The sequence below is a fragment of the Caretta caretta genome, chromosome 3, assembly GCF_965140235.1.
Source record: "Caretta caretta isolate rCarCar2 chromosome 3, rCarCar1.hap1, whole genome shotgun sequence".
NCBI classification, from domain to species: Eukaryota; Metazoa; Chordata; order Testudines; family Cheloniidae; genus Caretta; species Caretta caretta.
In genome coordinates, this window is record NC_134208.1 from 35,026,010 (window position 1) to 35,170,188 (window position 144,179).

The 144,179-nt window shown below is 42.9% G+C and overlaps 1 long non-coding RNA gene across 2 annotated transcripts; it reads right to left on the reverse strand.

Moving 5' to 3' along the window:
* Window positions 1-14,097: 14,097 nt before the first annotated feature.
* LOC142071507 (uncharacterized) lies at window positions 14,098-75,737 on the reverse strand. Of its 2 annotated transcripts, XR_012667566.1 has the most exons (4): window positions 75,497-75,737; window positions 54,822-54,888; window positions 20,879-21,067; window positions 14,098-14,714 (listed from the first exon to the last, which is right to left on the reverse strand). It is a non-coding gene; the product is annotated as an uncharacterized LOC142071507 (long non-coding RNA). The 2 variants fall into 2 exon arrangements; XR_012667565.1 differs by lacking the exons at window positions 14,098-14,714; window positions 20,879-21,067 and adding an exon at window positions 51,605-54,373.
* Window positions 75,738-144,179: the final 68,442 nt, after the last annotated feature.

Here is a 144,179-nt window from a genome sequence, read left to right on the forward strand (position 1 = left end):
ACACTCACCAGTTGTTTTCCCCCCACCTCCTCTGCATTTTGTTTTTGCTGCTGGAAGGATGTGGGTGATGATTGATAGAGCATGTCCAATTGGCTCTGTTTGTCCATGCTGGCCTGCTTTGTGCACACTGAGGTCAGTGGTGTATTTGTAGGTAACCGTCCAAGGAAAACACCTCACAGCAGGCAAAAATGCTAACTAAGCAAAACAAACTCAGGAATGTGATCATCTGCTTAGCAACGTTTTCAGCAGACTTTTCCATCACAGTAAAGTTGCAGTCTGGCTATAGAAATTTAGAAGTGAACTCATAAGTACAGCTATACTGGGTCAGACCAAAGGTCCATCTAGCCCAGGATCCTGTCTTCTGACAGTGGCCAATGCCAGGTGCCCCAGAGGGAATACACAGAACAGGCAATCACCAAGTGATCCATCCACTGTCGCCCTTTCCTAGCTTCTGGCAAACAGAGGCTAGGGACACCATCCCTGCCCATCCTGGCTAATAGCCATTGATGGACCTATCCTCCATGAATATATCTACTTCTTTTTTGAACTCTGGTATAGTCTTGGTGAAGGCCAAGACTATACAGATGGGTGGCAGGGGGGACGCGGGCCCACCCACTCCACTGTGTCCTAGCCCAGGGCCCTACCAGCAGCAGAGGACCCCCTGCTATGTCAGTGGGGCTCCTGGCCACAACACACTGACATTGGCTCTGCAAGTTTTGCAGCCTGACTAGGGTCGGCTGCCCCTGGGCTATTTCCTACCTCCCCCTCTATAAGTACCTGGGTCTGGCTGGCATCCTCCAAGGGGTCACACACCATGGGCTCCTCGGGGTAACTGGCAATTGGTTGGCTTGGTGGCTCCTCGGGGTAACTGGCGAACGGCAAGCTTGGCAGTGTCTCTGGGCTCGAGCTAGCATCAGACATTGGCTGGTCTGGCCAGTCCTCAGGTCGGCTGCCGATCACCGTGGTCTCCCGGCTGGGAGCTCCACCACATGAGTCTGGCCTCTCCGGTAGCTGTGTTTCAACTGAGCTCTGGGGGTCTGGCTTATATACTTCCGGTCCTGCGCCTTGACCTCTGAGGGGCAGGTGCAGGGTTTGCTAGTTCCGCCCACTTTGGCCTCCAGAGAGGCTTATCCCTCTCCGGGGTGGCGGGGAACCAGACCGCCTCGCTACAGTGACCCTTAATTCTTGGGTTAGAGTAAATAACACTTCCTTATTTACTTTTTCCACTCCAGTCATGATTTTACAGACCTCTATCATATCCTCCCTTAGTCATTTCTTTTGCAAGCAGAAAAGTCCCATTCTTATTAATTTCTCCTCATGTGGTATCCATTCCATACCCCGAAGTACTCAAATACCTGAGACAGCTTCAACTATGTTGTAGAGTTAGTTTCTTTGAGCATGTTGGGTTGGAGAGACAGGGGGAGGAGGAGTTTTATCTTAAAAATGTCAGGAATCGGATGTAAGTAAATATTACAATCCAAAAAAAACAAATTTTGTACCATAAAAATTCTATTTTTACAGTTTAAAAGGCTACATTTTTGTACCTAAGCTGAAAGCAAAATTCCCCCCTCTGATCTGTTCAGTGGACCATATTGCATTTTTCATGCTTGATTCTCAGAGAATCTGACATTAATGGGAATGCTGCCTGGCCTGTGGTCCAAATTCAATAGCAATCTGTATTGTGGATTGGAGAGGTGAATTTTGCCCCAAATATCCTAAAATTCTAACGGTGGCCTAGACTGTCCCTTGGTCTTGAATAGGTGCATAGGGAGGCAGGTATGCAAATCCCTTCTGCTTTTATCCTCTGTGAGAGCAAAGGACCCTTGTGCCTGAGGGTGCACAGGGAATTGCTTCTCCTGGGATTCCTGGGTCACTAATCTTCAAAGGTGACAGTGGGAAGGAAGAAAGGCCATGGTCACTTCTCCCTTTTGCACCAGTTGATAGAATTGGCTGGGCACACAGAGCCAGATTAATCTTTTGTGGTTCCTGAGGCCCTGCCTGTCGCTTGCATGGGGAGGAGGGAGCAGAGAAGAGTGAGCAGCAGGCAGGGCCTTGGTGGCAGGGAAGAAAGAGGCTGAAAAGGGGCATGGCCACAGTCCAGGTGCCAGGGCCTCTTCTGAGTATAGGCCTGGTGCCACAGTGCCTTTTGTGCCATTGTAAACCTGGTACTGGCCACAAAGGTGCAGAAACTAGAGTGCTCGGAGTGCGGCTTGAAGTGGTTTACATCATATCCAGATTTCAGAGTAACAGCCGTGTTAGTCTGTATTCGCAAAAAGAAAAGGAGTACTTGTGGCACCTTAGAGACTAACCAATTTATTTGAGCATAAGCTTTCGTAAGCTACAGCTCACTTCATCAGATGCATACTGTGGAAAGTGTAGAAGATCTTTTTACACATGCAAAGCATGAAAAAATACATCCCCCCACCCCACTCTCCTGCTGGTAATAGCTTATCTAAAGTGATCACTCTCCTTACAATGTGTATGATAATCAAGGATGAAGTGAGCTGTAGCTCATGAAAGCTTATGCTCAAATAAATTGGTTAGTCTCTAAGGTGCCACAAGTACTCCTTTTCTTTTTGTGAATACTAACATGGCTGTTACTCTGAAACCTGTCATTGTAAGGAGAGTGATCACTTTAGATAAGCTATTACCAGCAGGAGAGTGGGGTAGGGGGAGGTATTTTTTCATGCTTTGTGTGTATAAAAAGAACTTCTACACTTTCCACAGTATGCATCCGATGAAGTGAGCTGTAGCTCATGAAAGCTTATGCTCAAATAAATTGATCATATCCAGAGTTTACAGTGTAGTTCAATGGCTCTCAGCACCCTCACTAAACAAACTGTTCCAGAACCACTGGCAGGCCATGTTGTTCTAATGAATTATTTCCTTGAACGGAAGATGAGGAGTAAGGGGGAAGCACATGGGAAGGTAATTACATGTAAAGATCTGATACACAAAGTTGCACTGTGGGCAGCCCCCCAAGTAGGTCCACTGTTGCAATGTGTACTGGAAGTGCCCAGAAAGTGACATGTAAAGTGCAGATAACATATTATGAGATGTATTTTTCCATGTATCTGATATCACAACATGCGTTGTATTCTCTGCAAGCTGCCTCTCCTTGCACTGTCCGCTTCCCTTTCCCCTGTCTGAGTGTAATGTCACACTGCCCCATCTGCAAAGGTCTTAGGGAGAGTTCAGCTATGGCCTCACAGCTTGCTGCCGTTGCAGCAGATCACACTCACATTTGCATTTGGTTCAGTTGTCTTGTATTTGGTTTGATTTCACATGGTGATTGGGAAATAGTGACACTGACCTACCTGCAAGAATTTTATGAGGAATACTTTTCTCTTATAGTCCATAAACATTCTAACAAGTAAAAGTCGATGGGCGAAGAACACTTTTTTCCCCTAAGAACACTTTGGATGTATAAAATTTTGTCCTAGTCATACAGCCCCTTTCATCCCATCCCCCACCTTTCCTGATCAGACATGCTTGTGAAATGTAGTGATCAAGAAAAAGCAGGTGTTGGTCCGGGGGGGAATCACCCTAGTTCTAAGGGAACTCTGCCATACTTACACAGACAACGCTGTGAACAATAGTTCAGGGCAGGAGACACCATGTATCCTCACCTCTCCAGTTCAGCTATCACAGTTATTGTCAGTTAATTGCTGAAGTTCTTACTCAAGAAAAACTCATCTGAACGCCGTGGCAAAACTGCTTCAGGCAGTGGGAGTCAGGCTCAGTGGGATTATGTGATGGGCTGGTACGAGGGCTGGTGCAAGGGAAGAAAGTAATCTTCCCCACTCTTGTGTGGTGTAGCTCCGGGCTGCCCCATATTCAGGCATGAGCACTACAGCACAATCTAACCCTTCTTACCAACTACAATATTCCAAGCTACCACAAACTGAGGGTTGCTTAACTCTTACGTTCATGAGCACTTACCAGATAAGTCCCACTGACCCCTAATGTCCAGCCCTGGCTGGGATGATTTAATTGGGGATGGGTCCTGCTTTTGAGCAGGGGGTTGGACTAGATGTCCTCCTGAGGTCCCTTCCAACCCTGATATTCTATGATTCTATGATCCCCAGATCAGAGGTAGTCTCCTACTCTTTTGCTACTGACTCTGAGGTGGCTGGCTAGCATTTGCCAATGAACACCTGGAGTTATAGAAAAGTTTGTCATCCAAGCAGGGTTTTTTTAACTACATTATTTTTGGTCCTAGAGCTGGAAGTGCTGTGGTGCTACAGTAGCCAGGTCTGCTGCCCCTAGATAAGAAAGAAGTGGATCAAATTTGCATTCTTACATGTGCAGATTAGATGTCCTAGGTGGGTTTTTCTGCTTGGCCTTGTTTTTTAAAGACTTTCCTGAAATACTTGGCAGGTGAATAAAAAGGATGTTTCCGACTGCAAATAAATAGCAGGAAACGTAACACAATGCAGTGATTTATTATTCAAGGATACACCGGGTTCTACCTTGTTTACAAAAATAGAGATAAAAGCATCTACATTCTAGTGAGTTTTCTCTGAAGATATGTTGCAGATGTCATTACTCTTCTACTTCAGTGGGTTTCTCTCTCTCCTCAGCTGTGTGAGGTGCAACCAGCCTAATTCCCTCCCTCCTTTCACATACACCCACGCGTGTGCTCATACCCACCCAGGCATGCACATGTGAGAACCTGCCTTTCATTATAATGGCAAGCACGATGGAGGCAAGAGTGTAAGAAAAGGAGAGAAGCTGAGATTTATGGTGTCAGACAGCCTGTGTGAATGAATGGGCACGCCTGAATGTAACCAGTCTCAAACAGAGTATCACTTTACTAGTGAAAAGAGCACTGTAGTTATACAAAGAATGTACATCTCCTTGCAATGTATTTTATTTTTGACTATCTTCTTATATTTACCTGTGGCATATTGCATAATTTACATTGGACATGAATATGTACATGCTGAAACATACATACCATAGCCTTAACAAAAATAAAACGTGTTAACCTATGGGTGCTTTATCTACATAATGGTTGTAGGATTGGATGCAGTCGCAGGGTGACTGGCCCCATGTATTTTTCCTGTACTTTTATCTCCATTCGCTCAGTCTGTATATACATCTATATAAGTGCTGGCATTGTAGGGTAATTACAGGCTTACACTAGGCTGCCACTAAAAAAGAGTGTGTACTGTTAACATGGGAAAACCAAATTAATATTCCCTTCTTCTTTGTCCTCTTCATCCTACTATAGCCACTGCTAACCTGAATCCTGATAGTCTCCTCTTTCTCCTTCTCCACCCTGTACGTAGATGGACATAGAATTCCATATTGTCATCCCATTGTCATCCAAGACCTGTCCTATACTAGCAAAGAAATGCCAGATTCTTTTTCAGATGTATAGCTGTAGGAGAAGGAAGTCTACACCACAGTGTTTTTGTTTGATGGAAGAATTAGAACAGAAGCTTGGATGGAAAATTATTCAAATGAAACAATTCAATAGTAAGTGATTTCACATGTGGGTGTTGGATGTGTATTTTATCATAAGAGGAGTCATTTGCATAGAAGGAAGTTTGGCTACTGCCTGTGTGTGCAAAAATAAGAAAATACCATGGTTATATGGAAGCCAGTACCTGAAGGGAAGAAATCCCCACTTGCTTATAGAAAACAAAGTGGCCTTTAAAATGTCAGCTTTCTATTAGTCATACGGAGACCTTTCCACTTAACCTAGTCATGTGTTAGCCAGGGAACTTAAGGTAAGTCATTGTATAACAAAATAAAGGCACCCATTCCCATAATCATTTTAGGCATCATATTTAACTAATTAAACATATTACCAGGAGTAAATCAATCCCTGCTGCAACTCCATTGTAGCCAACTTGCAATTCTGTTTATACTCAAGTCAAAGTTTAGAATATGGTCATTTTCCCACATGGCTTGATCATTCTGAACACACATCCCTAATTTGAAAAAATGAAAGTTTGGCATTTCTAACTTGATACTTCATTTTGTTTTAATTGTAACTACAAATTAAAAAGGGATATGCAGACTTCAGATCGGTCTTAGACTTCATTAATATGATGGAGATAATGAGCTCTGCCAGTTTAGCACTGGCTCTCTGTTTGGCGTTTTCTTGTGCTTTAACACTCGGTGATTTGCATCAAAATACTTCAGAAATTATCATTCTAATAGGACAACTGAAACCATGATCTTCCATGTAGCCAATCTGTGTCCTTAAAGATAGGATAGCTTGTTCTTTAGCTGACTTAATCACTCTTACAGGAATGCAAATCATGGAATTGTGCTCAGTTCTCACTACAAAAACGTAAACCCTAATCTGGTGAAGTGCTAAGCACATCTGGGGAGTTATTTATTTATGTAGGGCCTTTGTTAGGGACTCCCTCGCTGTATTTATCAGAGTACCTCACAAACACTGAATTAATCCTCCAACACTCCGCAAAGGCCGGGAAGTGGAATTTCTATCTTACAGGCGCGAACTGAGGCACAGAAACTTTGCTCAAGGTTACACAATGATTCTCTGGCAGGGCTGAAAACTGAACACCGCTCTCCTGAGTGTTCTCAAAGGATTAGGCACCTGATATACAAGCCTCTCAGTTATAAAGCTTAAACTCACTCTTAGAGAGGTCTCTGTTTAACACTGAGGTGTCTCAGGAATCAGAGCAGTTAATTATGTTGAGGACAGGAAACCAGTGTTACCTCTGCTGCTGTGATGGGGTGATAACTTCAGGGGCTTCAAGAATTGGGGGTGGGTGAGATGGAAAGTTGTAGCACTATCCCTGCTTCAGCCTCCTTCCTGCAGCTGTGTCTAGAGTGGGGGTAGGTGACAGGGACTATCCCGGAGGGCGGGGTGGGTTGGGGGTGTTTCATTGGTGGCCAGGAAGGGATCAGGACGCACCGTGCTCTGCACACAGCCCCTGGCTGCTGCTCCTTCCTGTCCAGACAGTGGGGGGATAGGGTTTGGCACTGACAAGGCAGTTTTAGGAGCTCTGGGCCAGCTGGCCTGCCTCGCAGTGGTCCCTGTAAGCCTGGGGGAGACACCCCTGCACTGGCTAGCAAGGCTGTGAAAAGTTGAGCCTGGGGGGGTGAGCGATAACTGCCCCTCCCCTGTCCCATAGCAAATGATGCCCCTGGTTGACTTTTGTGATTGATATGCAAAGCAGGGAACTACAACTCCTCCCATGAGTCCTCTCCCCATTGCACTTCTTTCCCCTGGCTGGGTAAGGGGAAGAACCAGGAATTGGCTGCACTCTCTCTGGTGCATGCGGTCGCCACATGGAAGCCAGGAGCAGCTGCATGGCAAGTAGGGAACTGGAGCAAAGTTGGCAGAAGGAACAGATGCAGAGCTCCATGTGGAACAGGCTGTGACAGCTGGACATTACAGCTGGGTGCAGGAATGTGTGGGACTTATACGGGAGCGGGAGCAGCAGCTGGGTGGAGAGCCAGTGCAGAGGGGCCCCAGTGAGAGACATTAACTGAGCCTGGTCTGACAACCTGCCAGCTCCTGTTTGCTTGAATAGACACTGGACTAAAGAGAGGCCACTAAGCCTGAAGAGCCGTGACTCTGAATTGAACTGCCCTGGGGGCCCAAACAAGAGCAGCTATTGCTCACTCTGAACTGACTGGAGTACTGTCATGGATGGTTATAAACTGTTCAGGAAGGACAGGCAGGGCAGAAAAGGTGGGGGAGTAGCACTGTATGTAAGGGAGCAGTATGACTGCTCAGAGCTCCGGTACGAAACTGCAGAAAAACCTGAGTGTCTCTGGATTAAGTTTAGAAGTGTGTGCAACAAGAGTGATGTAGTGGTGGGAGTCTGCTATAGACCACCGGACCAGGGGGATGAGGTGGATGAGGCTTTCTTCCGGCAACTCGCAGAAGCTACTAGATCGCACGCCCTGGTTCTGATGGGTGACTTTAATTTTCCTGATATCTGCTGGGAGAGCAATACAGCGGTGCACAGACAATCCAGGAAGTTTTTGGAAAATGTAGGGGACAATTTCCTGGTGCAAGTGCTACAGGAGCCAACTATGGGGGGGGAGGAGCTTTTCTTGACCTGCTGCTCACAAACCGGGAAGAATTAGAGTGGGAAGCAAAAGTGGATGGGAATCTGGGAGGCAGTGACCATGAGTTGGTTGAGTTCAGGATCCTGGCACAGGGAAGAAAGGTAAGCAGCAGGATATGGACCCTGGACTTCAGAAAAGCAGACTTCGACTCCCTCAGGGAACGGATGGGTAGGATCCCCTGGGGGACTAACATGAAGGGGAAAGGAGTCCAGGAGAGCTGGCTGTATTTCAAGGAATCCCTGTTGAGGTTACAGGGACAAACCATCCCGATGTGTTGAAAGAATAGTAAATATGGCAGGCGACAAGCTTGGCTTAACGGTGAAATCCTAGCGGATCTTAAACATAAAAAAGAAGCTTACAAGAAGTGGAAGGTTGGACATATGACCAGGGAAGAGTATAAAAATATTGCTCAGGCATGTAGGAATGAAATCAGGAGGGCCAAATCGCACCTGGAGCTGCAGCTAGCAAGAGATGTCAAGAGAAACAAGAAGGGTTTCTTCAGGTATGTTGGCAACAAGAAGAAAGCCAAGGAAAGTATGGGCCCCTTACTGAATGAGGGAGGCAACCTAGTGACAGAGGATGTGGAAAAAGCTAATGTACTCAATGCTTTTTTTGCCTCTGTCTTCACTAACAAGGTCAGCTCCCAGACTGCTGTGCTGGGCATCACAACATGGGGAGTAGATGGCCAGCCCTCTGTGGAGAAAGAGGTGGTTAGGGACTATTTAGAAAAACTGGACGTGCACAAGTCCATGGGGCCGGACGCGTTGCATCTGAGAGTGCTAAAGGAATTGGCGGCTGTGATTGCAGAGCCATTGGCCATTATCTTTGAAAACTCGTGGCGAACGGGGGAAGTCCCAGATGACTGGAAAAAGGCTAATGTAGTGCCCATCTTTAAAAAAGGAAAGAAGGAGGATCCTGGGAACTACAGGCCAGTCAGCCTCACCTCAGTCCCCGGAAAGAGCAGGTCCTCAAAGAATCAATCCTGAAGCACTTACATGAGAGGAAAGTGATCAGGAACAGTCAGCATGGATTCACCAAAGAAAGATCATGCCTGACTAATCTAATCGCCTTCTATGATGAGATTACTGGTTCTGTGGATGAAGGGAAAGCAGTGGATGTATTGTTTCTTGACTTTAGCAAAGCTTTTGACACGGTCTCCCATAGTATTCTTGTCAGCAAGTTAAAGAAGTATGGGCTGGATGAATGCACTATAAGGTGGGTAGAAAGTTGGCTAGGTTGTCGGGCTCAACGGGTAGTGATCAATGGCTCCATGTCTAGTTGGCAGTCGGTGTCAAGTGGAGTGCCCCAGGGGTCAGTCCTGGGGCCGGTTTTGTTCAATATCTTCATAAATGATCTGGAGGATGGTGTGGATTGCACTCTCAGCAAATTTGCAGATGATACTAAACTAGGAGGAGTGGTAGATACGCTGGAGGGCAGGGGGGCAGGGATAGGATACAGAGGGACCTAGACAAATTGGAAGATTGGGCCAAAAGAAATCTGATGAGGTTCAATAAGGATAAGTGCAGAGTCCTGCACTTAGGACGGAAGAACCCAATGCACAGCTACAGACTAGGGACCGAATGGCTAGGCAGCAGTTCTTCGGAAAAGGACCTAGGGGTGACAGTGGACGAGAAGCTGGATATGAGTCAGCAGTGTGCCCTTGTTGCCAAGAAGGCCAATGGCATTTTGGGATGTATAAGTAGGGGCATAGCGAGCAGATCGAGAGACATGATCGTCCCCCTCTATTCGACATTGGTGAGGCCTCATCTGGAGTACTGTGTCCAGTTTTGGGTCCCACACTACAAGAAGGATGTGGATAAATTGGAGAGAGTCCAGCGAAAGGCAACAAAAATGATTAGGGGACTGGAACACATGACTTATGAGGAGAGGCTGAGGGAACTGGGATGGTTAGTCTGCAGAAGAGAATAATGAGGGGGGATTTGATAGCTGCTTTCAACTACCTGAGAGGTGGTTCCAGAGAGGGTGGTTCTAAACTATTCTCAGTGGTAGAAGAGGACAGGACAAGGAGTAATGGTCTCAAGTTGCAGTGGGGGAGGTTTAGGTTCGATATTAGGAAAAACTTTTTCACTAGGAGGGTGGTGAAACACTGGAATGCGTTACCTAGGGAGGTGGTAGAATCTCCTTCCTTAGAAGTTTTTAAGGTCAGGCTTGACAAAGCCCTGGCTGGGATGATTTAATTGGGGATTGGTCCTGCTTTGAGCAGGGGGTTGGACTAGATGACCTCCTGAGGTCCCTTCCAACCCTGATATTCTATGATTCTATGAACGCTAACTGTGTAAGAACGAGTCTACACTACAAAATTAAGTCAACCTAAGTTATGTCCAAGTACCGCCATCGCAGTAATTAAATCACTTTTGCCTGTCCATACTAAGTTCCTTGTATCGGTGTACATCCTGCATTGATGCAGACTGCAGTGCACTGTGGGTAGCTATCCCACTATGCAGCTTGCCACCATGTAGCTCATGGTGTTTTGGGAATGGTTTGCAATGCCTCATGGGGACAAACAAGTTGTGCAAGTGTAACACTGACAGACCTCGGTCGTCGGCGGGTGGGATGGAACCAAAGACCTCTGGAGCTTAGTGCATGAGCCTCTACCACATGAGCTAAAAGCCAATTGGCTGTTAGCTAAGACTGTAGAGCAGACTCATTTTCTCTCTCTCTAAGTGGTCTCAGTGCCACTAGATGGGACAGAGCACCACACCCAGAATGTGTGTGGGTTACACAAGGGTGACTGGGACATTGTTTCAACATCCGATGACGCCGTTTTCTGCATCCCATAATTAGGGCCCTACAAAATTCACAGCCATGAAAAATGAGTTCTGGACCGTGAAATCTGGTCTCCTCTGTGAAATCTGGTCTTTTGTGTACTTTCACCCTATACTATACAGATTTCATGGGGAAACCAGTGTTTCTCAATTTTGCGGGTCCTGACCTAAAAGGGCATTACAGGGGGTTTGCAGTATTGCCACCCTTACTCCTGCTCTGCCTTCAGAGCTGGGTGGCCGGACAGTGGCAGCTGTTGGGTGGGCATCCAGCTCTGAAGGCAGCACCCGACCAGCAGCAGCAGAATAGGAATAAGGGTGGCAATACCATACTGTGCAACCCTTCTGCACTGCTTCCTTCAGAGTTGGGTCAGGACTCCTACACCTACAATACCATGAAATTTCAGATTTAAATATCTGAAATCATGACATTTACAATTTTTAAAATCCTACAATCATGAAATTGACCAAAATGGACCATGAATTTACTAAGGCCCTACCCATAATGATTCATGCCTCTTTTCAAAAGCCCCACAAACCTGCTTGTCCACCATCTTGGTGTGAAGCATGGATCCTGCAGAGTTTTGCACTATTGTGGTGAGCATTGTGAGCACAGTGCAACTGATCCTGCAATATTTGCAGAGCTAGCAGAGGAGCTGTGAGAAACATGGTGATTCCTTGGGTAACTTGCTGTGGGACATAGAAAGAAACAATTCAAGGTGGCTGTTTGGCACTCCTGGAGCAGCTGCAGACAGCGGGGTGCTGATTCTGTGTCTGAGACACAAGGACTGACTGGTGGGATCACATCGTTATGCAATTTTGGGATGACAAGCAGTGGCTTCAGAACTTTTGGATGTGCAAGGCCACATTCCTGGAAGTGTGTGCAGAGCTGGGGCGAGCTCTCTGGTGCAGTGACACCAAAATGAGACCTGCACTGATAGTGGAGAAGCGAGTGACGATCACTGGAAACTAGCAATGCCAGATGGCTACCGATCAGTCAGGAATCAATTTGAAATTGGGGAAATCCACTGTGCTGGTTGCTGTGGTGCAAGTGTGTAGGGCCACTAATTGCATCTTGCTATGAAGGCTCTGGGCAATGTGCAGGGGTCAGTAACCTTCAGCCCCTGGCCCATCAGGGTAATCTGCTGGCAGGACCTGAGACATTTTGTTTACATTGACTGTCCGCAGGCATGGCCCCCCACAGCTCCCAGAGGCTGTGGTTCACCATTCCTGGCCAACAGGAGCTGCTGGAAGTGGCGGGCCGCAGGCTGGCCGCCACTTCCCACAGCTCCCGTTGGCCAAGAACAGTGAACTGCAGTGTTACCAGCTTTGCCTGTTACTTTGGGGTACGCTAATTTATTAGGGTTACTCTTCTGGGTGGGGGGGCTCTGTAATTCTATCCATGTACTGCTTGTGTCACTTGAGTTCTCATACAGAGCTCTACTTCTCCCTACTGCAAGTTCCCTCCCAACAGAGCTAACTTGCAGGACCTACATTCCCCAGGGATGGGTTCTTCTAGCTCAAGAATTGAACAACACCACACACTAACAGAGCGCGTCTGAGAGGACTGGGTTAATCAGCACTCCCAAGCTGACCCCGTGATAGGCCCTTGGACTCAGCAGGCTGGGTTGAACAGCAGCTCCAAGCTGTCACCCTCATGCCATGGGCACCACACCAGAATAGAGTACACCTGAGCAGGCTGGGTCAAGCAGCACTTCCAAGCTGCCACCCTCATATGTCCCAGGTTCAGCACATCCCTATCCCCACTTTCACGTTACAATTGTTCTGGTAATAACCCACTTGAAGAGCAAACCCCACAGGATTTTTGGGTGCTGCAGGGACCTTTTAGCTTAGGTACAAGAGGAACTGCTGCACAATAAATAAGGAAACCAAAAAACACCCACGAGGGGGGGAGAGAGAGGATGGGGGGAGAGGGAGGGAGAGAGAGAACCAGCTTAATCATGAAAGTTATTTATTGCGAGGTAATAACCATAGGGAAGCCAAACAAAACAGTTACAATAAATTTAACTTAAATTTGATAAAAGTCGAGTTTAGAAAACTATAACTAATCACACAAGTCAGGCTCAGAAGGCTATACCTAGAGAGAGCTGGGTTCTCACCACTCCATGAAGCTTGAATTGATCGGGGATCCCAAGTGGTGGTGGTAGCTGAGGGTCCAGAGTGCTGGAGACAGGCAGAGCCCCCAGCACGATCAGTCAGGAGAAAATGAAGTCTCCCTTCATCTGCCTTTTCATAAGTCTTTCTTCTAATCGGTTTTGGTTCAAGCAGAGGCTGGGGTGGTGGGGGGGGGAGGTCTTTCATGAGTCAGACAGGCTGGGTATTGTGCCTTGGTTCCCCAAGAACACAGAGCCGCTAGATAACAGTGACCACTGGGAGCTGCGGGGGGCTGTACCCGTGGATAGTTAACCTAAACAAAATGTCTCATGGTCCACCAGCGGATTACCCTGATGGGCTGCGTGCCAAAGGTTGCCTACTCCTGACATAGTGGATGGTTTTGCAGCAATGGGATTCCCAAACTGCAGTAAGGGGATTGATGGCATGTGTATCCCTATTGTGACAATGTGGTCTTGTGCCGAAGAGTACATTAACAGAAAGGGCTACCTTTCTATGGTATTGTGAGCACTGGTGGATCACTGGGGATGTTTTACCAGCAGTGCAGATGGTCAAGGAAGGTGCATGACACAAGCATCTTCAAGAACACAGGCCTGTTCAGAAAGTTGAAAGCAAGGACTCTTTCCAGACCAGAGGATTCCCACTGCTGATGTTGAAATGCCAATAGTGATCCCTAGATAACCAGCCTACCCCTTAGTCCCATGGTTTATGAATCTTTAGAATGGCCACCTTGACATCAGCAAGGAACAGTTCAACTACAGACTCTGCAGATGCAGAATGACAGTTGAATATGGCTTTGGCCATTTGAAAGGCTACTGGAACTGTCTAATCATGAAATTAGACCCTCAGTGGGGGGAGGGGGGGACATCCCCACGGTTCTAGCTGTCTGCTGTGTGCTTCATAATATCTGTGAAGCAAAGGAAGGACGTTTTCTACCAGGGTGGAGGTGGAATAGTTGTCTGCTGATTTTGAGCAGCTAGATACCAGTGTACGCACCCTGGTATGGACCTTGTAATGAGTGTTGTGTAGTAATACACCATTGGAAATGCACCTGTTGCTATTATCTGTGAATGATGTGAGCTCCAGCCAGTGTATGTTGTGAATTAATAAAGTTGAATTAAGTTTCCACAAATAGACTTTTATTCCAAATGCATGCAAACTGACATTTATAAATGACTGAAACTTTATAAATACAGGGAAAAGAACCATTGAAAGGAAAGAACAGCTCCTTCCATTTCACAGACACCTACACTAACTTGTGAGAGACATGATTGGTGTATGTATGGTTGTGATTGCCTGTGCTCTCCTCTGGGGTGGAGTGGTAGGAGTAGTGCAGTGGCCACAGACATCACGAGGAGAGAATATGTGTGTGTGCGAGGGTTGGGGGTGGGGAGGTACCAGACTGCCAGGCTCTATGGGCTGCAGAGGGAGGCAAGCATGGGTCTGTTGAACCTGAAGGTCAAGAAGAGTCTCCAGCACGTCTGTTTCTTGCTTGGGAAGTGCTAGCATCTCCTGTGGCACGTGTCTTTCCTTTTCCTTTGCTTTTCTCCTCTCTATCCCTGTCCATGCTGTCTGTGAGGGTGATCCTCCAAGCCCTGCGCTTGGTATCTGAAGCACCGGAGGCTTGCAGGATCTCTTGGAACATGCCATCCCATGTCCTATTCCTTCTCCTCCCAATCTGGCTGAGCTGCTCCGCGGGTATGGATGAAGAGATCTTCCCAGCCACATTTCCATCTGCAAAAGAGACACTCAATTCACAGAGATACTGTTGTATGCACAAGATATATGGAAACTTGGTTTACTGAACTCACTCCTCTTGATCCACACAACTTACAAGCACTACATTCTCACTTCTCCTTGGGATTCAGAGAGCACAGCAGCAGTCCCAGTCATGGTGAGTGCCACCTGGAGGTGGGAAGGGCCAATTTGGGACAATAAGGGTAGGGTAGCTCATGGGCATGAATATAAACAGATAGGGCAATTGAATTGAATACTGGCACCATTTTCCACAGGCAGTAGTAATTTTAGTTCATATTTTACTCCTGAGAGTAACAGAGGCCTAAAGGGAACAGCTCCTGTATGCATCCTTCTAGAGAGCAGGTCTGTATGCTGCTAGCTTGTGCACTGCAATGGTGCCTGCTGAAGTAATTGCTGAGTGGCGTGGGAAAGTGTCCTACTGTTTCAGAAGAAATAAGGCTGCCTTCCACACAACCTTCTGCAGAGGACTGGAGACTACCTCAGGAAAGTTTCCTCAAGATCCATATAGAGGGCACATGGGACATCCCAGTGCACATAAACTGTTCTGCAGGGCTCCCTTTGCCTAACTACATGGGCATGAGAAGCAGATAATGACTCTACCTCCATTGGTTATTTCACTACCTCTTCTAGTATGATTAAAACACTGTAAATGAACAGATGTGTCCTTGTAATATCAAAGCAAACTGCATACTCACCAGAGACTCAATTGTGCTAGAGTGTAGGGACTTTCTCGACTCAGAAAACAGGTCTCCCTGTTTGTCCCCCATACTTCTCCTCTCTCATCCAACACCACCTCCCACTGTTCACTCTGTTGGCCTGTGACTCCAGCTCCCCTGAAGTATCCATGGGGCTCTTATGGGTGGTAGTGGTGTCCCTGCCAAGGATTACATCCAGCTCATTGTAAAAGCAGCATGTCTGTAGCTCCGCATCACAGCAACTGTTAGCTGCCCTTGCCTTCTGGTATGCCTGTCACGGCTCCTTGGCTTTCCTTCTTGTAGCTTTTCTTCCCCATGCTCCGAGCGATCTGCTCATAGGTATCAACGTTTCTATGGCTGGACTAGAGCTGTGTTTGCACAGCCTCTTCTCCCCTCAGACCCAGGAGATCCACCGCTCCAGGCAGGAGCGCATTTGCAGCATGGAGCTGCCATGGTCAGCTGAGCAGTTGCTAGGTGAACTCTCCACACCAAGTAAACAGGAAATGGAATTTCAAAAATTTGTGGGGCTTTAAAAGAGGAAGGATGTGTACCTGGCCATTGGGCAGTGGAGTTCAAAACTGTGACCAGAGCAATCACAGTGAGGCATTGTGGGGCAACTCCTGGAGGCCACTAAAGTAGATGTAAGTAAGTGTCTACACTGAAACTGTGTCAACCTAAGCACTACACACCTCAAAGAAGTGGAGTTATTAAGTCAGCACAGTGTGTGAGTTACATCGGCGGAAGCAACATTTTAGTATAGATGCTTATGGTGTTGGGTTGATGTAAGCTGCCTTGCGTCGACCTAACTCTGTAATGTAGACCAGGCCTAAGCCTCTGTATTTTGCAACCTTTCCTGCCAGCCCCAGTAAAATACCCTTTCCCTTAATCATGTGTATGAGCGGTTACTGGGACTAACTGGGGCTAGTGACTACAAGTCCAGCTGCTGAAGCACCTATAGTCCTTGCCTCAAGGTCATGGTACACCTGGCATGTTACTGCCATCCTAAGGGCCTGGGGTACAGAGTAGCCCCAATACGGGTTAGATCATGAGTTACTGAGCAAGGAACAAAAACAACAAGAAGTACTTGTGGCACCTTAGAGCCTAACAAATTTATTTGGGCATAAGCTTTCATGGGCTAAAACCACTTCATCAGATGAATGGAGTCCATGATGCATCCATGCATCTGATGAAGTGGGTTTTAGCTCATGAAAACTTATGCCCAAATAAATTTGTTAGGCTCTAAGGTGCGACAAGTACTCCTCGTTGTTTTTTCTGATATAGACTAACTCAGCTACCACTCTGAAACCGGAGCAAGGAACAGCGTGTTTGAGCTTCCTTTGGACCAGGTTGGGAGGCAGATTTAAGCCAAGTCACAATCTGGCCCTAAAGGAAACCATTTTTAGAAGATATTTGTGAAGCTTGACTCTGACTCTCCTCGGGAGCTATTGGGTTCTCAGCAATCGTGAAAATCTACCCCCCTCTATAACCACCCACACATGTAATTGTAATGTGCTGTCTATATCCATGAGTACCCAATTTACACACCTATATCTGTGGAAAAAAAATTTTTGTCCAGCACTTGTGATCTTATCATGTCTTGATATTTGGTGTGAGCTTTTATTAAAGCCCCAGTTCCAGGCATGTGATTATGTAGTAATCTCAACTTTCATATATTTTTTTTAACAAGTCTCTGCTTCTCATGGTTGCAGAGAAGATGGAAAAAGCCAACCCTAGAAGTTCTCAAAAAAAAAGATAGATACACACATGACTTTTGGGGGGCATGACTCTATCTATTTTTTTAAAATGTTTGGATTGGCAAAACTGATAACAAAACATACTAATATTTGCACGTTCAACTCTTACAATCTGATATTTTTATCATCTATGGTTTAATAGATCTGTAATCTTTGTGCGGTATCTGTGTGGATCTGATTTGCTTCCTTTGAAATTAATGGGAGTTTTGTCAGTCATTTCTGAAGGCAACAGAATTGAGCTAGAACCAGCTACTTATTCTGCTTTTAGTTACATCCACTCAACCTCACTGATTTGTACTGCTGTGCAAATTGTTACTGCAGCTTAGTGTCTATTCCATTGTAACTAAGGAATACATCCTTAATAGGTATATTTTTCTCCTGTTTGTTTCATATCTTTGTTTTGAGAGAAACAAAACGTGTTTTAAAAATCAAATTCTCATGGGATGGGAAAACTATTTCCCACCCAGCTCTACTGAGCAATAATAATTCATTTTTGTGAAGCTCTTTCACTAACTGGAAAACACCAGCGTTTCCTTCATGAACTCCGGATTTACCAAAAGCCTATTTAAAAAAGTCAGGCTATGTTTGAATGTTAGGACTGCAAATAGCTTCACAAATCATTCATGGGCCTGATTTTCAGAGGGGTTGAGTGCTTGCAAATCTCGTCAGCCATATTTGGAGTTGTGAGTGTTCGACACAACGTAAAATCAGGCCCTAAACTCATTTCTTCTACCCCTATAATTTAAAGGTTAAATTCGATTTTAAATATTACTTGAACATACTTTATCCCCACAGAGGAGAGACATCAACTGGGGGGAAGATAGAAAATGTGTCCTCATACACGATAGGAGGTGAGGAGTTAAAATACCATATGCCTCTGTAGTAGTCACTATGAACTGATGGAGAAGCAGTTTTTTTCCCTGGAATATTTGAAACTAAATTAAGAGAATTGAAAGGGACTAAAATAAAGGAACCCAAAGGTTTAGTTTCCCCTTGTCTGCTAAGCTATTGCCTTCATAAATCAAAACTAGCCCTCAGATGAATAGGCTGCACTTCTGTTGGTTGTTTGCAAAGCAGTTATGGGGCCATGGCAAACCAAACAACATGATCATTGTTTCAGCCAGACCCAGTGCCTTTAGGCTTATCCCCTGCTGCCTCTTGGAGCTCTCTGGTCAGAGAAGCAAAAGTGAGGGGAAATGTATAGTCTGACTGCTTTATTTTCCCTCACCCACTCATCCCTGAGTAACTCAATTGTGATGATTAGGGGTGCTACTTTGTTAGGGCAGTTTTTAGGAAAAGTCACACATGGCAGGTGGGATCTTGGTGCAAAAAGGGCAAATGTCATGGAAAAAGAGGGTTTTTAAAAAGTCAGAAACATTAGGCATTCTTTTGAGCTTAAAAGGACCCTCGGGGTTTTTTGTTTTGCATTTACATTTTTAGTGCAATGGGTCATAGCAACAGGAACTGTGACACCTTTATAGACTTGTTATAACATCAGCATGGTGCTTTAGATACTAAAATAAGAGCTGTTGTGGCCAGATTAGATAGTCATTGCACCCAAATTTTCCTCTTTGTAAACTCAAGCTGAGCACAACTTTTCTTTACTTTATTTACTTTGGTGCAAGGAAAAGGGGAAAATTCATGACTTTGCCATGAAGAATTAAAGCTCTTATTATGGCCCCAATCCTACACCCACCTGCTGGGATTATTGTGTTCTCTGGTAAAGGCCTGTAGGGCTCCACTGGAGCTCATGGTAGCAGACCTCATTGCATGATAGGAGAATATGAATCCACGGGCTTAAGAACATAACAGCAATACTGGGTCAGAACAAAGGTCCATCTAGCTCAGTATCCTGTCTTCCAACAGTGGCCAATTCCAGGTGTCCCAGAGGGAATGAACAGAACAGGTCATCATCAAGTGATCCATCCCCTGTCACCCATTCCCAGCTTCTGTCAAACAGAAGCTAGGAATTTCATCCCTGCCCATCCTGGCTAATAGCCATTGATGGACCTATCCTCCATGAATTTATCTAGTTCTTTTTTGAACCCTGTTATAGTCTTGGCCTTCACAACATCCTCTGGCAAAGAGTTCCACAGATTGACTGAGCACTGTGTGAAGAAATACTTCCTTTTGTTTGTTTTAAACCTGCTGCCTATTAATTTCATTTGGTGGCCCCTAGTTCTTATGTTATGGGAAGGAGTAAATAACACTTCCTGATTTACTTTCTCCACACCAGTTGTCATTTTATAGACCTCTACCATATCTCTTTTCCAAGCTGAAAAGTCCCAATCTTATTAATCTCTCCTCATATGGCAGCCGTTCCATCCCCCTAATAATTTCTGTTGCCCTTTTCTGAGCCTTTTACAATTCCAATATATCTTTATCTTCTCCTTTGTGTTGCCAGTATTATTGTTGAGCTCTTGCTGTGGATTTACTTTGAATCTAGTAAGATGCTCCCTGATGTTTGTTCAACAGTTTATCATCACAGCCACTGATTATCACACGAGTTCCAACATCTCAAACTGTAGATATTAAACAAATTAGAAAATTATTGGATCCATGGCTCTTCTTGCTCCCCCTCTACACTGGCATCCCTCACAAAAATGCAGCCTTAATTATAATCTCATTTGCCTTGGTTGCCTTCTCCTTGTTAGTGCAGTTCTCTTTTTGGAGGCACTATATCCAAAACAAGTAAACTGGTATCAAAACCAAAAATGGTTCTAACAATCCTTCAGGTTCAATTCAGGTTCCTTTCAGCCATTCAGTAAAACGGGTGTGGTGGAGTGTGATGCACTTTCCAGCAATGTGTGATATACTGGAGGAGGCAGTGGTATCAATTTTATTTAAAGTACAAATATAGAATAAAGTCCTAGGAGCAAATTCTGTTCATTTGCCCTGCTCTAAATACAGAGCTAATGCCATGGACTTCTACAGCATTTCTGTGGATTTTCAACTAGAGTAAGTGGTGACACATTTAGGCCTTTAATAATAGTATGTTTATACCTGTAAAGTGTTTATTCCATACCCTGTACCAGTACATTGGACTATATGTCTTCTGCTTACTAATGTACAGAACAGCATTTTCTCTCGTCAAATTCCATTACTTGAACAAAACTGAAACTCTAAAGATGTTCCCAGCCACTCACAAACACAATGAAGAGAGAACTCATTCTCTCTTTGCCTATTAAAGTCTGAGTCATGTGAAGTGTCATACTGTTGGGTTAGGTTTCATGTGAGATAATAAGGGTATGTCTACACTACGAAATTTGGTCAATTTTGTAGAAGTTGCTTTTTAGAAATCGATTTTATACAGTCAATTGCGTATGTCCCCACTAAGCGCATTAAGTCGGTGGAGTGTTTCCTCACTACCGTGGTTAGCATTGATTTACAGAGCGGTGCACTGTGGGTAGCTATCCCATTGGAATTCTGAGTTAAGCTCCCAGTGCCTGATGGGGCAGAAACATTGTCAGAGGTGGTTTAGGGTACATGTCATCACTCACCCCTCCCTGCATGAAAGCAACGGCAGACAACTGTTTCATGCCTTTTTTTCCTGGGTTACCTGTGCAGACGCCATGCCACAGCAAGCATGGAGCCCACTTGGAGATTCAGTCCTGCCTGGAATATCATGCGAGCGGGAGGCTTCTGCCTTAGGCTGCTTTCCCAGCCAGCAGCACCGCGTGGTCGCACTTACCCCTTGCTCCCATGGCTCATGAAGCCTGGACAGTCGTAAGGAGCAGTTCAGCAGTGCAGAATGGTCTTGCGTGGTAGAATGTGCCTTTGGATGATTAAAAGCTCGCTGGTGCTGTTTGCTGACTAGGTCAGACCTCAGCGCAACCAACATTCCCATTGTTATTGCTGCTTGCTGTGTGCTCCATAATATCTGTGAGAGTAAGGGGGAGACGTTTATGGTGGGGTGGAAGGTTGAGGGAAATCGCCTGGCTCAAAATTTTGAACAGCCAGACACCAGGGCTATTAGAAGAGCACAGCAATGTGTGCTGCACATCAGAGAGGCTTTGAAAACCAGTTTCATGACTGGCCAGGCTTCGGTGTGACAGTTGTGTATGTTTCTCCTTGATGCAAACCCACCCCCTTTGTTGATTTTAATTCTCTGTAAGCCAGCCACCCTCCCCTCTTCAAAATAAAGTAACCATTGTTTTGAAACCTTTCTTTCTTTCTTTCTAATTAATTAATTAATTAACTTTAAAAAATGAGATAATGGACAAGGTAGCCTGGGCGGGGTGGGGGAGGAGGGAAGGACAAACCACATTGCTTATTATAGCCACATTAAAAATCAAACTGCTTGAATGACAGCCTTCTATTGCTTGGGCCATCCTCTGGAGTGGAGTGGCTGGGTGCTTGGGAGCCTCCCCACCTGCGTTCTTGGGCATCTGGGTGAGGAGGCTATGGAACATGGCGGGAGGGGAGGCGGTTATACAGTGGATGCAGCGGGGGTCTGTGCTCTTGTTGGCTTTCCTGCAGCTCCAACAGGTGCTTCATCATGTCCGTTTGCTCCCCCATTAGCCTCAATATTGTGTCCTGCCTCCGCTCTCACTTAATTCTTTCCTGGCCTCTGCCACTGAATGCCTCCATGCATTAAGCTGTGCCCTATCAGTGTGGGAGGACTGCATGAGCTCAGAAAACATGTCATCGCTAGTGCGTTTTTTTTCGCCTTCTAATCTATGATAACCTCAGGGACAGAGATGATAGGGGAAGCGTAGAAACATACTACACTCTACAATTCTGGGGGGACTGCATGGTCACCTGTGCTGCTGAGTTCGCTATGCTGACCAAACAGGACATGAAATTCAAAAGTTCCCGGGGCTTTTCCTGTGTACCTGGCTAGTGCATCGGAGTTCAAAGTGCTGTCCAGAGTGGTCACAATGGAGCACTCTGAGATAGCTCCCAGAGGCAAATACCATCGATTTACGTCCACACTACCCCAAATTCAACCCAACAAGGTCGATTTTAGCGCTGCTACTCCTCGTCAGGGAGGAGTACAGAAGTCGATTTTAAGAGCTCTTTAGGTTGACAGAACGGGGTTGGTTGTATGATCAGTCATTCTTAAATCGACCTAATGCTGCTAACTTCCACCCCATAGTGTAGACCAGGACTAATATCACCTGTGTGGCATGCAAACATACATTTCAAAACCTTTTTTCCACTGACTTGTATACTTCACCTGGGTAGTTTTATTCCCTTGTGGCCTCCCCCCACCTCCCAAATGTATTGTTCAGTAAAAATGTGAGATTCACATCTCCAGGAGTCTGAATTAGTCAACAAAACAGACAAAAGCTCAGGCACTGGGTGGTGCAAGCTTCCCTGACCTCCTGAGCTGGGGTGGAATGTTCCTGCTCATTCAGAGGTGCAACCTAATGCCCATTAAGTGCAGTGGAAAGTCTCACATTGACTTGACTGGGAGTTAGATCAACCTTCCAGCCCTTGGCCACTCTACTAGGATGTAGTTGTGGGGTCTGTGGTGTGAACTGACACCACTAAACTTATTTCACTTAGGTCACTAGTCCTCCTCAGCTGCTAATACACACAGGGACTGATTCGCCCCTGGGGCTGAGCTGTACTTGGGCGACTGTCACACTGCTTTTAGCAGCTCACCAAAACTGCACTTCTCAACTAAGTGATGGAGTTTGGCTCTGGCAGACCTCCATTCAGCCGTGTACCTACCTCTTTCCCTCCCACAATTTGCCCCTGATGGAAATGGGGGTGGGAGAAAGCTAGTGCTCCAGACAGCCATGTGGGTTCTTTCACCTTATGTACCAGGGGAACTCTCCGCTGGCCCTCTCAGGCATCAACATAGTCACTGTGTGGCACTGGAGTCTGAATGGCACAAAGTGGGTGTAGCAGACTGGAGAATCCAGCCCATTATCAATAGCTACCAGTGGTGGGTTACTGCACAGGCCCCATGCCCAGGGGCCCCAGCCAATTTGGTGGCCCCCTCAGGATTGCTAGCACTCTGGCCTTGCTCCTCCTCTTCTCCCTGAGGCCTTGCCCCCAGACAGTCCAGAAGCCAGAGCTCGACTGGTGGTGTGCATATTTCTGCCCCACACGGAGCTGGCCTGAGCCCTCCTTTTTCCCCCACATGGGGCTTGCCCAAGCCCTGCCACTCCTCCCTCCTAGCCCTAGAGTGACCAGGTGTCCAGTTTTCGACCAGAACACTTGGTCGAAAAGGGACCCTGGTGGCTCCGGTCAGCACCACCAACCAGTCCATTAAAGGTCTGGTTGATGGTGCTGCAGAGCCAAGGCAAGCTAGTCCCTAACTGTCCTGGCATGGTGCTGCGCCCTGGAAGCGGCCAACACATCTGGGAACTAAGCAGGGGGACCCACAGGGCTCTGCGTGCTGCCCCTGCCCTGAGCACCAGCTCTCACTCCCTCTGGCAAGTTCCCGGCCAATGGGAGCTGCGCGGGGGGGAGTGTCTGCGGGCAAAAGCCTGCCCTGCGTAGGAGCCAGACCTGCTGACCGCTTCTGGGGCACAGCATGGTGCCCCAGGACAGTTAGGGACTAGCCTGCCTTGGCTCTGCAGTGCCACCTGAGGTAAGTCCATGCCCCTGCCCCAGCCCTGAGCCCCCTCCTGTACCCCAAACCCCTCATCCATGACCCCAGCCCAGAGCTCCTAGCCCCTCCTGCACCCCAACCCCATCCCTGAGCCCCCTCCCACACCCCAGAGCCTGCATCCCCAGCCCAGAGCCCCCTCCCACACCCTGAACCCCTCTTCCCCAGCCCCACCCCAGATCCCTCACTCCCTCCTACATCCCAACCCCCTGCCTCAACCCGCAGCCCCTACCCTGACTCCAAATCCCTTGCTCCCACCGCTCAGCATGGAGCCCCCTCCTGCACCCCAAGCGCCTCATCCCCTGCCCCACCCGAGAGCCAGCACCCCCCATCCCAGAGCCCTCACCCCTCCCACACCCCAACCCCCTGCCTCAACCCACAGGCCCCAGCCTGGAGCCTCCTCCTGCACCCCAAACTCCAGCCCCACCCCAGAGCCAGCATCACCACCCGGAGCCCTCATTTCTCCCAAACCCCTGTCCCAGCCCAAAGCCCCCTCCTGCACACTGGACACCTCATTTCTGGCCCCACTGTGGAGCCCACACCCCCATTTAGAGCCTTCATCCTCTCCCGTACTCCTGCCCCAGCCCATTGATAGTGAGTGAGGGTGGCGGAGATTGAGCCACCGAGGGAGGGGGAATGTAGTGAGTGGGGGGTGGAGCCTCGGGGAAGGGGGCAGGGCATCACAGAAGGAGTGGGGCCAGGGTGTTTGGTTTTGTGCCAATATAAAGATGTCAACCATACCAGCCCCTTTTTGGCAAAACTGGGCATTTATCCTGTTTGCTTTTGCCAATTGATGATCAGTTGGCAAGAGCAAATGGGACAAAAGAGCCAGGACATCTGGGGGTAGGGTTTAAAAAGGGGACTGTCCTGCCCAAAATGGGATGTATGGTCACCCTAGGCTGTAGTAAGAGCCACCCAGGGAGCCTGGGCTACTATGGGGAGCCCCAGACCCTCCACCTGCCCTCAGTGTGGTGTTGGGGTACCTGAGAGCAGCCCCTAGCCCATGTCCCTTCCCTCCACGGTGCACCGCACAGGGCAGGTGGAAAGTCCAAGTAAGGTTGCCAATTTTGGTTGGATGAATTCCTGAAGATTATTAATAAAAGATTATCTTTAATTCCTGGAGACTCCAGAACAATCCTGGAGGGGTGGCAACCCTAAGTCCAGGTCTCCCCACAGCAGCCTGGACTCCCTGCACAGCTCTTACCACAGCCTGGCTTCTGGCCTATACAGAGGGTGGGCCCTCAGGGAAGGGAAGAAGCATGCGGTGGGGCCCTGTGGCAGGGGGTGGGGCCAGGGGAAGGGGAGGAGCATGGGGTGGGGCCCTGTGGCAGGGGGTGGGGTGAGGGCCCAAATGTTCTTTGTTCCCAGAGCCCCAATAAATCATCTGCCTCTGCTAGATACTGACCTATAACTTGGAGGTGAAATGCTCTAAACTCAGTTACCAAATCTGGCTTTAATTAAAATCTAAATTAGGAAAAGTTTACAAACTGTGCTTATCTTTATTATGTATATGGAAAACAGTAAATCTTAAATTGAAGTTTCTGCTTTTTAAAATGGACGAGGCAAGAGTGCTAAGAAAATGCCTGAGTAATAACACAGAGCCTAATTGTCACCTCCTCCCCAAAAACCTCTAGGCAAGGAAATGAGCTGCTGGAAACTCAGCAAAGCAAAGCTCATGGAGTTTCTTTTCCAGTCTCCCTTCCAGGGTGGAGGGATTTAAAATTCACCCTTTGTGGAAGAGGCAAAGCACAGAAAACCAATGTAGCCTCAAGCTCTGGGGGGAAAGCTAGACTGTATTCAGAAACCCACATTCATAGAATGTATTCAGCAGCTGCTCCCCAGCTCCATCCCTCCTGGCCCAGGTGGTCTCAGCCCCAAAGTACGCCTCTGGACAGGCTTCTCTGGGCTTCAAGAGAGGACAGAGCATGCTGTGGAGCCATTGCCTTCCCCATTCTGCACTGCCTGACCTGTTTTCTTCTCCGACATGCTGTAAACAGAGGGGAGCACTGGTACATCTTTATTGCTTTCCTTCGAAGTATCCGTTTGGTGTTGACTTTGTATAACAATTGATGTAGCAAACCAGAAGAGAGAGTACCACTTTCCCAAAGCTAAATGCCTGGGCACCACAAACGCACGCTCAACAAGCTGTGAATTGTGGCACTAATGACGCCAAACTATGGCCATGATTCTCAAATGCTGGTGCTAGAAGGCCTGGAGTCTGAGAGATGAGTTTATAGCACTTATAAATTACAGTAGCAGGTATGCCGGCCATAGCAAGATTCCTAGAGGAAACTCCTTAGAATGCAGCTTACTTAGGGAGAAATTCACTGCACCTTCATTTAACCTGCCTAATTGTTCTTAATGTGGGTGGAGTGCATGGAGGTGCCAAATTCAACCTTGAAGTAAGGCTCAGAACTACAGGGCACCTCCTACCACAACTGCACAGTCACTTTCTCTGTGTAGAGTCTGGAATAGTAGCTTTAGCCCTTCTTTGCCACTTATGGGAGACATTAGGGACACCGATGAAGTGAGCTGTAGCTCACGAAAGCTTGTGCTCAAATAAATTGGTTAGTCTCTAAGGTGCCACAAGTCCTCCTTTTCTTTTTGTGCATACAGACTAACACGGCTGCTACTCTGAAACCTGTCATTAGGGACACTGTAGCTGTGGCTTTTGCTGCTCTTCTTTCAGCTCTCCTAATGTAATCACTCTCTCTACAGCACAGATGTCCCTCTGCTATTGACTTCCTCCCATTCAGCTCCACTGTAGGGTACAGTGGTTTAGCATGAGCTCTTTGCACCAGCTTCACTCTTAATGAAACGGAGTACTTGTGGCACCTTAGAGACTAACCAATTTATTTGAGCATAAGCTCAAATCCGATGAAGTGAGCTGTAGCTCACGAAAGCTCATGCTCAAATAAATTGGTTAGTCTCTAAGGTGCCACAAGTACTCCTTTTCTTTTTGCAAATACAGACTAACACGGCTGCTACTCTGAAACCTACTCTTAATGAATGCATTTGTGCCTACAGTTAGAGACACTGCTGGGCTTGCACTGAATCTCCTTTTTAAAAAATCCAACGTAATACAAGCTTCATTACAGGACACACAACAAAGGCAAAGAGGATTTTAAAAACAAAATTCATTCCAATATGTTACACAGCTTTAAATGCAGGATACCTGCAAAACCTGAACTGACTGTATGCTAAAAGCATCATGTATTTCTTATCCCTTTGGGGATGATTTTTCTTTTATACATGAGATGGACTGTATTACAAACAGCTTGTTAAATGTGTGACAGATCGGCTAGAAACTATGGTTCCTGTACTCAGCAGGCCTGCACATTTGCTAATAAACTGACTACATATACAAACAGTCTGTCCCAGGGTTTAAGTTCCTATTACACTGGTTCATGTTTCAACATGCAGCCACTCTGTAGTTTGTGCTTTCAGCAGAACAAGTAAGTGAATGCATATGCATTACAATTCCAGACATCATTCCATACCAGATGTGGTGCCTTTATTTTTAGTACTGCAGGAGTGTCTGCTGACCCTTTCTCACCCCATGTCTAATGAAAGATTGACTGCTCTGGGTTTTCTTATGGTAAATTATATATTAGAGGACAGTGAATTTAAAAATTAATTCAAGATTAATTTAAGGATGACTGCACATGGAATTATTTGGCCAACAGAAGAAAAATGAAAATTTCACTACAAAGAGAAAAAATTGTAGAAGTGTCAAATTTTAATCCAATTTCCTATGAAGAATTATCATGTCCCGAGACCCTTCTCAGAACCACAATTAATCATTCAGAGTGATTCCCCCTTTCCACTTGCTATTCAAGCTCCTCACAAGCCAAAGCACCATTCCTGCTCTTCAGTAAAATAAATTAGCACTGTACCAAACTACTCCAAATGCTTGAAAACATAATGGCTGAAACATACATTTAGGTGAAAGAAAAACCAGCCATTGCATGGACTAAAAAAAAAAAAAGGGGGTGGGAGGCAAGGACAAGAAGTAGCAACCACGTCTAACCAGATTTAAAGGCTTTATGAAGGGCTGTAACTTTTTTTTAGGCAAATGAGAAATGAATCAAAAGCTAGAAAATCGATCTTTCATTTAAGGCTCACTCTTAAGTTTTAGTGGTAGTGTTAGATATAATACAGGCACTTCTGCTTTGCTAAATCAAAAGAAAATACAAAGGCAACTAAATTTTATCCTCTTCATATACCTGATGTGGTTTTTTTTTAATATTAATAAAAATAGGAGGCAAATACTCTGAGAACCAGACAAAGAAGATGGACTCACAGATCATCTTTACAGATAACGATACAAATATTGTAAATATGGAATAAATAGTTAATTTAAACTAGATGTAACATGCTGTATAAAGGCTGCACACAATAAAAACACACCAATTATTATAATGTCTTGGAATATTACTAGTTTTATTCCCTCTCAATCTGTATCTTTTACTATTTCAAGTATTTTTACTGTGTGTAGTTAGTCTTCTTTACTGGCTATAGCTTGTATGGAGTGTGGAGAGAGAGACAGAATACATCATATTGTTTAACCAGCAGAATAACCTCAAAAAAGGGTTTTATTTTCCCCTCTATTGTTATATCCACAGTTTGTCTTATCAATTCCTTATACTTAACAGTGACTATTTTTTTTCCAAGCAGTGAATGTGCAATATAGAGAATAAAACCTCATGCAAATGGAACTCAAATGTGCTTTCCATTGTAGAACATAGAAAATTTAAAGGCCTATCTACATATATAGAATTTGCTAAAGACAAATTATCTGGGCAGCCATGGATAGAGGATAAAAATTGTCAAATCCAGGGTTGCAGTCTGCAGGAGCAGAGCAGCTAATCTGCATAAGCTCTCCCTACCTCCCTGTCCATTTTGTACCTCTCTCTGGCTTGTTCCCTTATTAAAGAAGACAACATTTTAAAAGGGACTCTTGCAGGTTGGCTGATTTCTTGCTGAATCAGCCAGCTTGCTACTGAATCAATTTCTACAGCTTCCACCTCATGAAAGCTAGAAAATGTTTTTAATTGAACATTCTCTTAATTTCCAGAATTTGCTAGAGCAGAGAGATAGCAGAGAAGATAAAAGGCTGAGAAAGGAAACAAATGCACTTTATGCTATACTAATATAATGAGGTGAACTTATGTTCCAGAAAGGCCTGGTCATTTAAAATACATACACAGTATTTACCAGAGAATAATGCATATATCAGAGTATATATAATTGATGCATCAATACAATAATAATTATATAATCCAAGTGGAATTTTACAATTTGGGATTTATTGAAATGCATATTGCGATACTCTGCAGCATGATGAAAGTGCATGCTTAACAGGAACAGGCCTGAGGAAATAATTTTTCGTGATCGGACCCTAATGAATCCTGAAATTGCTCTGGTGATAAAGTTACTAGCTTTCCAACTGAGTGAAGATCTGAAGTAAATATCTTCATTTTACTGGCAAGACAGAAGTAATTTTGGTAACTTAATTTTAATTGAATTTTTCATATTCTGTGCAGTTCTCTAAGTGCCATTAAATTAAATTACAGAAAAAGTCATGTTTGAATTTTATAAATAAAGACTGTGATCCTAAGTCTTCCCTGAGGCAGTGAAAGGTACAGGAAGGCTGTCATCACTAGCCTTTAGGTACCTGTATTACTGACAAGAGCACGCGCCAAAAACCAGGGAAAGCAATTTTTCTTCATGAAAATTGAACTTCAGGAATGTTTTAAAGGGTAGCGCAAAACAAAAAGTACTACACCGTAGTATAGGAATCTTACAGTTTGGTTTTGGTGTCTGTGGTACATTTTGAGTCTGTGTTCTTTGGTGAAACCACAGATATTCATTTTGGAATGTGATGACCTTAGCAAACTACTCCGGAAAGAAAAATTAATTAGTACATAGCCAGACTTCTCAAATTAACCACATCTGAAATGATGTATTTGAAACGCATCATCATCAAATGAGGTGAGCTCAGGGCTCGGCACCGGGAACTCCTGTGTTCTAAACCCACTGCTGCCACTGACTCACTCTCGGCACGTCTACATTGCAGTTGGGAGTGTGCTTCTCTGCTCGGGCAAACAGACACATGCTAACTTTGCTTGAGCTAGCTAGTGGAGTTGGGGGGGCAGCAAAGGCGGTGGCTCAGGCTAGCCATCTGTGTATGTACCGAGGGGGTTCAGATGGGTTTGTACTTCAGGTGACTATCCTGAGCCGCTGCCCCCGGCTACACTGAGATTTTTAACACAGTAGCTTAAGCAAAGCTAGTGTGTGTCTGTTTACCAAGCTAAGGAGCATGTTCCTAGCTGCAGTGTAGATGTACCCTGTGTGGCCTTGGGAAAGTTTTCAATATGGGGATAATGATTACTGCCCTCTTGGCTGAATTGTTTTGTTTGCCTTTTTAGCTCTTAGACTTTATGGCAGAAAGAACCATGGTGATCATCTAGTCTGACCTTCTGTACCTTGTATGCCACAGACCCTCAACTACCCCTCCTGTAATAGACCCATAAACTCTGAGTTACGGAAGTCCTCAAATCATGATTTAAAGACTTTAAAAGTTAGAGAATCCATTATTTATTCTAATTTAAATCTGAAAGTGGCCCATGCCCCATGCTGCAGAGGAAGGCGAAAAACACCCAGGGTCTCTGCCAATCTACTGTTCCACAGCATGCAGGCAGCTCTGGGAGGGATGAGGAGGAGTTGATCAATGTGGGCTGCAGGTGTGGCGGAGGGAAGGGAGCTTGGCTGCTGGTGGGTGCTAAGCATCTGCTAATTTTTCTTCCTGAACCACCTATGGACTTGGTGCCTATGATAGAGAGCAATCATATCTCCCCTCGGCCTTCTTTTGGTTAGGCTCAACAGGGCAAGCTTTGAGTGTGTCCTAACATAAGGTAGGTTTTTCACGCCTCTGCTCATGCTAGCAGCCCTTCTCTGTACTTCTTGCAGTTTGAATTCATCTTTCTTAACATGGGAGATCAGAATTGCACAGAGTATTCCAGATGAGATCTCACCAGTGCCTTGTATAAGGGTACTAATATTTCCCTATCTCTATTGGAAATACCTCACCTGATGCATCCTAGGATTGCACTAGCCTTTTTTCATGTCTGCAGCACGTTGGTGGGTCATGGTGATCCTGTGATCAACCAATACACCCAGGTCTTTCTGCTCCTCTGGTACTTCCAACTGATAAATCCCCAGCGTATAGCAAAAATTCTTGTTGTTAGTCCCTAAGTGCATGACTCTGCACTATTAAATTTCACCGCATTTCTATTACTCCAGTTTTCAAGGTCATCCAGATCTTCTTATATGATATTGCGCTCCTCCTCTGTATTGGCAGTACCTCCCAACTTTGCGTCATCTGCAAATTCCATGAGCACACTCCCACTTTTTGTGCCAAGGCCATTAGTAAAAATGTTAAATAAAACTGGTCCCAAGATTGATCCCTGAGGAACTCCACTAGTAACCTCCCTTAGGTTCTATTTCAAAATGTAAACTGTGTGCGGCAAGGACAGTGTCTTTTTCATGTTTTATGAGTAAGTTTTGGAAGGGATATGAACTCTCAAATTTCAGATGACAAGCCAGCCTCTGACTACTGGGGGTTAGGAGAAAACTTTACTTAGGGGCAGGTTATTCCATAACTGACTACTGCAAGGCTTTTTCCTCTGAAGCAGCTGGTACTGGCCACTTTTGGAGGCAGGATACTGGAGTAGATGGATCACTTGTATGATCCATTGTGGCAATTCCTAGGCTCCTATACACTGCCAAGCACACTGCTGGCAGTCTGTAACAATAACACCATTACTGAGAGGAATCTGACTAATGAGTTCAGTTAAAGAATCAAAATTTGGGGAGCTGCTGTACTGCCACATGCCCAACACATGCCAAATTAAAGGATTTATAAGAATAATTTTAACTGCACTGGAATACTTTACCAGATTTTCAGCATTATACATGACTCACATTCTAATGTGATTTTTGCTGATGGGAAACAGTGAGATCATGGTTGCACAAAGTAAAGCTCAGAAAGAAAGGTGATATATAATTAATAGAACTGAGGTAGAATGGGAGGAAGGAAAGAGAGTTTGACTAAGGGAGTGCAGGATGGAAAGTGATGGATGACACTGAATTACATACATCACCAGCAGGGAGGTAGGAGAAAGAGGGAAGCTTGATGCAATAATCCAGGAAGAATGCAATGGATCTGACATTTGCACAAGTAACAGTGTCTTGGAATTAGACACACCAGCTATCAATCCATGAGGAGCCAGATTCAGAGATCTACTAAGCATCACAACTTCCACTGGTATGAATGGGAATTTAGAGGATCCGATCACCCAAAAGATTTAGCCCTATATTATCAGCAGCAGTTCTAGCTTCAGTTTTCCTAGTGGTCTGCTGATGGAGGAGATGAGATGCTTTAGTCCTTAGGTTAGAATATTGTGATCCCAGATGGCTGAAGCAATGCCAGCTGGTAGCACTTGGATTGAGAGTTCAATCTGATGAAACATAGCTAGACAGCTGGTATCAGATGCTGGAGAATTGTAAGTTTCAGGGCATTTGTTGTTGTTGGAGCTCTGACAGTCTTTCAAGGAAACAAAGGTAAATTTTAATGAAAGAATTAGTGGATGATCCCATTTACACTTGGAGGGAGAAGTCAGTGGAACTACTCTGATTTACTCCAGCTGAGGATCTGGCCCACAGTTTCTAAGGGCCTGTGTACACTACAATACATACAACTGAATAAGGGGCTCATATTATAATTTGTAGTACAGGTGGGATTTCAGCCATGTTGCAAAGCCAAGCTATTATCTTGGACATGCTAGGCCTTTAGCTCTCTTGCAGAACACTGTTATGGACCCAGCCACATTACCAACTGTTCTTGAAGGTCCTCTGAGTTGCCAGTGGTTGTAGCATAGATGGGACCTACAGTAGCCAGCAACAGAACTTTATAGTGATTTACAGATTAAAACCAGCTCCTTGAATTGCACCCAGAAATAAACTGGAAGCCACGTGAGATCAGGAAGCCCATGCATCATATACGCCGTGTGAATAAATCTGCCTAGTAAATAGGTGACTGTGTAACGCTGACAGACCCCTGTCATCGGCAGGTAGGATTGGACCGGGTATCTCTGGAGCTTAGGGCATGAGCCTCTACTGCATGAGCTAAAAGCCAAACGGCTGTAAGCTAAGGCTATAGAGCAGACTCATTTTCTCTCTCTCTCTCATTTTCTCTCTCTCTCTACTGGTACGTCTTCACTACCCACCGGCTCGGTGGGTAGTGATCTATCTATCGGGGATCGATTTATTGCATCTCGTCTAGACACGATAAATTGATCCCCGAATTGATGCCTGTACTTCACCTTGGCAGGAGGAGTAAGCGGAGTCGATGGGGAAGCCGCCATGGTCGACTCACCGCCGTGAGGACGGCCAGGTAACTCGAAATAAGATACTTCAACTTCTTAGTATCTTAGTTTGACATCCCCCCTAGTGTAGCCCAGGCCTAAGTGGTCTCGGTGCCACTAGATGGGATAGAACACCACACCCAGAAGGTGTGTGGGTTACAACTGCGTTCTGCAATGGCTGAATTCCAAGTGGTCTTCAAGTGTAGCATCAGGTAACATCTATTTCAGGGAAATAAAGTGGTAACAAATATATATGTAATGGAGACATCCTTCTCTCTCACTTTCCTCCTATTGTTTGTCACACTCACCTGCTGAGTCTTACTTCAAGTTAGACTAAGATCTTCAGGGCAGGACAGGTGTCAGCCCAGCTGAGCCCTGGTCTTTACTAGGGCCTTTGTGGGCTACCTCAATACAAATATATAATGATTCAGCGTCACTTTTGTTCACTTTAAGAAATAAAATGTTTTTATTTTAGCATGATTAGAACAGGAAGCTGTTTTGCTTCTTTCCCCAATTGTCCTAATCATCATGATCAAAATTAGAATAACTGTATATCCAAATAATTCATTTATGGAAACGGTATATGAAAACCTTCAAAACAGAGGTGCTGCTGTATTAGATGAAATTAAAATAGCTGTCATTTTTCTTACCAGTGCTTGGAAATGGGCATCAAGCTGCTTCCTGGAAAGGTGACAGTAAAATATGTCATTGACTAGCACTTTTAGCAGGTGTACATTTCCCAAAATATGAAATGAATGAGGTGAAAAGGAAAGCAAAGGGCTAAGCAGAAGTAGCAGAAACCAGTGTCCATGTTCTGTATTGCTAATAGTCTCAGCAATGCAACACACAAAGGACCCAGGAATGCTCACTTTAACCTCAAAATTGGATGGCATTCATGGCACATTGGAAATGCATTACCAGAGAAAACAGCAGACTGCAAGCAACAGCAGGAAATTCAGCTTGGGTAGATTTATGAGCAGTGGTGTCCAGAAACCTAGGGAGAAGCCTCTTAAAAGTGCACAGTTGTATTAGAAGCGTTAGAAGAAGCTTACCCCTCCCTCTTTCTCAGCATGGGCACTCTGGCCAGGTGCGAGGGTGCTCTGCTGTTCTCGCCTTGATTTATTTCTTTGATAGAAAATAATTAACAGGATGATCCTCAAGAGTCCTTGGAAATTCCATTAACTCTAAAAATTGGGCATATTGATAAGTCAGTGATTATTTTGAAATGAACTTGGGGAAAAAAAGAAAAAAACCTTGTAGAATAGGCTTGTTTAATGTGCAGTGATTTTAAAGTTTAGGTAATATTTCAAATGTATCAAAATACAGTATAAAGGCCACAGGTTAATTATACTGGTATGGCAGTAGGAACCACATTATTCTAATTCTCCTGGAAAGCATTGTGGAGCATATGGAGTGAATGAAAGGCCTGTATGTGTGTGTAACAGGTTCTGTATGAGGATAAGGTGAAGGAGCAAGAGATCTCTTGTGTGTAAAAGGCACTAAATAAGGGGAAGAAAATGATTTAACTACTGATGGAACTGACTTGTATATAGCAACAAATTCAAGGTACCCTGTACATTAACCAGTAATATACACTAAATTCACTGTTTGTCTTGATTTATCCTCATTTCATGCCAAAGATTACTGTAGTAAATGCTACTGCAAATATTCTATAAAACATATGCTTGAGGAGAGTTTACCATTTATAGACATGCGAGAGTCACAATGAACTGGATATTTTGTGTCATGCAGAATCACTAGATATACAGAATCACTAGATATGTATTAAATTGCCTCTGTGCTACTGGATTTCTCTTTCTAGCTGCTCATGGCTCTGTTTGCTCTGCAAGTGGCTTTCAGGGCTGCTCCTCATGTGCCATGGAACCATCCATGAGGATTCTCCAGGAGATCTGTGATTAGGGGATCTCTTGGAGAAGCCATGGTACCCACAAGGGTGGCAGAGATCTGGAGGACGGTGGAGGTAAAGGGCCTCTGTGCAAATGCTCCTCACCTCCAGAGGTTCCTCTTCTGGTCTAGGAGGGCTGAACCTCCTATCTCTCTTCTAAGGGGAAAACTGCTCCCCAACCCAGAAAGTATAAGTAGATTAAACCACTTAAATTGAGACTTGACTATTGTCAAGCAGATTGGAGCACTTATTTTGAAAAGCTGAACACTATTAATAAATTTGAATGAATGCAGAGTAAATTAAATTGAAAGTAGCATAGGTCTGTGGGTGGAGCCCTGGACTAACATACAAGAGACCTGAGTTCTAGTCGCAGCTGCATGCACTCAATGAGGAAGAGATCCTGTGCAAAAAATATTATGTAATTAAAAACTGTCTTGTAATCCATATGCACAAGGGGGCTGAATTAACGTTGCATGGACAGTCCTAATTCTAGAATGTCCTCCCTTTTGAGTGCTTGAGTTTGCAACATTAGCATTCTTTTAACATAATTTTTGTGTGTATTTCAATAAATAAATGAGATGTGGGGAAATGTTAGTCAAGCTTTTTAGATCACCTCTGCCAGTCCTGACCTATCATGCCTAACTGCTAGCATTTATTGTACATTTGGGACGATATGTTCAGCCAGGCTCCTTTTTTGTGTTTGCATTTCTTTGTACCTCTAGTGAATGGTGGGTGCTGATATTAAGACTTTTACTGATAATCACTTGATTTGTGGCCTTTTCATGTATAATCAAATCAGGACTTGATCGTCGCCCTTAGAGCTCAAACGCTAGTATACTAACTCATTGCACCGCTTATTGTAACCTGTGGAGAACTTTCTGGGATGTTTGCCTGTAGTTAACTTTATCCCACAAAAACAAAGAATAAGAAATGAAAGTGGCTTATGAGGGTGTACAAAGTAGGAAAGCTATTTTCAACAGTTTCTGTGAGCTGCTTTAAGGCTGTAAGCTACATGCTTTCCAGGAGGCCTAAAAAGGTCATTTTGTGTTCCAAAACCAAGGATGCACTTTGTGGCTAGTAATTCTTGTCTTGATATTTCTAGTCATAAAATCAATCTGCTTCCTTCACATGAGCAATGTGTTTGCTTTTAAAAGTGCACTTTAAAATAATTTAAAATAATGGGCCAGATAATAGGCCCTGCCCTGGCTCCTAGATGTTAATGTGTCCATAAAAGAGCCGCAGCAGCCTGGGGGAAGAATTCCAAGAGCACAGAACCTGTGCAGGAGCAGCATACACAATCCTATACTAGCCCCTTTATGTCCCCCTATATAGGGTTTGTGGTAAGGTGGAACCAAAAGAGGGAGTAGCTGCGGAACTGAATTCTATAGCCATTCTGTGCTGCAGAGCACAGGCTGTAGAAGTTGCTATACGTTCAGAGTAGCCTGGGGGGTTTTCTTACTCACCCTTTTCTCTCTGCCATTGAGGCCAACCTCACAGCTCCTTCTTTGTTTCCTTCTCCCTCTTTCATCTTTTTGACTTCTGTGCTGTGCTGTCCCCTATGTACGGAACAGCTTCATAATGCCCGCGCACTAGCCCCTCCATCCTTCTAATTCACTTCTTTGAGGCAGACACACACTCACCCAGGGGTCAACTGTCTTTTCCATCCCGCTATTATGTAAGAACAGACTTTGAGGGATAACTTTTAAAAGAGCATATTTTAATTTACTTTAATATTTTATCACCAATTTGTAGCTCTTTCATTGCAGGTTGGCTTTCTTCTAGACTGTCACTTCTACTAGGCAAGGACTGTCTTTTCATTAATATCTGGTACACTGCCAGGTACACCACTGGTGCTTAGTAAATGATAAGTAATAATACATTACTGGCTGCAGCCACTTAGAATGAAGACCTGGATAGATTTTGAGGAATGACAAGAAAATTATGCATTTCTTCTGTAAAGTAAGTATAATATGTTTTCCTGTTCAGTGGCCTTTGTTGGTGAACATTCAATGCTTTAAATTTCTGACTTTTTTTAGGACATCTTTAGCAAGTTGTTTTGTAATCATCAAACCATATGCCAATTAATTGGGCCAGAACTTCAGTTGGGTATAGCTCTATTGATGTCAAAGTCATTGACGTCTTACCCATCATTGCAACACTAGATAAAAGAACAATATGCATAGTTTTCAGCATATCTTTCAATAATTTGTATTACTGAAGAACAGAACACGAATACAATATTTACAAAAATGATTTAGTTTCTGGTCACTTTAAGAAATGAAATATTTATTTCTTTTAGCATGAGTAGACTCAAAAAGCTATTTTACTCCTTTCACCATAGGGTTTGTGCACAGGAAGACTTAGTATTCAGCAAGCCAGGGTATGAAGGTACAGTTCTGTTTTCTGCCATACTGCACTATGCCAAAACATGCTGTGGAACTTTTAGTGTACACTAGCAGGGTCCACACATACAGTTACCGTGGAACAAGCTAGAGCACTGTAGATGTACATCTAGCTTGCCATGCACTGATGGTGTAGACAAGCCTATAACAATCTAAAGGAGAATAGCTGTGGTATGCTCAAATAATTCATTTACACAAACACACCAGCACAGAAACATATAGGCACACCTATCTGAGGAGTCTCTGAATCCTTCAGAGGTATCCTGATTAGACAGACCTCTATGTACTCTACGCTGATTTTGAAGGACTGCTAGTCAGCTGATGCAGTGGTGGGTGCCCTCTAGGACGGGACTAAGCTTCCTGGGTCAGAGACTGTTGCAGGGGGTTGGTGGCCTCCATTTTGTGGGCAAGGAGCTGGAGTAGAGAGCTGCTAATCCCCTTTGGGGAGGGGCTGAGGAGAAGCTGTGACCAAATCCTGTGGCTGAGTTGCCGGGTTGAAGACATATGACCAGGGTTAAGACTACACTATAAATTGACAACTTCTCAGTGCTTAGCCCTAGTTCATGGACTCCTTCTCCACTGTTGGGCAATGGGGCATTGAGAACAGTGGCTGGAGACTGGGTTACAGATAATTGAGGAAAGAGTACCTTACTCCTGGCCTATCTCTGCTTTCACAACTGTTACTACTACCTAGCACTGTGCAACCTAAGTTGGTCACATTGCAAAATTTCCTTACTCCTTCTTTCAAGTGGACTGCCTTTGCCTTTAGACATAGAGGGCTGGCCTGAACTCCTGCTCACCCGGTGCGCCAACACAAGAGAGGGTCCACGACTATAAGCTTAAGGGCGAGTGTGCACTCAGGGATGAGGTGGATCTGTATATAACGCCAAGAACATTGGTTAGGTTTATGTTGTAACTTGCTGTTGAAAGCTGTGGCCATTAGCTGAGCCACTGGAACTCCACCTTCTGATCTGATATAGACAACAACTTAATTTATATTAATCTGTTGCATTTTCCATTGTATGTTAGGATAACTTTTAAGTAAATTTGTGTTGGTTTTATTTTGGGTGTTTCTGAATATTATATATAAATTGTTCTGGGAGGCAATTGAGGTAGGCCCACAGGTATATAGAATGCTTATCCAGGTGGAGACTCCGCCAACTATAAATATTCATAGGACTAAGAGAACTACTGCAGGACAGGACCAACAAAGAAAATAACAGAACAACACTAGCCATCACCTTGAGCCCCCAACTAAAACCTCTCCAACGCATCATCAATAATCTACAACCTATCCTGAAGGACGACCCATCACTCTCACAGATCTTGGGAGACAGGCCAGTCCTTACTTACAGACAGCCCCCCAACCTGAAGCAAATACTCACCAGCAACCACACACCACACAACAGAACCACTAACCTAGGAACCTATCCTTGCAACAGAGCCTGTTACCAACTCTGTCCACATATCTATTCAGGGGACACCATTATAGGGCCTAATCATATCAGCCACACTATCAGAGGCTCGTTCACCTGCACATCTACCAATGTGATATATGCCATCATGTGCCAGCAATGCCCCTCTGCCATGTACATTGGCCAAACTGGACAGTCTCTACATAAAAGAATAAATGGACACAAATCAGACATCAAGAATTATAACATTCAAAAACCAGTCGGAGAACACTTCAATCTCTTTGGTCACTCGATTACAGACCTAAAAGTGGCAATTCTTCAACAAAAAAAGTTCAAAAACAGAGTCCAGTGAGAGATTGCTGAATTGAAATTAATTTGCAAACTGTATACAATTAACTTAAATTTGAATAAAGACTGGGAGTGGATGGGTCATTACACAAAGTAAAACTATTTCCCCATGTTTATCCTCTCCCTCCCCCCCCGCCCCCAGACGTTCTTGTCAACTGCTGGAAATGGCCCACCTTAATTATCACTACAAAAGGTTCCCCTCCCCCCCCCCACTCTCCTGCTGGTAATAGATCACCTTACCTGATCACTCTCGTTACAGTGTGTATGATAACACCCATTGTTTCATGTTCTCTGTGTATATAAATCTCCCCACTGTATTTTCCACTGCATGCATCCGATGAAGTGAGCTGTAGCTCAAGAAAGCTTATGTTCAAATAAATTTGTTAGTCTCTAAGTTGCCACAAGGACTCCTTTTCACACTGCAAAGCAGTGACTAGGGGATTCTTACCTAATTCCCCATCTCAGCTGGGACCCCCAGAATCTCCATTATCCTTAATGATGTAAAGTGCCTAGGCAATGGGTGGGAGTTGCCTGCTCCTGAGTAACCCAGGAAGGATAGAGGGGTTTCCAATAGTTTAACATGTAAATTAGACTCTGGCACATAATACAGAAAACCTTCTATACATAAGGTGCTCCTGTATTAGAGCAATTAAAACAGCTGTCATTTTTCTTACCCATTGCCAAGCCCTGGAATCAATCCAGTGCCCAGAAAGGTGGTAGTAATATGCATAATTGACTAGCACTTCTAGCTGGTGCATGTTTCCCTAAGTATGAAACAGATGAGGTGAAACTGAAAGTGAAATGCTAAGCAGAAGTAGCATGTATCAGAAGCCACAACTGAGATCAGAGCCCCCTTTTGCTGGGCAGTGTTCAAACGTATAATGAGACTGCCCCCACCCTAAAGAACTAACACTGTAAACAGAGAAGATAAACAAAGGAGAGTGTGGGGAAGTGATACGATTTGCTCAAGGTTACATGCTGGTCAGTAGCCGAGGTGGGAATAGAATGCTGGCCTCCTGACACCCAGTCCAATGGACTATGCTGTCTCCCAAATCATCCATGTGATTTATGGAGTTTAATCACGTTTTTAGCTAGAGCATACAGCTAATACAGCTGGAGAGTACGTATTCAAAATTAACATCAGCCAGTTTCTGTATCTGAACCAAACATCCGTTAGAGGTAGCAGTACAGATTGGTCATTAATGACATAAAAACTATTGACAGTGTTTATTCATGATATAACTTTGTTCTTCGCCAGCTCTAACATTATGACAACCTCCTTTCTATAATTCTTAGTTTAAATGTTGGATGTTATACTCTAAAAATTTACACTCATAGACATGTATATCTGTTTAGCGGGTGGGAGTGTGTACCAATGCTCCAGATATTGCAGTGTGGACTTCCTGTCCTGGTTACTTAAAAAAATTAAGAGGCAACAATACAAGAAACCAGTCCAGGAGACAGAGGGTTTTCAATTATCCTGTCAGGACTGTATACCCCTACTCCGCTCTAATATGCAAGAACATCTGCCTACACCCCCAGCCAAGGTTAGCTCTGGCAGCTGCTCTAAGTGTGCTATAATGAGCTGCAACTCTCTGAAAGATTGAGATTTTCACCTTCACGGTTTTGCTCAGCCAGAGCCAACACTGGAATCAGAAATCCTGCCAGCCCTCCTGAACTCAGAACCGTTCCTCTCTTCTTGGCTCCAGCATGGTAACACATTCACTCAATGGACTCTGAAGCCTGTGTTAAAGTCATATTGTTAAAAATAAAAGCTTAGTAAGCTGTCTGTAATAATAGCCAACGTAACACTATTTCATGGTGACGAGGTAGGTGAGGTAACATCTTTCATTGAACCAATTTTTGTTAGTGAAAAGACAAGCTTTCGACCTACACAGAGCTGCTCTTCTTGTCTCTGTCACCAACAGAAGTCAGTCCAATAAATGATATTACCTCAGCCGCCTTGTCTCTTGAATATCCTAGGAGCAACATGGCTACAACACTTCAAACAACTACTTCATGGCATCATTTTGAAATGCCCCATTTTAGAGAGAGGGTCCTGTTCATCCTGAAGTACTACATTGCTATATTTTATTTATTATTAAGCTCCTGATCCTGCAAGGTACTGAATACCTTTAAGTCCCAAGAGATGAATTATAGCCTTACAATACAGCCTGAGTAAGGGTCATCATAGTTGTGCTTTCCTTTAGAACAGGCCAGGGACCAGTTACAATCTGATCCCTGTTGTTCCCCACCCTCCTCCTTTTTTGGGGTGAGAGGAATGTAGGGAGAAGTAAACTGAATCAGCCTTTTTGCTGGAGTGGCTTACTTCTATCCATCTTAGATACTTACATAGGCCCATGACCTTATTATATGAGTCCCTCTCAATCTTTAATGTATTTTTCCTCACAACACCCTGTGAAGGAGGAAAGTGCTACATGGAGAGTGATGCATATAGAAGCTAACTGAATTGTCTCAGCTCACACAGGAAGCCCAAGTTCTGGGCTAGTATCTTAACCACTGGGCCTTTCTGCTTCTCTCTTCCCTCTCTGTACTGGCTCAGCCATGCTGACCAGAGCTTTGGAAAAACAGAACCATGATTCCATCCACTCCATACCTTTGCCCACCTGAGTGTTAGGGGGCATAACAGTAACTTGGAATAAGATATTAATAGGTTATAGCTGAATCAGAGTGGTCATGAAATAAGAAATATTACTTAAATTATTCTACTGTATTGTTCATCAATAGTTCAAAGGTCTCTGCCACAGGATTGCTCTCTCTCTCTCTCTTGAAAATAAATGTGATGCCCCAGGATTGATATCAGATTCTTAACTGGTATAAATTGGCATCACTCCATTGACTTTAATAGACCCAAACCAGTTTACACCAGCTGAGATTCTGCACCTCAGATTGGGCCCAAATGAGAAGTGATAGTTTTCCCTTCCCCCCTAAAAATGATCATTACAATGGTGCAGTTATCACAAAACTCGAACATTTGTAAGTGAGGAGATTCACAGATATGGTTCTACAAACAACCTCAACTCCATTCCTGGGTCCCTGCCCATCAGCCAACCAATGAAAGATGTGTTTTTGACAACACAGATGGGCTTTCTGGCTCATAGTGGAATGGAGGTAGTTCAGTCCAGAAACAGAACTATCTCTTATTACATGGAAAATAAGAAACATGTTGTTGTCTCGACCATACTGAAAATTTCAGATAGGAGAAGTTCAAATCTCTGGTTTCCTTACGTAGGTTAAAATATGAGTGGTAGATAGCTGGTAGCTTGTGAGGTTTTTGGGGTTTTACTTTGTGAGGTTTTACTGTCTTACAAGTGTAACTTCAGAATTGCTACTGCAATTCCGTAATACCACTTCTCATTTCTCTAGCATCCTTCATATGACCATCTCAAAATTGACTCACCTACATGAGTAGGCAAGTATCATTATCACCATTTTACAGAGGGCTAAAAGAGGCACAGAGACTCAGCCAAAGTTATACATACCAGTCAGTGGCAGGTCTGGAAATAGAAACAGGGTGTCCTGACTTGTGGTCCCCTGCTCTTACTGCTTGTTCCTGCTCGATAACAGTCAGAGAGCCAAATTCTGCATCCACACTGGAACCTGCAAGTGCTCATACAACAGTAGACTGAATACCTTAAATCAATGGGTATCCAGTAATGCACTGTTATTACCATTCTATGGAATAGCTCAAGCCACACCTAAATAATGAGCAATGAACAGTTGAGACATTTGAGCAATTTATTTCCGGGACAACATTTCTTACGGTGAATGACAGGGAATGTTCTTTTCTCTTAATCAGGCCTTGTATTAACTCACTGTTGCATCTCTATCATACTTCATGCAATGGCATTTCTACTTTGGGAAATTATGACTCTACTGTGGGTGGATGAAAAGAGATCTGCTAGTATGTGCAAATTTCACATTGCTATAGCAGCTACAACCCGGTGTGCTGACCTCCCAAGATACCAGAAAAAATCTCTAAGGAATGCTTGGAGTTTGGATCCCTAAATAAAGATACTCATCCACCCCCCACACATTTTTCCTTGACTGTTTTTTTTAAAAAAGCATTCAGTTGGCAGATTCAAAGTGACTTTTAGTTACAGATGTGCTTTTCACAGAGAACCCCATTATGGTAGGCTTATCAAACTGGTGAACTCAAGAAAACAGTTCTGTTGATCTCCACAACTGGGCCCAGAAGGTTGTCACAGAACAATGCTCCAAAGTCATATGCAACTGAGAGTTCAGAACCATTCGTATTACAGTCAGAATCTCCCACTGTTTCAATCCAGAATCCCTAAATAGTAAGAACCATTCCTAAATTTGGCATGGAGCTTACCATCGTAACTGCCAGAGCAAAGTAACATGCGGAGTTTAAAGTAAATGTTTGAGAAAAAAAGCAGAGGTTAACAATCAAACAAAATAATAATGAGAGTCAGTAGCTGATTATAAAGCAAGTCAATGAAAACATAAGAGAAGGAAGGCATTGATATTTGTAATAATAACATGCCATCCTCACTCCCACAAAATAATATTCTACTCTCAGAAAAGTGCCTGTCTCTAGCTGGGCAAATTGATTACTCAGTTCCTGGCCCACCACATAACTGTCCTTTATTAAAAGGAAGTGCAGAAGTTCAGCTGGAGAAAACTGATGCAGAGAGGAAGATTAGGATTCCAGAGACAGAAAGGATATTTATGTTGAGGTTACTGGCTCTAGAATTCATTTGCTAAAAGAAATGTTTTATTTATAAGAATAATCTTGTTTTACAGCATGGCTTAAACTCTTTATCCTCTCAAGATTGTGTGTGACAGGCACCCGGGTGGCTGTTTCACTGGTGTGCTGCATCCTGTTTTCTTGTTTTATGCCTGTATTCACTGTTCTGAGCACCCCAAGTCAGATCCTCAGCAGGTGTAAACTCAGCTCCATTGAATATACTAGTTGAGAATCTGGCCGTGTGTGTGTGTATATGTATGTACATCTAACACACACACCCACAAGAAAAACACTAACATTGCTCGACAGCATTATCCCATCAATACAAATTGTACAATGCAAGGAAATAAGCAACTAAGTCATTCACCACTTATTAGTTTTCCTTCTTAACCTCAACAACCTCCTGCCATCAACCACAACTCACCTATCTTCTCCCTCATGCTGAACAATCAACAGGCATATTTGATCTCTGACCATCTGCATTGGTTATATGATCATGGTTTTTGATGATTGGTTGGACTATTTTAATAAATTACACTGTATGCAACACAATACATGGTGTTGTAGCAGTGTGTGGAAGTGAGGTTTCAAATGCTGCTGTGAAATACATTTTCCTAGAGATTACAGAATAGAAACCCATGTGAATGGGTGAGTGATGTCAGTGATTGTATTAAATTTGGCATTAATTTTTTTATGTAGAAATCACAGCACTGACATTGACACAGGCTTGTGTTCATGGACAGAGTGAAGGCTGGACATTTGCTGTTCTGGATCAGAGTAGAGATATCCCTCCTTTCCCAGAAGGGCTTCCAGGGGCTCTGACACCAGGTCCCTTTAAAAGCTGCTGCAGGACTCCACTAAGCAACCATCAAACCAACCAAGGGAATATTGCTATTGCAACTGGTAGAAGGCACTCAGATAGTAGAGTATTGGGCAGTGATATAAAATCGTAAGGCCTGGTCTACGCTTACAAGTTTTGCTTGTTTCACTGTGTTGGGGTAGTTAAAGTGGTAGAAACCTACCAGAGTAGCTGCAGTTATACCATTCAGTTTTAGTGAAGCAAAATAAGCCGTGGCAGTATAAAGTGCCTTATACAGGTATAATTATGGCTACCTTAAGATTTTCACCTGCTTAACTATGTTGGTAAAAAAAAAAATCACACCCCTTACCAACATAGTTAGGGAGGTAAAACTTTTCAAATATGGACCAAGTCTAAGGCAGAGAGAGATGCTCAGGGGCAGTGTAACGGGGAAGGAGGGGGAACTAGCTCCTCCACAATGGAAATACTGAGGGGGGACAGATCTATGTTTCTAATCTCCCCAATGTTTTCCACCCCCACTGCTCTCATAGAAGCAAGAGCAGGCCTCAGAGGAGGGGCTGGAGTAGCCACCATTATTCAAGAGATTGGGCCAGAGGCCAGGGAGCAGGTATGACTCGCTGGGCCAGCCTGGTTCTGCCCCCCCACCCCCTTCGAGCCACGATGGTCCTGGCCCAGGGGAGGGCCAGGAGCACATGCCAGTTGCCATGGTGCGGTGGGGGATGGGACAGGGCACCAGCACCTGGGTGGAGGGCAGGGGGCATTGGCACACAGGGCTACAGCCACTGGGAGGGGTGGGGGAAACATAGGGAACTGGGCACCAGCTGTCCAGGAACTGCCATAGGAATGACAACAGGAACTACCAGGACATCCTTTCCCAGCTTGGAGGCAGCTGCCTTCCCCATCCACTCCAGTTTCAGTAGCTGTCAGTGGTGGAAGGAAGGTAATTTAAGTTGAGAAGGGGAGCTGTTAAGTGCAGAGTTGATGGGGTGTTGAATGATTTTACTAATTATTTCCTTGCTTTTGGAGATGGAGGTAGTGTTGGTGGGATATACATTTTAGAAGCTTAAGCTCAAAGTTAACAATTTTTTTTGTGGCTATATATCTACATCTATATATACATAGCTCTGGATATATAGAGTGAGTATGGGTATGTTTGTGAATATATGTGTGTGTGTGTGTGCATGTGTGTATATATATGTATATACAGAGAGAGAGAGATGTATATTTGAACTGTTAGAATAGGATCTGGCACGATCAGTGATACAACACAGCTGTTTTTTAAAGTGGTTAGATCACCAGTTATCTACTACAGGCAGTAACAATATCATTAGGAACATTATTATTGTGTTATACCAGCTCAACAGTAACAAGAAGAGTGAGGGGTGGAGGGGGAAGCAGATGCTAGTGGTACTGTCTACCAATAACTTTTTGTATTGTCCTCTTAAAGTTGATAAACCAACCCTGATTTCTGAGTAGAATAACACGGCAAAGACTGATTCTTCAATACCCCAACTCTGTCATGAACAGCTGTAAGATATTTCTTTGAGGCACTATTTTTGGTCTTCACTGAATAAACTACCCTTTGAGTGTTGTGCTCCTGTTTACTTGGGGATGCATACCCCTTGAAAGTAACACGCTAGAATGATGATCCATCTGAAGTTGGAGGTTCTCACCTTGGTAGAGTCAGATTTCAAGGTTTCAGCACATCTTGTTAAGAAAATAAGCAGCTCTAAGCGTAGTATATTTAAGCATTAAGACAAGACACTGGGGAAGGGGAGGGTGCATTTCTCCTCACTTCATTAGGAGTATTGCATAAAGTCTTTGTGTGTGTGTGTGTGTGTGTGTGTGTATTGTTTCAACAAAAAGCATTTAATGGTCATTATCTTCAAAGTTATTTCAGAACCTTTGGGTTAAAATGAATCTGCTGTTTTACAGTGTTTGCCACCCCTGACAGTAGAGCAAGAGGAATTATGGTTTTATGAGTAGTAAAGTACCACCTGAGTTTTAGGACTCTAAGCTTTATAACATAGCCCTGGATCTTAAATCAACAGTAAAAGTAGTTGCTTATCAGAGATGTCTCCCACATCCTGAGAAGAGAGGTAAGTCAGGAAGGGGGCATATGTCAAAGCACTTTTGAACACTCTCGGCTCATTTTCAGAGGTTGGGGAATAGTCAGGATGACTCAAGTTTTCCTTATTGAGTATGGTATAAGAATTTGACTCTGATGCACTGATGAAAAACAAACCTGTATCTCAGTAGGTCTCTAACTCACTCTTTTTACACCACAGGTCTACCTAGAACTTTGTGTTTAGTACAGTTGCCTTTTAAAGTTTCAACAGAGCCAGCATCTGGAGGTATTTTCATCCATTTTCATTCATAGGGCAGAGTTGTTGGCTCGGGTCATTTGCTACAGTTCTGACTTTATCAACAGACATCATGTAGTTAAGTATAAATCAAGCTTCCCTTACCAGGACAACTAGAATGACAAGGAATTACTATGGAGAATTACTATGGATAATTTCAGAATTTGAATGTTTGGCTGATGTGAGTATGCCAAAAAGACTGCCAATTCTTCTGTCTCATCTGAAAGCACAAGCTGCAGAGAAACCACAGAGAGACCAAACTGATCTTTATTTTGGTAAATACAAATAGTCTCCATTATTGCCTTTACTCCATTGAGCCCAATTAATCAAAGAAGGTTAAAACGTTAAATGCATTACTGGGACATCATGTAGCAGCGGCCTTTGTCTACAAGAGGACATTGGATTGACATAGCTATTGCAGAATAGGCTGTTACGCAATAGCCATTCTAGAATAGTTTCCTGTGTGGATACTGTTGTGGAATAAAGGTCATTTTTATTCCAGAATAATTAATTTGTGTTTTGAGTGGTGTAGTGGTTCCAGAATAAAGTTACTATGCTAGTCAATTTCCCAGTGCATACAAGGCCGAGATGAGTTTCTTGCCTTTGGGTTTTTCAGTGTGGAAGAGACATGCAGGAAATTAGCAATAGAGCTATGTGAAACATTTGCAATGAACCCAGTCCATACAAAATTGACCTGTTTGGGGGTTTCATTACAAACTCAAAACTCAGAGCACGTTTGCAGAAACACTTACTAGTGTTTTCTGTCCTTTCAAGTGAATCTGGCCAGTTTGTGATTTTTGCGAATAAAACCATGCAGTGTTTGCAATTTCTTGTGGCTTTTATCCAACACCAAGTGTAACTTGGCTGGTTTGACTGACTTTTGCTTTGAGCTGAAATGAGTCCAACAACTCAGAGTTAAAAATGGGGAAACCAGCCCAAGTGCCTTGAAACTGAAGGGAGAAGTTGGCATGAACCCCTGGGAAGCAAAACCAGAAGGCTTCTGGCTGAAGAGTAGCCTTGGAATGTATGAATATAGGAATTAGAGACCTGGAATTGTAAAGTCAATATTAAAAGAAGACAAGGGGAATGACTTGGGATAAGGCTGTTAGCCTGAATATAAATCCTGAGCAAAATAAAGCTGATTTGGGATTCAGTTGATAAAGAATTAAAGAATAGGAATATAATTATGCCAGTCAACATTTTATGGAAAATAGGTCTTGTCAAACAAACCTAATTTGTTTTAATAAGACTACAAGTTGAGTTGATAAAGGTAATAGTGTAGGTGTAAAATACTTAAAACTTTTGTAAGAGAACCCACTCCCAAGTTTCCCCTGGCTTGAAACAGCAAGCCAGGGGAAACAGTAGATTCAGGATGGCTTCTTCTATGTCAAGGGCTGTTTGTTTGTTCCACTGAGACCCAACTAGATATTGTGGCTCTGTCATGACTCACCATTAGCAGCCCATCTGGCCCACCTCAAAACCTTCCATTTGTCTGCTTGCTCCTTCTGGTGGCCCTGAATGTGCACAACAATCCACTTGTATGTTAATTCCTGTGGGACATGTGCCCGCACCAAGATACTGCACTTGAAACCCGTTGGCACCCTAATGCCTTCTGAGATCCCATTTAGACCCTGAATGGCTACCTTGGCCTTTTAGTCAAGCTTCCCATGTCTAATGGGCACATTGCAGTCTTCACTGTGATTGTCAGTTGACAAATTCGTCCCCATTGTGCATCTACCCTCTACAGAAGAAACCGTCCAGCTCTTGGTAACTCATTTAATTAGTCTCCATGGACTCCCAGAGTAAGTCACAACTTATCGGGGGCCACAATTTGTGTTGTGGTTTTGGCACAAAACCCTTCAATTGCTTGGGATCTGCACTTACACATTCACCACCTGTCACCCACAAACTGACAGTCAGTTCGAATGAGCAAATCAAGTGTTAGAACAATACTTGTGCTACTTCACAAATTTACACCAGGACAACTGGTTGAACCTCCTACTCCAAGCAGAGTTTGCTTACAACACCACCGACCATGTCTCTACCGGGCAGGGTCCATTCTATGCAAACTGTGGCTTCCACCCCCGTCTCCACTGGCCATCACCATTAACTCCACCAATCCTGCAGACGCTGACAGGGTGCAGCAGATTCACGAGGTCCAAGAAGAACTCAAGGCCCACCTGGACAAGGCCTTCGAGTACTACTGACCAGTGGCACCAGGAAGGCCTGGGATTCACCATTGGGCAAAAAGTGTGACTCAGCCCAAAACCTACACACCAACCAGTCATGTCATAAACTAGACCACTCATAACTTGGGCCATATTCCATCAGCCAGGTAATCAACTGAGTGACCATGAAGCTTCAGTTACCATGATACCTCAAAATACACCCAGTGTTTCATGTATCCTTACTAAAACCCTACATCGACAACCTTCTTGCTCATTGGGCTCAACCAGTGCCCACTCTGGTGAGGATCCTAGGACATAATGAGTATGAGGTTCATGGAACACTGGACTCAAAAATCAGACGTGGCTCCCTCTGGTACCTCATAGACTGGGAGGGCTACAGCCCAGAGGAGCAATCCTGGGAGCCCACGTCCCAAGTCCATGCCCCTGTGGCAGCCTTCCATGTGGCCCATCCAAACAAACCTAGGCTGGTGCAGGCGCTCATGGAGGTAGGAGGTAATATAAGACCCCCATGGGTCTAGAACATAGGTCTACAGAGCTGCCACCCAGAAGCAGCTGTAACCAGCTTGTACTCCATGGCCCCTTGACCTGCTGTGGGCACAGACCATGGGAAGTCCTGTCTCAAGCGGTATGACAGACAGCAGCCTAATGGCTCCTGATTGGCTCCCTACCTTATGTAAACCCAAGGGAGATTCCAAGAAATATCCAGGCAACAGTATGGACCTTCTGTAGCTGCCATGATCATTTCTGCTCCTTGCTTCTGAGTTCCTGGCTTTGATCATAGTTTGACCTGGACTTTGCTTCCTGACCTGGACCCTGAAACCTGACTCAGACTCTGACCTTTGGTATTGATCCTGGCCTAGAACCTATGAACTCCTCCATTGCTCTCAGGTTCAGGTTTGCCCCTGCTCTGATCCTTGGTCCAACTGTCTATTCAATCTCTCTTATGTTCTCAATTGTTTTTTAACCACTGTGCCACGTGGAGGTGAATAGACCACATAAGGAATATCTGCAAGCATTCCTTCCAATTCGCCCATAATTTTACTTCAGCCATGTTCATGTTCTTTTGGGGGGTTCGTTTTCCATCAGTGTTCATGCAGCTGAGCTTTAATGAGAAGCACTTGGGAACTCAGTAAGGCCTAGATCCAATGCCCATTCAAGTCAGTGAGAATCTTTCCATTGATTTCAGTGGGCTTTGGATCAGATTCCAGGCTAAGCAACAGATATAGTGCCATGTGGGACTAATCTGACAAGTCACAACTAACTATGGCCTTGATCCTTACAGCCAGTGTGCTTAACTTTACACATTGAGTATTCCCATTAACCTCAATGGGACTATACTCAATGCATAAAATTGAGCATGAGTGTAAATCTTTGCAGGATCGAGGTCTAGTGGAACTCGAATAGAGAGTGCTGACTATTGAGTATACAGAATATTTGAAGATGAATGCATAAAGTAAAAAACCCTTAAATCACACAATATTAATAATTTTGCACAAGTAATTTTGCACAAGCAAATCTGAGGAATTTGTGATGATCTTGTAGATTTTGTGTGAAAAATAAGAGAATATATGCCTTATTTATTATATGTTATTTATATTTTTTTGTAAATTAGTCACTTAGGTCTAGGACTACTTCATTCTTTCTGGCATCAAATTAGAAAGCTGCATTCTTCACCGATGCATCAGAAACCTTTAAGGATGGTACATATGGGACAAATCTCTACCTTCACTAATAAACTAAAGGGTGAGATCTTTACCCCCGCTCTGCCCCTTAATGCCATGTAAGGGCCACAGCAGCATAAAGGGGCCCCAAAAGCCTAACAATAGGAAGCCCTTCGTATAGGCACTGCAGAAGACACCCATAAGGCTGCCTCCAAAGACCCCTCCTCACAAGTCCAGATGTAGGAGACCTGCCAGAGGCAGGGTCTTAGCCTGCAGCATCATTGCTGAGATTCCAGGCCCATGGGGCCATTTGGGAGGCTGCTATAACATAGATAGTCCCCCCCACGCCCCCTGGGCTGTTACACAAGAGATCTTTACAGCTTCTGGAGCAGCACAGAGTTAGAAGGTCACAAAGGTGGCTCCACACGTTCTATGCTGCACCTCCTAGGAGCATAGCATGGAATCTCACCCCAAGTGAATCATTATCATTCTTTTCTCCCCCTCCAAATTGTCTCAGCCCCTTAAGTGGATAACAGTAATTTTGAAAAATACCAATGGACACCCACATCTTTATGGCATTGACAAAGCTTTAATAAAAACACCCCTTTCCCCTCCATTCATATAATTATTTTTCCCACTACCATAAATGCTGAAAATACATTAAAATATTTTTTTCTTTAAAAAGAAGATTGGTTTTGGAGTTCTTGAAAGCTAGAGGAGGACTTTGGCATAGCACCTATAAAAGTTCAGTTAATTTTTCTTTGTTTATTTTTAAATAAGAGATTATTTCCTTGTGGGAGACACGACAACAATGTCTTAAAGACCTTGAAGGAATGAATGTTGGGTCTCATTAGTAGTGGCAGGCAGCATGATAATAAGTTGAAAAGTGATTCACGAATGGGAATTTTTTTTAAAGTAAATCCCTTTCATATTTGTAAAGGTTATTCTGAACAAAGAGAATGTGCAAACTCTCTTTTTCTCTCTATGACTCTCATGGAATGGAGCACTGTTAGAATAGGAGGCTGCTTTGCAATTTAAACTAAGAGTAATTGGTCTGCCAGTCCAAGAGTCCATGGTTGAAAGTTGGTCTTAGCTCAGTTCTTATTGAACACTGATTGGTTTGCTGAAAAGGAGATCTGAAATCCAATATTTATTATGAACAGATGACTTTCTGGACCCCACAATTCCTTCAGCTCAGCAGTGGAGTACTTTCAAACAAGATGAGAGAGCCAGCACACAGAGACAGGGCACTTGGCTTTTGAATCTTATGGTGGCTTGAGGTACCAGTGAAATCAATCCCTCAATTATAACTTATATTATCTTCAAGTAAGTTATATAATAAAAATATGAAAACGCAATTGTTAACTTATCCAAAGCAAGGTGTGACTTGCTGCTTCATTCATTTTACATCCTGGTCTTTAACAGGAGGCTGTGTCCTGTTTGAGGTAACAATTTCCTGGGCTGAACAAAATCCAAGGTCAAAGACTGAAGACCTACATTTTCAAAAATGACTAATGATTTTTGTTCCTCAACTTGAAATCCCTGAAAGTAGCCTGATTTACAGAGATTTGTACTAGGCCCTTTTTGTAAAGCAGGGCCCTTTATAGTGTCTCCAGTTGGATACCTAAAAATGGAGGCAAGCAGAACCTCTAGTCACTTTTGAAAATATAGGCCAAGATGTTTATATCATATAAACGTTGAGGGTTAAATATTAGTCCAATGTGTAACTATAATCTCTTTTGGGCAGGGACTGCTTTTTTTTGTTCTGTGTTTGTACGGTGCCTAGCATAATGGGCTCCTGGTCCATGACTGGGCGTCCTAGGTACTAAAGTAATAACAATAAATTAATAAGAACAATAAATTGAGTTATTGTTATATCTGATCATATGCTATTCACTGAATAATGCATTTCATGAGCACCCTTTTTATACACTGTATCCCTTGATGGATAGAGCTGGTCAAAAAATGGAAAAAAATATACCCCTCCCCCCAATTTAGCAGCTCTAGTGATTATGAAAATCAGACATCAACAGGTAGGGATCAAACAATTGCATCAGTGTGGGGGGGAACTGAGTTATTAATGAGTAACCACAGCATCACTGTAGCGTGGTTGGTTGAGATAATTCTGTTTCAAAATAATGACAATCTTCATTGAAATAGCATTATAAATGTAATGTGATAAAGCTGAAACTATTAGAATGGTATAACAGCATGTTCAGTAGAAAATAACAAAAATGCTTTACTTTCTGCATGCTGTATACAGAGAACTTTTTCTTAACCTGAAAGATATGGCACATCTGCAAAAATATTTCTCTAGACTGTTTTTTCCATTAACTAGCCTGTGATGTGTATGGATGGAAGAATAATTACATTTCTGGTATTTTTAAACTTTGACCCTTATCCTGCAAACACTTACGTATGTGTTTAATCTTATGATGTGAGTGGTCCTATTGACTTCAGTTAAACTAGTCGCGTGTAAAATTAAGCATAAACATTTGCGGGGTGAGGCCTTGTGTGTTTGATATTTACTCCAGGGACCCAGTAGCCCTAATTCTCCATTGCACTGTGCTTAGGTACATAATGGAGAATGTGATTGCAAGCAGCCAGTTGAAGCCAATCATCAGCTGCCTCCCCCAGCAGAACTTAGAACAGCAAAGGGTTTAGTAGCATAAGTGCCATAACCCTCTCTCCCACCCATCCCAGGAATGCCCCTGATATTCCCTCTCCTTATACCAGGGATTTGGGGATGGAAGCATGGCTGGCAGAAGAGGTGGCAGAGTTTTCCACTGGCAGAGAGTTCTTCTTCAAAAGGGGAATTCTCCATCTGTAATTTCTGGCTGTTTCAGACTAGAAAATCCAGCCCTAAATCTCTCAGGGTTGGCCTAACTCTGTTCTTATTGAAGTCAATGCAAGTTTTGCCACTGAGCTCAGTGGGATCAGAATTGGGACAATGTTCCATGCTCTTAAAAATATCACATTCAGTGTATCATGACTACATTGTTTCAGCACTCATCAGAGTTGCTATTCCAAAGACACACACACTTTTATTGTCAGCAAAATTTAGCTTCATGTGTCTGAGAGGGACAAACTAGTCCTGATATCACAAAAGGAAATTGTTAAATGCTCTTTATGCTAAGCTCCCAGGTCAGACTACATGCCCTACTATGCACCAGTTTCCCCTGTTAGTGAGGGGAGGTGATGCATCAGGGAAGTCCTATGCCTGTAGTGCATCATTGGGGATGAAGTTCAGCTGGGAAACTTGGCCCATAGAGGAGAATGGGGACATGAGACAACCAAACTACAATTCCCATGAGTCACTGCAGCAGCATATCTGAATCAAAATGTTTTGGTTTTCATCTGAAAAACAAAAAAACATTTGGTTTTGAACTATATTTTTTTTTCAGAAAAAAGTTTCACAAAAACCAGAAACTTTTAAAAAAATATTAATTTAGTCAAAACCCCAGTTTTTCATTGAAAAGACAGCTGGCACAGAAAAATTTCAACCATTCATAGAATACACAGTTTAGTTAATTAAAAGCAAATCCAATAGAAAACAGACCTAACCAAATGTCAGTCATTATATTACTCTTTGGAGCAAATTCAGACCTGGTGTAAAGCTTCAACAGAGCTGTACCCCTTTACATCAGATATGATTTTTCCCCTTTGTAACAAAAGCTTACTAAGATGGTTAGTTACACACAACAACAAAAAATAAACTAAACCGTACAGTATTGCTGTGACATTCTGTCCTCAAAAGCAGAGTGACTGTAAATGTAAGTACTTGGTTTGAATAAAGACTCTCTACCTGTTTGGTAAGATCCCATTATGTTCCAAAGATGTTGTTGGCCTGGTCATAGTCTCCTGATAATGAACTGCATAAAACAAGGATTAATTCATTGTTAACTGCTTTATCTCAAACTATGCAGATGCTGCAAAATCATTTGCATTTCAAAACAGGGATTTGCTCCAAATATTCACATTGGCTGGAGAACACCTGCTTTTCAGATGCAGAAAATAACATGCTGACTGTTCCTGAAAGGCAGCCTTCTATCTTATCATTAAATACAGTATATCAGAAATGAAAGAGAGAGAACCAAAAGCAAATAAAAATCCCTTTAAGGGCAAGGGTTAGCTTGGGTGCTTGGAAGGTGGTTCCATACATCAGCATTCAGGAGTATCAGAATTGGGGGCAATTTCAAGGCACTTCTGTCCTTTGGGCCACTCCAGTAAAGGTGATAGCTTCAGCCAGAGTGAAAAGAGTGAGGTTTACTTTGCTCTTGTAGGCTTCAGAGTAACAGCCGTGTTAGTCTGTATTCGCAAAAAGAAAAGGAGTACTTGTGGCACCTTAGAGACTAACCAATTTATTTGAGCATGAGCTTTCGTGAGCTACAGCTCACTTCATTGGGCATCCAATGAAGTGAGCTGTAGCTCACGAAAGCTCATGCTCAAATAAATTGGTTAGTCTCTAAGGTGCCACAAGTACTCCTTTTCTTTTTGCTCTTATACGTTCCCAGCATCTAACTCTTGGAGCAGCACTGATGCCAGCTGCAGAGGAAAGTAAGCATGAGTATCTCATACATGATGATGGCACATTGCATGTGTAACAGGAGGGGGAATGCGTATATAATATTTTAAACAACATTGGCTGGAATGTAAAAAGCAGGTGAAAACCATGAGGACTGATATTCCATACCCCCATAGAGAGAGTATAGGGTCGGAGTGTGGAGATATTTATAAGGAATTTGGTCTAGTGTTTAAAGCAAGTGAATGATTGATTGATAGCCAGAGAAAGTCTGGGCCCTCAACTGGGATTCAGAAGACCTGGGCTTTACACCTGTTTCTGTAACTCACCTGTTGTGTGATGCTGGGAAAGTCACTTTTAATCTCTCTTTGCCTCTCTTTCCCCTCCCAATCCTTTAAGTAAGGGACTGTCCTCTCACCGTGTTTTTGTACATTACCTAGCAGAGTGAAACTCCATACTTGACTGGGGCTTCTAGATGTATGGTAATATAAATATTACTTATAAGGAAAATATGTCCTGGCTCTTCCATTGACATGCTGCATGATCTTGGCATGTCACTAATCTCTAAAATGGGGATATTTTACCTACCTCTGAAGGGAATTGTAATGCTTGACTGGTTTGTTTTGCTTGGATGGAAGGGGTCACAGCAATCCAATGTGCTTTTATATTTTCTCACTATTAAATCAAGAAATCAGTAGGGCTCTAACACAGTTTATAATATTCAAGGTGATGCTATAGTAATCTCTGCCCCAGTGAACAAGACAAGAAGGTCCCCAGAGTACAGCTAGGCTGTGTGTAAGAACGTTGCTTGTTGTAATTGTACACTGAGTTGAAGTTGACATGCCTCATACACAGCTGCCTTTCTTGTATTTGACCTGTTCCGGTCAAAAATATAAAATATTAATGTACTGTATTTTTTTTATTTAAATGATCCTGCACAAAGATCCTGAATGTTTCAGGGGACAGTCAATTGTATGTGGAGCTTTTCACCTCTAAGATTGCTTGTTTAAACCTAAACCAGAGTGTCAGTGACAAAAAGGTGTTTTATATGATGGCTGGTTGGGGGCTTAAGTAAAGTAAGATGTTCCCAGTCCATTCCCACTGGATGGTGTATGTCCACATATGAAAAATGTACCACATCCGCACATGGCACTAATTGGTACTCTGCAGGAAACTAACTTTTAAATGTACACTTCATTTTTTTTAGAGGGCTAGATTATCAACTAGTTGCATGGCACACCGGTGATAGCTCTTCATGAGAAGTTGAGGCTTGATCCTGTTCCATTGAAGCCAATGGGAGCTTTGGTACTGACTTCAGGAAAAACTGGATCAAGCTTTAAGTGATGCAGAAGCAGCAATGTTGTAGCTGTGTCAGTCTCAGGAGATTAGAGGGACAAGGTGGGTGAGGTGATACCTTTTATTAGACCAACTTCTGTTGGTGAGAGAAACAAGCTTTCAAGCAACACAGAACTCTTCCAGGTCCAATAAAGATATTACCGCACCCACCTTGTCTCACAGAATCAGCACTCAAATGTAAGTGATGTAGTAGAGAGAAGGACAATCTGAACGCACAGAATATTAAACATAATGACTAAGAGGATGCAAATTCACTTCAGAAGGACAGTTCGAAAGCAGCATGCATACCTACGACTCTTTATGGATAATAACCCAACCATTCTAGAACCATAGAAGTTACAAATGGAAAAGATCTATTAGGTCTTCTAGCACATCTTCAGGCCAGTATAGGATTGTTCTCTATATTATGTTTACCAGTTTGTACTTCAGTCTAGTTTGAAAGATCCAAAGCAATGGGTCAGGATGATTATCAAATCAAGTATATCTGTTTTGTATGTGGTAAATAAAAGTTTTGTTCAGTCTTAATAGAAAGTCCTTTTATAAGTGTTCAATGGGGTTAGTTATACTATATTGGAAAGTGAAAGGTTAAAATATATAATTCAAGCTGGTTTAGCTTGTTCCCTTTGAAAACCAGAATTCATCTTTACTATTGGCAAAGATTTTAATTTAATGAGCTGCCTGATCATTGTTTATAAAAGTTCTATTGATGGAGCCACAACCACAGACAGCTACAAATCAGCATAGTAAAATAAGCTTTTCATTTTCTAGGGTATTTTCCCTTGGATACCTGTTTTTCACAATGCAGTTTTAACCCTGCCAACCAGCATTATTATTTCTGAGCTTTGGAATGCTGCCAAAGTTGAAAAGGAAGTTCTTTTATTTTTTTCAAATATTGTATAGGTTTGTTCTCCTTTCACATATTGGCCAAGGACAAAGAACTTAATAGTTTTAAATAATAAGGAGCCATTCTGCCCTCAATTACAGCTCAAATGCTCTTCACCTTAAGGGCTAGATCCAAAGCCTGTGAAGTCAGGGGGAATCTTTCCATTGATTTCAATTGGCTTTGTACCAGGCCCTGAGAGCGAAATTGATGGCAGTCTAAAAACAAAGTCCACTGGTGAATAGTCCCTATCACAGAAATACATGTTATAGCTTCCAGCCTGTAATCTGACCCACTTAAATGGACTGCTGCACCCATGTGTAGCCACATTGACTTCACGGTGAATCCCCTCCAGCATAAGAGTCCGTTCAAAAAGATCAGATTGCAGGATCAGGGAACAACTTTGTGCCCAACTGCAAAAAAAACTTTAAAGAAGCTCAGTAGTGAAAGGCAAATCAATATGCATTGCTCTTTTCAGCTACTGACATGCCAAACTGTGCTCTCAGGTATGTATTTACAATTCCCTGTTTGGTTCATTCTGAAAGGAGGTGCAATTGAAGGCAGATTCTGGCATTATATAGCAGGTAATAGCCAGGAATGGGAGGCCCACTTGTAAAGAAAGGAATAAAGACAACTGGTTACTCCAATGACCAGACAATATTAATATGATATATGACAAGTAAAAGTGTTCTGGTGTCTGTCAGTTGCCTTCAATATACTGCAATCTCAAGCCACACATACACTTTCAAATATCATGCTGCTTGTCTTTTCCTGTGGTGTTTGCTTGAGATATGTGATGTGAGATGAAAGCAAAGGAAGAAAGAAGCAACATCACTTTAGAAATCATTGCAAAGCTTCAAAGCCCTGCAGGATATTGGGTGACGTTATCCATGTGTGTTTGTTTGTGGGATTTTTTGTTTGTTTCTTTGTTTGTTTGTGTTTTACTGAAGCACTAGAGTTAATTAAGCCACATTTAAGTAACAATGAAGATTTAAATCTTCTTCCTTCCCAATTCATAAGCAAATAAACCTGTGACCCCTGAACCTGATCCTATCATTACAAGTCAGAGTGCACTTCGTAGCTTTTATTAACCAAAACCAAGGACTTTTGAGATAGGATTTTCAAAGCTGATTCTTAAAAAGTCAGATCCTCAGCTGGTACAGATCAAGGTAGCTCCATTTAAGTGAATGGTGCTGTGGCATTTTATATCAGCTGAGACTCTGGCCTAAATATTAGATAAAATTAATCAGTGTTTATAATCAATCCCCCTTAACACACATCAAGGAGAAGCAACAGCAGACAGGGATATTAATATTCAAAGGGAAAACCCAACAAGTCTTACTGTCTGAATAAAATCTCCAGAAACAAACACTTACGTATTATGTCTCAAGAAAATGTTAGCAAAGAAACCTTTTTTCTTTTTCGTAGCCTGTTGGAGTTAGTAGGTTTGTCATTTCCTCTACCAAGTGCTAATATCTTTTGCATTAGCACCAGGAAGTCCAGGCTCTTACCACCACGAGGTAAAGTTGTAGTAGCTTTACAACTGGATTTAAGATGAAAGGGGGAAGCCTGATAGTTTGTGAAGTTTCTTCTTTGCATGGGAGTTAGTGGATGAGGTTGTGCATGCTGTTTTCAATGTGTCAAGTGCATATTGGAAATGGTATAGGTTTTATTTTAAACGGCTGTTCATTTTGCTTTTGGATCTTATCAAATGAGGCTATAGTGGCAGATCCTCCCTCTCCCCACCTCATTCCCCCCTCTCCACCCCCAACCTCCCGAGTGAGCCTTTCAGGCCTAATCTGATGATGTAATATATACATGAGCCTTTGGACCTATGCAGATTTAAGATCAAAAGCTCTTTCAAACATAGCTGACCCCAAACAGGAAACCCTCTGATTCAACTATCAGGTGAATAGTTCAATGTAGTTGTGCAAAATATGCAGCGTTGAAGTCTTTGATCTTTTACCACTCAGTTCTCATTAACAATTATATAGTTTACACATGTAACTTCCCATGCACTGTGCTGAAAACATTTCCCTTAATATTCAGGATCATTAGATTCTCCTCATTCAAATTTGCTTATTCATTACATATTTTAGGATTTGGAATGGTTTTCTACCATCTAACTGCCACATGAAAAATAACATGCATGCACATGTTTTAAAAAAGAGAAAAGTACGTACCCTTCACAATTAATAGGGTAGGTTAATGTGAGGGTTTTCTGACAGGAACGTGTGAATTCATAACAAGATGCATTACAACCAGATTTTAGCATCCTGTCAAATGTGTTAGTAGAATTTAATGAATTCAAGTTCAGGTTTTGTAGTTCTCAAGTTTAACTATACCATCAATGGTATAAATTTGTACACAAATCATCAGGAAACATGTTTTTAAAGATATACGTACTGCCAAGTAATGAGAAATTATGAGGTAATTTATTACCATTCTTTTGGGGGTTGGGGTGGGGGAGAAAGCTGACTATCTATATCTCCCTCCCCAAATTCTTTTGGTAAGGTTTGTCTTACTGCTAGGCAGTATTGTTATTATTCTTATTTATTTTATTGCCAGTTTTACTGATACACTTGCACTCAAAAATGTAGTGGCCTGTTTTTCAAATGGTCAAGAGTCTATCACAGGAATTCAGAGGACTCTAAGGAAGAACTTGGTGGAACTTTATAATTATTGGCTGTCCATAATCATTAATACAGATGTCCCTAAAGTTCCAGTCTTTGCCCTGAATGGTATCCCTGGCATTGTACTGTCTTGTGGCTGATGAAGCAAGAAGGAGGATGACAGGAGAACTCACCGGTGATGGAAATCTTACCCTGAATTTGATTGACCAAGAGTTTCGTCACCACCACCATAGCTTTTGAAAAGATCTGATCAGCTGAACTGTTCCATGCTGTTGTGGTGAGCAACCTGATAACTCATGGGTTGTTTATACACAGCGACAGAGTTGAGGTTTTTACCCACTGTGAGGCATTTGAGCTACTGTGTGGAAAAGGTAGCTGAGCCTTGAATCTAGCTGCCAGAATCTGTGGTAGCAAGGCCATATCTGGAAGAAATAAATGTCAAATCTTTTCTGCCTTAGTTTCAGACCGTGACACTTCCAAAAGGGTGTAGAGGTTCTGGGAGATTACTAAGGGGCATGAGTGACCTCTGAGTTAGATCCGTATCCCTCCTGCTAGTGAATGCCTGTAGGGAAGTGCTGAAGCTACTTTTGGAGTTGATTGGCAATGCCTTCCTTGACAAGGAGATAATGGTGACTTCTTTTGAAATGACAGTGGTTGGAACGAAGAAACCACTTCTTGAGGTAGATAACGTCTCCAATTATTGCCAAATCTCAATCTTCTATTTTTAAGGAAGATTACTAAGAAAGCGATGGCAAGTAAATGTCTGGAGTCTTCAGCTCTTCTTGGCCTTACTCAATTTGATTTTAGGCCTGGATACAGCATTGAAAATGCACTGGTGTATTGACAGATGACCCACTCTTAGGAATGGATGAAGATAAATTTCCATTCTGTTTCTTTTAGATCCCTTTCAGCTGCCTTCAGTTTGGTTGACCGGGAGGTGTTGTTGACATGCCTGTGGACTCCCGTAGGATTAGATAGTGTTGCCTGGGAGGGGCTGTGCTCCATTCTTTCCCAGAGGTTCCAGAAGACAGCATCAGACAATTGCTCTTATATCTTTCATGTGAGTTCTGTAGCAGGCCATTCTGTCACTGCTCCTGCTCAATGTATGGGGTAGGCAATTAGGAGGAGGATCAGGATATAGTGTTTTCAGTATGTTAAAGAAACCAAACTTTGTAACTCTATCTGATCTGGCTTGTGCAGTTGAAAAACTTACCCACTGTCTAACAAGGATTGTGCCTTCGGTGAGAGCGAGCTGGCAGAGACTAAGTCCAGTCAGAACTGGGATAATGCTTATAGGCTGAGGAAGCAATGGAAGGAAATGGTAAAGATTACATTAGCCCTCTGAATTGAGGGGGAATGTCCCCCAGTCATTCAGGATTACAATTTGGGAGTCTGGTTGGATCCCCAACTTCTCTGGATGTCCAGGTAACATCAGCTGCCTGATCTGCTTGTTATCATTTTCTGACTGGCAAGAAGACTATGTCCTTTTCTTTAGGAGATGGACTTTGCCACATGCCTGTGTTACCTCAAGGATGGATTACTACAGTGGTGAGCTGGAGCCGGTTCGCACCAGTTCGCTTGTCCCTCGGGACAACTGATTCTAAATTTAACAACTGGCCAAAAGTGGTGCCTTAGGCACTGACTCCGTGGGTGCTCCGGGGCTGGAGTACCCACGGGGAAAATTTGACGGGTGCAGAGCACTCACCAGCAGCTCCCTGCCCCGCGCCCAGCCCCAGCTCACCTCCGCTCCGCCTCCGTCTCCTCCCCTGAAGGCGCTGCCATGCTCTGCTTCTCCGCCCCCTCTCACCCCCCCACAGTCCCGGCTTCCAACAAATCAACTGTTCGAGCAGGAAGCCGGGTGGCTGAGAAGCAAGTGGTGGCTTCGCGCTCAGGCCCAGGGAGGTGGAGGCGGAGCAGAGGGGAGCTGGGGCGGGCGGGGCGTGAGGAGGGCCACCCGTGCCACAGCAGGTAACCTGGGGGAGGCGCAGGGGAACCGCTCCCCACCCCAGCTCACCTCTGCCACCCTGGGCCTGATCGCGAAGCTGCCGCCTGCTTCTCAGCCCCCCCGGCTTCCCGCGCAAACAGCTGATTCACGGGAAGCCGGGGGAGGGGGCGGGGAAGCAGGGCGGGGCGGCGTGTTCAGGGGCTGAGGCGGAGTGGAGCGGACTTGAGCTGGGGCCAGGTGCGGGGCGGGGAGCTGCCGGTGGGTGCTCTGCACCCACCAAATTTTCCCCGTGAGTGCTCTGGCCCTGAAGCACCCACATAGTCAGCGCCTAAGGCGCCACTTTTGATGCGATCAGTGGGGGGAGCGGCCGCTCCCCCCCTAGCTACGCTCCCCTGCCCCTAGGACCCAGAGGGACCTGCCGGATGCTTCCTGGGAGCTGCCCCAGGTAAGCACCACCAGGACTCCCCACCTCACCCTGGCAGGTCCCTCTGGCTCTTAGGGGCGGGTGGACACCCACTACGGTGGCCCATGAGAACCTCCTGCCCAGTTCTGGAGGCAGTCAAGGGACGGGGGAGGGGGTGGATGGGGCAGAGGTCCGGGGGTTGGGGGCCTCAAGGAACGCAGAGGGTTGGATGAGGCAGGAATCCCCTGGGGGGGGGTGGGGGGTGGGTCACGACCCCCTCGTGGGGTGAGGAGGAAACCCGTTGTTAAGATTTTGGCAGCTCATCACTGGATTACTGTAATATGCCATACAAGGGGCTGACCTTAAGAACATTTGGAAATTGCAGCTACTGCTGAATGAGGCTGTCTGGAATGTCACATAGACAGCACCTGTCAAGGTTCCTCCCCCACTCTGAACTCTAGGGTACAGATGTGGGGACCTGCATGAAAAACCTCCTAAGCTTATCTTTACCAGCTTAGGTCAAAACTTCCCCAAGGTACAAAATTTTCCACCCGTTGTCCTTGGACTGGCCGCTACCACCACCAAACTAATACTGGTTACTGGGGAAGAGCTGTTTGGACGCGTCCTTCCCCCCAAAATACTTCCCAAAACCTTGCACCCCACTTCCTGGACAAGGTTTGGTAAAAAGCCTCACCAATTTGCCTAGGTGACTACAGACCCAGACCCTTGGATCTTAAGAACAATGAACAATCCTCCCAACACTTGCACCACCCCCTTTTCTGGGAAATGTTGGATAAAAAGCCTCACCAATTTGCATAGGTGACCACAGACCCAAATCCTTGGATCTGAGAACAATGAAAAAGCATTCAGTTTTCTTACAAGAAGACTTTTAATAAAAATAGAAGTAAATAGAAATAAAGAAATCCCCCCTGTAAAATCAGGATGGCAGATATCTTGCAGGATAATTAGATTCAAAAACATAGAGAACCCCTCTAGGCAAAACCTTAAGTTACAAAAAAGATACACAGACAGAAATAGTTACTCTATTCAGCACAATTCTTTTCTCAGCCATTTAAAGAAATCATAATCTAACACATACCTAGCTAGATTACTTACTAAAAGTCTAAGACTCCATTCCTGGTCTATCCCCGGCAGAAACCAGCATATAGACAGACACGCAGACCCCTTGTTTCTCTCCCTCCTCCCAGCTTTTGAAAGTATCTTGTCTCCTCATTGGTCATTTTGGTCAGGTGCCAGCGAGGTTACCTTTAGCTTCTTAACCCTTTACAGGTGAGAGGAGCTTTCCCCTGGCCAGGAGGGATTTCAAAGAGGTTTACCCTTCCCTTTATATTTATGACACGCCCCCCAAATCTCAGCTAGGGTGAAACACTGGCTGGGATTTCTTCCTGGAGCTCTAGGAAAAACAGAGTTAATAAGACACATGCATCTCTAAATATACTACCAAGTACATAAAGACTAACAATATTTTCCACATCTCAAGGACGATTTTAACCAGTTGATTCTGGGAAACTTTCACGGGAGAGTGCATCAGCCACTTTGTTAGAAGCTCCTGAGATGTGTTGGATGTCGAAATCAAAATCTTGGAGAGCTAAACTCCACCGAAGAAGTTTTTTGTTAGTTTCCTTGACGGTGTGAAGCCACTTCAGTGCAGCATGGTCGGTTTGCAGGTGGAAACGCCGTCCCCAAACATATGGGCGTAGCTTTTCCAGAGCGTAGACAATGGCATAACATTCTTTTTCAGTGACTGACCAGTTGCTTTCCCTCTCAGACAGTTTTTTGCTGAGAAACACTACAGGGTGGAATTCTTGATCAGGTCCTTTCTGCATTAAAACTGCTCCCACACCACGCTCGGACGCATCTGTGGTTACTAGGAACGGTTTGTCAAAGTCTGGGGCCCTTAGTACAGGGTCAGACATGAGTGTCGCTTTAAGCTTGTTAAAGGCCTTCTGACACTTTCCGGTCCACTGAACAGCATTTGGCTGTTTCTTTTTGGTTAGGTCTGTCAGTGGGGCAGCGATTTGGCTGTAGTGCGGTACAAAGCGTCTGTAATAACCGGCCAAGCCTAAGAAGGATTGAACCTGTTTCTTTGACTTTGGGACAGGCCACTTTTGGATAGCATCCACTTTGGCCTGTAGGGGGCTGATAGTTCCTTGACCCACCTGGTGTCCAAGGTAAGTCACTCTGTTTAGGCCTATTTGACACTTCTTAGCCTTAACAGTTAGTCCTGCCTCCCTTATGCGCTCAAGGACTTTTTGTAGATGTTCCAGGTGGTCTGCCCAGGAATCCGAAAATATGGCCACATCGTCAAGGTAGGCGACTGCATATTCTCCTAATCCCGCTAGGAGACCATCTACAAGTCTTTGGAAAGTGGCGGGTGCATTTCGCAGCCCGAAAGGGAGTACATTAAATTCATACAGCCCGAGATGTGTGGTGAAGGCTGACCTTTCCTTGGCAGATTCATCTAGCGGTACCTGCCAGTACCCCTTGGTTAAGTCCAAGGTAGAGATGAACTGGGCCCGTCCCAGTTTCTCTAATAGTTCATCTGTGCGTGGCATTGGATAGTTGTCTGGGCGAGTTACAGCATTTAGCTTATGGTAGTCCACGCAAAAACGTATTTCCCCATCTGGTTTGGGAACTAGAACCACTGGAGATGCCCATGCACTTTCAGAGGGGCGGATTACACCCATCTGTAACATATCCTGGATCTCCCGTTCTATAGCAGTTTTAGCTTGAGGAGACACCCGGTAAGGTTGGACCCTAATTGGGTGAGCATTACCTGTGTCAATGGAGTGGTATGCCCGTTCAGTCAGTCCTGGGGTGGCTGAGAACGTTGGCGCGTAGCTAGTGCACAGCTCCTGGATCTGCTGTCGCTGCATACGCCCAAGGGTCATGGAGAGGTTCACCTCTTCCACACCACCAGCACATTTCCCTTCGTAGTAGACACCTTCAGGCCACTCAGCGTCGTCTCCTCCCTGGGCTGTAAACTGACAAACCTTTAATTCTCTGGAATAAAAGGGCTTTAGAGAATTAATATGGTACACCTTAGGCTTTCGGTTGGAGGTGGGGAATGCTATGAGATAATTAACAGCTCCCAGGCGCTCCTGGACCGTGAATGGCCCTTCCCACGATGCTTCCATTTTATGGGCCTGGAGCGCCTTTAAGACCATGACCTGGTCTCCTACTTTGAAGGAACGCTCTCTGGCATGTTTATCATACCAGGCTTTTTGCTCTTTTTGAGCATCCTGTAAGTTTTCTCTAGCAAGGGCTAAAGAGGTTCGGAGGGTGTTTTGTAGGTTGGTTACAAAGTCCAGAATGTTAGTTCCTGGAGAAGGTGTAAATCCCTCCCATTGCTGCTTCACCAACTGCAATGGCCCCTTAACCTCACGGCCATATACAAGTTCAAATGGGGAGAACCCTAAACTGGGATGTGGTACAGCTCTGTAGGCAAAGAGCAACTGCTGCAACACTAGGTCCCAATCATTGGAGTGCTCATTTACAAATTTACGTATCATGGCCCCCAAAGTTCCATTAAACTTCTCCACCATGCCATTTGTTTGATGGTGGTAAGGAGTGACAACCAAGTGATTTATCCCATGAGCTTCCCAAAGGTTTTCCATAGTTCCTGCCAGGAAATTAGTCCCTGCATCGGTGAGGATGTCGGAGGGCCAACCTACCCTGGCAAAAATGTCTGCTAGTGCCTGGCACACACTTTTAGCCCTGGTGTTGCTTAGAGCTACTGCTTCCGGCCATCGGGTGGCAAAATCCATGAAAGTCAGTATGTACTGCTTTCCTCTGGGTGTCTTTTTCGGAAAAGGACCCAGAATATCCACAGCTACTCGCTGAAATGGAACTTCAATGATGGGGAGTGGCTGGAGAGGGGCTTTGACCTGGTCTTGGGGTTTTCCCACTCTTTGGCACACCTCACAAGACTGGACATAGGTAGAAACATCCTTGCCCATTCCCTCCCAGTGGAATGACCCCCCCAAATGGTCTTTGGTCCTGTTCACCCCAGCATGGCCACTAGGGTGATCATGGGCTAAGCTCAAGAGCTTGGCCCGGTATTTAGTTGGAACTACCAACTGTCTCTGAGGATGCCAGTCTTCCTGGTGTCCACCAGAAAGAGTTTCCTTGTATAAAAGTCCTCTTTCTACAACAAACCTGGATCGATTAGAAGAGCTGAGAGGCGGTGGGTTGCTCCGTGCCGCCGTCCAAGCTCTCTGGAGGCTTTCATCTGTTTCCTGTTCGGTCTGGAACTGTTCCCTTGATGCTGGAGACATCAGTCCCTCATTGGATTGTGGACCTAGGCTTGGTCCCTCTGGAAGCGATATAAGGGATGGAGCTGTTTCTGTTGACTGTGAACCGCTCTCCGCTGGTGCACTATGTTGGGATTCAGGCTCCGGCTGAGCCTCTTGTGTTGGGTTATCGGCTGCTGCCAGTTCAGGGTCGGTGGGGCCCTCTGGTGTTGAGGTTGCAAGTACTGGATTCAGTGCTGACACGGGGTCTGGTGTTGGTTGTTTGGCTGGTTCCGGTTCTGGGACTGGTTCCGTCTGGGTCTCTGGGACTGGATCCACTACTGCTGTTGCAGACATTGGCCTGGGGTCCGGGTCCATCACCTCTGACCGGGTCCTGATAGAAGTTTCCGGAACAGAGCTAGGCCTCACGGCTTGTTTAGCCTGGCTGCGGGTGACCGTTCCCACCCTCTTGGCCTGCTTCACATGATTGGCCAAGTCTTCCCCCAATAGCATGGGGATGGGATAATCATCATAGACTGCAAAAGTCCACATTCCTGACCAGCCCTTGTACTGGACAGGCAACTTGGCTGTAGGCAAATTGAAAGAGTTGGACTTGAAGGGTTGAATCGTCACTTGGATCTCTGGGTTGATCAAACTGGGGTCCACTAAGGAAGCATGGATAGCTGACACTTGTGCTCCGGTGTCCCTCCACGCGGTGACCTTCTTCCCGCCCACACTCACAGTTTCCTTCCGCTCCAAGGGTATCTGGGAGGTATCTGGGCCTGTGGACCTCTGGTGTGATTCCGGTGCAATGAACTGTAATCTGTTGGGGTTCTTGGGGCAGTTGGCCTTTACATGCCCCAGCTCGTTACATTTAAAACATCGTCCAGCTGACGGGTCACTGGGGCGAGGAGGGTTGCTGGAGAACAGGGTGGTGGGATGGTAAGGGGTCTGGAGGGTTCTTTGGGAGGTAGGTGGGGCTTTGGGCGGCCCCCGGTAATAGGGTGTGGTCTGGGGTGGTCCCTTCTGGTCTCCGCTCCAACTGCAACCAGTTTTCTTCTTCTCTGCCACCTCCACCCATCTGGCTCCAATCTCTCCTGCCTCGCTTACAGTTTTGGGCTTCCCGTCTAGGATGTATCTTTCTATTTCCTCAGGAACACCCTCTAAGAATTGTTCCATTTGCATTAGGAAGGGCAAATTTACTGGAGATTCAACACTTGCTCCTGATATCCAGGCATCCCAATGTTTCACAATGTGGTAGGCATGTCGGGTAAATGACACGTCTGGTTTCCACCTTAGGGCTCTGAACCTCCGACGAGACTGCTCGGGTGTTATCCCCATTCTGACTCTCGCCTTGGATTTAAACAGTTCATACTTGTTCATGTGTTCTTTAGGCATTTCAGCTGCCACCTCAGCTAAGGGTCCACTGAGCTGCGGCCTCAGCTCTACCATGTATTGGTCAGTAGAGATGTTGTAACCAAGGCAGGCCCTTTCGAAGTTTTCTAAGAAGGCCTCAGTATCATCACCTGCCTTGTAGGTGGGGAACTTTCTGGGATGGGAAGTGGTACCTGGAGAAGGATTGCTAGGGTTTCTTGGTACATTCTGCCGGGCCTTTATCCTCTCCACCTCCTCCACATGCTTCCTCTCTTTTTCCTTCTCCTCCTTCACATGCTTCCTCTCTTCTTCCTTCTCCTCCTTCTTCAGCTGCATGAGTTCTATCTGTCTTTCATGTTCCCTTTGTTTTTCCTCAGCCTGAAATTTGGCTAATTCCAGCTGTAGTCGAGCTGCGGATTTGGTCATTCTAACCTCTCTGTTTTTAACTAACTTTACACCCGAGGTTTAGAAATAAACAAACAAAACTTGGCTGTAAAATTTTGCTGTGCTGGAATAGAATACCTATTATCTGATAGTGATTGTCAGCCTACTGAAAAAGACAATTCCCTTGTCTCTGCTCTGGGCCCAAATTAAAGCAAAAAACCTCCAACTACTTGGAAACCTGCTTACCCAGCCCAAAGAAAAAGCAAATGGGTAGAACACACACCCCCTATTTACTTTTACGAAGAAAAGAAAAAAAAAACTCTGGGTTGGAAGACTGTGAATTTCCCTGCAGGAGTTAAGTACCCTGCCTCCAGGCAAAGAAAACCTGCAATTCACAAAGATAATCCCCTTTTGTCTCTGCTTGGCCACAAAGCAGAGAAAAAAGAAGCTGCTTTCAGTTTCAGCTGCTTTCTGGACTTCCTTTCCAAAGGAAAAAAAATTTCCTTTTTAAAATCTGTATTTCTAGTTCAAAAAATCTCAACTGGATCTCAAAATGATTTCAGGTTAATCCCACCACTATGCCACCATGTCAAGGTTCCTCCCCCACTCTGAACTCTAGGGTACAGATGTGGGGACCTGCATGAAAAACCTCCTAAGCTTATCTTTACCAGCTTAGGTCAAAACTTCCCCAAGGTACAAAATTTTCCACCCGTTGTCCTTGGACTGGCCGCTACCACCACCAAACTAATACTGGTTACTGGGGAAGAGCTGTTTGGACGCGTCCATCCCCCCAGAATACTTCCCAAAACCTTGCACCCCACTTCCTGGACAAGGTTTGGTAAAAAGCCTCACCAATTTGCCTAGGTGACTACAGACCCAGACCCTTGATCTTAAGAACAATGAACAATCCTCCCAACACTTGCACCCCCCCTTTCCTGGGAAATGTTGGATAAAAAGCCTCACCAATTTGCATAGGTGACCACAGACCCAAATCCTTGGATCTGAGAACAATGAAAAAGCATTCAGTTTTCTTACAAGAAGACTTTTAATAAAAATAGAAGTAAATAGAAATAAAGAAATCCCCCCTGTAAAATCAGGATTGTAGATATCTTGCAGGGTAATTAGATTCAAAAACATAGAGAACCCCTCTAGGCAAAACCTTAAGTTACAAAAAAGATACACAGACAGAAATAGTTATTCTATTCAGCACAATTCTTTTCTCAGCCATTTAAAGAAATCATAATCTAACACATACCTAGCTAGATTACTTACTAAAAGTTCTAAGACTCCATTCCTGGTCTATCCCCGGCAGAAACCAGCATATAGACAGACACGCAGACCCCTTGTTTCTCTCCCTCCTCCCAGCTTTTGAAAGTATCTTGTCTCCTCATTGGTCATTTTGGTCAGGTGCCAGCGAGGTTACCTTTAGCTTCTTAACCCTTTACAGGTGAGAGGAGCTTTCCCCTGGCCAGGAGGGATTTCAAAGGGGTTTACCCCTCCCTTTATATTTATGACAGCACCATAATCTGTCCTTCCAGCAAACTGATTTCTGGATGGAGCTTAAGAAGCTGGTGTTGGCCCACTATGTAAAGGTCTAAATGGTTTGGTCCCTGACTGTTTGAAAGCCTGCTGCTCTCCTGTGAAATGTTCCAGTATTGCTGCCAGTGGAGGTACTTGAGGTTACAATCCCTGATTTTAAATGAGATGGGGATTGTGGCAGGTATTCTCCAGCAAAGGCTCCCAACTCTGGAATTCATATTTTCCTTTGTTCCAACTGAGCACTGATCAAGGGATGCTCATATGCTTCCTGACACTTTTCCTAGGACTTGGGGGAAGGATGTTGAATAGCATTGGAAGGGGAAGGAGACATTTACTTAGATGGGGATGGGAGGCCCTTTCAGAGTCATTTTTGCCTGCTGAATTGCAGATCTATGTATAATTATTATTCTGTGCCTAGAACACTGAACAGGTGCTTTTATAAGCATGACCAAATCAGTCTCTCCTCACAGATTCAGTAAGGTACCTAAACAGTGAGCTGGGATAGAACGTCTTCCTGAGTAAAATAGTGTTCCAGTCTGGGGTCTCTGTGCAACACCCTAAGGTTGGGGAGTTTAAGATGCTGACTTATTTACAGCAAACCTTCTCAGGTCTTTATCATTTCAATTTAAGTTGAACAACAAGTTAGGGCATTAACCTCTGTTTAAAAAAAAAAAGTCATTTCTTTTCAAAATGTGCTTTCAGCGTGTGTGTATAACCTACACACCTTCTGGGTGTGGTGTTCTGTCCCAGCTAGTGGCACCAAGACACTTAAAGAGAGATAAATGAGTCTGCTCTACAGCCTTAGCTAACAGGCAGTTGGCTTTTAGCTCATGCGCTGGGGGCTCATGCACTAAGCTCCAGAGGTCCTGGTTTGATCCTGCCCGCCGACGATTGGGGTCTGTAGGTGTTACGTGTGCACACACACACAGAACACGAAGATTTCAGATAATTGCAAATAATTTTATTTAAAGGAACTTTAGTTACCATTTCAGAGGTGCTAGTTAACAATTCTGAACACTGAATTAAACTCATGCTCTCACTTCTTCAAATCCTTTGATAAAGAGTTGACTAACATATACAGGAATATGAGCAGCTCTTCACATACAGCTTTGTTGTTTTGCTTTGTTTGTCATACACAGTGAAATGCTTCAGTATCAATCTGATTGGCAGGTCAGTGGGAATTCTGCTGATGAACAGTTATGACATATAGCAATGTATGGCAGGCAACATATAGGCCAAATCCTGCCTGGACTTACATCTGGTTTGACAACATTGACTTCAGCAGGCTGCACATGATGAGGACAGAATCTGACCTCTGCTGTTAATCATGGGGAAAATAGTCTTTTTTTTAAGTTGCACAAATAGCACTGAAGCCCTTGTTTGGCCTGCAGAATCTTTATCACAGGTGATATTATCCTAGAGAATCATATCAAAGAGTTAAAGGCCAGAAGGGACCACCAGAACATCTAGTCTGGCCTCCTGGGTATGTCACAGGCCACAAACCACCAAGATGGAAAGAACCCAATATGACTCTCGGAGCTCGTGTTAAATTTGTAGGTCAAGTCATTCAAAAAAATGACCCCAATCTGGGCTGCTGTAAATCATTTTACACTAGCTGAAGATTGGGACCAACCGACAGTTATCTTTTTCCAAAGATCCAACCATCTATTTCCTTTTTCACTAGTGCTGTAGTTCTCTTCATCTGTTGCTCACCCTTTAATAGCACTATGGTATGTACTGCAGTTTTTCTACTTCACAGAATAATAGAAAGTAGAGGTGTAAAAGATCTCCTAGGTCATCTAGTCCATCCTCCGACAATGCAGAATTGCTCCCTGCAGTACGGTTATTAATGCATTGTCCAGTCTAGTTTTAAATGTCACAAGTGATGGGGCTGCACCACTTCTCTTGGGATATTTCTTCACAGCCTAATAGATTTGACTGTCGGGAAGTCTTACTTAATACTTGATCTGAATTTTCCCTTACTCAGTTTTATCCCAGTTATAACTCTTGTACTGCTACAAATAACTCTTCCCTTTCATTGTAGGCAGGAACAAGAAGCATGGGCAACCAAATATGGTAGCTACAAAAGCACTGTAAATGCTTCATTAATGATAAGCCATAAGACGTACAGAAGGGTCAGTTCAGCTTCTCTCAAAGTACCTTCCAGCACAGTTTACACCCTTCAGATATATTTATCTTATTTATTTGGATTTCTACAACCTGTGGAACTCTTTGCCAAAGGATGATTTAAAGGCCAAAACTATAACACAGTTTTATAAAGAAGTAGATAAGTTGATGGAGGATAGGTCCATCAATGGCTATTAGCCAGGATGGGCAGGGATGGTGTCCCTAGCCTCTGTTTGCCAGAGGCTGGGAGTGGGCAGCAGGGGATGGATCACTTGGTGATTGCCTGTTTTGTTTATTCCCTCTGGGGCACCTGGCATTGGCCGCTGTTGGAAGACAGGATACTGGGCTAGATGGACCTTTGGTCTGACCCAGTATGGCTGTTCTTATGTTCTAAAACAAAAACATATATGTAGACTGTTATAATTTTCCCCATAAAGTTTAAGTGATACATTTTAAGGTCTTTTAGCTTCTGATCCAGTGGAAAAACTCCCACTAAATGAAATAGGCTTTGACTTAAATCTTTATTTTCTTGTAAAGTTAGTACTATTAAGAACTATTAAAGAACTATTAATAAGTTAGTGGCCATACTGGGTCAGACCAATGGTTCCTCTAGCCCAGTATCCTGCCTTCTGACAATGGCCAGTACCAGATGCTTCAAAGGGAGTGAACAGAACAGGCCAATTATCAACTGATCATCCCCTGTTCAGTCCCAGCATCTGGCAGTCAGAGGCTAATGGACATCCACAGCATGGGGTTATATCGCTGTGCACCTCAGCTAATAGCCGTTGATAGACCTATCCTCCATGAATGTACTTAGTTATATTTTGAACCCCATTATAGTTTTGGCTTTCACAACATCCCCTAGCTATGAGTTCTACTGGTTGACTATGCATTCTGTGAAGAAGTACTTCCTTTTATTTGTTTTAAACCTGCTGCCTCTTAATTTTATGGGCAACCTCTGTTTCTTGTGTTATGTAAAGGGATAAATAACACTTCCTTATTCACTTTTTCGACAACATTCATGATTTTATAGACCTCTATCATATCCCTCCTTAGTCATCTTTTTTCCAAGCTGAACAGTCCCAGTTTTATTAATCTTTCCTCATATGGAAGCTGTTCCATACCCCAAATCATTTTTGTTGTCCTTCTCTGTATCTTGCCCAATTCTAATATTTTGTTTGAGATAGGGTGACCAGAACTACACTCAGTATTCAAGGTGTAGGCATACCATGGATTTATATAATGGTATTATGACATTGTCTATCTATCCATTACCTAATGGTTCCAAACATTCTATTCGCTTTTTTGACTGCCACTGCATATGGAGTGGCTGTTTTCAGAGAACGATCCACAATGACTCCAAGATCTCTTTCTTGAGTGTAACAGCTAATGTATACAGCATCATTTTGTATGTATAGTTGGAATTATGTTTTTCAATGTGAATTACTTTGCGTTTATCAACATTGAATTTCACTTGCCATTTTGTTGCCCAGTCACCCTTTGTAACTCTTTGCAATCAGCTTTGGACTTAACTGTCTTCAGTAATTTTGTATCACTTGCAAACTTTGCCACCTCACTGATTAACCCTTTTTCCAGATCATTTTTGAATATGTTGAACAGCATTGGTCCTAGTGCAGACTCCTGGGGGACACCACTATTTACCAATTTCCATAGTTAAAATTAACCATTTATTCCTACCCTTTGTTCCCTGTTGTGACTGGGTTCCAGGGGTGCAACCTGGACTGTGCGACTGATGAGCCCTCTGTCCCACCAACCTGGGGTACCCCTTTTACTCCGTGATGCTGTTGCCAAGCTACAAACCTCTGACAGGTGCTGCATTTACACAGACATCCACTGGCAGTGACATAACCAACTGAGTTACATGAATTCTTTCCCCAGCTACTCATGAACCAACAATAGAGAGGCTCTAGCCAATTCCCCACAGCTGCGCAGCCTTGCACCCCAGAACTGTATCATCTTGCACTGGTCAGAAAGCTGACCTTTGTAAGTTCATTAACCACTCCACCCCTTCATTGATGTGGAGTGGACACACACTAGCCTTTTTAAATTGATGTAACTTTAGTGCTTTCATGGCCAAGATGGAGTATGCTCTGCAGGCAGCTCCGACCAAGAAAAGGTGTGCACAGGAATGCAGCAGGGAAAGTCCCTTCCACCCCAGGGCAGAGGTGAAAGTACGCCAGTACGGTCTGGTACGGCATACCGGCAAGAGCCAGTAGGCCATGCCGGACCGGATCAGCTTCCCCAGGCTGGCACTTTAAAGGGCCCCGGGCTCCCCGCAGTGGCCGGAGCCCTGGGCCCTTTAAAGCGCCGTCCGAGCCCCGCTGCTGGAGCCTGGGGTAGAGGCGGCAGGGCTCCAGCCTCGCTTTAAAGGGCCCTGGGCTCCAGCTGCTGTGGGGAGCCCTGGGCCCTTAAAAGTGCCCCCCGAGTCCCACTGCTGGAGCCCCGGGGTAGCAGTGGCAGGGCTCTGGGGCTGATTTAAAGGGCCCATGTATTTAAAGGCCACGCCTCTTCTGGGCGAGGCCACGCCTCTTCCGGGCGAGGTCACGCCCCCTGCGCAGGACTCCGGAGTACCAGTAAGTCCTTTAAGTTACTTTCACCCCTTCCCCAGGGGCACCTGTTCCAAACCCCCCAGAGTGAACACACACCCACCGGAAAAGTACAATGAATATAGGAAAGGGAAATATTTATTTACAGAGGGATGAAAGGAGAAAACCAACAGGGGGAAATATAGGGGGAACAGTAAAACAGGATTGCATTCAACTCCAGGCCCCACAGGCCCAGTGGTAGCACAGTCTGAAAGGGCAGACCCTGAGCAATGTGTCTGCACACAGAGTTCAAGAGTCCTGGGCAAAGTTCCAGCCCAGTGGTGAGTCTTGGGTGCTCCTGGTCATCTTCGGTGGTAATGAACTTTCCCCAACAAACCCCTCCGGTGCCCTCTTCTGCCGCTCTCTGCAAAGCCACACAAAGCGACCACCTCCCCACTTAACCAGCTAGCAGCCTCCCTCCTTACTACCAATGCAAAGTAACAAGCCCCAGTACTTACAGCCCCTGCGGCTCTGGACAGCAGTGATACTAGGTCCAGCTCTGTTTTTTCTTTCTCAGGTGATTCATCCCTGGCACAGTGCTCCTCCTTTCTCCTGTCCTGGGGTGTCCCCGATCGGCTGCTCTGTCCTTCCGAAGGCTTCAGGCAGGTTCTTGGCTCCTTTTTTCCCTGCAGGCCTGCTTCCTGCAGCCCTTCTGTCTGGAGCTTCAGACACACACACCCTGTCACTCTCCCCTCTCTCTCTGCTCCCCCTCCCACTAATAGCAATTCCTCCTTCTGGAACAATCAGCACTTCCCCCTCAGGAAAACTATTTAAAGGGCCATGCTCTCTAAACCACAAAGGGGTTACACTGAGGTGAGATTTCCCAAGCACTTCAACCAAAACACACTGTTTTAGGTAAAATGTAAAACTGATTTTAAGTGATTATAAGTAGTGAGTGTAGAGCTCAAAGTTGGTTACCTAAGAAATAAAAGTAAATTCACAGTTTGAGTTCTATAAACTAAACAGGATTTCAATCAAGCAGTGTCTCACCCTGATAGATGGCACAAACAGGTCACAGATCTTCAACACACAGGCTGGAACTGCCGTCTAGCTCCAATTCAAATTCTTTGTCCTCCGGACCTGTTTCCAGGTGTTGAGTTGTGGGGGGAGTGACTGTCAAATCATTATGTCACTTCTCTTTATAGTTTCTTTCAGCTTGCTGGAAAGATCTTTTGCTATGACGTGGATCAAGCAGTCTCCATTGTATACATGCTCTCTCTGAGAAGTCTTTTGAGATGCTGGTTGGGAAAGTGGATTCCCTTCAACGGGCCATCAGTGTGTCTGGCTGCTCCATTGTTGTACCTCAAAAGTCTGGTTGTGGGTGTTCCCAAGCTCACAACATATTTCAGTAACACACACATACAATGATAGCACACACAATCCAACAGGATATTAATGTTCAATAGATCAAGACTTTTAAAGTGATACCTCACAAGGCATACTTTGTACAAAACATATCCTAATGATATTACTGTGGTGAATATGGGGGTTCCAGGATGTTGCTTTGAGGTATAGAGTGCTACACCTGTCTTTTAACCAGTTACTGATCCATGAGAGGACCTTCCCTCTTATCCCATGACTACATATTTTGCTTAAGAGCTTTTGGTGAGGGACCTTATCAAAGGCTTTCACAAAGTCCAAGTACACTATATCCATTGGATCACCCTTGTCCACATGTTTGTTGATCCTCTCCAAGAATTCTGGTAGATTGGTGAGGATTTATTTCCCTTTACAAAAGTCATGTTGACTCTTCCCCAACAAATCATGTTCATCTATGTGTCTGATAATTCTGTTCTTTAGTATAGTTTTGTGCAATTTGCCTGGTACTAAAGTCAGGCTTACTGGCGTGTAATTGCCAGGATCACCTCTGGAGTATTTATTAAAAATTGGTGTCATGTTAGCTATTCTCCAGTCATCTGGTACAGAAGCTGATTTAAATGATAAAAAAATGAGGAGTCCTTGTGGCACCTTAGAGACTAATAAATTTATTTGGGCATAAGTTTTTGTGGGCTATAACCCACTTCATCAGATGCACGGATTAATCCAGATGAAGTGGGTTAGCCCACGAAAGCTTATGCCCAAATAAATTTGTTAGTTGCTAAAAGAAAAGGAGTACTTGTGGCACCTTAGAGACTAACCAATTTATTTGAGCATGAGCTTTCGTGAGCTACAGCTCACAAGTGCCACAAGGACTCCTCATTGATTTTGCTGATACAGACTAACACGGCTACCCCTCTGAAACCTGTTTAAATGATAAATTACATATCACTATTAGTAGTTCTTTAATTTTGTACCTGAGTTCCTTCAGAACTCTAGGGTGAATACAGTCCGGTACTGGTGACTTATTACTGTTTAATTTATCAATTAGTTCCAAAAACTCTTCTATTAAAATCTTAATCAGGGACAGTTCCTCAGATTGGTCATCTAAAAAGAATGTCTCAAGTGTGGGACTCTCTCTCTCTCATCCTCTACAGTGAAGACCAATTCAAAGAATCCATTTAGCTTCTCTTCAAAGGCTTTGTCTTCCTTGAGTTCTTCTTTAGCACCTCGACCATCCTGTTCACCACTGATTATTTCACAGGCTTCCTGCTTCAGATATATTTAATTTTTTATGTTAGTTTTTGAGTCTTTTGCTAGTTGTTAATCCCAGAATCATTTTTGTTTCTCTTCTCCAAACTCCCTTCCATTTGTTTATATCTGACTGTCAAAGAGAGGCCCAGAAAGGAATAAATATTCCTACTGCAGTCATAGCAGATCTTCATAGACAAGATCTGAAGAAGTGGGTATTTTACCCACAAAAGCTTCTGCCCAAGTAAATCTGTTAGTCTTTAAGGTGCCATCGGACTCCTCGTTGTTTTTGTGAATGCAGACTAACATGGCTACCCTTCTGATAATAGACAGGATCTGTTCTCTCCCCTGTTCTATGGCATAATTCTAGGCAATCGCAACCACAAATTTTATGAGTTTTTTGCTCCCACATTGTATTAGTGCTAATTTGATATTATCTACCGTCTCCCTGGCTATTCCCCCCCGCACACACACACACACACACACACACACACACACACACACACACACACTCTTTTCCACTATTCTTCAGGTTTCTCTTTCTCACTATGTGTGCACCACATGATTTTTCCCCATCTATATTAATTTGCACTTTTCCAGCCAAAATCACATTTCTAACCTTACAAGGACCCTTTATATTCTTTTCCTGTCCTTTTTGATGTTTGCACCACCACACAGTTTGATTAATATCAAGTTTGTTTTAAACAGAAAAGGTGAAATCCTGTCTCTATTGAAGTCAGTGTGAGTTTTGCCATTGACTTCGGTGGGGCCAGCATTTCACACAAAAGCGTCCCTTGTTTTTGCAGGCTTTGTGGGCAAAGTTCTGCTCTGGAATCAAATTTGGGACAAGTCAAGCTTGCTACAAATGTGCACATCTATAGAACCACTGTTACACCAACTCTATGGTATGGAAGTGAAACACAGCTGCCAAGGAAGGGTGAAGAACAGAAATCAATGTTTTTGATGCTCATTTTGGTCAGCTGCTCAATATCAAATGGCAGGACAAAATCAGAACTGAGGCTATTCAAAGCCAAACCCAGCAACTGCCCTTGTGTTTTTTGACGTTTTTCAACAAAAACTTGAAAAAATGTATTCAAAAGCAGGCATTTCCGAGGAAAATATCCATTTTTTAAAAAGCCATTTTGCATCAAAAAGGTTTTGATGGAAAATATTTGACTAACTCTACCTCAAGCTCAAGAAGGGTTATATAATTACTGGTGGAGTTAAGGATCCTATATTTATATCTATTGCCTTGATGCCATATCTATTGCCTTGATGCTTTAGAGGAGAGAGAAGCTGGGGAGAATGTCTGCTAAGAGCCATTTTTCATCTGTGTACTTTCATTCATCCATTGTATTGTATATTTATTTTCTTGGTTTGTTTTAGCTTTTGTTTGTTTGCTTGTTTGTTTTGGTTTTTGGAGTACTGTTTGTACTTAGTAACCATAACATGTTCTAGAATAAACCCAAACTAGCATGGATGCTTGCACCACAAACACCTAGGTAAAGTACTGCTCTTCACTCCCCATCACAGCAGTTATTTTTTATAGAAATAGGTGTAATAAGGACTCTGCAGTATGGGTCTAAGAGCAGAATGTTGCCCTCATTCCTGGGTTAACTGATATTATAGGAATATGAAATTTCAAAAGAGCCAGCACATAAAATCTTGTTAAAATTTTGGCTGGAATGCTCTCCTTTTACCTTGAATAATTTTGTAAGATGGAGATCACAAACAGAACAATGCACAGCAAGAGTTGTCTGAAATTAAGCTAGATAAATCTTGCAAGGAAAGGGGCAGGGGAGGCAGTGCTTCCTGGGTTTTTGAATCTATTTAAAGATATTTTCCTTTTAGAATATGAACCCCCCCTACCCCCAAAGGTTTTCTGAATCATAAAGTTAGTGATTATCGTGTTCAAAGGAATGAAACAGTCTTGATAAAAATTGGCACTACACCCCAGACAGAATAAATGATCAGGAGGAGTGTTACATGGTTAGCTTCGCCTAACGCTAAACTACCCGATCTCTTTACCATTGCCCATCTAAATATGTGGTTTGGACTGGCTTGATTTTTATATTAAACATACTCTGAATCTCCCACTGAAATGTGCTAGTACTCTTCTCCAGAGCCAGATTCTCACAGGAACTTTGTCCCTAATGTAATCATTAAACCAAAAAAATGTACGTTAAGAGCAGAGGAACTTTTCCAGTGAAACACTGCATTCTTGTTCTACTGTGATAGTCTAGATACAGCTGAAGGGGTGGGGGAATTGAGAACTCTGTGGGTGTAGAACTGAATTTCAGAACCAGCTTCAGATGAATACTGTACCATGGTTTGCTATCATGAAGGAGCTGCAGCCTGTTGTTGTCTAGCTGGCAGAGGTCTGCCTAATATTATGTGTTTGCAGTGTTCTTGTAGCTGTGTCAATCCCAGCATATCAAAGACAAGGTGGAGGAGGTAATATTAGATCTGAACAAGAGCTCTCCGGAGCTTGTCTCTTTCACCAACAGAAGTTGGTCCAAGAAAATATATTACCTCCTCCACCTTATCCTTCTAATAGTACTAGATGAGGAATGTCTGAAAAGGTTGAGGAGGCATTTTCTATTGCTAATTTACAGCTGCAAGGCACCTTTTGTCATGATCAAGTGTTATGTTTTTGTAAAAATTATGCACTAGGCACAACAAGCTGGAGTGTGCTTTTTTAAAATTCACTTCAAGCAGGCAGTGGCCTATTCCTTGAAGACAGAATGTAGCTAATAATTGCCAAGTCTGAGTGAGAAGGGAAGAAAAATCACTGTGGCTTTTAAATATGACTATGAATAGTAAAAATCTTCAGCTCGACTACATAAAACCAGAAACAAAAGGAAACTTGAATTACACCAGCAGCATCTTAATAGCTGCAATTATCAGCTGGCCTAGCAGTTGGAGTTTCACACCCATCAGAGCCTGAGGTAAAAGATGTCAGGGGGATAGAGTGAAAGCCCTGCCTGAAAAGCAAAATCACAGTGCATTCACTTGCTAAAAGACTTGGATGAGCTACCCACTTTGGTCTTTGTACTCTTTTAAATACAGCCATCTAGTTGTCTTGGAGACGGGCACGTGGAAAATAAGAAAAAGCTCTCAATATATTCTCATCCCCAACCTTATAATCCCCTGGTTACGGATCAGCTAAGTAATATTCTAAATAGAAAATGTATAAATATTAACCTGACAAACTGCTCTGCTTAAGTCAATGACACATGGATAAAAGATGTGGGTAACAAGAGGTTTATTACAATGTTCCAGTTCAACTGTAGCAGGAATGATGGGAATGGGGAAAATAACATCACTTTTAAAATAAAAAGGGTAGAAACATATAAACACTGAGGTGCATTTGAAACGATTCAATTCCACTAGAAATCTCAGCAGCAAACTAAATTGATTAACTTGTAGTGATAATTGATAACTGTAGTTAAAATTTATTTGCTACTAGAAGGTCCTACTGTGCATTGCATATAGATGTAAATCTGGGCGCTGATCCTGCTGTTTTCGAAGTCATTAGTAAAACTCCCATCTACTTCAAAGGGGAGAAGGATCAGGCTCTTAGGGCCAGATTTTTAAAGGTATTAAGGTGCCTAAATACCTTTAAAAGTTTGGGCCTTAGGTTTATATGAAGGAAGGAGACAATGTGCCTGGTGATATGCCCAGCACCCTAGTAATTCTAAATTCAGCAGCCCTAAAATGGAACTTGGAAAGATTACTGAAAAGTTTTATTGATTATAATCTCTTATTAATTACTTTCAAGATCTTCAAGCAAAACTGGAAAACTTTATTTACTTCTTCACTGAATATGGTAAGCTTGGACACGTATGATTCAATTAATAACATCTGCTAACACTTTTGTACAGTGCTTTTTTGGGCACACATAAAAAGTAAGGCCAAGATTTTCAGAAGTGACTAGTGATTTTTGAGTAACTTAATGATTGGCGCCCAATGTTAGATACCTTAAAAGAGATGGCCTCTCAAACAATACTTGCATGCAGTGGAATGTATTTTCCACTGCATGCATCCGATGAAGTGAGCTGTAGCTCACGAAAGCTTATGCTCAAATAAATTTGTTAGTCTCTAAGGTGCCACAAGTACTCCTTTTCTTTTTGCGGATACAGACTAACACGGCTGCTACTCTGAAACCTGTCATTATGCAAGGCACTGAATTTAGCCGTATGGAGTGGAAATCTATCAACTTCATGAAAAAACTTGTACAGATACAGACAGACACATCTTCCTTTCCAAATGCAAACAGATGGATATCATACCAAAAGGACTGAAGGTAAAAAATCCATTACCATCTACATACCACACAGACTATGCTGACAGATTGTGCCACACACTCTCAAAGAAACTGCAGAACCACCTGATCAACATCATCTACAGCAAATAGGGAAAGATTAAGAATGAGCTCTCAAAACTGGATACTCTCATAAAAAAACAACCTTCCAAACAAACTTCCTCGTGGCTGGACTTTACAAAAACTAGACAAGCCATTTACAACACACACTTTGCTTCTCTACAAAAGAAAAAGGACACTAAACTATCTAAACTACTACATGCCACAAGGGGCCACAGCAGTCGTCATCATGAATAGGTTGGAATATGAACAAGAGGCTGCTAGGCAGCTCTCCAGCACCACTTTCTACAAGCCATTACCCTCTGATCCCACTGAGGGTTACCAAAAAAAACTACACCATCTGCTCAAGAAACTCCCTGAAAAAGCACAAGAAAAAGTCCGCACAGACACACCCCTGGAACCCCGACCAGGGGTATTCTATCTGCTACCCAAGATCCATAAACCTGGAAATCCTGGATATCCCATCATCTCAGGCATTGGCACCCTGACAGCAGGATTGTCTGGCTGTGTAGACTCCCTCCTCAGGCCCTACACTACCAGCACTCCCAGCTATCTTCGAGACACCACTGACTTCCTGAGGAAACTACAATCCATCGGTGATCTTCCTGATGACACCATCTTGGCCACTATGGATGTAGAAGCCCTCTACACCAACATTCCACACAAAGATGGACTACAAACCATCAGGAACACTATCCCCGATAATGTCACAGCAAACCTGGTGGCTGAACTTTGTAACTTTGTCCTCACCCATAACTATTTCACATTTGGGGACCATGTATACCTTCAAATCAGCGGCACTGCTATGGGTACCCACATGGCCCCACAGTATGCCAGCATTTTAATGGCTGACTTAGAACAACGCTTCCTCAGCTCTCATCCCCTAATGCCCCTACTCTACTTATGTTACATTGATGACATCTTCATCATCTGGACCCATGGAAAAGAAGCCCTTGAGGAATTCCACCATGATTTCAATAATTTCCATCCCAACATCAACCTCAGCCTGGACCAGTCCACACAAGAGATCCACTTCCTGGACACTATGGTGCTAATAAGCGATGGTCACATAAACACCACCCTATACCGGAAACCTACTGACCGCTATGCTTACCTATATGCCTCCAGCTTTCATCCAGACCACACCACACAATCCATCGTCTACAGCCAAGCTCTACGATACAACCGCATTTGCTCCAACCCCTCAGACAGAGACAAACACCTACAAGATCTCTATCAAGCATTCTTACAACTACAATACCCACCTGCTGAAGTGAAGAAACAGATTGACAGAGCCAGAAGAGTACCCAGAAGTTACCTACTACAGGACAGGCCCAACAAAGAAAATAACAGAACGCCACTAGCCACCACCTTCAGCCCCCAACTAAACCTCTCCAACGCATCATCAAGGATCTACAACCTCTCCTGAAGGACGACCCATCACTCTAACAGATCTTGGGCGACAGGCCAGTCCTTGCTTACAGACAGTCCCCCAACCTGAAGCAAATACACACCAGCAACCACACACCACACAACAGAACCACTAACCCAGGAATCTATCCTTGCAACAAAGCCCGTTGCCAACTGTGTCCACATATCTATTCAGGGGACACCATCATAGGGCCTAATCACATCAGGCACACTATCAGAGGCTCGTTCACCTGCACATCTACCAATGTGATATATGCCATCATGTGCCAGCCATGTCCCTCTGCCATGTACATTGGCCAAACTGGACAGTCTCTACATAAAAGAATAAATGGACACAAATCAGACGTCAAGAATTATAACATTCAAAAACCAGTTAGAGAACACTTCAATCTCTTTGATCACTCGATTACAGACTTAAAAGTGGCAATTCTTCAACAAAAAAACTTCAAAAACAGACTCCAGCGAGAGACTGCTGAATTGAAATTAATTTGCAAACTGGATACCATTAACTTAGGCTTGAATAAAGACTGGGAGTGGATGTGTTATTACACAAAGTAAAACTATTTCCCCATGTTTATCTCCCCCCCCCCCCCCCCCCACACACACACTGTTCCTCACACGTTCTTGTCAACTGCTGGAAATGGCCCACCTTAATTATCACTACAAAAGGTTCCCCCCCCCAGCTCTTCTGCTGGTAATAGATCACCTTACCTGATCACTCTCATTACAGTGTGTATGATAACACCCATTGTTTCATGTTCTCTGTGTATATAAATCTCCCCACTGTATTTTCCACTGCATGCATCCGGTGAAGTGAGCTGCAGCTCATGAAAGCTTATGCTCAAATAAATTTGTTAGTCTCTAAGGTGCCACAAGTCCTCCTTTTCTTTTGCGGATACAGACTAACACGAGTGCTACTCTGAAACCTGTCAAACAATACTGAACATCCATCCAACTTCTGAAAAATCAGGCTATTCTAAGGCGTAGCAAGTTCGGCACTCCAAAAATGGAGGCACCCAGAATAATAATGATGATGATTTTTATTAATTTATTACTGTACTGCCTAGGAACCCTAGTTATGGATCAGGAACCCATTGTAGTTGGCACTGTGCAAACACAGAACACAAAACACTAATCACTTTTGAAATCTTGACTTAAGCAACTGTGTTACAAATTTGCACTAAATATGTGGTACTGTATGTATGCATATTAATATATATTTGTAGAGAGATTTCTATGACACTCATTAGCATAGTGTCTGAACACCTCACACACATTAATGAATTTATCAAATAACCTGAGTCCTCCCTGAGTGGAACATAAATATTATTGTCTCCATTTAACATAGTGGACAACTGAGGCATAAAGAGACTTGGCCAAGTCTTCAGAAGAGTTAAGAATAGAACTGAGACCTCATTACTCTCAATCTAGGGCTTTAACTATCAGACTAACCTTCCCTGCCAAGTTGTATGCTCATAGGGAAGCTGTGAGTGCCATCCCAGTCTTTATAAATATTCTAGGTAAGGCATCTGTCTACATACTGGTCTGCAGTTTGTATGGGTTCTTTTATTTTTGTTAAACCACCTATTTTAGAGAAATATTATAATAAAAATCTATGGTAATAAATGTATGCATTAAATAAAGAAGTGCATGATGTAGGAGACATGCTGAATCTGGGCGAAAAATGCTGCAGCTAGACTTCTGCATTCTTAGTGTAGTTTGTTGCTTATCTGCCACTTGCAGTTATTTGTAATTGGCACACTTCTGTGAACTGTTATGAAATAATGGCCCATGTTTATCCCTGGTGTAGGGATAAACTGAAGTCAACATGGGTGTGTAGATTCATTCTTTGCTACCAATGAGTGACATGAGAAATGTTAAAATGCAGAAAGAGCATTAAATAGCCTGGCTTCAATCAGGCCTGAGAGATTTGAATTCTATGATAATGTGCTTATAATGACTGTGATAGTTATGCTGAGCGCAAAAACCAGTCTGAATGTTAATGAAAGACACAGCTGAAGAGCTATTCAAACTTGTGGTTAGGCTGATGTCAGATGTGGATGCAGAGGAAGGGGAAGTTAAGGAAATTTAAGAAAAATAGGTACATGAATCCTTAGGATATTGGGTTACTAGCCTGGTGGGAGACATCTGGAAACCGGCTTTTTAAAAGCATTTAAAGCTGGGGGCAGTAGTGCAGGGACTGGGGAGGTGTCTGGCAGCAGAGAGACAGAGAACAAGTTCTGCCCCTCCTATGCTTCGTGCTTCATCCAGTCCTCAACCATAAACTCCCCACAAGACCCAAACTCCCTGGCACTGGATCCTGACATATAGCAAAGGAAAACAGGCTGTCTTGGCTAGGGTTTGGAGAAATAACTAGCAAAGAGCCAAAATGGGATGGACCAAAGAGGCTGGTGGGGAGAGTAGGGGAACTGGAGTCTTTACAGCAAAACTAGATGACCTGGGGGATTTCACAAAGAAGGAAAAATTGGGGGGGGTGGGGGGGACTGTGTGTTTTAAGTTAGCTAAAACTTTTCTGTGCTGAACAGCTTATTATTGGGGACATTTGGCACTGATTTCTGGGCTTAACTCAAATTTCATTTTAACATTGCATTTTACCTAAAAATGTGTTGCTAACTCTCATGATGTTTTTTCATGAGCCTTGAAATTTTTTTAGTGTTTTTCGTAAAGCCTCCAGCTGCTGGAATCAGGCTATTGCACAAGAATCTCCATTTTCATTTTTTTAAAATAAAAAATAAGTTTCTAGTCTATGAGACCTAGGGCAAGTCACTTAAGGATTGTCTACCCAAACAGTTAGTGTGCAGCAAACTAGGGTGTAAATCTATGTCTAACTAGCCTGCCATGTACTAAGTGTCTGTATGGACCCTGTGGCCATGCACTATGAATTCCCAGTGTGCTTCGATCAGTTCCCATTTCAAAGTGGATTACAGAACTTTTAGTGCATGGTAGTAGGGACCACATGGACAGTTACTGTGCTGCAGTCTAGTGCAAGGTAGATTTACACCCCAGCTTGCCACACACTAACTGTTTGTGTAGACGTGACCTGAGTCTCTCTGCACCTCAGTTCCCCATATGTAAAATGGAGATAATAGTACTTCCCTACCTAGCAGGGAGGTAGTGAGGATAAATACAGTAAAGACTGTGATGTGCTCAGCTACTGTAGTAATGGGCCATATAAGTATGTAAGGGCTTGTCTATACAGCAGGTTAGGACCAAGTTAAGTAAATGTGTGAATTTAAAGTGCATTAAATCCCCATGTGGAGCTGTCCTTCAGAAGTAAAGTGGCTTTACTCCTCTTTAGCTTGCTTCACTTTGTCCACACGGGTTTAATGCATTTTAAATTCACACCTTCAGCTAATTTGGCTTAATTTTCCAGAATGTCCTCAAGTACATAGATAAGCACACAGCAGCAGTCTCATTGCTCTCCAAACTCACTAGTCTCTGGGTCAGAAGTTTTCAAAAGCAACTAGTGATATAGGGTACCTCAGGTTTGGGGTGCCCAGCTTAACAGGGCCTGATTTTTGGAAAGTGCAGCCCTCTGAAAATCAGACTTCTTGAAGGTGTGTTGTGCTGGGCACCCTAAAATCGAGACACTCAAAATCTCTAGTGACTTCTGAAAATTTTGGCTACATAGGGTTTTATTTTCCAATGAGCTGAAAAAGCAATGCCAAAACACTTTGCCAAGTCACATCTCTCACCTGGCTGAGAATATTAGATTTGATAGGCATTGTAAAGCTTTCTGTTTTGGTTATTAAATTCAAGTAATTCAACATTATTCTTTTAATTTATTTTTCTTGTTTTTAGTGAAACCAAGTGTAGGAGAGGCCGATTTTATTATAAAATGTAACCTCTTCAATAAGTTCTTAAAAAATCCCCTAGCTGTTATAATAGTTGTTTCTGTAAGATCTCTCTGTGTACACTGCAGGCTATTGCTGTCATTATCATCCAGGTCTTCTGTAAAATGATCTAGTTCTGAAAAAGCACTCCAAGATTAGAGCATTTTACCACGGTTTAATACATTTATAATTGGATTCAGGGTTCCAGCTGGAAAGCAAGAGTAGGAAGTGGGGAGGGGTGTGGGAAACGTGTGTCTCTGGGTATTTATTTTTTAGGGATTATTGAGTAACAAGCCACAGAGGAAGAACAGAAAGGTGGGAATTTGGTCTCCTTGAAAAGGTGGGAACCATCAGCAATTTCAATATCCTCTGAAACTTGTATTTCAAAACCAAAACAGCTGTGATCTTGGTGGAAAGACTGAACATTTTGACACTCATATTCTGCTCATAAAAACAATTACTCTTTCGTGCCAGGGCTAAGTCATTTTATTTGCATTAACAAATAATATTATGAATAAAAGTCAAGCTGGCCATTGAGGTAAATGGAAAATGGCAATTCCATTTACTTCATTGGCAAGGACCCAATATCTTTTCATTCTCACAAAGAAAACAGCTGGGATCTTGTGGAAAATAGTAATACTGTAGCTTCTAGTGACAGGCTTAAATATGGTGGGCCATATGATTTCACACACACTGCAGGAGGAGGGCAGAGAGCTTAGAAAAGATCTCGAGCTTCACCTTGCAGAGTGGAGAAAGTCAAAATGTGAAAAATATAACCAGCACATTTAACCCTTATTTCTGCCCGTAAATAATTTGCCAGTTGATCCTGATTTCAGAAAAATGGGTCATTTTTTCAAGTATTCACTGAGACAGATTTTTTTACCTTACTTATGTTGAGTAACACCTTACTTAATAAAGTAATGTGATTATTCCCCTCTATTCGGCACTGGTGAGGCCACACCTGGAGTACTGAGTCCAGTTTTGGTCCCCCCACTACAGAAGGGGTGGGGACAAATTGGAGAGAGTCCAGCGGAGGGCAATGAAAATGATTAGGGGGCTGGAGCACATGACTTATGAGCAAGGGTGTCCCTAGCTATTTTGGTGCCCTACGCAGATCCCCAGGCCTCCACGGAGGGGTGTGTGGGGGGGGCTGGCCCCAGGCCTCTGTGGGTAGGAGCAGGAGGGGCTGGCCCCAGGCCTCCTTGGAGGGCTGGGGTGGGGAAGGAGCGGAGCAGGGGTGTGGGCCTGGGGAAGAATCGGAGCAGGGGATGGAGCAGCACGCAGCTGCGCAGGGCACCAGGAAATTTGGTGCCCCATGCAGCTGTATGCTTTGCGTATGGGTAAGGATGGCCCTGCTTATGAGGAGAGGCTGAGGGAACAGGGGTTATTTAGTCTGCAGAAGAGTCAGCTGATGGCCCTTGCGAGGGAGGGGGAGAAGCAGAGCCACAGCACCCTCACTGCTCCAGGGAGGAGGAGGAGAAAAGGTGGGGTGGGGTCTTGGAGAAGGGGGGTGGTATCAGGGCATATCCCCTCCAGCCCCATGCCATAAGCCGCTCTGGGCAGGGGGCTGGGAGCACCCCCAGGACCCTAGCCCACACACCCAGCCCTCTGCCCTGAGCCCTGCACCTCCCCACATACCCCAGCCTCCTGACCCCTGCACCCCCCCATGACCCCAGCCCTGACTTCAGCCCCCCACACCCCATGCCCTGACACCTGCACCCCCCTCACATGCCCCCAGCCCTCTGCCCTGACTCCTGCACCCCCCACACATCACCCAGCCCCGCGCACCCCATGCCCTGACTCTTGCACCCCCCTCACAGCCCCACCCCCACCCTGAGCACCAAACGGGAGCTCCTGCACCCCCTCCCCCACATTCCCACCTGCACCCCTCGCACCAAATGGGAGCTGCCCTGGTAAGCACTTCACACCCAAACCTCCTGCTCCAACCCTGAGCCCCCTCCTTCATTCTAGCTCCTGGCCAAAGACCCTACACCCCAACCCCCAGCCTGCTCCTTCACCCCCAGCCCTGTGCTCAGTGCACTCCTACCCTTAGCTCAGTGCAGAGAGAGAGGAAGAGAATGGGCTAGAACCAGGGAGAAGGTAGGTACCCACTGTATGTGGGCAGGGCTGGGATCCCAGACCAGCAGTGGGCTGAGCGGGGCCAGCAGCCGGGACCCTGGCTGGCAGGAGCTGGCGGAGACTAACCAATTTATTTGAGCATGAGCTTTCGTGAGCTACAGCTCACTTCATCGGATGCATACCGTGGAAACTGCAGCAGACTTTATATACACACAGAGAATATGAAACAATACCTCCTCCCACCCCACTGTCCTGCTGGTAATAGCTTATCTAAAGTGATCATCAAGTTGGGCCATTTCCAGCACAAATCCAGGTTTTCTCACCCTCCACCCCCCCACACACAAATTCACTCATGCTCAAATAAATTGGTTAGTCTCTAAGGTGCCACAAGTACTCCTTTTCTTGTTTACCTTACATACGACAATAGTTTAGTTATATAATATATAGACTTATAGAAAGAGAACTTCTAAAAAACATTAAAATGTATTACTGGCATGCGAAACCTTAAATTAAAGTGAATAAATGAAGACTCGGCACACCGCTTCTGAAAGGTTGCCGACCCCTGATCTAATCTGACCACCCGTATAACACAGTATAGTGAAGCCAAATAGCCTCCCTCCAAGTGGGAAAGCAAGGGACCATTACACTCCCCTTGGAGGGTGGAGCCTAGATCACCCTGTCCCCCTCCCCTCGCCGGAAGTACCGGGGGAAGGCCGGAAGTATAAAAGACCGGCCCTGCAGCACAGCTAGGGGAGAGCCTGCGGAGGAGGAGGACGCTTTGCCGGTTCTGCCGCGTCCCTGGGACGAACCTACACCTGGCTGTTCCCGATCCCCAGACGCTGATGAGGACTGGCCCGGAGTGCCTGCCACCATGTACCCCGAAGAACTGGAAGAGGCCTGGAGACCACTGGTACCGAACCCTGGGGAGGCAGGAAGTAGCCCAGGGGCAGCCACGGAGCGGCCGGCTGCAGAGCCATGTGTGGCTGTCAGCATGTTGTGGCTGGATCCCTGCTGATGCAGGGGCAGCCAACCCTGCCCCTGCCAGGGTCCTGGGCTGGGACACGGTGGAGTAGGGTGGGCCTGCATCCCCCTGCCATCGCACCAGTGTTTTCCCCAGGAATTGAAATTAGGGGGGTGTTCAAATTTACAGTGGGGTGGGGGTGTGTGGTCAAGGCCAATGAGGGGTGAGACCGTGAGGGTGAAGGTGGGCTATATGGCACCATAATAAAAACTGAAAAATGTTTCATGACCATTTTATTAGATTTTAAAATCATCACACAAATTAAAGTTGGCTACTTAAGCTTTCTATGAAGCACTACATCTACATCCTTCTTGGTTTCTTGTTATAATTTTGCACAACTCTGTCAATGAACTTCTTGAATGCAATGCATTCAGATTTGGTGGCTTCTCGTGTTTCCGGTACTTCCATTCCTTCAATTGATATGCTCATTAGTTCATTCACATGATCAGGCAGAAGGCGACTTCTTTCAAAACACAAAATTCTATTCAATGATGAAAAAGAACACTGAATTGTAGCTGTTGTGACTGGGAGTAGCAAGAGATGAATTCCTACTTCTTTCCGCCCAGGAAACATAGCATAAAGATCGGGTCGAGTCACTAGTGATGATAAAAAAGAAGTCAAATCTTCATTCATTCGTCTTATGATATTCCACTCTGTGTTCAAATTCTCTATTCTGTCCTGAGCACATGGCAGCCCCACTGCTGGTAGTGCCTCACTCCACTCAACTGTCGGTGTTTTATAAGACAGGGATCTGTAAAAGCTACATAGAGGTTGAGTAGAATCTAGAAGTCTCTGTTATAGATTTTTAAAAATCAAGTCTGTGTACTTTTTCAGTTGTCTTAACAAACACTTCTTGTCCTCTTCACTTAAGGATTCAATATAAATGCCTTCATTAGTCAACTTCTGTACTGAAGTCTTTGCTTCTTCCAGTACTTTTTCAATGGATAGCTCTCTGATTGATCCAAATGTAGCTTCTATTGCTGGACAAAGATCTACGACTGTTGTAGCAGATGCCTGGATAGCATTGTTTAATGACCCAAGTGGTTTCAACAGTAGACTTACAAGCGAGAGAATGGCAGTGGTCTTCTCTGAACATAGTAGCAAAAGTAATCCACCAGCCTCATTACTTAGATCCATCCCATTCATTACGTAGATACTTTCCAAAGCCAGTAATCTTGGCTGGAGTAATTTTAAGACAACAGCCAAGGATCACTCATAAGAAAGCCAGAGGGTTTTCCCAGGTTGGACTAATTTGAACTTCAGTCCCTGTAGGATTCATAGAAGGTTCAGGCACTCGGCAACATTCAGGGCACACCCGGAGTGTTGTGCAGGAGCTGTGCACACACAGCTCCTCTCAAGGGCATGAACCTTGGAATCTTGCCCAGATGACACAAACCGTGGGAAGCCTCCCAGGACTGGGCTCAAGGCCCGAGAGCAAGGAATGCGGTAGATAGAAATTGGTAAATAAGAATGTTAAACAAAGCCAGTGTATTCCTTTTGTCTGTTGGAGAATGTAATGCGCGGGGGGAGAGAAAAAGAATAAAGGAGAGGGTGGAAAGCTGACAGGCAGAAGTCCGTTTGCAGACCAGCCTGTTTGCTTGCTTAAAGCTCTGTGCTGTCTTGTATTTGAACTGCAACAAGTCCCAGTGTATCTTCTATATTTTCCAAGATATTCACTCTTTTTGGACTCTTGTTGAAAAAAGAATATAATGAGGACATTAAATTTATAGCTTTTTTTAATGCCTTTTGAAGAGTCTGCAGTTCATACTAGCACAAGTTGGAGTAGATGGCCTCTGCAGTGTGTATAGAAGAGACTAGGGCTACACTTTTCTCTGAGCGAAGGTTGTGCTCCACCATGTCTTCCAGAGAAGTTTGCAACTCCATCAAATGCACAAGCAGTCATCTGTTTGGGGTCCAATTGACAAGCATTTAACTCTTCTAAGATGTGAGTTGTCACAGATGCAGCCAATCTGTCTTCTATAACTTGAACATCTAGAAATGCATGTACTGGCCTACCACTGACATCATGATAATGTACACAATGACTTAATACTTGATGACCATTTGCATTGGTGCATTTATCAGCCATGTATGCAAATTTTTTGAATGTGGTGAGAGAGTTCTTAACTTTTTCAACTGTTGAGTCTTTCACTGTTGCACCACATGTGTCTAGCCAGTCAGTTGAGTTTCTTGCAGAAAGATAGTGAGAATTTGCTGGTCTTGTTAGGGGCCAGTGTTCAATTTCAGGATGAACAAGTGACAATGCACTTAACATTGACCTCAAGTTTGTAGTGTGTGGTATCTCTTGCCTAAATAGAAAGTATGATGCCACGGCCATGTTTGTTCACATGAACTGTGTTGTTTCTCCAACATTCTTAACAGCCACATTAACATTCACCGGTGTTGTCCTTGGTCAGTGGAAACTCAGAGTTCAGAGCTGCTTTCACATGAATTCATCTCCCAGGTGTGGGGGGGGGGGGGCAAGAAGGCACCTTGCTCGTTCCTCCAGCTGCTCACTGTTAGCTCTGGCCACCGTTGTTCGTTGTGCTACCGTTCACTCCATCACTCTGTTGCCAATGGCCCTGCGCCATCACCTTCTGCTGCCACCTGCCACTGTGACCTCTGCAAGTTGGTCTCTTGAGGTTCCACCCAGCTCTCAGTGATTTTAGCTGACCTCTCAGTGGGGGAACCTTGCTGCTAGTGCAGACTGGGCCATCTCTTCCACAGAAACACTGTCCCACAGCAGGTCTAAGCACTTAGTCCTAATTATCAGTGATTTCAGCTGTAGTGATCACTTAACAAAACAAAGACCATCTATGGAGCCTAATCAGCTCTGTCTTTAAACAGTGGAGAGGGGCAGGTCTAATAGTACTTGTGACTCAGGCAGACCATCAAGCAAAACACCTGTCCTCTCTCTTGATGCCCTCAATCAGCATAGGCTAAGTACAGTTCTACTACCCTTTACTCATACCATAAGAATAACATTTCCCCCCCCCCCCCCCCGCATTCAAGTGATTTGTAACACAACCCCAGCCAAAATCTATCACTTGGGCAACACACCTTTGTTTGCTGCATGCCTAGGTAGATTAGGTGTGAATGTAAATACAATCTGGTCCTGAAGCCTTTCCCCCAGCTCATCACTAGCTGTCAGGGAGAGCTCATTTAGACTTTGCTTATAAATCATAATTTGAAATTATTAGGTTGGCCAACATCACGGAAATGAATGCACTGACATGGTCATAAAAACAACAGCTGTATAAGGAAGCTAGTCTATGTTCATTCTTTTCAAATCTATTATACTTTTTCAGATACACATATTTTATCATACATGTATGTGCTTTTAAAGTGTGTATTAATGTTTCAATTTCAGTTCAAATTTCCAAACAATCACTAAATTGGCAACACTGCATGTAACTAGTTCACAAACCTGGGGGGGGGGGTGTTGGGGAAATTCAAGGGGGGCAAACACCCCCATGGGGGGTGTAGGGAAATCCCGCACCCCACCTTGGGGTGGCTGACTCCCTACACTCTGCAGGGAAGCTCTAGCCCTGAGGAAGGAGCTGCCCTTACCAGCTCACCCATAGACAGTTTGTTTGCTGGCTGCCTGAGCCCTGCCCAGACTTAAGACTGTCTGCTTGCTAGCAACCTGACCCTACTCAAGCCCAGGCCCCAGCTCACCTGTAGACTGCTCGCTGCCTCTTCCCAGACCCAAGCCAGCCCTCAAAGACTGTTTGTTTGCTAGCTGAAGCTAGCCCTGAGACTGTTTTGTTGCTGGCTGCCTGAGCCTCTTCAAACCCAGGCCCTAACCCTGATAGACTCTTTTATTTGCTGGCTTCCTGAGCTCCGCCCAGGCCACAGCCAGCCCAGATATATTCTGTTTAAGGCTGACTACTTGAGCTACCCAAACCCAGGCTAAAGCCTGAGAGGGACTATTAATCGCCCAGCCCTATTGTGGGCTTTTGGCTGCCTTGCAGACTCTGGTCCTGGCCAGACAGGACCAGCCTGATTGGCCTCCCTCCGAGCGGGAGAGCAAGGTACCATTACACACAGGCCATAGAATTTCATTGATTTATTCCTGCAGTGAGCCCAATAGCTTGCATTTGACTACGGCAGGGGTCGGCAACCTTCGGCACGCAGCCCAAAAGGGTAATCCACTGGTGGGCTGCGAGACATTTTGTTTACATTGACCGTCCACAGGCACAGCCCCCCTAGTGGCCACAGGTCACTGTTTCTGCATATCTTCCATACCTTTTGTGCTACTACTGGCCACATTTTCATTACACCCCCTGAAATTCTGGGTGCCTTAGCATCTGAGAGGCCAACCTTGGTATCAGAAGTTGAGCACCCCAGTACTGAGACATCCACATTTACAGATTGCTCTTGAAAACATGGCCTTTGTGTCCAAACGTGTGCCAGACACTGTCCAGACCTATAGGAAGAGCTGACTCTAAGAATTTACAATCTAAAAAGACAAACAGATAAAAGATGGGGAAAGGGAACCAAGCAAAGTGACCAGGGTTATGACTGGTACACAACACAATATTTCTGTGAAAGGGTTTTGTTGTTGTTACCCAATTTCTGAGCTCCTTGTTCTGTTTTTTGCTGGCTTTTTGCTCCCCTCTGACAGCATAACTGGAGCTAAGCATAAACCTAATAACTGTTGTTAATTTGAACATGATTCCTAAACATCTCCTCATGGAACTGAAACAAAAACTGGTGATTCATTCCAGTGACGGTGAGGTCGTTTATCAGTTTTTCAACAATAAAAAACAGAATAGCATGTGCTGCATGAAATCTTCCTCCATCTTTAGCAAGCATTTTCAAATCCTGTACCTCTTAAAGAAGGAAAAGGTCCAGGTCAAAATATAAAAAGGAATAATAGTTAGACTGGGTCATGAAGGATCTCTAACATGGATGACCAACTAGATAAACAGTTGCTCAAAAAACCCCCACAAAATGACTGGCACACCTTCTAAAGAAACAAATAGTTACTAAAAGAAAAACAAACCCAGACAACTGTTCCAAAAGGAAATTCACTGGACATAAGCCATTCTCAGTGACATATGAGAGCTCTAGACCCCCTGACATTTTATACGTTAAGTCTTTTTACTAAAGTGAGCTCAGAAGATTCTTCGCCTTGTCTATTCACAAAAGTTGTACCCATTTAAACTATACCCTATAGTTTAACCATACTACCCCTTTTAGAGTGGATGCAGTTATAAAATGCCTGTGCCAACATTTCTAATATCCTGAGACTGACATGGCTACAACATTGCATGTACCGATGTAGCTTATTCCCATATGGAAAAGGAGAAAAGCTATACTGCAGTGGTCACCAACTGGTCGATCGCAATCTCTGGTGGTGCAGTGGGGCTGTTGCTAAGCAGGCTCCCTGTCTGCCCCATGCCGTTCCCGGAAGCAGCCAGCACAGCCCCGGGGGTGGAGGGGTCTCCCTCTGCACGCTGCTCCTGCCTGCAAGCACTGCCCCCACAGCTCCCAATAGCTGGGAATGGGAAGCTAATATACACATATGGCTTGAAACTTATAGTCAATGAGTACCGTAAGTGAAAGTTGAAAAGAACTTTGAAGAGAGAGTTCAAGAAGACGTTAAACCATTAGGAGGTAAACAGGTGGGGTTCACGCAGTCTGCCTGGAATATTCAACCCAGCAGGTTGTCAGCGGGACCAGGACAATTGATCCCCATCACTCCTCTCCGAACATATATGGTCATAAACAAATAATGATGCATGTGGTAATGTGCAGTTGAGAGTGCAAATGCATACTTATTTATTTTGCATGTGCAGCTATCTATATATCTATCAGGTTTCAGAGTAACAGCCGTGTTAGTCTGTATTCGCAAAAAGAAAAGGAGTACTTGTGGCACCTTAGAGACTAACCAATTTATTTGAGCATGAGCTTTCGTGAGCTACAGCTCACTTCATCGGATGCATACGTGGTTAATCTCTAAGGTGCCACAAGTACTCCTTTTCTATATATCTATATCCAATTTCTATATATATATATATCTAATTATATATATATAATTTCTATTTATACAATTTCTATATATATATCTATATCTTTTCTATATATCTATATCTAATTTCTCCTGTGGCCCATATTATTATGCAGTTTAAGCATTTGCCCAAAAAACTTGTCCCTCTCTTCTCTCTTAAATCCGAAGGCTCTTGATATCAGTCTGTAATCATTTTTAAGACAGCAGTTGATATGAATTCTGGTTGAAGTGAGGGACAATTTATGCTGACTCTAATATTATGGGAGAAAACTGATTGTAGTCCAGGAAAATTTATTTCTTTTCTTTGACATGGGTTAAATGGACTGATTTTGAAAAGGTCTGGAGCTGACTTTACAACAACAACCAAATAACCTCCACCAACAATAAAAAATTGAAACTGAGCTCAAAATCTGGATTATGATAATATTAAGAATAACTATTTAAAAAAATAACAATACTGCTCTCAAAAGAAGCTCGGGATCACATGGCAGGGGACACTAATTTATATGCTGATTTTCAATAGTGTTTTTGTTGTAGAACACTTGTCAAAAGCCTTTTGTAGCCTGCAAGATCAATTGCCTCATCACAGCACTGCATAAAAAAAGATTAATTATAGCTGGTCCAATGGCTTGGTGAATAGTGCAAATCGGAGAGGCACATCTGAGAGTGACGGAGGAGCTCTGATTCCTCAATGCAATGTGGACGGGCAAAGGCTCAGGGAAGGTTCAGCTTGCATTGTTGTTTTTCTCTCCTAGCTGCCCCGGCCTGTGGCAGGCTAAGTCAAGACATTGCAGGTGCAAGGTGTTTTCATTATCTGTGCAGAGAATGTGCAGCAGCTCAGAAGGAGTTAGAGTAAGATCAGGAAAATGGAGGTCTGAAAAAGAGACATGGGTGAAAAACTGATGACTACTCCCAGCCACTCAGAAATCCACACTCAATTCAAACAAAAATCCTGAGACACTGGACCTGATTCTCCTTCCACACTAGATTTACACTAATGTAACCATGCTGATTTACACCTGTGTAAGTGAGAAAAGAATTGGGTCCATTGTCTGACAGGATGGGCTGTCTCCTTAAGATGCTGTCTCATGTCTTGTTTTTCTCTCACGGTTCAGTTCTGTTTCCTGTTCTAGGTTTTCCTAGTTTCCAAGGCACGAGGAGTGTGTGAGCAAATGCACTATGAATGGAGTATGAAAGGTAGCTAATTCTGCCTGTCTAATAAAAACTACAAGGTGAAGTAGGCAAATGCACACTCCTGTGTAAAAGGCTAATGTGGATGGTTGCCAGACTGCTAATGATTGGAAGACCCAGCTTAGCCAAGCCATGCTGAGGGACAGGTGCAACTGGTTAGCAACTAGGCAGAGGAAATAGGATAAAACCCAGAAATGGCAGATGCAATAGGAATATCAACCCAAAAAGCTATGATTTGGGATTGGCTAGTGAGTTGTGTATTATTGTGGGACAAGAGCTTTATGCTGTTATTTACAGAAACATATTGGGGAAGAGGGGAGGGATTGTTTGGGTTTTTGGTCCAGTCAGAATAAAGTACAGTCTATTAGAGCAGTGGTTCTAAAAGCCACTTGTCTAAAAGCTGCTTGTTCAGGGAAAGCCCCTGGCACGCCAGACAGGTTTGTTTACCTGCCGCGTCCGCAGGTTCGGCCGATTGCAGCTTCCACTGGCTGCAGTTCGCTGCTCCAGGCCAATGGGGGCTGCGGGAAGCGGCGCGCAGCTAGACAAGGGGGTCAGTTCCAACCATGAATACACAGGGTAACTCCTCTCCAAAAGCCTGTCCCAGATTGTGTATGGAGAAAAGAGACGAAGAGCAAATATACATTTAATCTAAATTATTAATTTTACTGGGGGGTTGGAGAGGAATGAAAGCTGACAAAACGAGAACAAAAGTGAAGTTTGAATATAAGCAGAGTGTCTTCCCTTCGTGTTGTGCTGCAGCTGAACTGATCACAAAATGTTTGCTGTGGCAGGGGTTTTCAACCTTTTTCTTTTTGAGGCCCCCCCCATAAAAACTCCACGGCCCACCTGTGTCACAACAACTGGTTTTCTGCATATAAAAGCCAGGGCCAGCATTAGTGGGTAGCAAACAGGGCAATTGCCTGGGGCCCCACGCCACAGGGCCCCCGCAAAGCTACATTGCTTAGACTTCAGCTTCAGCCCTGGTGGTGGGACTCAGGGCCCCAGGCTTCAGCCCCATGCAGTGGGGCTTCAGCTTTCTGCCCAGGGCCTCAGTGAATCTAATGCTAGCCCTGATTGGCAGACCCACTGAAACATGCTCACGGCCCCCTGGTTGAGAATCACTGTGCTATGGTACCTCCATCTGGCTCCTAGATACTTAAAGGTGCAGTACAAAGACAACAGAATCATAATTTATACACAACTAAATACACCACAGATTGATTGGTGACAGAGCAGCCTTGTACTATTTACTTAGCACTGGACCTTAATTTTATGATTCCTTGCTCTGAATTTATTTAGTGGTCTATAGGTGTTATGTTAGGGCCAGAATGTGAAGCCCTAATTCATGCGGAGTAGCACCTTACTCTACGAATAGACTACACTGAGTCTATACAAATCTGGCCCATAGTACATAATTAGTTATCTGTTTTCAACTGCTGAGCACTGGGGTACCATGTATCTCAACATATTCCTAGGCCATTCAAAGGGCAAAACAAGTAAACTAGTCGTGGTTCTTCTATTCTTGCAAAACAACAGTGTAATACCAAGTCTTCAGGCAGAGGAAGCATGGTATTTATAGGCACAATTAAGTCACAATAGTAGGGATTGTTCAGCAAGATGAAAGGTAGTTCTGAAGCTGGAGCCTGTTTTGGGAAACTCTATTAGCATTCCGAGGAATACTTCCAATAATGTTTTACAATCTTGGAGTGGGGGAGGGAGGGCAGTTAAGTGTGCCTTAAGGGCTAACTGTTGAAAGCAGACTCTTAAAAGTGCAGTCTGAAGAATGAGGAGGAAAGTTGCAACTTCTTATTATTAACTCAGACAACAATAATTTCTTTTTACCTGCCAAGGGAGTGCAAAAGTATAAATAAATATTATAAGCACAGGTCAAGATTATTTTGATGAAGAATAGGGACATGATTTATTTTATGGAAAACTACCCCATTTTTCAACCATCCCTCTGCCATTATGATGCTATGCCCCTTTTTATAGAGATGTTAACATATATTTTAAATGGTTACATGTCTATAGACCCAGTGAGGTGCCAGGCCTGTGGCATTATTAAGATTTGCAACCCTGTACCAATGTCCCCCTTTAAATTATTCTTAAAATTTTCAGTGGTCTGAGGATGGCATGTGAATCCCTTCAGCGTCTCTTCCCTCCTGCCCCCACCCTAATATTCAGTGGGACAATCTCTTCCATAACCCTATACTCTCAACAATCTTGGACAACTGCTCGCTGCAATTTGCTGTTAGTGTGTTTCACCAGTGTAAAAAAATATAGAATCAGACACTGGACTCATTGATAGTACCTAGAGATTTTATACTATGTAAATAGCACGTTCCAAGAAGATCTTGGCCATTACATTTGATTCTTATTGAGGAGGTACAGACATGGCTTGGAATGTGCAGCTGTATTCACACTGGCAGCTTTCATATCACTCCTCAGTGTTGCCGACCCTCAAAAATCACGAGATTGGCTTAAAAATCATGAAGATTTTTTAATGAAATGTGGGTTCTCTATTTCCCTTTCCGTTTCTGAGCCTTTAATGGGCTCTCAGGTCACATTTTCAATATTTACTCTGCAGCCAGGCAGGCTAAAAACGTACCTTTCTAGTACAGCTTGAGCCCCTGGGTTCCTGGGGCGGGGGCTCTGTGAGGAAGGACTCTGGCTGTCATCCCAGGGTGATTGTGGCTCCCGCTGCCCCAGAACTGGACAGTGGGGCTCCTGCCAACCAGGGCTGGCTGACAGATTTGCACCAGTGTAAGGTGGTGACCATGAGGCCAGACTCTGTATCATCCTCACTGTACCCGTTAGCCATCACGAAGGCTATATTTGGTGCATCACCATGGCTTCACCACTCTGGATAATCTAGCCCTGGGCATGAACAAAAATTCATCTGCAAATAAAAAGGAGCATGAATATGGCTGCCGTGAACATCTATTCAGAATTTCAACAAATACTTGTAGACACTGTTTTACAGGATCCACCTGACTCTAGAGATGTACTTGGGTCCCATTGTCTACTTTGACACTTTACAGATAAATTAATAATATGATCCATGCCCTGAAGGACTTAATCTACCCCAAAGTGCCCCAACAAGTGATGACAACAAATAAAGAGAAAGAAAGGGCTGGGGGGAGGGGGCACAAAGGAGAGGTAGAAGAGTACAGCAAGTGGGCTTGTTGAACACATTTTTCCTTCCATAATCTGTTCAATAATACATGTATCACGTACACACATTTCTTTTCTTTCTTTCCCTCCATCATTACTGATTTGCACTTAAAATGTTCCCATATGACCTTTGAATAATTCAAGATATTTTTTAAGCAGCTAAAATCCTTTTCCAAGCCAAAATACCCCTGACTGTAGCTCTCCATCCTGATTAGTCAGCATCCAACCCTACACACTGCCTGCTGCATGCATTTACCACACCTTCCTCTGACAATCGCCGTCCTGCGCTCTGGCTCCGGCCCCATGTGATGCCAGGAGCCTGCTCCTTCTCCTGTTTTGGTGGGTGCATGCCTCACTAAGGTTCACAATTGTGCCCAAGATTGTTCATTTTTTAATAATCCAGATGCACTGGTGAGGCCACAGCTGGAGTATTGTGTCCAGTTTTGGTCCCCTGACTACAGAAAGGATGTGGACAAATTGGAGAGAGTCCAGTTGAGGGCAACAAAAATGATTAGGTGGTGGGGGCAGAGGAGAGGCTGAGGGAACTGCGCTTATTTAGTCTGCAGAAGAGAAGAGTGAGGGGAGATCTAATAGCAGCCTTCAACTACCTGAAGGGGGGTTCCAAAGAGGATGGAGGTTGGCTGTTCTCAGTGGTGGCAGATGACAGAACAAGGAGCAATGGTCTCAAGTTTCAGTGGAGGAGGTATAGGTTGGATATTAGGAAAAACTATTTCACTAGGAGGGTGGTGAAGCACTGGAATGGGTTACCTCGGGAGGTGATGGAATCTCCATCCTCAGAGGTTTTTAAGGCCTGGCTTGACAAAAGCCCTGGCTGGGATGATTTAGTTGGGGTTGGTCCTGCTTTGAACAGGGGGTTGAACTAGATGACCTCCTGAGGTCTCTTCCAACCATAATCTGCTATGATTCTATGTTGCTTGGGGTGTGGGGCTGTGAATTTGTGCTTCTATTCTCCCCGTAGGCAGGGAACCAAGGCGGTAGGGTCTACTCTCCCAAGGAGGTGATGTTGGTCCTTCCCAGCCCATGGAAGTGGGGTGGGTGGTGACATAGTGTCTTGTGCCCTAGTTGGGCAGCAAGGGGTGTGGTCCACCTGCTCAGAGCTGGATAAGGCACTGGGGAAATGGAGAAAAACAAGAGGCTCCACATTTATTAGAATGTCAATAGAAACAACTCATCATGTAAAACTTACACATAAATCACATTTAGTTCTGACGTTACTTTGGCAGGTGACCAGAGAGCTCAATTAATTCACCACTTAGCTAAGCTGGACTCTTGGTTTGCCCAGCATCAGAGATACAGAGCAAGGTACCCTCAATAAATGCCCAGTCCCCAGGTGAGGCATTCATGAAGGTATTGATTACCTGAGGATATTAATGGCTATTCCTGAAACTCCCCAACCCTTTCCCCAGGTTTGGGAGGGACATGGTCCTTTCCAGCCTCACTGCTGAGCTTTCTGCCAGCACAAACTGTCTGCAAATATAGCAACAATGAAAAACATACATTAACATGGAGGTGGAAAAAATGTTTGTGTTGACTCTGTGCCAGTGGCTGTTTATTCTGATCCATGCAATGCCTGGAAAGCAGCAGAGGTATTTTAAATGAAGCTAAAATTTAATGGAGAGTTGTGCTGAGCACTATACAATTGTATGGCGAGAGGCAGTCCCTATCACAAAGAGTTTCCAATTTAAATTGACAAGCCAGACAAAGGAAGTATTACCGCCCTCCACTCTCATTTGACAGAAAGGGTAGTGATGCACAGAGATGTTAAGTGACTAGTTAAAGGTCAGCCAGGAAAGTCTGTGGTGGAGCCAGGAACTGAGCCCAGATTTCCTGAGTCCCAGTCTAGTACTTTAACCGTAAAGGCATCCTCCCTCACTTAAAAGTATTGAAAGAAAAGACCTTTCAGGACCAGGGTTCTCCCTACTCATCTGGTGAAGGACAGCAAGTCCATCCCAATCACACTTCCTTGAGAACAAACATAGCATTGAGGAATCCCAAAAGAGGTTGTAAAGATTTTACTTTGCTTATTGACTGACTGGTACTAGAGGCCTATGAGTCTGTGGTTGGTTAAATCATAGGTTCTCAGACCGGCTGTCATGACCACTCTCCCTTTCTTTTTGGCTCGATAGCAGGGAGTTCCTGAAACTATACAAAAGGGGTCCCAAAACTTTTGTCTGTTGTAACGTGAAGCCACTGTATGGAAAGCTTCAAGAACCATTGCATTAGATCATTCTGCTCCATTATAGTAAAAAATGTCAACTTTATTTATTTATTCATAGGGAGAATTAAATTTCACATGAACAGCATTAGCAATATATACCCAGAACCAGATTCCCATTTGTTCCTCATGGAGCATATCAGACAAGCACGCCTGATCTCACACCATTTTGCTGCCCGTCCCCCCCTGTTGCTAGAGCACAGTCTGAACAGGGGAGGAAAGTGGGAAGGCTTACTCCCCATGTGGTTGAGAGTTGTGACAATCTGCCCAATAAAGGAAAAATGGCATTTAACAATATATCAATTTGATATTTCTGAAGTAGCCTTTTCCTAGAGCAGTGGTGGGCAATCTGCAGCCCATCAGAGTAATCCACAGGCAGGCTATGAGACAGAGTTTGCATTGACCATCTGTAAGTACGGCCGCCCGCAGCTCCCATTGGCTGGGAACGGCGAACCACAGCCACTGGGAGCTGTGGGCAGCCGTGCCTGCGGACAGTCAATGTAAACACTGTCTTGCGGCCTGCCAGCGGATTACCCTGATGGGCCGCAGGTTGCCCTCCACTGTCCTAGAGAGATAGCAATAACCATTCCCAAAACTGTAGGTTAATAACAGAGAGAAGAAATAGGAATATCATTTACTGATTAAACATACACAGTCTCTTATTCTCTTGCTACTTCGCATGTGACTCCTGTCCACATTCCTAAGAAGGGACCCCAGTAGGGGTGCGTTACTGGCTTTTATTTTGGTCTGATATTTATGCCTACCTTGTTCTGTTCAATGACACTCCCTGTTGTTGTTTTTCTGAATTATGTGCTCTTACCCTTAGATAATAACATAACATAAGGTGCTTTGGTTTTTTGGATTTGTTCATGTAATGTGTAGTATAAAGATACAATAAAATATACATATTAAGAAACACCAAGTCTTCAACCAGCTGCTGTCAGCATTGCTGTAGCAATTAGTACTGCTCTGAAGCACAGTAATGGGACTTCAGTGGGTAAAAAATTATGCAGTTTTGGTTCTCTTTTGTAGTAACTACACAGATAGCAATTTACAATTGTGAGAGTTTTCAAGACCTATAATAAAGGCCTTCCTTTTACTTAGGGCCTGTCTACATTGCCCCAGGGTTCGAACTACAGGGGTGTGACTAGAAGTGGGCACAAAAGTCCTGTGCTGTAACTCTGCCATGTGGACTCTGTAGGTATGAACTAAAAGGTTCACAGTTCCCATTAATATAATCCTGTTTGAAGAGGGTTACATTAATGTAAACTAAGAACCGAGGGGGTGTTAGAAGGGCAGCATTTTGGTGTGCACTGCTATTCATTCCCCCATCGTTTGAACTGTAGGGCAGTGTAGACATAGCCTGTGTCTGCGGTGAGAGGTAGAGCAGTGTGAATACTGACTTTTTAGTTTGGGGGCTGAACTGAACAACTGGGATTAAAAAATTGATCTGGCATTCAATAATTTTTAAAAATATTTTGTGAAACACATTTTTTTAAAAAAATGTTTATTTTGACCCAGAATGAAACGTTTTGTTTAGCTTGTCAGGGTTTTTACCATTTGAAATAAACTGAAAGTAAAATATGAAATGAAAAAGACCCGTATTGAAACATTTAACTGGTTCATTTAAAAATGTCAAAATAAAATGTTCCCACTTTTTGGGAGATTTGTTTTTTTGGCCAAAGCAATTCAGTGACTTTCACATAAATTTGCAAATATTTTAGTTGACCTGAGCATGCATTTTTCAGTGAAGAAGAGTTTTGTCCAAAAAATGTCACCCTCCTGTAGTGGTAAGGTCTTGGGGCTATAGTGAGTATTTTTCATGACCTATTAGATACACAGCACAATCCATTTAAGTAATCTTAAAAAAAAAAAAAAGTAACTAGGACTTGCAAAGATTCCTACTCAGCTTTTTCTTAATGTGAACAAAACATGGCTGTATTTTGGCAAACAGTGAGGGTGAAAGCAGTACATATGGATGTAGGTGGCTAACTTTAGACACTCAGATTTGAAAATGTTGGTGTATGTTTTTCTTGTGGAAATTTGAGTTCAGATCTTGAGGTCAGTCTCATGCTCCCAAGTTAGCAGGGACTGGGTTTGTCACTGAGGTGATATCTTGCAGGAAAAGGATTTTTCCATCTGTAAAAATAACTCACAGTTCTCAGGTAGGAGAATAGTGCATGAGCAGCAAAGCATTAGTACAAAAAGGTCATTGATCGCTTGGCTGGATTGTTAATGCATAGATCTGGGAGTCAAGAGATATGAGTTCTGTTCTTGGGTTTACTACCATGGACTTGTGTGACCTGAGGTGACTTCTTCAACTGCTCTGTCTCAGTTTACCCATGTATAAAATGCAAATCTGGCTTCCTTTGCCCCCTAGTTGTTCTCAGAAGATGCTGGTGCTCATTTATTACTTTAGACTTGAATAGTGTGCAAGAAAAACTCCAGTGAACGCTGCACACTTCATCCAGATCATTACTGCTTCTTGAAGTGTTTTAATGTTAAATATAGGTCAAATGCTGGTTGCAACTCTTCATTCTCTTCTGGCTTCTATCATTTACATTACAAGATTGAAAACTACATTTTTTTTCGCAGCTGGAGAGGGAATTAATCTCTGTGTGCTGTGTTCTGAATGTCTATTTATTTAACAGGCTGGGAAGCGCTATACAAATAGTCACTTTAACATTTGTGACAGTTTTCAGAGTAGTAGGCATGTTAGTCTGTATCAGCAAAAAGAATGAGGAGTACTTGTGGCACCTTAGAGACTAACAAATTTATTTGAGCATAAGCTTTCGTGGGCTAAAACCTACTTCATCGGATGCATGCAGTGGAAAATATAGTAGGAAGATATATATGTGACAGGGTCAGGCCAGATGGCTATAGGAGAGGAATAGAAGGCAGATATAATAGCCCCAGACTAAGTAGATCCCTTTTCCCTGGGTACGGTAACAGGGAAGTTTCCAGAACAATCAGGAACCTTCTGGAAACAATTAAGACAGACAGGCTGATTGGCTGCAGGTATTCTAATCAAGAAGCTGCTAGAATCAATTAAGGCAGGCTAATTAGGGCATCTGGGTTTAAAAAGGAGCTCACTTCAGTTTGTGGTGTGCATGTGAGGAGCTGGGAGCAAGAGGCACTAGAAGAGTGTGAGAACGCAGACTGTTAGAGGACTGAGGTGTACAAGCATTATCAGACACCAGGAGGAAGGTCCTGTGGTGAGGATAAAGAAGGTGTTGGGAGGAGGCCATGGGGAAGTAGCCCAGGGAGTTGTACCTGTCACACAGCTGTTCCAGGAGGCACTCTAGACAGCTGCATTCCACAGGGCCCTGGGCTGGAACCCAGAGTAGAGGGCGGGCCTGGGTTTCCCCCAAATCCTCCCAACTCCTGGTTAGACACAGGAGTAGTCGACCTGGACTGTGGGTTCAGAAAAACGGCCAAGCTGAGGGCTGCTGTGAAGCTCCAAGTCAAGCAAATCTGCCAATAAGCACAAGACCCATCAAGGTAGAGCAGGAACTTTATCACAATATACACAGAGAACATGAAAAAATGGGTGTTGCCATACACACTATAATGAGAGTGATCAATTAAGGTGAGTTATTATCAACAGGAGAAAAAAACCTTTTGTAGTGATAATCAGGATGGCCCATTTCCAACAGTTGACAAGAAGGTGTCCGGTTTGGCCAATGTACATGGCAGAGGGGCACTGCTGGCACATGATGGCATATATCACATTGGTAGATTTGCAGGTGAACGAGTCTTCAGCCCCCCCAACTAAAACCTCTCCATCACATCATCAAGGATCTTACAACATATCCTGAAGGATGATCCCTCACTCTCACAGATCTTGGGAGACAGGCCAGTCCTTGCTTACAGACAGCCCCCCAACCTGAAGTAAATACCAGCGACCACACACCACACAACAAAAACACTAACCGAGGAACCTATCCTTGCAACAAAGCCTGTTGCCAACTCTGTCCACATATCTATTCAGGGGACGCCATTGTAGGACCTAATCACATCAGGCACACTATTAGAGGCTCGTTCATCTGCACATCTACCAATGTGATATATGCCATCATGTGCCAGCCATGCCCCTCTGCCATGTACATTGGCCAAACTGGACAGTCTCTACATAAAAGAATAAATGGACACAAATCAGACGTCAAGAATTATAACATTCAAAAACCAGTTGGAGAACACTTCAATCTCTTTGATCACTCGATTACAGACTTAAAAGTGGCAATTCTTCAACAAAAAAACTTCAAAAACAGACTCCAGCGAGAGACTGCTGAATTGAAATTAATTTGCAAACTGGATACCATTAACTTAGGCTTGAATAAAGACTGGGAGTGGATGTGTCATTACACAAAATAAAACTATTTCCCCATGCTTATTTCCCCCCCTCCCCCACTATTACTCACACCTTCTTGTCAACTTTAGGAGCCACCACAGTGTCCCCATCTGAATTTTTCAAATTTTAAATATAAACTATTTGATCAAAAAAGGTGTTTTGAATTTTTTCATGCTCAAATTTTTGAGATGAAAAGGAAACTTGTTTCACATACTTTATTGTAAACATTTTTCATTCTTTTAGAATTTTGTGAAAAAGTTAGTGTGTATATGCATGTATATGTAAGCTTATGCATATTTCAGAGTAACAGTTCTGAATAATGCAAAATGTATTGGTGAAAGATTGTCTCCTCTTTTGTTTCTTATAAGATATTTCTATTTCTCTTCTTGTGTACATGTGTAATATATTACTATTTGTATTTAACGTAGCCAAATTAACATGATTGATAGAACCATAATGCTAAATTTTGCTCTCAGGTACAATGGAATATATCCAGAACAACTCTGTTGACTTAAATGAAGTTTCTCTGGATTTACGCCAGATAACATGGAGTGGAATTTGGCCCTCTACTTGTGTATTTCCTGGTTCTTTATGTTCTTAACTATGCCACCTTAATGCTGTGTGGACACCGTTTTTAGCATTTAATAGACAATGTGTTAGAATGATCTTTTGTTATATGATATCCATTACATCTTTGTAAATTATTTATGTTTTCTTCATATTGAGCTTAAGGTTTAATTATTGATGTTTTGATCAAAACATTCCGCCACTTACTACTATCTATAAAATACACATATACCAACCCACAGCTTGCCACTTTCCTCCCTAACCTTCCAAACCTTAGTGGATTAATGTAGTTAAAAAGGCTGATTATAAAATTGCTGTAGATTTGCTCTTCCTAAAGAGATTAATTCAACTGCACCTGCAAATAATAGCTCTGATTTCCCCATCATCTTTTGTTGCCATCCCCTCACTCTCTCATATCATAAGCCATAAGAATTCATGTTGAAAAACAGGAGAGAATGAATATTGTGACCACCCCGCACAAAATAAATTTTGCTCATAATTAAATCTGGAGTTCCCACTGAAATCTTTTGTATCCTGTTGGAAATATGCCCTGTCAGAATGGTATGGGTAATTCATATTACCCTAAATAGTCTTACTGAAGTCATAGAGTTATCCAGATGAGTGAGGATTACTGGATCAGGTCCTGAGTAATCCAAAATATTAGGTTAAGTGGTGTTTTATGTGTCTAATTTTATAATAACAAATGCATCACTGCACACTTGTGAATATGTGACATTCACATTTTATTAGTACTACAAACACACCAGGAACAATAGATATATCGTTCCTAAAATATTGCAAAACACAGATGTACGAATAACAGCTTTTATGTTACCTGCATGTGTCACATTAAGGACATGTAAAAAACACATTATAACTTTATATTTCTAATATATCCTGCTGCACTGTATATGTTGCACATCCTGAGATAGCACTTCCATGAAAATCAGCACAATAAAATGTGAACAAAATGAACAGCACTTTTCCACATGTGGATAAAAAGGCATATCAAGCTTATTCAGAGAGAGATGATGAAACAGGATTTTAGCTTTACTTTCGCCTGCTCATTTTTAGTTCAAGCTCTTATTCATAGCTATTTATCATGAATTCCTTGTTTGTTATTATAATTTCACTGTGCAGTTGGTTGACTAACATGTAAAATTTGTTACTCTCTGCATCTAAAAAATGGCTATGCCATCCACTGGTAAAATGAAATGGTATTTCCTTTGAATCTAACTACCAGTTTCCTCTGAATGATGATACAGGATATATATTATACAATCCACTTGCTTTTCACACCACATCACAATCTGTTACCTTAATTGTTTCAGTTTTCAAAAATGGAGGTTCTGTAGCTATTCTTACTCAGTGCTTCCACGGAATTCTACAAAACATCACCCATAACAATGCAACATGAAAGAACAGGATTTGCTTCAGTCGCAATTTTTAGCCATGGGGGGAAAAGTGCTGTTTTAAATCTGATATCAAATGCTTTGATTCCTTGAAATACCAAAAGAAAGTTGTCAATTAATCAAAGGATACAATCACATTACTTCTTAAGGCCTTGAAAGCTGATTCTATCCAATTCTTTATGTATTCTGTATATTTGAGAAACAAACAAGCAATGAAATGGTTTGCACCTTCAAACTGAACCAGTCTTCTTTGCTTGTTTCATAAAGCCACAACCCATTCTCTCCCAGTAGGCTCTTTTATGCCTGCTCCCAAACACAGAACCGAACAGTTTCTAAAACATTCCTTCCTGGAGAAGGCACACTGGGTTTTAATATTTGCCCCCAACTCTGGGTTCACTTGGCTAAGCATCACTGAGCATCAATGTAGAAATTGTATGCTCTCATTGAGAGCCACTGCATCTCCACAATGTGAGTGCATGAGACCACATGCTGGTGCTCTCCACAAAAGTCACTTGTTATTTAAATCAGAATGACAAACCTGCTCCCTCCCCTCCCCCTCTCCCAACCTCCACAGAGGCATATTCTCATTAACATTCTTAATGTTAAATGGAATTACATGTGCACATCAAGCACAGAATTTAGCTGCAGATGCAATATTTGCAAGCATCATATCAAACATAAACATCATCTAAAATACAGACTTTAGCTTCGTCTTGCACACCCCCTTACTCACACAAGTAGTCCTCATTCTAGCTAGAAGTCCCACTGACTTGAATGGTAATATCCTAGTGATCAGGCCCATTTTCTGTGATGGAAACTAGTTACAAATATGAGGCATATTAAAGGCGGTAACCCAATGGGATAACTTTCAACTCAGTTCCTCAGAAAAGGAGCTGTAAGATTTAATGCAAACATCAAGGTTAAAAAAAAATCTTTGCTAGCTGTGTAAAACTCATATTTTTTAATCAATTCCATTTTACTAATGAAAAAGGTAGTGTCAGGAAAGAAATCTTTCTAAGAAAGGTAAACTACTCTGAAATTAGATTTAAAATATAAAAAGAATTAAATACTATATTATTGCACCTTTATAGTGTCATTTTAAACTTACTTTCGTTCTAGAAGAACGTTGCATAAAGGAAATAAAAGCCAACTTCCTTGTAATTTAGAAGGAAGATAGATTAGAAGTGTGTGCAAGGGATTTAAGTGTGAAAATCCCAAACAATTTAATTTTATTTTGAAGATATACTCAATAAAATTTTCTTCACTGTGACTTTCTACTTTTGTTTGATAGGATTTATTTTTATTTTTATATATCAGTCAACAAATCTCCTACAGAATTAAATAAAAGCTCAGTCCCTGGAGAAAGGGGCAATCTTGACTCAAAAGGCATAAGGTGATGTTTGATTCTTTTGAAAAAACTCTCCTAATATGGTTACAGAAACAGAAATTGAAATAATGTCAAATTCTACTAGAAATAATAAATAAAACCATATGCTGAAGCATCTCAGCTAGAATTCCCCAGGGCTATAAAATAGATATACACAAGTTAGATGGTATCAAGGAAAATTGGGGGAATGGGAAAAAAATCTTCGTTTAGTGATTATCTTTCTTCATCTAATGTCACGCTGAATTTAAGCCCATTTTGGAAATGCTCATGTATAATCCTGTTTGCCCATTGTTGCCTTGTTGGCAAAAGTAGGCATCAAAAAGACTTGTCTGAGGATAAGATAAGAGATACAGATGTTCTGTGCATTTATTAATTTAATTTTTATATCAACTAACATGAGGATCGACTGAAACACTTTTTTTCCAAAAAGCAAACCCCCAAAATAATATGCTGTATGTCAGGTGTCAGATAGTATGCAATCATAAATGCCTGGAAATTAAAGATAAAAAAGACATACTGGCTCATCTGTTCCATCCATCTGCTGGTGTAAGATTGTCCCCTACGTTATATTTTCTAGACCATTTTCCAGTTTAGTTTTAAATGCCTTGTTTCCTTCTGTTCAATTTGACCTTACTTATTTTTATCTTGGATAGTTAAAATGGCTGCTGATCAATGCACTACTTCAAGGCAATTTAAAAAAAAAACAACACTCTTCATTTTTAAAAAAAAGGAAAAATTGTCCATTTTTTTGAGTGCAGCTAATTTTGAGGATATGTTCAGCCACAAAAGATCAAATCTGGACAAATATTGATGGTGAGATTGTGCTGGATGTTTGAAGCATCATCTTTTGCTTCATTGTATGGATTAGGTTCTGAGCTAATCAGTCAGACAGCTGAAATGTTTTAGGTGCAAATATTGGGGGTGGGGGACATGAAACCAAAGTCTTTTGTGTTTAATGAGTTGCCTTTTCCACTCTTATTAACTAAAATACTTTAAAAATCAAAGTAGTTATGCTTAAACAATTATATTAGATGTAATCATTATTTTATTAGCATTTTTCTCCAAGGATTTTTCTTCCTGATTATGAGTACTTTGCAATTTCAGGCAATATGATGGATGTTACTCTTCTATGACAAGAATTTTAACAGCCCTTCTTCAGCACTCAGTGCACACCCAATTATGCGTCTGAGCTAGTAACCTTGAATTTATGTTGCCATGGTGACAAACTGGTCATGCATTATGGATTATCATTGAAATTCTACACCCCTACCTAGCATAATGAGAGTTGGGGACTTAATCAAATCAGCCATTCTGTGTGACACAAAGTGAAGCCCTAGCTCTTATTGTTCAGCCTGGAGAAAGGAAGCAGGCCTGATGGAGTGGCAGCTGCCGGGCTGCAGCCTGATAGCTTGCCCTTATGTACGTTTGTGAATGTACAGACAGATGGTGTTCAATGCCTGGAATTTCTAGCTTAGGAAGCAGCTGTTCGGATAACCTCCGCCATCTCACCTTGTTGTCATGGAACACTGAACAGAGACTGAGAATGTGGGTGGATACATTGACAATCTGACTGAATTTACGCTGCCTGGCATCCTTCTTTATCATAAGACTGCAGGGCTAGAATGAAGATGGGGGCGAGATGGAAAGGGGGAGCAGGGCTATTGAAAGCCGAAGCAGAGTATTTGAGTATCTTCCATTTCCATTTCTACTTTGCTAGAACAGAAAGAGACAGATCAAATTATTGTGGTAAATCATTCCCCGAGATTTAATCTAGTTTGCATCTCCTTCACAGTCTAGAAATCAGTCATACTATAGCCGTCTATTCTTATACAGTTTAGACATCAGTAAAGGGACCCAGGTTTCAGTTTACCATACTGTAGCTTTGTTACGTCCTTCTCTCTCAGAGACATGGTACCAGCTACGTGAAGGTCAGAATAGGAGTAGGCTCGATGCTAGAACAAAAATCAGACCAAACAGGTATGCAACATCACTACCCATTATCCCCTTCTGACATACCACTAAGATTCCTTTTTCTAGTTATCGTAATTGTAAGAAGACACAAGAACAATTGGGCAATTATTCCTGACTTTTTGGAGGTTATTGCATTTAATAAAATAATAATGAGATTGTAGCAATGGTTAAAAGAATGAGGCATATGTATAACCATAATGTCTAAATCCATTTATGAGAGGTACTTCATTGTACAACAAAAGGAAGCTGATCTGTATATTACTTCTGATTTGTTCTCATGACCAAAATTTTTTATTATTATAACACTATTATTTATTTACAATTCAAGCTCCATTTATTTACAATTCAGGCTCTATAGTAGTTATGCAAAAACAGGCTGACATCCCACCACCTCTGTTAATGACATTGAAAATTCTTCAATTATCCAAATAATAAATAATCCAATTGTGATTATCTGATTATTCAGTCTTCCCCCAATGACATTCAGATAATCAAGATTTTATTATGATGATGTATTTTATTTATTTATATTTATAAGGTGCCTATCACCATGGTTTTTATACAGCAGTGTTAAGCACCTGTCAGTATTGCTATTAGAGATTCATCAGACATGGGGTTTCAAGAGCTTATAATATTCTTTCAGGATAAAACTCAACATATTATAATATTTTAAAAGAAATCAGTTTTTTTGAGTTCTGACTGTGTCATTGACTCCATGTCTACATAAATTAAGAAATGTGCATGTGTGAAAACGTACACGTAACACACAATAATTCTTTGGAAATGCATGCGTAGAAAATGAATATTTCAGAAGGCTTTTTAAGTACGTGAATTACTGGTGATCCAGGACACCTTGAATGGACACCTTTAAAGTACTTATAAATCTAAATTAAAAAATATAAATACAAAATACTGTTCCTCACGTTTTCTGCACCACCCCTTCTTTGCAAAAAGAGCCACTGTCACCTTGTGTTGACTTATTAGATTATAATAGCTCCAGAGAAGTCTTTGTCATCTATAATGTTAATGAGTCACAAACAAAAATGTCTCCAAGTAAACCTAGACTGACAGACTGTAATGGTTATGAAGCTGGTGCTATGAATAGGCCTGATCCTGAGAATCTCCATTCATGTTAGTCCCATGGAAGTCAGCAAGTATTATTTCCTCAGTACCTTGCCATACCAGTTAGTCTGTGTTTTCAATGATACTTGCAACCAGAAATTTGCTCACACACAAGACTTCTTGGTAACATCAAGGATTTGATTTAGCATAAGGAAGGAAATTCAGAGCCAAGGATTGAATATCTAGACCAATACCATTTTATTTTTGTTTTTAATGAAGGCTTTTCGGCTATAATTTACAGTACTTACAGTTTTCTTGTGTTTGTAGATTTAAGCCAAACCCTTAACTCTGATGTTAATGTCAACTTTATATGACTTAAATTCATTTTTTTACAGTAGAATTGCATGTATTGTGTAGGCATTTTGGAGAAGAATGTTACAGATGAGCCTAGCAGACTGAGCCAGCAAAAATAATGGTGCATGCTTTCAATTAAAACCTATTTAAAAAAACCACAAACTCAAAGAAGGATATAGGTGCTTTTCTCTCATTAAAAACATTCCATAAGAAAGGAGGGGAGATTTACTAAACCAGAACCATTCTTCATTGGGTATTGTGAAAAAATAATTTGTTAGGTTGAGCCAGATTCACTCCCACTGTAGCACTTCTGAAGTCAATGGTATTAGACCAGGGATAAATTTGGACTCCTATCTGAATTAATGCCAAGGTATACATCCCTTACAAGTAGTAAAGGAGCACTGTCTGCAGTATTTGCTGTTGTGGCTAGGTAGAAGTTATTTTAAAGCCAATTCTACAAACTTAACTCATACCGAGTAGAACTTACTCAAGCAAGTACCACTCGGTTGAAGAGAATTACTTATGTGAGTACGTACTGCTCAGGTGAGTAAGAGTTTAGCCTCAGGTCCTTAGTCTAAACATCAAAGAGCATTTAAAGTTTGATGGAAAATGATGATCACCTTTCAGTGACAATGTTAGAAGAATGATACTTGCAACCAGAAATTTGCAAAGTCCTGAGTTATTGTTACTTTATTTTTATCACAGTCTGTTGAATGTATTGTTGATGACAACTATATATGCAGATATTAGTGTATTCACATATCTTGTAAAACTTTCCTTGGGAACTTCAGCCTTTGGACTCACTCCAGCTGGAGGATCACTACTCTGAAACTAGTCTTGGTCAGGCACAGCTTGTCTCTGAACCAGCCAGGTTCCATGACTGTAGATTTGTTCTTAAAATGAGTTGGGAAGAGGAAATGTTCCTTATCTAGCTTGTTAGAAAAATACACAATCTGACTGGAATTAAAAGGCAGAAAAATTGTTACCACTGAAGAACTTTAAATAGAAGATATTACATTTCTTAAGAATTTAAAAGGAAATAAATTATAGGAAAAATATGTATTTTAGTTGTTTCAGAGCAAGAGGATTAAAGCTACTTAGATTTATTTATATGAAGAAATAAGCAGATGTGGATTTGGAAGTTCAGAGGGTGAACAAAATATAGCTGGCATATCTATGATGCAATGAAAATCAGTATCCTAGTAATAGCAGTTCATACAGAGAGGTTTAAGAGTAGCCCTGACAGAAAATATCTTCCCCCTTCTCCAGAACAAGTCCACCCTCCCTTCTGGCATAACAAAACCCACCCAAGATGTTACAACCATTAGGCCCAGGTGATGTGTTTCACTTCAGTGTAAAGCAGATTTAATCACAATAGTGAAATGCCTGTAGAGTGCACATGTTGTTGTTATCACTGTACCAGCTTGTTCACTTCCGTATTCTGGCTTCCATTCAGGTAATCCTTTTGCTGCCATCCCGAGACGATGTTTCTTTTCTAACAAGAGTTCCGCTGGTCTGTAATGTCAGAGTTTTCAATTACATACTCTGATAAAGGCAATCCTCTGGAAAAAAATAAAAAGGAAAGGAACCTTTAAAGTGGTGTGGGGGGTCTGTGTGCATGAGTGCATGCACATGTGTAAACCCTGCACCTGGAGCCACTCCTGCAGGAAACCTCTAGTTTGGAGAAACCACGTTAAGTCTTTCCTAGCATTGTTCAAACTAAAGAATCTCCCCTACTAGGTTTTACTGGTTCCTAGGATGGTCATTTAAGAGGTATTTGCAATATATAATTCATCCCAGGGTTCTGACCACATAATGGAAACACAACAAAGAAGTGTGGGTGATTTGTTATCTCACTGGAATTCCATTATATGCACATTGCAATCTGTCACATATTACCAACTTGTGATTTAGGGAGCAGATATTCAGACTTAGGCACATGGAAATGTGCGTGCACCTAATTTACAAGCATAAATACCTAATGTATGTGTGCAGCTCAGTCACTGATGTATACAGATACCAGTTAGAGGCTTAATTTTCCACTCAGCTATTTGATCTGTGCATACATATTATGTTTTTGCTCTCATGTTTTAGGCACCAACAATTGTTTTGAGCAATCGTGTGTGCAGCACTTTGGAAACCTGACCCCAATATTTAACAGGTAGAACTAAAAATCTTGTTGTAAATGTGTATCTTGGTATATGTTATAATCATGTCACAGGTTAACATTTTTACTTCCACTAGGGGGTGCCTAACTAATGCAATCTAAAAGGACCTGTGCTGCAGAAAGCATCTTTAAAAGCTGCAAAAGTGATGGCCATTTTGCATGTCTTCCTTAGAAAGATGAAGTCCCAGTCATCAGAAGGACAGATCTTCAACTGGTGTAAGCCAGTGTGTACCTTCATTGATTTCAATGGAGCTACACTGATTTACACTAGCTGAGGATCTACCCCAGAAGTTTTACAAGCTCAGGATCTTATACAAAAGAAATTATATGTTACCCATATGTACTGGCTTCTTAGTCGATCATCTTAGCCAGGTGAGAGGTCAATCTGCTCTGTATGGGAAAAAAACCCACAATGAGGTTATAGAGATACTTGGAGTGAGGGAAAAGAATTTAATGTTTTGCTCATCAGCCTGAAAAATTTGTCGTACACACACACATTACATTAGTCCACCAGGGTATGCACAATGTGCTCAGTGCATCCACCGACATAGTCACAAATCTAGCTGCCTCTAATCAGACTTGGTGAAGTCCAAAGCCCACTCCTGGGAAAGGGGCAGGTTTGGGTGCTTACAAAATGGCAGCACAAACCTTCCTCTCAGGTAGATGTTTCTCCTCAAAACAGAGACCACCAGCCTGTATGACTTTAGCTGCAGAGGCTTTGCAGCTTTAGGTGAGGATATGTGTACTGTTTCTTTAAAAATGTAACAAGAAGCCAGGCAGAATGAGCCTGGGGAAAGCTCAAGGCAGATGCTTCACAGTGAAGCAGGGAGAAGGAGACAGAAGAGCTTTCGCAATAATACTGTTTTCCTTAATATAGTAAAGTGCCTTGTTCACTGTTAGAGAAGTGACCTTGGTGCACTTGGTTCTTAATCCATTACTACTATATTTTATGTGGAGAAAGTCCATTTGAGTTAGTGCTGAAACAGTTGGTTGTCCTAGAAAATAAGCTTTTTCCTATGAAAAGAAAGCTTTCAAACCTCCCAAAATTTCCTTCTGAAGACAAATACCAAAGTTTAGTCAACACTTTTGAAAATCGAGCCACTTATTTTGGTGCCCAACTTTAACCTCCCACATTTGGAAATGGTCTGTCAGTGGAGTATAAATGGCACCAAGTAGCTCCAGTTTTTCTATAGTTTTTTATCTTTAAACAGTTGTATTTCACAGCTATGGTATATATGCAATCTAGCCAAACCCTAGTACTTATATATAGCTGTGAAATAACTTTGACATTGGCATAGTCATAGATTATGAGGCCAGAAAGGGACCGTTATGATCATCTAATCTGACCTCCTGTATAACATAAGCTATTGGACTTCCCTGTATGCAGTCCTGTTTGAACTGAAGCACATCTTTGAGAAAAAAACATACAGTCTTGTTTTAAAATTTTCCTTTCCACTGTTTCATTATTATGGGAAGCACACCGAAAACTCCCTCATCGGAAGCTCAGCCCTATCTATCTTTGCCCCGCCCCCAAACACAGATATTAGGTTAAATGTTAAAATATTACCATCTTTCTACAAAATACAGAATCTATACAACAAGAATTAGGGGAAAGACTGGCATTTTAAATAGTATCTGAGTTATACAGAAGCATTATTGTTTCACATAATAGGCAACTAAATACGGTGATGGAATGAATGAACAAACATAGATACGGAACTTCATTTATGCAATCTAGCTCCTACCTCATCATATATGTAACACGATACAATAAAAGCTTTCATTTCTTATACAACAATCAAGTTTAACAGTTAGGCCAGTTTTCCTAACTTCTAGCAAAGGAGAATTTAAGAATAGATACTCTAAAATTACATACACACACACAGAGTTCTGTTGGATTATTTTGTATTTAAAGCCCTTTATTTCTTTTAATTGCAGAGATCATTTTTCATCTTCTGAATACAGCAAGTGAAGCAATACTTGTCACTCAAGTTATATTCAGAAGAGTTTCTTCAAAATAGTATTGGTTTTCTCAGGAATGGACAAAATTATTCAGATAAAACAAGACCCCATTCAAACTTTGACCTAAAAGTAGAACTGAATTTCTAACATTCAAAAAGTTTGCTTACCTTTTAGAAAATTAGTAGGGATGGACCTGAATAGCAACCTTTGGAGAGGAATCTGAATTTCCTCTCCATCAGGGTGCTCACAACTGGGTTTATGTTCAGATCATTATGGAGGTAGGATTTACCCAGGAAGGGACAGATTGTAGCCTACCCTGCACACCCATGCAGTCCTATTCCAGATGCCCACCTCAAAGGAGAGCAGCTTCCACAGAGCTGCTACTTTCCCTCATCAGTAGTGGGCTGATGGGGACAAGGAATGGGTAGAGCCAAGTTTCCTCCCCTAACACACCTGGAAGCACCAGGCGATATATGCGGTGCCAGGTGTAAGACTGATACAGGGTACATCCCCCCACCCAGGAGCAGGCAGAAAACCAGGAGACAGACTTGACTTTCTCACTCTCGGTCTGTTTCCTGCTTGCAGCACAGCAATGTGCTGTACCGTACACAGGGTTCATGGCGCAGACCTAGGTGGTCAGAAGTTTGGATTCATGTTTGACCTCTCTCCAAGTTTATAGAATCATAGGACTGGAAGAGACTTTGAAAGGTCATCTAGTCCAGTCCCCCGCAATCAAGGCAGGATTAAGGATTATCTAGACCATCCCTGACAGGTGTTTGTCTAACCTGCTCTTAAAAATGTCCAAGGATAGAGATTCCACAATCTCCCTAGGCAATTTATTCTAGTGCTTAACCATCCCGACAGTTAGGAAGTTTTCGCTAATGTCCAACCTAAACTCTTCTTGCTGCAATTTAAGCCCATTGCTTCTTTTCCTATCTTCAGAGGTTAAGGAGAACAATTTTGTCTCCCACCTCCTTTGTCAAAGTCAGATTCAAGGTTCACAGAATTTGTCAGACCACTCTGTTTATTAGCAAAGCGCTTTGCCAGTGCACCCAGATATGTGAGCCCTCTGCAAAAGCTCAAGCTAACTTATTTATACAGATAAGCCAAAGCCAATTTAACATAAGAGACAAAAGGAAGCAGAAACTGACAAATATACATACATATCTTATTTGCACACTAACATTTACCAATCTCCTAGCTCAGTAGGAGCTCTAAGTTAATTAGTTTGAGGACCCATTGTCTCACACTCCTTAATGTTTCTCTTCCTGACAACTATATTTCAACAAACCCACCAGATGCATTTCTTTAATAAATTATAATTTCAATATAATTCATTCTACTTTCACACCTTGTAACAACCTTTTATGTACTTGAAAACTGTTACCATGTCCACCCTCTGTCTTCTCTTCTCCCAACTAAACAAACCCAATTTTTGCAATCTTCCCTCATAGGTCATGTTTTCTAGATCTTTAATCATTTTTGTTGCTCTTTGATGGACTTTCTCCAATGTGTCCACATCTTTCCTGAAATGCAGTGCCCAGAGCTGGACACAAAACGCCAGTTGAGGCCTAATCAGTGCGGAGTGGAGTGGAATATTACTTCTCATGTCTTGCTTACAACAATTCTGCTAATACGGCCCAGAATGAGGTTTGCTTTTTCTGCAATGGTGTCACATTGTTGACTCATATTTAGCTTGTGATCCACTATGACCCCAGATCCCTTTCCACATTACTCCTTTCTAGGCAGTCATTTCCCATTTTGTATGTGTGCAACTGATTGTTCCTTCCTAAGTGGGGTCCTTTGCATTTGTCCTTATTGAATTTCATCCTATTTACTTCAGACCATTTCTTCAGTTTGTCCAGATCATTTTGAATTTTAATCGTATCCTCCAAAGCACTTGCAACCTCTCACAGCTTGGTATCATCCACAAACTTTATAAGTGAACTCTCTGTGCCATTATCTAAATCATTGATGAAGATATTGAACAGAACCTGACCCAGAATTGATCCCTGCGGGACAACACTCAATATGCCCTTCCAGCTTGACTGTGAACCACTGATAACTACTCTCTGGGAATGGTTTTCCAACCAGTTATGTGCCCACCTTATAGTAGCTCCAGCTAGGTTGTATTTCCCTAGTTTGTTTATGAGAAGGTCATGCTATACACTTTCAAAAGCATTACTAAAGTCAAGATATACCACATCTACCACTTCCCCCCATCCACAAGGCTTGTTACCCTGTCAAAGAAAGCTATTAGGTTGGTTTGACACAATTTGTTCTTGACAAATCCATGCTGACTGTTACTTATCACCTTATTAATTTCTAATAAGAAATTTCTAATAATCAATTTCAAATTGATTGCAAATTAATCATTTGCTCCATTATCTTTCCAGGTATTGGTCTCTAATTCCCCAGGTTGTCCTTATTTTCCTTTTTATAGATTGGCACTATATTTGTCCTTTTCTGGTCCTCTGGAATATCTCCCATCTTCCATAACTTTTCAAAGATAATAGCTAATGGCTCAGATATCTCCTCAGTCAGCTCCTTGAGTGTTCTAGGATGTATTTCATCAGACCATGGTGACTTGAAGACATCTAGCTTGTCTAAGTAATTTTTCACTTATTCTTTTTCTACTTTAGCCTTGGATCCTACCTCATTTTCACTGGCATTCAGTATATTGGATGTCCAATCACTAACTACCTTTTTGGTGAAAACTGAAACAAAATAATCATTTAGTGCTTCTGCCATTTCCACATTTTCTGTTATTGTTTTATTGTCCAGTCACTGAGCAATGGGCCTACCTTGACCATGTCCTTGTTCTTCCTCTTGCTTCTAATGTATTTGTGAAATATTTTTGTTACTCTTTATGTCTTTAGCTAGTTTAATCTTATTTTGTGCCTTGGATCTTTCTAAATTTGTCCATTCATACTTGTGCTATTTGTTTATATTCATCCTTTGTAAATGAGGTTTGTAATTTGTAAATTGTTATTGAGGTGCAGAAGTATGATCCAGATCCATCTCCATTTAGAAGAGGGGGAGGTTAGGTCCTTATTTCAGTTAGTTTGAACCTGAATAAATATTCTGTTTTGGTTTGTGGGATGGTTCAGGCCCTTTCCTGGTGTTTCCAGATCAGCTCACCCACCAGTAATATGGAGCCCTGCAGAGTGGTGCCCATGTGATGTCACCATGTTAAATAGCTGTCAGATAAGTGTTCAAACATTCCAGTTTCCAAAATATTGTACCTTCTGAAGTAAAGAAGCCAATAAAAGGCCTCTGGAAGGAAATCTGAAGGCAAAATTTCTTGTATGCAAGTTGCCGCTGATTTGGCCTAACAGTGGTTTTTCTGCTGCTATGTCATAAGTCTGTGAACAGTAATTAATACCCCTGTTGTAGATGAGAACCTATTGTAAGGGGTTCCCCCTCATTGGGGTGTCGCGTGGAACTGGGATACCACTGGGCTTGCCTGACCCACCAGCCTGGGCTCCCTTTACACTGCACTGCTGTGCAGCCTGCCAAGCCCTCCCCCAGGCTTCAGACTGAACTTTACCAGCACACATTCAGGTAGGGACACACACAGATGCTGCTACACACACAGATGCTGAGATCAGCTCTGGATGGGAAGGCTCAACTAAGGCAACTCCCAGTTCCTAAGGCACCTCTCCCCCCCGCCATAGGGAACTGTACAGCATAAGCTCATGAAATTCTCCCCCTCCCTCTATGTGGGGGAAGATATGCAACAGCTTTCTGCCCCCAGTTATGATTTCCACACACTGGTTTTAGACAAAACAAAAACAAGTTTATTAACTATGAAAGGTAGATTTTAAGTGATTGTAAGGGATAGCAAACAGATCATAGCAGATTAGCTAGCAAATAAAACAAATGCACAATCTAAGCTTAATATACCAAATAAATTGGATATAAGTAGCAAACTGTCACCCTAAATGTCGTTTTAGGCAGTTTGCAGAGATTCTTGAGGGCAAGCTGCACTTGCTTGCAGCTTAAAATGCCAGATATTCCTTTCATAGACTAGAAATCCCTCTAGCCTGGGTTCAACCCTTCTTCTGCAGTTCAGTCCTTGTTTCTTAGGTGTTTCCAGCAGTCATCTTGGGTAGGGAGTCAGTGAAGAAGAACCTCAATGATGTCATGCCCCTGCGTTAAATAGCTTTTTCATATTGTGGGTACCCTTTCTCTCCAGGGTTAATTGGTTCCCATGCCTTTCAGTGGAAAACACTGGTATCCCAAGATGGAGTCCAGTACCAGGTGACTTGGTCACATGCCTCTGTAGGGCCACAGCAGCCATGAGACAGAGGCTGTTTGCAGTTTCCTCAGGAAGGCTCCCTGGTGGTAGCATCTTTAAAGGCTTATTGTTTTCCCTAATGGCCCTTCCTAGCAAGCCATCTAGACGGATTGCATTATGTCTAGTGGGTGTTTCCCAGGTGTAAACACATTTGTAATAGATGCTTTATTCAGTAAATCGTAACCTTTCCAATGATATCTCACATGCCTTATCTTGCCTTATCTTGCACAAAATACATCATAATTATGCCATACTCATATCATAATAATATTACAATGAAGTATATGGGGCGTAATGCCACACCTATTATACAACCATGGCTAGATTGTAAGCAGCCCTGGGAGGTTGAGGAAGTGGGGAGGAGGAGATGGCTCAGTGTTCCTCCCCCTTCTTCTGCCTTTGCATCCCTGAAGGCAAAACTGCCTGAGACTTGTGCTGACAGCAGCATTGGCTTTTCCAAAGGAAGAATAACAATTCAAAAATTGGATCTAATGGCTGTACCATCATGAAAAAAGGGAGATCCTGGTGCACCCTTTCAAAGGGTGTAGCTGTGACTTCTGCAGCTTGTGTTCCCAAAAGAATTGGGCATGGACAAGTACCCTCAAATGACCACAGGAATTAAGGATTGTTACAAACCTCACTTTCTTCAGTGTAAACTGCACTTGTTCAACCTGCCTTCTCTAACATAAACTCATAGTAGTGCACATATTTTGTTTAAAAAACCCAAATACCCAAAATGCCCTACCAAAATAAAACACTTAATTGCACACAGAATTTTCCCCTTAGGAAGAGAATGAGAGAGAGAGAGAACTAATCACAGGTAACAGATATTAGTCACATCACTTAATGCACTACTGTTAAAAACAGGTATGTAAGCAATGTTCTTTGTTGGCACACTCCAGTTAATTGCTATTTATCTGGTCCCACACAGAATGCTGTGATGAAAATCTCATTTTTCAGTCTCTTTCTCTATGATCCACTCTGTGGTGTAAATATGTGCAGTCCTCATGTCAAATTTCTTGCCCTAACCAGACATACTTGGTAAAAGCATGACATAATTTTTTGTATATAGTTTAGACAGTATAAAAGAGTAGGCCCCTGTCTCCTGCCATACGTTACTGCAGATCAGGAGCATCATATTCCTGTCAGTGTCTCATTGTGTGACTTTCTTAACTGTAATCGTACCTTGGAGCCTCTAGTTACAGTAAAAGCTGATGCCATGGTGAAATTCTCTTTAATATTTACATTTGCAAGAGCCACTGAGATGACGCAATAGCCGTCTTATCTAACGTGCATTACCTCACTGTGTCTTTGAATCAGCATCATTAGATCTGCATGAGCTCATCTTTAAAAGAAGGGCTTTCAAAAAAAATTTGTTGTTCTGGGAACTAGTGGAAAATACTCTGCTAATGGCACTTCTCATTTTATTCAAGTCTTATGGCTTTTATGTCCTTGTTCTGGCTTTACCCCTGGTTTGTGTATCTAGCAGTTTAATGTAAATTGTCTCAGCCACAGATGGAATAGAGATTTTTGTTGCATACTCATGTGTTTTGGCGTAGTCTCCTTCAAGATTCTACAATGACAGAGGAACTTGGAGTAAACATTGCTTTTTTTTCCCCCTCTTGCAGTTCTTGTGTTATCCAAAGCTGCTGAGATTGATTACGTTCAGCTTGATATGTAACGATGTAGTATTTGCTTTGGCAAAAACAGAAGAGGATGTGAAAACAATAGCTTTCAAATGCAACAGTAGAACAGTCATATAAACTCTGTTATAGAAGCACTACTTGTGGTTCTGTAGGTAAGGTTGATATGAGTTTTCACTGAAAGCCAGGACTCAATCATATTGTTACATATTAAAAATACTGCATATTATCTCCCAAATTTCCCTTACTCTTTGGGGAGAAAATTAATTTGATGAGCATTTACAACCTTAACTCTGCCTTGCAGTAACACAATGATGTGTCTTTAAAAAAACAATTACATCTAATCTGGGACTACAAACACTATAATGTCTTAACCACATGATTATGGTTATTTCACTATAGAACTCTGCCATGACAAGACATAGTCATGGTCGTTTTCAGGTGCCCTAGCTGTGTGTATTTCTATACCTTAACATGTTTGGATTTATTTTAAGCTTAATCTTAACTTTGAATTTCCTCGGTTTATAGTATTTGGTTCTGGGTAATTTCAACATCCCTATAATGCATTTACATCCCCAGTTGCATCTTTGGCTGAGAACTCTACTGATTCCATGTTCTTATATAGCTTTCATATCCATGGTATCTGTGCACTTCAGTGCAGGATATCACATCTGAGCAATTATGTATACTGTCCATTTCCAGTTAACTCAAGAAATAGACCTGCATGATCAAATAGTTTAACCTTTTTCTGGCAGAATACTGTATCAAGTATACAAAGTCTTGCTTTCTGCTTCATACAGGCATACTCTTTGCTTCACCATATCTAAAATCAGCCTTCACATACACTACGAAACAGCCTTCAAAAGGGCCATACATGACTCTTTATATAAACACATTTCTCACCCCTGTTGCCAATAGGAATTGCATAGATGGAACAAGATTAATATTTGAGTTTAGGATGCTAATGAAGATCCCATATGTTGGATATTCCCTGGTTTAAAAAAATGCAGCTAACAGGGAATGATTTTTCTTCCCTGGAAACATTTTGATGAAAACAAGTTTTGTTTGTGTGTGTCCATCAACGTTTTTCTTTGAATTTTTTTCAGTTACAATCTTTTTTCATTTTTGCCAAAAATTTTAGACCGAAAATTTTAGCTTTTCAGATTTTCAGTTAAGTCCCCAAATTTTTCAACAATGGAATCTCTTTTTCAAAAAAAGCCTGTTCATCAAAAAGCCATTTTCTGACATAAAAATGTTTACCCAGAAAGCTTTCAACAAGCTCTAGCATCTAATGCAGTGGTGGCAGACAGAATATTGCAAAATTGTGTGCATTCATTTATATTGCACTGTTTCTCATCTGTTTATGTTACAAAATGAAGCTGTGTGCAATAAATTGATTCAATCTACTTCAAAACAATTCAAACGATGGTGCTTAGTTGCAAAGTTCAGATATTAATTTAGATCCAAATCTAAGATTCCCCAAGGGTCAATTATGCCAGGTATGAGTTTGGCCCCTTTATACTTTGCTGGTTGACATGGTACTCAGGTTAATTAGCCCTTAAACGAGAACTACAAATGAGATTACTTGTGAGTAGGTACTAGTCAATATGAGTAAGCGTTGCACAGTCAGGCCTTACAGGAAATATTATATATATTACCTCTACTGGATTTTGCAACACTTCTACTACCATGTGAATTTGTTTTACTATACTAAAGGGCCACTGGGGAATCCAGAAGTACAAGCACTTTAAGTCAGAAAAGCCATAATGAAATTAAGTTTTTGATATATGCACTGAAGTTATTTTCAGAGCAGAACATTGTAGAAAGGACATATCATTAAAGATACATAGCATCTTATTCTAGCATTCATTTTATGGCACAAGTATTTTAGCATTTCAAAGTTAACAAAATTACTGGATGGCTGCTGTATGTCTTAAATATGGATTTAAAGATAATCTAGATTTCTTGAATACTAATGGCCAGATTCTGAAGTTTTAGTATTGTTCTACAGGAGTAACCCCATTTGAGACCAAGTTCAAGTGTTCAATGTGAGTAAGGTTATTGGTATCTGACCCTAAGGGATCAAAAAGATAGAGGGCCACATCCTTGCTCCCTAAAGATAGTATCTTTTTCTGAAGGCAGTCCCATTTTCTTCATTTGGCACTACTTAAAGTGTGAGGTCCTACTGAGCATTAGCAAGGGAAGCAAATCTGGCCCTGAGTTAGATAGACCCTCACCGTAGACATATCCATCCAGGCAGTACCAGAAAAATGGGGCATGCTGCTGTAATCTGCTTGTCCGATGGCAGCCTGGTGGCACTCCGAATTCCCAGCAGTTCTACCTGTTCATAGGAAATGGATGTTTTGTTTAAAAAAATTGCAAAAACCACAGGGTGACAGAAGATGCTAATTTCTCCTATGTACATTTACCATTTATATTGTGGCAAATTGAAACCCTGCAAGAGGGAGTCTGAGAAAATAGAAACAAATTTCAGAGTCTGGTTCAAATGAGTAACACAAAGCTGACTGGCTAACGATGCTATGTGCTTCATTCCGGGACCTCGCTAAATCAGACATTTAAATCTGGTCATGCTATATAAACATGATACTAGAGAAAGTTATTACTTATTACTATATAATCTAGCTAAAATTATATACTGGTTCTTTATTATCTGGTTAACATAGTCCATTAATTTTTAAGAACTGTTTTCAACTTCACATTGGACGGCAAAAGAAGAAAACATCAATAACAGAGCCAGAATCCTTGGCACAACCTAAGGCCAGATACTTTGCACTTATAGAGTTTTTATTTTCTAAGGGCAAAATTAACTATTCCCCACATCAGTCATATGGAGCAAGTAGGTGGCATTACTATTTTACAAAGGTGGAAACTGAGGCATGAAGATTAAGGCCCATAGTCTTCCTAATGCTTAGCCCAAGAAACTTAGATGGGCGCCGGAGAACTTCATGGGGAAAAGAGGTTGATGTATTCTCCCATCCACGTTGCAGTGCTATTCCATCTCAAAAGGACTATAGTAGGCTATACTCTTGACCTAGACAACACATCCAGTGGGGAGGGGTAAGGATCCTCTGCCCCTGGCTTAACCTACCCTTAAACAGCCACCTCATCATGGCAGGAGTACCTGCAGAACTGCACTCTGCCACAGGCAAGGAACCCAGACAACCTGGGTGGATATGGGACACCATGATCCCTCACTGTGAAACAGAAACAGTGTGGTGCAGTTGTGTTATAGGGTGGGCTGGCCCTTTAAGGGGAGTTGGGTTCAATTCCACGTGTGCTTAGTTATCCAACATCCAGGGACTTGGGCCAAAGGTTGGGTCAGGTGACCAAACATCACATGACAGTAGAACAGACAAGGCGCTTCCAGTAAGAGGGGCAGTGTTCAGTCAAAGGGGAAGAGACCGGCAGGGAGGAGGAAGGCTTTACTACAATAGAGCTAGATGGGTGGTGGGAGGTGCTAAGAGGTGGTCTGCTGTGGGCCGTGGAGAAGGCCAAGAAACAGCTGAGGCTAAGGCTCTGAAAGGAGCTCTGAAAGGTCCTAGGAAAGTCTCTTCAGGGAGAGTGGGGGTCCAGAATGGGGTGGAAAGAACTCCCTGCTCAGTGGGAACTAGGCAACTGAGAGAGAGACAGACAGACAGAGAGAGAGCCATAAACCCCAGGTGTTTGAGGAGTCCTGTAAAATGGCCAAAAGGAGGTGGTGGGGAACCTGAGAGTTGAAAACACTGGTTTGTTGGAGTCTCTGCTTACTCTTGGAAGTTATTGTCAAACTTTATGATTTGGCTAAGTCATTTGGAAGCATTGGAACTAGCCCATCCAAGAGTAGGAAACTGAAACATCTGGATCTAGAAGAGGGGAAACAGATATTGAGTACCTGACATGAAAGTGAACTTGTTACAGCAGGGCCATTTGCATCCCAAATGGAGAAGGGATATTTGACCCATGAGCACAGGGGAGTCATTGTCACAGCTTGGGTTGCAGTTCTTGGCCTCTTTTTGTGCTTGTGCCACTAGATCATGCCTAGACTTAAAATTACATTTGGCATCATATTCCAGCCTTCAGACAGGTGCCAAACTGTCATGGACATCAGTGAGAGATACACAGCTCTGTAGAAAAACTTTGAAGCGTAGGTTAACTTCTAGCACTGTGTTTATAATTCCTAAAAAGAAAGTCATGTAAAAACACTGCATTTTTCCCTTTCAGAGGGACAAATTCTATCCCCTCCATGGCCATGGAAAGACTTGAGCACAATACAGAGTGGTGGGGAGTCTTCCAGGAGCCACAGAACAGCTCTCCATAGAGATTTAGGGTATTGGGGCTGTGGAGAGGTGCAGGTAGGATCGATGATGACTGGTAAGTTTGTGGTCCCAAAGAGTCTTAAGAGGTACGTGGGCTTTTCACTGGTCATAGGACGTGACCCTTCATAATTCCAAATGAAAAGCTGGGGTATGTGCACTATGTCCAGTGCATGATATGGGCTATAATTATTTAGAACCCATTGAATGGGAAACATATATGCATTTGCTGCAAAGGAAAAGTTTGTTTTAGAGTCCAATGCATATATTTCTTTCATGTAAATTTGCAACTGTGTATACAAAAACCTGGAAGTATAAATCTTCTGTTCTGCTCAGAAGTAGTTTCAAAAGTCAGCTAGCGCACAATAAGCAGGGATGGGTAATGTGGTATTAGTAAGAATAAAACAGTCTTGTTGGATTTGCAGATTTTAGCACATTAGACCGTCTGCATCTTCCTTATTATTTGTCTGTGGTAGCGCCCACATGCAGTGCTGGCTGCTTTTCAGACATTCAAAAAGGGATGGTCTGTGCCCCACAGAGCTCACAGCTTAGGGATAGGCAGGCAGACAGACAAGTACATGGAAGCCAGGGAATGGGATGTTCTACATATACACCAGAATAGTCATGTTTTTTTTAAGAAACTGTCTCAATGGCCTAATAATTTGTATCCAGTCAGAAAATGTCTTGCTTTTCTATAGCCCTAATGTCCTTCCAAGTGTTCAGCTGGTAGATCAAGAGGACTCCAAACAACCTGAAGGGTGCCTTTGCCAGGCTGCTCAAAGGAGAAAAAACATTCAAGGATCCCCACCTCCACATAATTGTTAGAAGCAACAGTGGTCCCCTGGTATGTTTGCACCAAAGCTTTCTCATGATTCCACTGTACACGGCTCCATCTTCCTGTGTAGTGAACACGACTTTCTCATTGAGTTAAGTGGTAAAGGCCTGGTGTGCCGCTGGAAGAGGCTGAGTTCCCCACTGACACCACTTTATGCTGTAGCTAGTTCAGAAGTATTGCTTGAGCTTGAAAGTGCGGATTGAATGCCCTTATAACTAATAAGGATTTACTTGGCTGCATCTGTAGGCTGCTCCTACTCGGTGATTTATATTCCTGATGCTTGGAACTACAGTATAACTCTGGTTATGCTACAGAAACGTGGTACCAGAGAAAGTCAATATTACAGCGTAATAGAGCTGAAATTACACACTGGCACTACTTTGTTATTAACCCTTTAATAACTTATTTCAGAGCCTCCTCAGTGACCAATAAGGTGGCTAGCACTAGGGAGAGGATTTTTGTGCCACAGATAATGCCACTACATTAAACGTATGTCGTTCAATCCGTATGGAGCCAGGGGGAATCAATTTCTAGAAAAGACATTTCCTCCCAATACTGAAAAAGATAAGTGCTTTTCAGAAATGATTTCTTTTGACCTCATTGCTTCAATGCATTTTACTGTGTGTCTCTTTCCCTCGGGCCATGCAGCATATCAACACCATGATGCTTTATGTAAACAACCAGGCTATTTTAATACTGTCAGATTGTTTCTAAGCTGGCCCAGGTTCTTCAGGAGAAGTATTTTTCATTGTTAGTTGATTTCTCAGCCATTGCACAGGTTGTTGCATTTAGGATTCCATGCTCCCAGAAGTAGAAAGGTTTAGCTGGTCCACTGGGCACAGAAAACTTTCGGATAGCCAAGGTCCACATCACTTCTCAGTTTTAAGCAGTAGAGAAACCTTAAGGGGAAATTTTGCAAGCCACCCATGGATGAAACTCCCATTGTTTGCTACACAGATCAAAAATTATCCCATTGTCACTTCATTCACACTGTTTTAATTGGGAATTGAGTAACCATTTGGCTCAATCTACTTCAAGTGAAATTGTAGTTTCTGCTCTACACCAACCATATGAAAAAAGAATAAGAATCGGGAATTCACTACGTAGGTCCATTAGTTGAAGTCAGGATAAAGATACAATTTCAGGTTTTCTTCTCTCGTTTGGAAGCCAGAGAATTTCTATGTAATTCATTTGGGGTTCAGTGGGAACATGAAGAAAAAGAAAATGATGGCAATAATGTTGTCTTTTGACTGACCTCTCTCTCTCTCTCTCATATGTATGAATCTGTATGTATCTATGTACATATAAACAAACAATGGCAATGAAATTGATCATGCTGATACTCCATGCAGAAGAACTTGGATTGGTTCCTCACCTCCAACTCCTGAAATCTGCCCCCAAAAAGCTAACTGAACTGCCCAAAGCAACTTTTTTTCATCCTGCCTAGCTGGGTCAGTAATGTGCCATGATCAATGGTATCAAATATGGATCTAACATGATTATAAAAACTTATCTGGAAACCATCACTTGAAGATTGAAAGATATCTAAAAATCTCACATTGTCCAGGTACTCCTTAAATTGCTTAGCAACTGCCTCCTTAATCATTCTCTCCAAAAAAGGGGAGGTTTGACAGAGGGTAATAATTAGATAGTTTCATGAGGGGGATCAAGACCTCATCATATTGTAGCTGGGATGGCATTCTGCCCTTCAAAAAATGAAATGTTAATGAAAACGTCCATCCACTAGGAAAGTGTCTCATAATTGAGTTTCATGATCCCCACAGGTTTCAGAGTAGCAGCCGTGTTAGTCTGTATTTGCAAAAAGAAAAGGAGTACTTGTGGCACCTTAGAGACTAACCAATTTATTTGAGCATAAGCTTTCGTGAGCTACAGCTCACTTCGTCGGATGCCCCACAGTTATCCCACCAGGATCCTTGTCCTTTCATGAGGAAAGACTCTGTCAAAATCAACCAAATTGGTAGATTAATGCATGGCTTCTTGTCCTGACATTCTTGGTTGCAGACTGGTAGGCTCAAATATGAGTGATTTTGACTGTGAAGAATTTGAAGTCTTGTCCCCATGATTCCTGAGAAAAGAGTTTCAGAGGAGAGGCAGTCTAGAAGAACCTAAGTCTCCTATTCCCTGAGTAACTGTGCAAGCCAACTCTCTACTGCATGTGTAGTCATGACGTGTAGCCTCTCACTTTCTGTCCTCCTGTTTTCTGTCTCCATTCTTCCTCTCCTCTTCCCTTCCCTCAACTCCTCTCTTTTTGGCTGTCTATTTTTATTCATTTTTGCTCTTTCATGTTTTTTGCTGCCTTTCCCTGGTTGTTCCCCCTGCCCATTTCCTCACTCACTAGAATCGAGATTTTCAGACGAGGATAAAGGACTTAGGTGCCCGGATACAATTGAAGCTGGGCATTAACTCCCTTTTAAATTCCTTGGGAAATCCAGGTCTAAAAGACTCCATTCTGCTCAAGGTGAGAAGTGTAGATTGGTGGGTCAGTGGAGCGGGAACATGGGATCTTACAGCTGAGCTATGTGTGGCAAAAGCCAGTGTAACCCACACAGCTCCTGGGTCTGTTTTTGGTTTTCTGCCCCCTCAGTGGCACCAAGACCACTTAGAGATGAATGAGTCTGCTACAGTCTTTGCTAAGGGCCATTGTAATTTAGCTCATGCAGTAGAGGCTCATGCATTTAGATCCAGAGGTCTGATCCTGCCTGCCGACAACTGGAGTCTGTCAGCATTACACAAGGATGCAAAGCTTAGTCCAGCATGATGCTTCCTGATCCTGTGACTATACTAAACCAATGCTGGGGTGGAGAGGAAAGTTGGGTGCTAGTTTACCCACAGCAGTACATTTACAGACGGGATTCAGAGTATATCTAGCATCAGCCAATCACACAGCGCTCTCTTCTTGTTCTGTGCTCTCCAGTGCCTACATCCTCAACTCACCCCGCCCCCATGAGTATGGCTTCTTTCCATGCCTCTCCTCCATCCCCCGCCTCCCCGCAGTGTAAGATGAATTTTCTCAGCCAATGAATTAAAAAGATTACCTAGCTGTTGCAATTTTAACTATTATCTGGGGGCAATTAGTTATGTTGCATAGTTTCTGTTGTGGTCTAGCTTGCTTGCCATATAAAATTGAGACCTTTTAATAGACTCTGTGGCATCAAAGCAAAGGACTGAAAGTTAAGCGGACACAGGCAATCATTTGCTGACATCTCCTCTCATTACAGGGCCTTTTAAAAATTAACATTTGACATCATCCAATGAGAGTTTGATGAAGGCATTTGTTAGGTCCCTAGTTAACTAAACATAGCTTATTAATGGTGACTTTATTCCTACAGGGTTTGTTTTGAAACCTGGTTGTGTCAGTGTTCCTCATGTATTCTGATGTGTGCCAATCATAACATGTTTGTTCTAGTACTGGTAGTTAATAGGGCTGTCGAGATTGCAGTTTTGCATTTCTTTATCTATTTCTTGTACCTTACTAAATCATTTGAGTTTCCCTTTTATTAAGAACATGCTGCTGCTGTTTCTGTATTGTGGTTAACCAACCACTGAAGTGTTTTCAAGAGTTTCTTTTTCAGACTTCATAACTAACCACTTATTTCTGATTCAGTGTTAAGATTTCCGAGACTTTTATTTTTCTGAGATCTAAATATACTCATGGAGTCAACTGTGGATCCATTTAAATATAGGTTGGAGAGGGGTTTGGATGATTACAATTAGCACATTCACTTCCCGACATGCATAGAAATGCATTTTAGATTTGGTTGGTTCCTTAAGCATAAAACCTTTGTATACTTCTCCAGGTGTGCTCAGTTTCTGGACATGTTTTTCCACAATCCCCAATTTTCATTTTCAATCAATTTCATTTACACACTCTCAGTAGTTCTATGGGATTTAGCGGAAGTGCTGATGGTGTGTAAAATTAAGCATGTGCATAAATCTTTGCAGGATCGGGACCTTGGTGAAGGGCAACATGTTGCCATTATTGCTAGTAAATGAAGCATGAACAACAGTTTGGATAAGGCACTGCTGATATTTAGAATGGAACTCAAACCAAATTTGTTTTGAAATTGTACCATCTGGTTAAATGTTTTATCACATCCGATTTCCAAACAGGTCCAGAACTGGAAGTGCCAAAATAGCACAGTAAAAGTGCTTTTAGTTATCATTTACCTTTAATACTGCAACCTTCCCTTCTCCCTGACTCTGCACACAAAACCCTATAAAGAAGGTAAACTCAGGCAATAAGATTAGGTAACCTTCCCCAGGGCATTGTGGGATAAGTGTGTTTCTCAGCCAGATGAATCTCTGGAATTCCAAGCTCCTACTTCTCTTGCATGTTATGTATTTAATACATATCTAAATCCATTTCACAGGGACATTTCTGAAAGCTCATCAAGGAACCTGATTCTTAAAGTGTGTATATGTAACTGAAATGAAATCTTAGCTCCCTGAAATGTTTAAATGCCTGATATGAGAGAGGCTATGAAATTGTTCTTTGCATTACCTCTTTAAAAATTCTATATGCATGAATGTTTCATATGGTACAGTTTTTTTTTTTAAATTTACACAAACACACAATGTAAATGCAATGAAAATGCCAATGAAATTAAACTGCATAGGGAATAACATTTAGAAATCTGAACTAGGTTATCTGTGGAGGTTGTATTTTATTTATGTTTCCCAAGGATTCTAAGAGTATGTCTACACAGCATCTAGACATCCATGCTGGCTGGGAGAGGGTGGAGAGAGGCGCGAGTAGTGGGAAAGCCTCTTGGAGGAGGGGATGGAGGCACAAGTGGCGGGATGTCCCCTCGTGGGAGGGAGCAAAGAGATGCGAGCGGTGGGGGCCTTGGGGAAGGGGGCTGAGCAGGATCAGGGCCGAGGGTGGAGCATGGGTTGGCCTCGGGGGAGGAGGCTAAGTGGGGGGCAGGCCTTGGGTGGAGCAGAAGGCAGGGCCACAGTGTGGGTGCTGGTGCCCCTCCCACTTCTAGGGAGCTCCCAGCGCTCAGGCCCAGCCTCCCCAAATGTGGGAGTCATGTGCCACCCATGGTGGTTCCTGTCCATGTTGGGGAACCCCTATTAAAGTGGATTGCTGGGGCAAGCTGTAACAGAGCAGGACTGAGAGCTCTTTCTTGGTCTAAAGATCTAAAGCTGAGAAGGGAGTAGGATGGGGGCGGGTTATGACAAAGGTGTGTGTGGGATGGACATGCATGAGCTGCTCAACTCTACAGAAAATATTCTGGGACTCTCACATTTCTGTGCACAGTCCCCCAGCCTTGAGAACCCCCTTAAAGGGGGCTGCAAGGACAGCTCCAAAGGAGCTATGCTTCTGGGAAACTGTACACAGGATGGGATCTCCAGTACCTGTGTGAAGGCATAGGGCTTTCCTATGGATGGGCACAGACTTCTGCACATCTGAGGGAATCCTTAGGTTATGGGAGAAGGACTTTCTCTTCCCCTTGGAATAACTTGAGGAGACTCTCACGGAGCTACTCAGGGTTTGTTCTTCAGCAGGATTCAGTTGGGCCCATTGTTCTCAAGTTGAACCAGTGCTTATTAAGACACAAAAGCCCCGAATCCTAGGCACCCACCTAGAGCGTTGTTATTATCAAGGCTCTCAGGCACCATCCATTCAAAGACTACCAATAAGTGTTGTTGTTCTTGATTCATGCTGGCCTTCAGTAAGGCTACTGTTGGGCAAACATAGAAGCCTCTGAAGGAAATTTCTCATAATAATCATGTAATCAAGAAATATTAAAACTCTTGAGTCAGAATGCAAAATCTACTTTTTATCATCCTCTTCTAGCAAATGGTGACGTACTACATTACTATACATGTTTGCATTTTTCTTAATAACTAATGGAGTTTAGTATTTTTAACAAGTAATGTATTGATTTTGACAAAATTGTTTTTCAAGTTAAAATACACTTCTAGCAAACATACATTTTCTCATTATTATTAAAAATGAGAAATGTCTAATATTTCCTATTGTTATTATTTTATCTATTTTCCTACGCAAAAGAGATATCATAGAATATCATTCAATATTTACCTGGTTTAAAATCTGTTTCTCACTAAATATCAAATTTCTCCAAGTGTATCCTATATTCAGGGGTGTGCAGAAGATGGAGCAAGCAAGGGCATAGGCCCTCCAATCATTGGCGGGGCACAGAATTCCTCCAGGCCTGGGGCCACAGTGTGGAAAGTGAGCTCCTCCTGGGGTCATGGCAGGGGCTGAGCAAGCTCCGTCCTCTGGCTCTGGGGCCGTGTAGGGAGCTGACAGCTCCTCACAGCGGGAGTTGACAGCTCCTCTGGCCCTGGGGCTGTGGTGGGGGCACAGAATATGCCCCTCCAAAAGAGGTCAAGTTTAAATTCCTGCGATGCCCCTTCCTGTATTTTATTCAGATTTTATGGTTAGTGAGTAACTTTATTCATGTAGTAAGTAAGGGAGTTATTTCTGCCAACAAGACAGAAAAGCATCCTTATTCAGGAGAACACTTAAGCCCATACTTAACTTCATGTGCTTGCTTAAATTCCAATGAAGTCAATAGGTCTAGAAGTTGAATAGAAATGGACTTCAGTATATGCTTAAGCCCTGATTCAGCAAAGCACTTAAGGACCTGTCTGAATTCCTATGGACTCCCAATGACCTCAGTGGGAGTTGTTTTCTTAACTTCCACTGATTTCAATGGAAGTTAGGAGCCTAACTACCTTTGAGGATCTGGGCCTAAGGTTTATTTTGCTCTGTGATATGAACACTGCAGACACAGTGAAAGCCAGCAAACAGCAATGCATGCATTAATACTTACCTCTTTAAAATTCTTCAGTTCTTAATAACAGACTCTCATGCATCACGCCATCTGCCAGCTGTGAACAGAAATAAAATCACACGTACAGGTACTGTAATGTACAATCTAATTAGTGTACTAAAGCTTAATATAGCTGAGATTTTTGTAAATATAAAAACAATTATAGTAGAACAAATTTATTCCTATGACACTATAATGATGAAGATTCTTATGCTAGTGCAATGAGAGGGTTTATTATACATAGTTTCATTATCTTGCAGCTTGCCTTACTTAATATATAATATGCCTTCATGTACAGCAATTAAAATGATAATGAAACAGACAGGCAGAATCTGAATAATCATATCATTTGTAGTATGATCCACTAATGCAGTATTCTCTTCCATACTATGTGCTTATTACAGGTTTTCTTGGGCTTGTCCTAGTGACCTTGGTTTCTTGATCTTCTGCATGCTGTACATTCACCCTTGTACTTGCTTTTGACACATCCCACAATATTTGTCCCCTCACATCAAATGTCTCACATGATGTGGGTGGAGATGTACAACAAAATGTTGTCCTACCTTACATAGTACTCACTACGAGAGAGCAGTCAAGCAATGAATCCAGAGTTACCCTGCTGGAGGAGGGCAAGATAACTCAGCAGGGTTTGGGGGCAGCACATTTCGTGGCACAATGAACATTACAATATAGTGTGTACAGGCTTCTGCGAGAATAATATGAAATACACGCACCCAGATAATCAATGTAGATGCCCAGCGTTTTTTCTTCTCTTTATAGCTCAAGTCTTGTTTAGCTAGCCACAGGTATTCAGACTCCTATGCTGGAGGAATGTCTTGTTGTTATGAGACTCCTTTCCCACTCTACTGTTTCAGATGCTTTGCTATACTATTTATTTCCTTTTGGCTATTTTTTTCTTCCTGCTGGCATCCCTGCAAAATATTTGTTTGCATATCAGAATATCGTCTTGAAATGTGTCCATAGAGGATACTTCCATTTGCAGAGTAATTGGAGGCTAGCTTCCCATGAAAAGCCCAATTTTTAAACACTATTCCCCAATGGCTTCCCAAGAAAGAAACTAATTCCTCTCAAATTTCATATGCCACAACTCATCCTAGCATAGACATTCTCTTTAAAACTTTAAAACATCAGTTTTAAAGTTATGGTGTTTTTTTTAAAAAAAAGAAATTCTTTGTTTTGGGGAAATCTTCCTAAGGGTCCCGATACATTCTTTATATCACCAAAGTGGCAAACTCTTCATTGGGCTTTGGTCAGTTGGTTTTGCCTGGGAGAAGTGGCTTTTGGTCAATTTAGAAGATCTGGGGCGGAATTACAAAGACATAAAGAGCTGTTTTTTACATGCATATAGATAAACATGTATAAATAGAAGCTAACATGCTGCTAGTTCTAAGCTGTGCTGATCCAGGTGATGGACTCATACAAGAAGTTAGGGAGGTCAGGAGTCACTGGTGAAGGGTAAGAGATTGATAGGAAATTCTGATGGCCAGAAGTCCACAATGTGGAGGGAGATCTTGGTGGGACACGGAAAGGAAAGATGCATTTGGTTGGCTTGACTCCCACTCACATTGATATCAATAGTAAATGCCCTCACCATGTCGGAAACTACAAAACCTAATAGCCCCCAGGACTATGTGACCAACAAAACTTTTTTTGGGAGAGAGTGGTTTTGTGGAGAAGTGCATGGCATGCCAACTCTGTTTTTAAAAAAAAGAAAAGGAGTACTTGTGGCATCTTAGAGACTAACCAATTTATTTGAGCATGAGCTTTCGTGAGCTACAGCTCACTTCATCGGATGCATACCGTGGAAACTGCAGCAGACTTTATATACACACAGAGATCATGAAACAATACCTCCTCCCACCCCACTGTCCTGCTGCAAATAGCTTATCTAAAGTGATCATCAAGTTGGGCCATTTCCAGCACAAATCCAGGTTTTATCACCCTCCACCCCCCCCCCCCCCGCCACACAAACTCACTCTCCTGCTGGTAATAGCCCATCCAAAGTGACAACTCTCTACACAATGTGCATGATAATCAAGGTGGGCCATTTCCTGCACAAATCCAGGTTCTCTCACCCCCTCACCCCCCTCCAAAAAACACACACAGAAACTCACTCTCCTGCTGGTAATAGCTCATCCAAAGTGACCACTCTCCCTACAATGTGCATGGTAATCAAGGTGGGCCATGCCCAGCACAAATCCAGGCTTTCTCACCCCCCCCACCTTTTTTTTTTTTTTTTTTTTGGTAACTGAGAGTTACCAAAAGCAACTACAGCATTTGCTCAAGAAACTTCCTGAAAAAGCACAAGATCAAATCCGCACAGACACACCCCTGGAACTCCGACCTGGGATATTCTATCTACTACCCAAGATCCATAAACCTGGAAATCCTGGGCGCCCCATCATCTCAGGCATTCACCCTGACAGCAGGATTGTCTGGCTATGTAGACTCCCTCCTCAGGCCCTACACTACCAGCACTCCCAGCTACCTTCGAGACACCACTGACTTCCTGAGGAAACTTCAATCCATCAGTGATCTTCCTGATAACACCATCCTGGCCACTGTGGATGTAGAAGCCCTCTACACCAACATTCCACACAAAGATGGACTACAAGCTGTCAAGAACACTATCCCCGATAATGTCACGGCTAACCTGGTGGCTGAACTTTGTGACTTTGTCCTTACCCATAACTATTTTACATTTGGGGACAATGTATACCTTCAGATCAGCGGCACTGCTATGGGTACCCGCATGGCCCCACAGTATGCCAACATTTTTATGGCTGATTTAGAACAACGCTTTCTCAGCTCTCGTCCCCTAAAGCCCCTACTCTACTTGCGCTATATTGATGACATCTTCATCAGCTGGACCCATGGAAAAGAAGCCCTTGAGGAATTCCACCATGATTTCAACAACTTCCATCCCACCATCAACCTCAGCCTGGTCCAGTCCACACAAGAGATCCACTTCCTGGACACTACAGTGCTAATAAACAATGGTCACATAAACACCACCCTATACCGGAAACCTACTGACCGCTATTCCTACCTATATGCCTCCAGCTTTCACCCTGACCACACCACACGATCCATCGTCTACAGCCAAGCTCTGCGATACAACCGCATTTGCTCCAACCCCTCAGACAGAGACAAACACCTACAAGATCTCTGTCAAGCTTTCTTACAACTACAATACCCACCTGCGGAAGTAAAGAAACAGATTGATAGAGCCAGAAGAGTTCCCAGAAGTTACCTACTACAGGACAGGCCTAACAAAAAAAATAACAGAACGCCACTAGCCGTCACCTTCAGCCCCCAACTAAAACCCCTCCAACGCATTATTAAGGATCTACAACCTATCCTAAAGGATGACCCAACACTCTCACAAATCTTGGGAGACAGGCCAGTCCTTGCCTACAGACAGCTCCGCAACCTGAAGCAAATACTCACCAACAACCACATACCACACAACAGAACCACTAACCCAGGAACTTATCCTTGCAACAAAGCCCGTTGCCAACTGTGCCCACATATCTATTCAGGGGACACCATCACAGGGCCTAATAACATCAGCCACACTATCAGAGGCTCGTTCACCTGCACATCCACCAATGTGATATATGCCATCATGTGCCAGCAATGCCCCTCTGCCATTTACATTGGTCAAACTGGACAGTCTCTACGTAAAAGAATAAATGGACACAAATCAGATGTCAAGAATTATAACATTCATAAACCAGTCGGAGAACACTTCAATCTCTCTGGTCACGCAATCACAGACATGAAGGTCGCTATCTTAAAACAAAAAAACTTCAAATCCAGACTCCAGCGAGAAACTGCTGAATTGGAATTCATTTGCAAATTGGATACTATTAATTTAGGCTTAAATAGAGACTGGTAGTGGCTAAGTCATTATGCAAGGTAGCCTATTTCCCCTTGTTTTTTCCTACCCCCCCCTCCCTAGACGTTCTGGTTAAACTTGGATTTAAACTTGGAGAGTGGTAGTTTGGATGAGCTATTGCCAGCAGGAGAGTGAGTTTGTGTGTGTGTGTGTGTCCCCGGGGGAAAAAAAAAAAAGTGGGGGGGTGAGAAAGCCTGGATTTGTGCTGGACATGGCCCACCTTGATTACCATGCACATTGTAGGGAGAGTGGTCACTTTGGATGAGCTATTACCAGCAGGAGAGTGAGTTTGTGTGTGTATGGGGGTGGGGGGGGGAGAAAACCTGGATTTGTGCTGGGCATGGCCCACCTTGATTATCATGCACATTGTAGGGAGAGTAGTCACTTTGGATGAGCTATTACCAGCAGGAGAGTGAGTTTGTGTGTGTGTTTTTTGGAGGGGGGTGAGGGGGTGAGAGAACCTGGATTTGTGCAGGAAATGGCCCACCTTGATTATCATGCACATTGTGTAGAGAGTTGTCACTTTGAATGGGCTATTACCAGCAGGAGAGTGAGTTTGTGTGGCGGGGGGCGGGGGGGTGGAGGGTGAGAAAACCTGGATTTGTGCTGGAAATGGCCCAACCTGATGATCACTTTAGATAAGCTATTACCAGCAGGACAGTGGGGTGGGAGGAGGTATTGTTTCATGGTCTCTGTATGTATATAAAGTCTGCTGCAGTTTCCACGGTATGCATCCGATGAAGTGAGCTGTAGCTCACAAAAGCTCATGCTCAAATAAATTGGTTAGTCTCTAAGGTGCCACAAGTCCTCCTTTTCTTTTTGCGAATACAGACTAACACGGCTGTTACTCTGAACTCTGTTTTTGAAACTCATCTGGTGCAAGTTGTTGTAGCTTCATTGACTTCAATAGAGTTATGCTTATTTACACAAACTGATTTATACCAACAGGCTCTTGTATTTAGAACAAGATAGCTACATCAGTAGCTGGTATAAAAACCATATAATTTGTGTGAGTGTGTATTGAAACATCAGGTTTTTGACTTGTAGAAATTGCCTCAGTAAGTCATACTTTTAATCTCCCATTTAATTTTTCACAACATTTCCACATATCCATGGGCATTCCATCTACCATCTCACAGCTCACAAGGAGAGAATGATGTGCTAACATAGTTAACACATTAGAGAGTCACTAAGCTGCACTAGCTGCCAGTTAGAGGATAGAAGAGCCCTTGTTTTTCACTGCTTTCGTCTGCTAGCTTCATTTTATGTCAAACAGACATTATAACACAACGTGGAATTAGTGAATGTTTCTCGAAGTTGAGAACAGCAGCTTCCTGTGTTGTCTCCTAACCTGTTCTCTTTTGTAATGCTTCAAGTTCATATAAAACAAAATACAAAGGCAATTAAATGACGCTACAAATCACCGCTACAGGTCAAAAAAAGCAAGATATGAAGAGAATAATGTGTAGTGGCTAAAATTGATGCTTTCACATGAACTAATGTTTTCTAACTTGGGTGCCTAACATGAAACTCCTATATCCATAATTAGGACTTTAGATAAATGGTGTGGTTGTCAGAGATGCTCCTAATAACTTCAGTGATAGTAGTGTGCACTCAGTACTTCAGAAAACTGGTTCAATTATTATGGACTTGGACTAAGCATCCAAGTTTGAAAAATTTAACCACAATGTCCAGTCTGCAAGAAAGTATTTTTCTGAATCTGTAGACAACAAAATTTCCTGTGGTAACTGGCTATGCAAAACCAAATCCACAAACTTGTTCTCATACAGCATGACTCACGGGATTAGCCAATTTCATATTTTACCTAAAAATAAAGTAATATTTTTCTGCAGTAGTTATACAAATATAACAAATATACAAAGATAGCAGTGCCACTCTTCTCAGTATATAAGACATTCTCTGTATTCAGATGCTTATGTTGCTGATAACATCCCAGATGGACGTGTGTTGCTTAGATGAGGCCAATTAGGTCTAGGGATCTGAATATGAATATGAACTGCTCATTTGTGTCAGCACAGATCTAATCAATCTGCCAACTAATGGATGCCATTAACATTTGTTCTTTGTTAAAATGACTTTGCTCATATAATAATAGCGAGTTTGGGGTCATCATGGGATTTATTAATACTATGATTATTTTCAAATGATTTCATAGAATTTTATTTGTAAATAGAAAAACTATCAACAATGAAAAATGAAAATGCTAAAAAACGCATTGAAAAGGCATTTTCATTTCTTTAGTCATGTATATCATTCCTAGAGAGTGCTTTATTCCAGACCTGTGCAGATACTCTCCAGGGCACCACCACAAGGAGGCATTGTTACTCAGGGGAGACCTTGGAGCAGTGGTTCTAAACCTATGTGCTGCAGCTCTGTGCTGACTGGGCTGCCAGCGGTCTGCGGGCCACAAGTTGAGAACCACTGCCCTGGAGTCACAATTCTTCCGCTGCTTCTTCTCACTCTCAGAGGTTAGTAATTTACCGTTGACTTGTACCACCAGTAAGATCCAGATTTAGGAAACCATCTCTATTCAGAATAGCACTTGAGCACATCGGCGTGTTTAAAAGTTTTCCTGATTGGAGACCCTCACAACTGTGTCCATCTCCATCCCCTCCACACCTGCCTGGCTTAACTACTTTGAAGCCAAGGCTTTGTTCATTCCCCACCCATTGGAAGGAGGGAGTAGGCAAGTGAGTAGTCCCCACTTAATCCTATGTGCCAGGATACAAGGTCTGGGGAGACAGCATAGGAATATAAAGGGGTTTGTACTTCCTTGGTTGAGTATGTCATCTGAGACTATAAAAGGGCAAGGAAGGATGATTAGGGTGCTATCCTGGGACTTAGGAGACGTGGGTTCAATTCCTTGCTCTTCCACAGTCTTCCTCCACCATCTTGGGCAAGCCTCTCAGTTCACCATCTATGAAATATGAATAATAGTACTTCCATAAGATCGTTTCTTAATATTGCTGGCATTTTGTCTATTAAGATGTTAGAGTACCTAGAGCCTTGGATAGGCATTTATTTAATATTTTAATATCCCACTTAAAATAGATAGTGGGAATCTAGCCATATATATTTTATAAAATGTATTTGTCTCTTCTGAGTTTGACCTCAATAGAAAAAGGGGCAGGACAGCTGAGGAATCAGCGCAAAAACCAGGAAGCAATGCTGGAGGTACATATTCATAACAATTACAAAGACTAATGGGGACATTTTTCAGGGAGCTCTATCTAGCTACCCTACGAACATGATGTGGGAACAATAACAATAAACCTCTTCATTGTGGCCATACGAAATTGTCAAAATCTATTTGACTTTGGGAAATAAAATGCTTTAAAATCCTGATTATGAGCCATGCCTATAAAAATTAGTCATCAAGTTTGAGCGTTTCACATAAAACATCAATAAATGTGGTATTCTTAAGCCAAAATGAACCTGATCAACCATTTATAAAGAACACCCAGTTTATTTAATAGGGTGGTGTTAATGCATTACTGTCAACATAACATATCCATACTGCTCAATTTAATGAGATGATCACCACCAGGTAGACACTCAATCTCTGTTATTATTAACAAGACAATATCTACAAAGAAAATAGACCAATTTAGGATTTCCTTTCCCCCAAAAAAATATTTGGTGGGATTGTTAATCCTTAAGGAGGCCTCTAAGTGTCAGGTGGAAAACTTCTGGGAACTGGCTGCTTTTTAGGGACTGGGGAACAGAATGGAGGAGCTAGTACAGATCAGAAAGAGTGGGGCTCCACAATGGTCATTTCATTACCTCTCTTTCCTCTAAGTGTATGTCTAATTATATAATCTTATATAATTTTAGTTTTGAAGCCAATGTTAGGATTCTGAATAATAGGATATTAAGATGCACTTTACTGAAAATATTTTAACAGAAAGAGTGGATTTAAATAGCAACTTTAATTTAGATATTCAGTAGCAACTGAATAATGTGACTATCCTAAATAAATTAAGAGCTGTACATTACATAATGTAGCCAGTGAACAGCCCCAGATTTCCCTTACAGAGCTAAACTTAGGCTCAGACTGGCAATTCCTTTTGCTGAGAGGAATATTTTCAACCTC